At 39.4% G+C, this 144,179-nt stretch overlaps 7 protein-coding genes across 8 annotated transcripts in view; 6 read left to right on the top strand and 1 right to left on the bottom strand.

Moving 5' to 3' along the window:
• Nucleotides 1-10,765: 10,765 nt before the first annotated feature.
• LOC133641824 (forkhead box protein B1-like) lies at nucleotides 10,766-11,422 on the top strand. Its single transcript, XM_062035867.1, has one exon. The coding sequence runs from the start codon at nucleotides 10,766-10,768 to the stop codon at nucleotides 11,420-11,422; it is 657 nt and encodes a 218-aa protein (XP_061891851.1).
• A 13,999-nt stretch (nucleotides 11,423-25,421) lies between these two features.
• LOC133630779 (annexin A2-like) lies at nucleotides 25,422-41,387 on the bottom strand. Its single transcript, XM_062022510.1, has 13 exons — nucleotides 41,237-41,387; nucleotides 36,963-37,018; nucleotides 36,792-36,885; nucleotides 36,610-36,704; nucleotides 36,434-36,547; nucleotides 36,260-36,350; nucleotides 35,349-35,428; nucleotides 35,213-35,272; nucleotides 31,412-31,505; nucleotides 31,220-31,315; nucleotides 29,599-29,657; nucleotides 29,405-29,527; nucleotides 25,422-25,627 (listed from the first exon to the last, which is right to left on the bottom strand). Exons 2-13 carry the CDS (start codon nucleotides 37,011-37,013, stop codon nucleotides 25,568-25,570), a joined length of 1,017 nt encoding a protein of 338 aa, XP_061878494.1. The 5' UTR covers nucleotides 37,014-37,018; nucleotides 41,237-41,387; the 3' UTR covers nucleotides 25,422-25,567.
• LOC133630771 (cyclic nucleotide-gated cation channel beta-3-like) lies at nucleotides 40,933-66,961 on the top strand. Its single transcript, XM_062022498.1, has 34 exons — nucleotides 40,933-41,879; nucleotides 44,988-45,144; nucleotides 45,657-45,700; nucleotides 47,040-47,112; nucleotides 47,182-47,206; nucleotides 47,286-47,349; nucleotides 47,430-47,542; nucleotides 47,618-47,645; nucleotides 47,716-47,748; nucleotides 47,817-47,877; nucleotides 47,959-47,983; nucleotides 52,794-52,891; nucleotides 56,863-56,945; nucleotides 57,020-57,157; nucleotides 57,250-57,291; nucleotides 60,289-60,400; nucleotides 60,496-60,526; nucleotides 60,825-60,906; nucleotides 60,972-61,067; nucleotides 61,135-61,283; nucleotides 61,347-61,553; nucleotides 61,627-61,835; nucleotides 61,909-61,959; nucleotides 62,055-62,141; nucleotides 62,213-62,277; nucleotides 62,440-62,562; nucleotides 62,636-62,777; nucleotides 62,847-63,006; nucleotides 63,170-63,267; nucleotides 63,362-63,445; nucleotides 63,614-63,732; nucleotides 64,969-65,115; nucleotides 65,209-65,392; nucleotides 65,461-66,961. The coding sequence occupies exons 2-34, from the start codon at nucleotides 45,004-45,006 to the stop codon at nucleotides 65,644-65,646; spliced, it is 3,300 nt and encodes a 1,099-aa protein (XP_061878482.1). The 5' UTR covers nucleotides 40,933-41,879; nucleotides 44,988-45,003; the 3' UTR covers nucleotides 65,647-66,961.
• Nucleotides 66,962-75,297: 8,336 nt separating this feature from the next.
• LOC133630750 (kinesin-like protein KIFC3) lies at nucleotides 75,298-104,105 on the top strand. 2 transcript variants are annotated; one of them, XM_062022469.1, is made up of 22 exons: nucleotides 75,298-75,751; nucleotides 85,541-85,661; nucleotides 88,412-88,557; nucleotides 92,306-92,426; nucleotides 92,574-92,617; nucleotides 92,796-92,861; nucleotides 92,930-93,040; nucleotides 93,114-93,323; nucleotides 93,463-93,615; nucleotides 95,396-95,543; nucleotides 95,620-95,750; nucleotides 98,181-98,292; nucleotides 98,366-98,547; nucleotides 98,622-98,726; nucleotides 98,807-98,937; nucleotides 99,010-99,133; nucleotides 99,216-99,345; nucleotides 99,423-99,652; nucleotides 99,730-99,882; nucleotides 99,970-100,099; nucleotides 103,370-103,405; nucleotides 103,668-104,105. In XM_062022469.1, exons 1-21 carry the CDS (start codon nucleotides 75,563-75,565, stop codon nucleotides 103,399-103,401), a joined length of 2,769 nt encoding a protein of 922 aa, XP_061878453.1. In that variant the 5' UTR covers nucleotides 75,298-75,562; the 3' UTR covers nucleotides 103,402-103,405; nucleotides 103,668-104,105. The 2 variants fall into 2 exon arrangements, with proteins under 2 accessions (XP_061878453.1, XP_061878460.1); XM_062022476.1 differs by lacking the exon at nucleotides 103,370-103,405.
• Nucleotides 104,106-106,972: 2,867 nt separating this feature from the next.
• Nucleotides 106,973-115,305, top strand: LOC133630765 (interleukin-17C-like). The gene is made up of 3 exons (XM_062022486.1): nucleotides 106,973-108,699; nucleotides 114,552-114,727; nucleotides 114,804-115,305. The coding sequence occupies exons 1-3, from the start codon at nucleotides 108,667-108,669 to the stop codon at nucleotides 115,045-115,047; spliced, it is 453 nt and encodes a 150-aa protein (XP_061878470.1). The 5' UTR covers nucleotides 106,973-108,666; the 3' UTR covers nucleotides 115,048-115,305.
• A 3,322-nt stretch (nucleotides 115,306-118,627) lies between these two features.
• LOC133630744 (GPN-loop GTPase 1-like) lies at nucleotides 118,628-135,943 on the top strand. The gene is made up of 13 exons (XM_062022458.1): nucleotides 118,628-118,811; nucleotides 121,884-121,977; nucleotides 123,660-123,766; nucleotides 123,834-123,871; nucleotides 123,938-124,016; nucleotides 124,082-124,176; nucleotides 124,254-124,299; nucleotides 127,261-127,407; nucleotides 127,469-127,551; nucleotides 127,681-127,720; nucleotides 127,807-127,894; nucleotides 135,345-135,452; nucleotides 135,531-135,943. The coding sequence occupies exons 1-13, from the start codon at nucleotides 118,665-118,667 to the stop codon at nucleotides 135,632-135,634; spliced, it is 1,176 nt and encodes a 391-aa protein (XP_061878442.1). The 5' UTR covers nucleotides 118,628-118,664; the 3' UTR covers nucleotides 135,635-135,943.
• Nucleotides 135,944-141,065: 5,122 nt separating this feature from the next.
• LOC133662552 (stathmin-4-like) overlaps nucleotides 141,066-144,179 on the top strand; it is a 5,469-nt gene continuing 2,355 nt past the window's right edge. Inside the window, exons 1-3 of the mRNA XM_062066670.1 lie at nucleotides 141,066-141,126; nucleotides 141,508-141,586; nucleotides 142,870-142,965. Of these exons, the coding sequence (XP_061922654.1) occupies nucleotides 141,574-141,586; nucleotides 142,870-142,965 (109 nt within the window). The 5' untranslated portion in view covers nucleotides 141,066-141,126; nucleotides 141,508-141,573. The remainder of the gene's footprint in view (nucleotides 141,127-141,507; nucleotides 141,587-142,869; nucleotides 142,966-144,179) is intronic.

The following is a 144,179-nucleotide window of genomic DNA, read 5'->3' as shown; positions in this document are numbered from 1 at the left end:
AGGCGTGTCTTAATGAAATTAAACAATGGATGTCCGCTAACTTTTTGCAACTCAACGCTAAGAAAACGGAAATGCTGATTATCGGTCCTGCTAGACACCAACATCTATTTAATAATACCACCTTAACATTTGACAACCAAACAATTACACAAGGAGACTCGGTAAAGAATCTGGGTATTATCTTCGACCCAACTCTCTCGTTTGAGTCACACATTAAGAGTGTTACTAAAACGGCCTTCTTTCATCTCCGTAATATCGCTAAAATTCGTTCCATCTTGTCCACTAGCGACGCTGAGATCATTATTCATGCGTTCGTTACGTCTCGTCTCGATTACTGTAACGTATTATTTTCGGGTCTCCCTATGTCTAGCATTAAAAGATTACAGTTGGTACAAAATGCGGCTGCAAGGCTTTTGACAAAAACAAGAAAGTTTGATCATATTACGCCTATACTGGCTCACTTGCACTGGCTTCCTGTGCACTTAAGATGCGACTTTAAGGTGTTACTACTTACGTAAAAAATACTACACGGTTTAGCTACAGCCTATCTCGCCGATTGTATTGTACCATATGTCCCGACAAGAAATCTGCGTTCAAAGAACTCCGGCTTATTAGTGATTCCCAGAGCCAAAAAAAAGTCTGCGGGCTATAGAGCGTTTTCTATTCGGGCTCCAGTACTCTGGAATGCCCTCCCGGTAACAGTTAGAGATGCTACCTCAGTAGAAGCATTTAAGTCCCATCTTAAAACTCATTTGTATAATCTAGCCTTTAAATAGACCCCCCTTTTTTAGACCAGTTGATCTGCCGTTTCTTTTCTTCTCTCCTCTTCTCCCCTGTCCCTTGCGAGGGGGAGTTGCATAGGTCCGGTGGCCATGGATGAAGTGCTGGCTGTCCAGAGTCGGGACCCCGGGTGGACCACTAGCCTGTGCATCGGTTGGGGACATCTCTGCGCTGCTGACCCGTCTCCGCTCGGGATGGTTTCCTGTTGGCCCCGCTGTGGACTGGACTCCCGCTGATGTGTTGGATCCACTGTGGACTGGACTTTCACAATATTATGTCAGACCCACTCGACATCCATTGCTTTCGGTCTCCACTAGAGGGGGGGGTTACCCACATATGCGGTCCTCTCCAAGGTTTCTCATAGTCATTCACCGACGTCCCACTGGGGTGAGTTTTTCCTTGCCCGTATGTGGGCTCTGTACCGAGGATGTCGTTGTGGCTTGTACAGCCCTTTGAGACACTTGTGATTTAGGGCTATATAAATAAACATTGATTGATTGATTTGTTTGTTGTGGGTTTGTGCGTAAGTCAACGCCTTAAGTGATGACAGCCAAATACAAAGTCTCTTGTCAACTAATGCCAACTAACTGGTCATCATTAGTTGAACTAATTAGTCTTAAATGACGTCGACCTATTTAACTGACTAGTAATTAAAGTGTAGTAGCCTGGTTAACTAACCAGTATTTAGTGGCACACACTTAACACATTAACTAGTCTTCAATTAAGCTAACATAGTAAACTGACTTTTTTTTAGTTAACCTATTTAACTAACTAGTTATAAATGATGCTGGTCTATTTAACTAAATGGTCATCAGTTAGCAATCCTATTGAACCAACTAGTCCTCAAATACGAAGACCTAGTTAACTGACTAGCTCGGTTGGTAGAGTAGCCGTGCCAGCAACTTGAGGGTTCCAGGTTTGATCCCCGCTTCTGCCAACCTAGTCACTGCCGTTGTGTCCTTGGGCAAGACACTTTACCCACCTGCTCCCAGTGCCACACACACTGGTTTAAATGTAACTTAGATAATGGGTTTCACAATGCAAAAGCGCTTTGAGTCACTAGAGAAAAGCGCTATATAAATATAATTCACTTCACTACATCCTATTGAACCAACTAGTCCTCAAATACGTTGACCTAGTTAACTGAATAGTAATTCAGTTGTATTTAGTGACACAAACCTATTGACATAACCGATCTTCAATTAAGCTAATCTATTGAAATGACTAGTTTTAAATGATGGTGGTCTATTTAACTAAATGGTCATCAGTTAGCAATCCTATTGAACCAACTAGTCCTCAAATACGTTGTCCTAGTTAACTGAGTAGTAATTCAGTTGTATTTAGTGACACAAACCTATTGACATAACCGATCTTCAATTAAGCTAATCTATTGAAATGACTAGTTATAAATGATGCTGGTCTAGTTAATTAAATGGTAAACAGTTAGCAATCCTATTGAACCAACTAGTCCTCAAATACGTTGACCTAGTTAACTGAATAGTAATTCAGTTGTATTTAGTGAAACAAACCTATTGACATAACCGATCTTCAATTAAGCAAATTTATTGAAATGACTAGTTTTAAATGATGCTGGTCCATTTAACTAAATGGTCATCAGTTAGCAATCCTATTGAACCAACTAGACCTCAAATACGAAGACCTAGTTAACTGAATAGTAATTCAATTGTATGTAGTGACACAAACCTATTGACATAACCGATCTTTAATTAAGCTAATCTATTGAAATGACTAGTTTTAAATGATGCTGGTCTATTTAACTAAATGGTCATCAGTTAGCAATCCTATTGAACCAACTAGTCCTCAAATATGTTGACCTAGTTAACTGAATAGTGATTCAATTGTATGTAGTGACACAAACCTATTGACATAACCGATCTTCAATTAAGCAAATTTATTGAAATGACTAGTTTTAAATGATGCTGGTCCATTTAACTAAATGGTCATCAGTTAGCAATCCTATTGAACCAACTAGACCTCAAATACGAAGACCTAGTTAACTGAATAGTAATTCAATTGTATGTAGTGACACAAACCTATTGACATAACCGATCTTCAATTAAGCTAATCTATTGAAATGACTAGTTATAAATGATGCTGGTCTAGTTAATTAAATGGTCAACAGTTAGCAATCCTATTGAACCAACTAGTCCTCAAATACGTTGACCTAGTTAACTGAATAGTAATTCAGTTGTATTTAGTGACACAAACCTATTGACATAACCGATCTTCAATTAAGCTAATCTATTGAAATGACTAGTTTTAAATGATGCTGGTCCATATAACTAAATGGTCATCAGTTAGCAATCCTATTGAACCAACTAGTCCTCAAATACGTTGACCTAGTTAACTGAATAGTAATTCAGTTGTATTTAGTGAAACAAACCTATTGACATAACCGATCTTCAATTAAGCTAATCTATTGAAATGACTAGTTTTAAATGATGCTGGTCTATTTAACTAAATGGTCATCAGTTAGCAATCCTATTGAACCAACTAGTCCTCAAATACGTTGTCCTAGTTAACTGAATAGTAATTCAGTTGTATTTAGTGACACAAACCTATTGACATAACCGATCTTCAATTAAGCTAATCTATTGAAATGACTAGTTATAAATGATGCTGGTCTAGTTAATTAAATGGTCAACAGTTAGCAATCCGATTGAACCAACTAGTCCTCAAATACGTTGACCTAGTTAACTGAATAGTAATTCAGTTGTATTTAGTGAAACAAACCTATTGACATAACCGATCTTCAATTAAGCTAATCTATTGAAATGACTAGTTTTAAATGATGCTGGTCTATTTAACTAAATGGTCATCAGTTAGCAATCCTATTGAACCAACTAGTCCTCAAATACGTTGTCCTAGTTAACTGAATAGTAATTCAGTTGTATTTAGTGACACAAACCTATTGACATAACCGATCTTCAATTAAGCTAATCTATTGAAATGACTAGTTATAAATGATGATGGTCTAGTTAATTAAATGGTCAACAGTTAGCAATCCGATTGAACCAACTAGTCCTCAAATACGTTGACCTAGTTAACTGAATAGTAATTCAGTTGTATTTAGTGAAACAAACCTATTGACATAACCGATCTTCAATTAAGCTAATCTATTGAAATGACTAGTTTTAAATGATGCTGGTCTATTTAACTAAATGGTCATCAGTTAGCAATCCTATTGAACCAACTAGTCCTAAAATACGAAGACCTAGTTAACTGAATAGAAATTCAATTGTATGTAGTGACACAAACCTATTGACATAGCCGATTTTCAATTAAGCTAATCTATTGAAATGACTAGTTTTAAATGATGCTGGTCTATTTAACTAAATGGTCATCAGTTAGCAATCCCATTGAACCAACTAGACCTCAAATACATAGACCCACTTAACTGAATAGTAGTTAAATTGTATTTAGTGACACAAACCTATTTTCCATTGACCTACCTCGCCATCAGTTAGCTATCCTTTTTAAGAAGATTTCAATTGTGGTAGCCTCGTTAACAAAGTAGTCTGTAGTGACACAAACCTATTGAACCAACTAATCCTCAATAAAGCAAACATGTTGAACTGATCAATCGATCTTATTTAACTAAGTGGTGTTTAGTAACGCTAACCTATTAAACTAACTAGTCCTCAATTAAAATAATCAGTAAGTTAACGTCTCTATGTAACTTGTATTCCACCAAGCTAATCTATTTACCAAGTATTTTTCAATAAGGCTAACCTATTGAACCAACAATTCTTTAATTAGGTTATCCTATTGAATTGACAGTGCTAACATTTTTATCTTACTAGTTTTCAATTAAGCTAACTTATTTAGCAAACTAGTTTTCAATCAAGCTAAAATAGTTAACAAACTAATCCTCAATGAAGCAAACCTATTGAACTAACTAGTACTCTATAAAATACCCTTTTGAACGAACTAAGCTAACAACCTATTGAACTAACTGGTACTCAATAAAAAATACCATATTGAACTAACTAAGCTAAATGATCTCTAACTAGCTAACTAATTTCACCGGTCAACCAAGGGTTTGAACAAATTAGTCTTCAATGAAGCTAACTTATTCAACTCAGTTTGAATTAGGCTAAACTAGCTAAATTTCATGGAAGCTAACCAAGTCTTCAATGGAGCTAATGTTTTGAACGAATTAGTCTTCCATGAAGCTAACTTATTCAACTCATTTTGAATTAGGCTAAACTAGCTAGTTTTCATGCAAGCTAACCTAGTCTTCAATGGAACTAACCTATTGAACTAATTAGTCTTCCATGAAGTTTACCTATTTATCTAACTCCTTTTGAATAAGGCTAAACTAGCTAGTTTTCATGTAATCCAACCCAGGCTTCAATGGAGCTAACATTTTGAACTAATTAGTCTTCAATGAAGCTAACCTATTTAACTCATTTTGAATTAGGCTAAACTAGCTAGTTTTCATGTAAGCTAACCTCGTCTTCAATGGTGCTAACCTATTGAACTAATTAGTCTTGAATTAAGATAACCTATTTATCGAACTCATCTTGAATTAGGCTGAACTGACCAGTTTTCATGCAAGCTAACCTAGTCTTCAATGGAACTAACCTATTAAACTTATTACTCTTCCATGAAGTTTACCTATTTAGCTAACTCATTTTGAATTAGGCTAAACTAGCTAGTTTTCATGGAAGCTAACAAAGTCTTCAATGGAGCTAAGATTTTGAACGAATTAGTCTTCAATGAAGATAACCTATTAAACTCATTTTGAATTAGGCTAAACTAGCTAATTGTCATATAAGCTAACATGGTCTTCAATAGAGCTAATGTTTTGAACTAATTAGTCTTCAATGAAGCTAACCCAGTCTTCAATGGAACTAATCTATTAAACTAATTACTCTTCCATGAAGTTTACCTATTTAGCTAACTCATTTTGAATTAGGCTAAACTAGCTAGTTTTCATGGAAGCTAACAAAGTCTTCAATGGAGCTAAGGTTTTGAACGAATTAGTCTTCAATAAAGATAACCTATTAAACTCATTTTGAATTAGGCTAAACTAGCTAATTGTCATATAAGCTAACATGGTCTTCAATAGAGCTAATGTTTTGAACTAATTAGTCTTCAATGAAGCTAACCCAGTCTTCAATGGAACTAACCTATTAAACTAATTACTCTTCCTTGAAGTTTCCTATTTAGCTAACTCTTTTTTAATTAGGCTAAACTGGCTAGTTTTCATGGAAGCTAACCAAGTCTTCAATGGAGCTAACATTTTGAACTAATTAGTCTTCAATGAAGCTAACTTATTCAACTCATTTTGAATTAGGCTAAACTAGCTAGTTTTCATGCAAGCTAACCTAGTCTTCAATGGAACTAACCTATTGAACTAATTAGTCTTCCATGAAGTTTACCTATTTCTCTAACTCCTTTTGAATAAGGCTAAACTAGCTAGTTTTCATGTAATCTAACCCAGGCTTCAATGGAGCTAACATTTTGAACTAATTAGTCTTCAATGAAGCTAAGCTATTTAACTCATTTTGAATTAGGCTAAACTAGCTAGTTTTCATGTAAGCTAACCTCGTCTTCAATGGTGCTAACCTATTGAACTAATTAGTCTTTAATTAAGATAACCTATTTATCAAACTCATCATGAATTAGGCTGAACTGACCAGTTTTCATGCAACCTAACCTAGTCTTCAATGGAACTAACCTATTAAACTAATTAGTCTTCCATGAAGTTTACCTATTTATCTAACTCCTTTTGAATAAGGCTAAACTAGCTAGTTTTCATGTAATCCAACCCAGGCTTCAATGGAGCTAACATTTTGAACTAATTAGTCTTCAATGAAGCTAACCTATTTAACTCATTTTGAATTAGGCTAAACTAGCTAGTTTTCATGTAAGCTAACCTCGTCTTCAATGGTGCTAACCTATTGAACTAATTAGTCTTGAATTAAGATAACCTATTTATCGAACTCATCTTGAATTAGGCTGAACTGACCAGTTTTCATGCAAGCTAACCTAGTCTTCAATGGAACTAACCTATTAAACTTATTACTCTTCCATGAAGTTTACCTATTTAGCTAACTCATTTTGAATTAGGCTAAACTAGCTAGTTTTCATGGAAGCTAACAAAGTCTTCAATGGAGCTAAGATTTTGAACGAATTAGTCTTCAATGAAGATAACCTATTAAACTCATTTTGAATTAGGCTAAACTAGCTAATTGTCATATAAGCTAACATGGTCTTCAATAGAGCTAATGTTTTGAACTAATTAGTCTTCAATGAAGCTAACCCAGTCTTCAATGGAACTAATCTATTAAACTAATTACTCTTCCATGAAGTTTACCTATTTAGCTAACTCATTTTGAATTAGGCTAAACTAGCTAGTTTTCATGGAAGCTAACAAAGTCTTCAATGGAGCTAAGGTTTTGAACGAATTAGTCTTCAATAAAGATAACCTATTAAACTCATTTTGAATTAGGCTAAACTAGCTAATTGTCATATAAGCTAACATGGTCTTCAATAGAGCTAATGTTTTGAACTAATTAGTCTTCAATGAAGCTAACCCAGTCTTCAATGGAACTAACCTATTAAACTAATTACTCTTCCTTGAAGTTTCCTATTTAGCTAACTCTTTTTTAATTAGGCTAAACTGGCTAGTTTTCATGGAAGCTAACCAAGTCTTCAATGGAGCTAACATTTTGAACTAATTAGTCTTCAATGAAGCTAACTTATTCAACTCATTTTGAATTAGGCTAAACTAGCTAGTTTTCATGCAAGCTAACCTAGTCTTCAATGGAACTAACCTATTGAACTAATTAGTCTTCCATGAAGTTTACCTATTTCTCTAACTCCTTTTGAATAAGGCTAAACTAGCTAGTTTTCATGTAATCTAACCCAGGCTTCAATGGAGCTAACATTTTGAACTAATTAGTCTTCAATGAAGCTAAGCTATTTAACTCATTTTGAATTAGGCTAAACTAGCTAGTTTTCATGTAAGCTAACCTCGTCTTCAATGGTGCTAACCTATTGAACTAATTAGTCTTTAATTAAGATAACCTATTTATCAAACTCATCATGAATTAGGCTGAACTGACCAGTTTTCATGCAACCTAACCTAGTCTTCAATGGAACTAACCTATTAAACTAATTACTCTTCCATGAAGTTTATCTATTTAGCTAACTCCTTTTGAATTAGGCTAAACTAGCTAGTTTTCATGGGAGCTAGCAAAGACTTCAATGGAGCTAAGGTTTTCAACGAATTAGTCTTCAATGAAGATAACCTATTAAACTCATTTTGAATTAGGCTAAACTAGCTAATTGTCATATAAGTTAACCTAGTCTTCAATAGAGCTAATGTTTTGAACTAATTAGTCTTCAATGATGCTAACCCAGTCTTCAATGGAACTAACCTATTAAACTAATTACTCTTCCATGAAGTTTACCTATTTAGCTAACTCATTTTGAATTAGGCTAAACTAGCTAGTTTTCATGGAAGCTAACAAAGTCTTCAATGGAGCTAAGGTTTTGAACGAATTAGTCTTCAATGAAGATAACCTATTAAACTCATTTTTAATTAGGCAAACTAGCTAATTGTCACATAAGCTAACCTAGTTTTCAATAGAGCTAATGTTTTGAACTAATTAGTCTTCAATTAAGCTAACCCAGTCTTCAATGGAACTAACCTATTAAACTAATTACTCTTCCTTGAAGTTTACCTATTTAGCTAACTCATTTTGAATTAGGCTAAACTGGCTAGTTTTCATGGAAGCTAACCAAGTCTTCAATGGAGCTAACGTTTTGAACTAATTAGTCTTCAATGAAGCTAACTTATTCAACTCATTTTGAATTAGGCTAAACTAGAGCTAGTTTTCACGCAAGCTAACCTAGTCTTCATTGGAACTAACCTATTGAACTAATTAGTCTTCCATGAAGTTTACCTATTCATCTAACTCCTTTTGAATAAGGCTAAACTAGCTAGTTTTCATGTAATCTAACCCAGGCTTCAATGGAGCTAACATTTTGAACTAATTAGTCTTCAATGAAGCAAACCTATTTAACTCATTTTGAATTAGGCTAAACTAGCTAGTTTTCATATAAGCTAACCTCGTTTTCAATGGTGCTAACCTATTGAACTAATTAGTCTTGAATTAAGATAACCTATTTATCGCACTCATCTTGAATTAGGCTGAACTGACCAGTTTTCATGCAAGCTAACCTAGTCTTCAATGGAACTAACCTATTAAATAATTACTCTTCCATGAAGTTTACCTATTTAGCTAACTCATTTTGAATTAGGCTAAACTAGCTAGTTTTCATGGAAGCTAACAAAGTCTTCAATGGAGCTAAGGTTTTGAACGAATTAGTCTTCAATGAAGATAACCTATTAAACTCATTTTGAATTAGGCTGAACTAGATAATTGTCATATAAGCTAACCTAGTCTTCAATAGAGCTAATGTTTTGAAGTAATTAGTCTTCAATGAAGCTAACCCAGTCTTCAATGGAACTAACCTATTAAACTAATTACTCTTCCTTGAAGTTTACCTATTTATCTAACTCATTTTGAATTAGGCTAAACTGGCTAATTTTCATGGAAGCTAACCAAGTCTTCAATGGAGCTAACGTTTTGAACTAATTAGTCTTCAATGAAGCTAACTTATTCAACTAATTTTGAATTAGGCTAAACTAGAGCTAGTTTTCACGCAAGCTAACCTAGTCTTCAATGGAACTAACCTATTGAACTAATTAGTATTCCATGAAGTTTACCTATTTATCTAACTCCTTTTGAATTAGGCTAAACTAGCTAGTTTTCATGTAACCTAACATAGCTAGGCTTCAATGGAGCTAACGTTTTGAACTAATTAGTCTTCAATGAAGCTAACCTATTCAACTCATTTTGAATTAGGCTAAACTAGCTAGTTTTCATGTAACCTAACATAGCTAGGCTTCAATGGAGCTAACGTTTTGAACTAATTAGTCTTCAATGAAGCTAACCTATTCAACTAATTTTGAATTAGGCTAAACAAGCTAGTTTTCATATGAGCTAACCTCGTCTTCAATTGAGCTAAACTATTTAACTAATAAGTCTTCAATGAAGCTAACCCATTTGTCGAACTCATCTTGAATTAGGCCAAACTAACAACTTTTCTGTAAGCTAACCTATTTAGCTAACCAGTTTTCAAAGAAACTCGCGGCCCTGCTTTTAGGCCACGTGAGGAAGTAGCAGGTAGAAAGTTCCAGAAGCGTTTTGTTGATGTCGAAGATCGTTAATGCGATTGTTTGGACGGTCAAGTGGTCACATGATTACGTGGCCTCGTTAGCGCCATTAACGGTGAAAGTAATGATGCCACAATTAGCCGGTCAGTGATGTGCAAATGACATTGTTATTATTTAGGTCGTTATGCAGATGAGGGCCGTCAAACCTTCATCCGTCTTACTTTTAGAAAGTGTCCGCGGTCTCTCCGGTCTGGTGTTCGCAACTCAACCTTTTAACGACCACGGGCTGTAAGGAAACGTGCTGACGCAACAAAACAAACACGAGCAGGTGGAAGCAAACAAGAAACTCTTAACGGTGTCCATTTGTAACGAAGACATGCGAGAAAAGAAAAGGTCTAAGGTCTTCTTCAATGAAAATCAAGAAAGTTTTGGAGACGACGGAGTCCAAATCCTCTGCAAACACGTTCCCGGCTGCCGCGGGATTAAAGCACGCGTGTGTGGAATGAATAAGCTGCTTTTTGCCGACAGTCCCTGAATGCACCATTGAAGAAAGATACAAAATAATTGGACAGTGAGCAGACATGCAGAGATCAGTGATTGACAGGCGTAACTCCGCCTCCTCCTTCCCTATGAGTGGCCAAGTCAACCTACCCCCACCCCCCCTTGCAACTTGATGACATGCAGAGGCGCGCCACTCTTGGCACAGTCTACCCGCCAAGTGAGCCCAGGGTGTGCACCGTGGGAGGGGGGGACTGTGGAGGGGTTGCCATGCCCCGGCCGAGCAGGAGCGAGTACGGCGAGCACAAGCCCCCTTACTCGTACATCAGCCTGACCGCCATGGCCATCCAGAGCAGCCCGGACAAGATGCTCCCGCTGAGCGCCATCTACAAGTTCATCATGGACCACTTCCCCTTCTACCGCAGCAACACCCGGCGCTGGCAGAACTCCTTACGACACAACTTGTCCTTCAACGACTGCTTCGTCAAGATGCCCCGCAGGGCCGAGCACCCCGGCAAGGGCGGCCTGTGGGCGCTGCACCCCCTCTGCGGGGACATGTTCCACAACGGCAGCTTCCTGCGCCGCCGGAAGCGCTTCAAGGCGGCCGAGCCCATCGTGGCCGTGCGCGCGCAGCCGCCCTTCAAGCACCCCTTCGCCATCGAGAGCCTCATCCAGACGCCCGCAGTCGTGCGCCTCCCCGTGGCGCCCCAGCAGCAGCACCCCGACTGGCCACCCCGAACGCACGCCGCCTCTGTGGCGCCCAGAGACGTCCTCCTTCCCGCCGTCCCGGTGCCCGTCAAAGCGACGCATGTGCTACTGCCGGGCCTGCACACGCACGTTCCCGCTTTCCTGGGGGGTGGTCCCACACAGGCCTTTTTCAGCCATGGTGGCCCGCCTGTGTGCACGCTGCAGGTGGACGTGCACTAAATGACTTCTTCTTCACTGCACAGCAGGTTGACCTCCGACCTCCGTCAAACATGAACGTTGTAGGCGTGTGTGTGTGTGTGTGTGTGTGTGTGTACAGTTTCACGTTACAGAAATACTACTGCTGTAATATTTACATCAATAGTTATTGTATTGTATTATTTCTTCATCTGCATGTCAAATGACCAGTTAGAAATAGTGTCAAATAATAATAATAGTAATATTAGCAAAAACTATATTACTTATCAAATAATTAATTAATATTTTATACAGCTAATAATGTTTTTTATAATTATTCTAATTATAATAATATATAATAATTATAATACATTCTAACATAGAACTATAACAATTATAATAATGCAATGAATTATTCTAATTATAAATGACATGTATTATTTATATTAGAATAATTATATTATTAATTCATTCGACAATTAAAATTGTGATTTTTTTTTACTAATCAAAGTTACAATTAATTTGTTTATTTATTTGCTTGTTCTTTCTTTAAATTATTTATTTGTTTGAAGTTTTACTTTACAAAAATACTACTACTGTAATATTTACATCAATACTTATTGTATTGTATTATTTCTTCATCTGCATGTCAATGCAGTTAGAAATATTGTAAAATAATAATAATAGTAATATTACCAAAAGCTATATTAATTATGAGATAATTAATTAATATTTTATATTTTGTATAGTTGATAATGGTATTGCTTTCATAATTATTCTAATGATAATAATATATAATAATTATAATAAATAATAACATAGAACTATTATAGTTATAACAAAGAAATTAATTATTTGAATTATATATGTATTATTTATATTACAATAATTATATTATTAATTCATTCAACAATTAGAATTATGATTTTTTTTTGTAATCAAAGTTACAATTGATTTTTTATTTATTCTTTAATTTATTTACGAAAATACTACTGCTGTAATATTTACATCAATGTTTATTGTATTTTTTCTTCACCTGCTTGTCAAATGACAAGTTAAAAATATTGTAAAATAATAATAATAATAATAGTAGTATTATCAAACATTATATTAATAAGTTTATTATTTAATATTTTATATTATATATAACTAATTATATTGTTATTGCTATTATATTTAACACAATTACAATAATATACAATACATATAATAATAACATAACTTTTATAATTATAATAATATAATTATTAATTATTATTCTAATTAATGATAACACGTTTTATTTATATTAGGACAAATATATTAATGAAACATTTATGTATTAGAATTATGAATTTTCGCTATTAAAAGTTGTAATTCCATAGTTTTTGTATTTATTCGCTTGTTCCTCCTTTAAATTATTCATTTATTTGTTTGCTTATTCATAAGTTCATTCGTTTGTTCCATCATTCAATGATTCATACATTCACCCACTTACTGCTCGTTTAATGAGAATTAATCAGTTAATTTGTTCTCTAAGTATTGTTCATATTATCAATATGCCTAGATATGTTAAAACGTGTTGTGCTGGAAAATGTGTACTTCTTCTTACCTTATCATTATCATTATTATTATGGGGTTGATTTATTCCAAATAAAACCTGTGATTTTAAAACAAATGTGTTTGATGGCTGTGTAATGAGGTGAAATGATCATAAAACTATACGTATAGAGTATAAATAAACTGTGGTGCATAACTTTTGTGTCATACAAGTGCTTACATTGATCCAATATAACAATTTCAACCTAATAATGACAAATGAACATTTGATTGACAGGTGTAACTCCTGATAGAAAACAAAAAACGCACACCCCGCTTGTTGCCATGACGACAAGACAACAAAAAGAGTCGTCAGGGATGAAAGTATTCAAATATTTTTGTTGTTGTTGACTTTTACTATCATCATTTACGTCACGTTTGACCGAACAAAGAAGTTGATAATAACAATAATTATAATAGGAGATGCTGCTGGACTTAATGGTGAAATAAATCCTACTTGCAGGCGACCTTCACACTTCGCAACCTCACAACATCATAAAGCAGCTCGCCCACACACACACAAACACACACATACACACACACACACACACACACACACACACACACACACACACACACACACACACACACACACACACACACACACACACACACACGCCTCACTGACAATTTTAGAAGATAATCATCCAATTTTTTCACTGTTCTATTCCAAATACTTCAGTCAATTTCTTAGTTTTTTAAAGGAATGACAACCAAATCAAATCAGTCTACTTCTTAACAGCCTTTGTCCTAACAGTCCTAGCCCTAAAAGTCGTAGTCGTAACAGACTTTGTGCTATCAGTCATAGTCCGAACAGTCGTTGTTGTAGCAGTCTAAGTCCTAACTGTCCGAGCCCTACAGTCTTAGTCCTAACAATTCTTCTTCTAACAATTGTAGTTCTAACAGTCTTCGTCCTAACAATTTTTCTTCTAACAATTGTAGTTCTAACAGTCTTCGTCCTAACAGTCCTAGCCCTAAAAGTTGTAGTCGTAACTGACTTTGTCCTATCAGTCATAACAGTCGTTATCCTAATAGTCGTTGTTGTAGCAGTCTAAGTCCTAACAGTCCGAGCCCTACAGTCCTCGTCCTAACAATTCTTCTTCTAACAATTGTAGTTCTAACAGTCTTTGTCCTAACAGTCCTAGCCCTAAAAGTTGTAGTCGTAACAGACTTTGTCCCATCAGTCATAGTCCGAACAGTCGTTATCCTAATAGTCGTTGTTGTAGAAGTCTAAGTCCTAACAGTTCGAGCCCTACAGTCCTAGTCCTAACAATTCTTCTTCTAACAATTGTAGTTCTAACAGTCTTAGCCCTAAAAGTCGTAGTCGTAACAGACTTTGTCCTATCAGTCATAGTCCGAACGGTCGTTATCCTAATAATCGTTGTCGTAGCAGTCTAAGTCCTAACTTTCCGAGCCCTCCAGTCCTAGTCCTAACAATTCTTCTTCTAACAATTGCAGTTCTAACTGTCTTCGTCCTAACAGTCCTAGCCCTAAAAGTTGTAGTCGTAACAGACTTTGTCCTATCAGTCATAACAGTCGTTTTCCTAATAGTCGTTGTTGTAGCAGTCTAAGTCCTAACAGTCCGAGCCCTACAGTCCTCGTCCTAACAATTCTTCTTCTAACAATTGTAGTTGTAACAGTCTTTGTCCTAACAGTCCTAGCCCTAAAAGTCGTAGTCGTAACAGACTTTGTCCCATCAGTCATAGTCCGAACAGTCGTTATCCTAATAGTCGTTGTCATAGAAGTCTAAGTCCTAACAGTTCGAGCCTTACAGTCCTAGTCCTAACATCTCTTCTTCTAACAATTGTAGTTCTAACAGTCTTCGTCCTAACAGTCCTAGCACTAAAAGTTGTAGTCGTAACAGATTTTGTCCTATCAGTCATAGTCCAAACAGTCGTTATCCTAATAGTCATTGTTGTAGCAGTCTAAGTCCTAACAGTCCGAGCCCTACAGTCCTAGTCCTAACAATTCTTCTTCTAACAATTGTAGTTCTAACAGTCTTTGTCCTAACAGTTGTAGCCCTAAAAGTCGTAGTCATAAGAATCTTTCTCCTATCAGTAATAAGTCTGAAAAGTCGTTATCCTAATACTCGTTGTCGTAGCAGTCTAAATCCTAACAATCTTAGTCCTACCAGTGCTAGTCCTAACAGTTTTTCTCCCAACAATTGTAGTTTTAACAGTCTTTGTCCTGACAGTCCTAATCTTAACAGACTTTGTATGAACAGTTCTTGTCCCACGACTTTGTCTTAGCATGTTTTGTCTTACGTATTTGTCGTAACAGTTGTAGTTCCAACAGCCTTTGTCCTAAGAGTCCTAGTCCTGGCAGTCGTATTCTTAACTGTCCTTGTCTTAACAGCCTTTGTCCTAACACTTCTTACCCTAACTGTATTTATCCTAACAGTCATAGTCCTAAGTGGCCCTGTGCTAATGGGTCTTTGTCCATACAGTCTTTCTCTTAACAGTTCCTGTCCCAACACTCTTTGTGCTAACAGTCCTAGCCCTAAAAGTTGTAGTCATAACAGACTTTGTCCTATCAGTCATAGTCCGAACAGTCGTTATCCTAATAGTCTTTGTCATAGCAGTCTAAGTCCTAACAGTCCAAGCCCTACAGTCAAAGTCCTAACAATTTTTCTCCCAACAATTGTAGTTCTAACAATCTTTGTCCTAACAGTCCTAGCCCTAAAAGTCGTAGTCACAACAGACTTTGCCCTATCAGTCATAGTCCAAACAGTCGTTATCCTACTAGTCATTGTCGTAGCAGTCTAAGTCCTAACAGTCCGAGCCCTACAGTCCTAGTCCTAACATTTTTTCTCCCAACAATTGTAGTTATAATAATAATAATGGATTAGATTTTCTATTATTAGATACTCAATGCGCTCACAGAGAAGTGGGAACCCATCATTCATTCACACCTGGTGGTGGTAAGCTACATTTGTAGCCACAGCTGCCCTGGTGTAGACTGACGGAAGCGAGGCTGCCAGTTTGCGCCTACGGCCCCTCCGACCACCACCTATCATTCATTCATCATTCATTCACCAGTGTGAGCGGCACCGGGGGCAAGGGTGAAGTGTCCTGCCCAAGGACACAACGGCAGCAATTTGGATGTCAAGAGGCGGGGAGCGAACCTGCAACCCTCAGGTTTCTGGCATGGCCGCTCTACCCACTACGCCATATTTTAGAACAGTGATTCTAAAACTGTTGTTATGTGTACTACTAGTGGTACGCAGGCTCCATCTACTGGTACGCCAAAGAATCACTTGATTAAAGTAAAGTGTTTTTATTTTCCTATATTCAAACACGGTGTTACTGTTCTAACTGTGTGTCAAAACAGTGGCCAAAAATCATAAATATTCTTAAATAAAACCTCTGCCTTGTTTTTAAGGAATACTTAGGCCTACTACGCTACTGTACTGTACTAATACTCGGAGAGCCAATTAATTTTTTTCTGTATTTGGTGAAAAATGTTTGAGAAACTCTGTTTTCGAATATTTGCCACAAATAAAGTATAAATTGAGAAAATGCTAATTAATCACATCCAAACCTTATCTTGTAACTGTAACGGTGATTACTTCCTGGATAAAAAGAGCCACTTCTGAAAAAAAAAATGAAAAAAAAAGAATAATAACAAACTAGTTTTTTGAATGGCTCTTTGAAAAGAAACTACTCATAAAGATCCATAAAAGAGAACCATAAATCCTGAGGAAAATGTGCAAAAGGACAACACACATCCAGTCGTGAGGCAGATTTCAACGTAACAAACACTTACTGACAGTAACTCATTATGATGCTAACTACTTCTATCAATGCTAACTGATGCTAGCATATGCTATCAATGCTAACTGATGCTAGCTTCTTCTATCAATGCTAGACTGACCATATGTCCCCTTTTCCCCGGACGTGTCCTCTTTTGCGGGGCTGTACGCCGGGCAGAGTTTCTTAAATGCCTCAAATGTCCGGCATTTTGAGTTAGGGTTGCGTGTATTTTCAATGTACGTTCAGGGTTAAGAAGGGGTTGAAAACAAAACAAATTGTGAAGGTGTGCGCACGCAGCAGCATTCGTGAGGGAGGGGCAGAGACAGAGAGAGCGAGAGAGTTATGATAAACGCGCATGCTTCGCCAGGCTCTGCTTTTTATTCATAGATTTATCAGATTTAATTTTTTATTATCTATAGCAGCTGTGTCAAAAGTGTGCCCCGGAGGCCATTTGCGGCCCACAGCTAATGTTTTAAAGGCCCACGGCACATTCTAAAAATACTATTAAAATAAACAAAAACATAACAAAAGTGAAATAAAAAAGCTTAAAGGTGAAATGTAATTGAGAAAAAGTTGCAATATTGACTAATAAAACAAAGCAGTTTTTTTTCCTTTCAAACTGTCATTGCTCAAAACATAATATTGAATCAAAATCAATGTTATTATGAATTATTGACCTATCCAAGGTTCCGATTACTTCACATCAAATATTCCACTTTGAAAAATATTTTTGGTGGAAGATTTTGCATATTTTGCGTGTTTGCCATTAAAAACATAGTTTTTTTTAACAAAAAAGGGCGGAAAACAAACAAACAAAAAAACAACATAAAAAAAACTAAAACATTTTAAAATGAGGGATAGATCTGAAGTTGATGTAGACTCCAGAGATTTAAGCGTTAAATACAAAATGTATGTATGCCCTGGCACACCATTATCATCATTTCATGACTCAAGCAAAACACTTTTTACACTTTTATACTGAAATAAATACACCTACAACTTATTCAATAAAAACATAGAAAAAACTACCAGCATCGGTAAAGTTTAAATCCATGAAGGAAAGAAGAAAGTGAATGAATGTTTATAACTGAATACATTTACATATGTATATTAATGTGTCTTCTTTTTTTATTATTTCTTTTAATGAAATAAGTAACGTTTATGACAACCTTTTTCCAAAACACAATATAGAATGTAAGATATAACAGGATAGTGCATACGTTTATCATTTTTTTTCAAAACACTTACAAAAAAGTGGAACGCCAAAAATTTACTGTGGGACCCCATTTTTATGACTTGATGGGGTCCCTGGGACCCCATTTAGAAAATTTCTAGCGCCGAAACTGCTGTCAACAGAGGAGAAAAAATGCTTTATTTAAATAAATATATTATTTATAAAGCAAGTTCGAGTATCGTTGGCAAATTTTCACCTAGTCCCGGCCTTGGCACGCATATATGTGTCCTCTTTTTGGGATTTCACAATATGGTCAGCCTAATCAATGTGAACCGATGTTAGCTGCTTCTATCAATTCTGTCTCATGTTAGCTTGCGCTAACCGATGCTAGCTGCTTATATCAATGCTAACTGACATTAGCTGCTTCTATCATTGATAACTGAAGCTAACTGCTTATTATCAATGCTAATCTTGAAGAACATGTGTAACCGGTGGTCTTTTCCTCTGCGTTGTGTGGATTTTATGGAACACGACCGACACCATGGATTGCTGCTCAGCTGCACTTTACTGATAATACGCAGAATACAATTGTCGTCAATAACTTTTTGCCATCGTCGAGCCCCTCTCCCGTTATCGTAGACAAAAGGGAATTACGTACAACAGTGAAATAAACATACCTGATAATACACAGAATACAATTGTCGTCAATAACTTTTTGCCATCGTCGAGCCCCTACACCAGGGGTGGGCAATTAATTTTTACCGGGGGCCGCATGATCAACCCGAGCACTGCTGGAGGGCCACATCGACAATATTTCAATAAATTTTGCTCAATATTATTTTTGATATATACCGTATGATAAATAATAATAATTATAATAATAATAATAGTTAATAATAATAATAATACTTTCATTTAACCTCACTTAACTTTATACCAAAAGCACTGCTTTAGAAATCATTTGTACCCCTTTCAGAGATCACATTTAGTTCCCCTTAAACATCCTCATGTTGCACAATGAAATGTAAGCATAGGATGAAGTGTGCATTCCTGTAACTTTCTCTAGTAACAGCATTCCATGATTAATATAAATGAATTAACATTAATAATAAATGACGGTAAAATAAGCACACGTATGACTGAGGAGTCATAGTGTAACTTTGTGTGGTGTTTGAGTTGTCCGACTTTTTGTGTGGCCATAAACGCACCAGTGGCCTAGTGCTATGCGTGTTGGTGACAGATGACAAGTTGGTTTTGGCCTGGTTTGTACGGCAGAAAATGACTAGTTTTTCGAAATAGAAGTTTTTTACTCATGTTTTTGGTGTGGTTATGGCCGAATAGAAACAGTTTCGCTCAATAAAGTGATCGATATAATTCCTGTCCTCAAAGCATCACGATAGACGTTACAATAATTGAACGGTGTTGACTAGCACCGTTAGGGCCGCTTGTTGTCACTGTCACTCAGAGTTGCATTGCAAAATTACACAGAATAAATGTGTTTATTTTGTTTAGAATTTAGGTGGGTTTGATTTGGTGCGCGGCATATATTTGCTGTGCGCAGAGGACGCTTGAGCAGTGCGCAATTGCGCCGCAGAATGCCCAGGTCTGCCCTACACAAATATAATAATGAACAAGAAAGTGAACTTAAGTTCTTAACAAGACAATACATTTTCTGTCGTCGCATGGACGCCTACCTCTCCCGTTATCGTAGACAAAAGGGAAGTCGGAAGGCGTGTCCCACGCATATAAAAAGACAGGTGTCACAGTAATTATTGCAGTAGGAGGGACAACGAGACAATGGTTCCACATTGACAAAACATCGAAAAATATTCAGGTATTTACATGTACTTTACACATTTTGTGTAATTATAACAATTATAAAACATTATAAAATACATTATTTACAAGACATAATTGACCCTGTTACACATGTACAAAAGGACAAACTGACGGATGTGATAACCCCAAAATAAGAAGAAAACATTTTGACAAATGTTTTGATTGTTGTTGGGTTTTCCATTTGATCTTTCTGTCACTCACCTGTCAGTTAGCCCCGCCTCCTCTGTGTCAACCAATCAGCTTCTTGTACTCACTTCTTGACTTGTGCGTGATCCACAAGCTCAAGTGAATGTTTGTAGACATGAAGTGGTCTTTTGTCTCCGAGTGGACGTCCTTTGTTGTCTTTGGAACTTGATGAACAATTTAATTTCATTAAGCACACGCACACACACACACACACACACACACACACACACACACACACACACACACACACACACACACACACACACACACACACACACACACACACACACACACACACACACACACACACACACGCACACGCACACACACAGACACACACACACACACACACACACACACACACACTGGTCATAATGTCTGTGCACAGCAAAGCACATATTAGCATTAGCGATAGCATGGAAGCGTGGACCATTAGTCGTGAGTCCAATTATTGTGAGGAGGCGGCGGTCATAAAAAGGAAGTGGGCGGCGACCTCTGTTTGACTTTTCGTTGACTGATGAAGATGTTAGCATGACATCACTGCTAGCTAAGCAAATAAACTTTAATAGTCGCACCTCAAATACGCAAAGTCGGCATTCTGTTGTTTGTTTATTCATTTGGCTTTTTAAGTTTTGTCACGGCAAAGCTTTTTTAATCAACCTCGCCACCATATTTACCTGAGCCAAGTTGTCCTAACAGTCCTTGTCCTTGCAGACTTTGTCGAAACTGTCTTCTTCCTAATATTTCTTGGTTTAACAATCCTAATCCCAACAGTCTTTGTTTTAACAGTACTTGTCCTAATAGTCGTAGTCCCAAGTGTCCTTGGGCTAATGGTCTTTGTCCTAACAGTTTTATTTCAACACTCTGTGTCACAAGAGTCCTGGTCCTAGCAGTCATAGTCCGAACTGTCCTTGTCCTAACAGTCTTCTTCTTAACAGCATTCGTCCTAATGGTCCTAGCCCTAAAATTTGTAGTCGTATCAGTCGTTGCCCTAGTCTTTGTACTAATAGTCTTTATTGTTGCAGTCCTAGTCCTAGAAGTCCCAGTCCTAACAGTCTGTGTCCTACTAGTCGTAGTCCTAGCAGCCTTTGTCCTAACAGTCTTTGTCCTAATAGTCCTAGTCTTAACAGTCTTTGTTCTAACAGTCCTAACAGTCTTTCCCCAACAGTCCTAATAGTTACAGTCCTAAGTGTCCTTGTGCTAATGGGCCTTTGTCCGAACAGTCTTTAACAGCTCTTGTCCCAACTCTCCTTGGCCTAACAGTCCGAACCCTGACAGTCTTTTTCTGTACATGCTTTTTCCAAACAGTTCTTGCCCCAACTTTCTTCCTCTGAACAGTCTTTGTCCTAACGGTCGCAGCCCTAACAGTCGTAGTCTTAACAGTCTTTGTCCTGACAGTCCTAGCCCTAACAGTCCTATTCCTAACAGCCGTTGCACTAACAGTCTTTGTCCTAACAGTGACAGTCCTAACAGTCTTTGTTCTAACAGTCCTTTTCCTAATAGTCCTAACAGTCTTTCCCCAACAGTCCTAATAGTTACAGTCCTAAGTGTCCTTGTGCTAATGGGCCTTTGTCCGAACAGTCTTTAACAGCTCTTGTTCCAACTCTCCTTGCCCTAACAGTCCGAACCCTAACAGTCTTTTTCTGTACATGCTTTTTCCTAACGTTCTTCCTCTGAACAGTATTTGTCCTAACGGTCGCAGCCCTAACAGTCGTGGTCTTAACAGTCTTCGTCCTGACAGTCCTAGCCCTAACAGTCCTATTCCTAACAGCCGTTGCCCTAACATGCTTTGTCCTAACAGTGATAGTCTTAACAGTCTTTTTTGCTAACAGTTATTGCCATAACAGCCCTTGTCCTAATAGTCATAGTCCTATAAGTGTCCTTGTGCTAATGGGTCTTTGTCCGAACAGTCTTTCTCTTAACAGTTCTTGTCCCAACACTCTTTTGTCCTAACAGTCCTAGCCCTAACAGTCTTCTTCAGTACATTCATTTTCCAGTTACAGTTTTTGCACTAACGTTCTTCCTTTGAACAGTATTTGTCCTAACAGTCGTAGCCCTAACATTCTGAGTATCAACAGCCCTTTTCCTAACAGCCTTTGTCCTAATAGTCTTTGTCCTAACAGTTGCCGTCTTAACATTCTTTGTCCTAACAGTCGTAGTCTTAACATTCTTTGTCCTAACAGTCGTAGTCTTAACATTCATTGTCCTTACAGTCGTAGTCATAACAGTCTTTGTCCTAACTGTCGTAGTCCTAACATTCATTATCCTAACGGTTGTAGTCTTACCATTTTTTGTCCTAACAGTTTTAGTCTTAACATTCTTTGTCCCAACAGTCGTAGTCTTAATATTCTTTGTCCTGACAGTCGTAGTCTTAACATTCATTGTCCTTACAGTCGTAGTCATAACAGTCTTTGTCCTAACAGTCGTAGTCCTAACATTCATTATCCTAACAGTTGTAGTCTTACCATTCTTTGTCCTAACAGTTGTAGCCTCAACAGTCCTAGTGCTCATAATCTTATTCCTCACAGTCTTTGTCCTAACAGTCGTAGTCCTAACAGTCTTTATCCTAACAGTTGTAGTCTTAGCATTCTTGGTCCTAACAGTCGTAGTCTTAACATTCTTTGGTCTAAAAGTTGTAGTTTTAACAATCTTTGTCCTAACAGTCGTAGTCTTAACATTCTTTGTCCTAACAGTCTTTATTCTAACAGTTGTAGCCCCAACAGTCCTAGTGCTCATAATCTTATTCCTAAGTCTTTGTCCTAACAGTCGTAGTCTTAACAGTCTTTATCCTAACAGTTGTAGTCTTAACAGTCGTAGTCCTAACAGTCGTTATCCTAACAGTTTTGTCTTAACATTCTTGGTCCTAACAGTCGTTGTCTTAACAATCTTTGTACTAACAGTTGTAGTCTTAACATTCTTTGTCCTAACAGTCGTAGTCTTAACATTATTTTCCTAACAGTCGTAGTCCTAACAGCCTTTATTCTAACAGTTGTAGCCCTAACAGACCTAGGGCTCATAATCTTATTCTTAACAGTCTTTGTCCTAACAGTCTAAACCTTTAACATTCCAAGTACTAACAGCCCTTTTCCTAACAGCCTTTGTCCTAACAGTCTTTGTCCTAACAGTCGTAATCTTAACATTATTTGTCCTAACAGTCGTAGTCCTAACATTCATTATCCTAACAGTTGTAGTCTTACCATTCTTTGTCCTAACAGTTGTAGCCTCAACAGTCCTAGTGCTCATAATCTTATTCCTCAGTCTTTGTCCTAACAGTCGTAGTCCTAACAGTCTTTATCCTAACAGTTGTAGCCTTAACATTGTTGGTCCTAACAGTTGTAGTCTTAACATTCTTTGTTATAACAGTTGTAGTCTTAACATTCTTTGTCCTAACAGTCGTAGTCTTAACATTCTTTGTCCTAACAGTCTTTATTCTAACAGTTGTAGCCCCAACAGTCCTAGTGCTCATAATCTTATTCCTAAATCTTTGTCCTAACAGTCGTAGTCTTAACAGTCTTTATCCTAACAGTTGTAGTCTTAACAGTCGTAGTCTTAACAGTCTTTATCCTAACAGTTGTAGTCTTAACAGTCGTAGTCCTAACAGTCGTTATCCTAACAGTTTTGTCTTAACATTCTTGGTCCTAACAGTCGTTGTCTTAACATTCTTTGTACTAACAGTTGTAGTCTTAACATTCTTTGTCCTAACAGTCGTAGTCTTAACATTATTTTCCTAACAGTCGTAGTCCTAACAGCCTTTATTCTAACAGTTGTAGCCCTAACAGACCTAGGGCTCATAATCTTATTCTTAACAGTCTTTGTCCTAACAGTCTAAACCCTTAACATTCCAAGTACTAACAGCCCTTTTCCTAACAGCCTTTGTCCTAACAGTCTTTGTCCTAACAGTCGTAATCTTAACATTATTTGTCCTAACAGTCGTAGTCCTAACATTCATTATCCTAACAGTTGTAGTCTTACCATTCTTTGTCCTAACAGTTGTAGCCTCAACAGTCCTAGTGCTCATATTCTTATTCCTCACAGTCTTTGTCCTAACAGTCGTAGTCCTAACAGTCTTTATCCTAACAGTTGTAGCCTTAACATTCTTGGTCCTAACAGTTGTAGTCTTAACATTCTTTGTTATAACAGTTGTAGTCTTAACATTCTTTGTCCTAACAGTCGTAGTCTTAACATGCTTTGTCCTAACAGTCTTTATTCTAACAGTTGTAGCCCCAACAGTCCTAGTGCTCATAATCTTATTCCTAAATATTTGTCCTAACAGTCATAGTCTTAACAGTCTTTATTCTAACAGTTGTAGTCTTAACAGTCGTAGTCCTAACAGTCTTTATCCTAACAGTTGTAGTCTTAACATTCTTGGTCCTAACAGTCGTAGTCTTAACATTCTTTGTCCTAACAGTTGTAGTCTTAACATTCTTTGTCCTAACAGTCGTAGTCTTAACATTATTTTCCTAACAGTCGTAGTCCTAACAGCCTTTATTCTAACAGCTGTAGCCCTAACAGTCCTAGGGCTCATAATCTTAACAGTCTTTGTCCTGACAGTCTTAACCCTTAACATTCCAAGTACTAAAAGCCCTTTTCCTAACAGCCTTTGTCATAACAGTCGTAATCTTAACATTCTTTGTCCTAACAGTCGTAGTCCTAACAGTTGTAGCCCCAACAGTCCTAGTTCTCATAATCTTATTCTTAACAGTCTTTGGCCTGACAGTCTTTGTACTAACAGTCCTAGCTAACTCTAACAGTCATAGCCCCAACTAACAGTCTTAAACCTAACAGTCTTTGTACTAACAGTCCTAATCCTAACAGTCCGAACTAGCTCTAACAGTCATAGTCCTAACAGTGTTATACCTGACAGTCTTTGTCGTAACAGTCTTTGTCCTAACAGTACGAAAACCTAACAGTGTTAAATGTTAATATAAAGTTTTCTTGTTCTCAGAGTTTATTTGTGTGAAATGTTAATACAATAAACTAAAAAGTTTTCTAGTTCTTAGAGTTCATGTTGTTGTGTTTTGTTGTGTGAAATGTAAAATAAGTGGAGGCAAACATTCTAAACATTTGCTGGCTGGCGGCGTTCGTGTTGGCGGGATGAAAGTGCAACGTGTTGTTTCTGCGTTTCTCCGCTGTTTGCGGAGCAGAAGAAAGGTTTATGCTAATGGTACAACAAACAAGCAGGCTCCGTTACTCCGCCATCAGGGCTTCACGCCGCGGGCCGAGCAACTAGTCAGTGACTAAGTCGTGATTGTCAGACATTAAATGCAACGCCTTATTTGCATATTCTTTCTGCTGCACACTAACAAGCGGCGGTAACAAAACGGCGGAACAGAAAGCGTGTTTTGTTTGTCGAGAATTCCCGCCAGCATTCTGCTGCTTTCATCACATAGCAATTGTTGACGACGCGCCTCTTTGTCAACAACACCCACAAACACACAACAAAGCAATTGAAAACTTATATGAATGTCTCTGCTGCCCTCTGGTGGTCACATGCTGCTATACACTGACAAGAAGGAAGCATTCTTAGTTTTATTGAAAGAAGCTGCTCGATAAGCACAATATAGATAATGTGGGTAATGACGTCATAAAGACGTGATGAGGCACAGAGGCATTGTGGGTAATGACCTAATGGGCAGCTTGTGAGGTCTGGCGGGAAGACGTTCAGTCGTCTCCTCCGCACAGAGACAGCAGAGCCATCTGGTAGTCTCCCTTGGTGTGCTCCTGAAACCACACGGTCACCATGAGGATGAGAATGAGGAAAATGTGGAGGAGGATGATAATGGGGATGAGGATGATAAGAATGATGAAGATGAGTGTGAGGGGGATTAGGGTTAGAATGAGGATGACAAGGATTACATTAGGTAAGTATTTAAAGGATGATGATGGGATGAGGATGATGAGAATGATAAGATTGAGGATGAATATAATGATGACGAGGATGATAAGCAGGAGGATACAAATGACGATGCTGGGAAGAATAAGTATAAGGATGATTAGAATGACAAGTATGAGGATGATAATGAGGAAGATGAGGATGAATATAGGAATGACGAAGATAAGAATCAGGAATTTGATGGGGATGAGAATAATGTGAATGAGGAGGATGGGCTTAAGGGTGAGGAAGAATATAAGGATGATGAGGATGTATGGATAAGGATGATAATGGTAATGAGAATCATGAGAGTGAGGATAATATAAGGATGGTAAGTAAGAATGAGGATGATGGGATGATGAGAAGGATAAGAGTAAGGATGATGAGAATGACAAGTACTGTATGAGAATGATGATGAGTATAAGAATGACGAGGATAACAACGATGAGGATAAGAATCAGGATGATAATGAGGATGAGAATAATGGATGAGAATAAGAATGATAATGGCAATGAGGATGATGAGAATGATGAGTGTGAGGATAAATGATAATAAATAAAGGATGAATATAAGGATGACAAGGATGATAAGCAGGAGGATACAAATGACGATGCTGAGAAGGATAAGTATAAGGATGATTAGAATGACGAGTATGAGGATGAGAATGAGGAGGATGAGGATGAATATAGGAATGACGAGGAGGATAAGAATCAGGAATTTGATGGGGATGAGAATAATGTGAATAAGGAGCATGGGCATAAGGGTGAGGAAGAATATAAGGCTGATGAGGATATATGGATAAGGATGATAATGGTAATGAGAATGATGAGAGTGAGGATGAATATAAGGATGGTAAGTAAGAATGAGGATGATGGGATGATGAGAAGGATAAGAGTAAGGATGATGAGAATGACAAGTACTGTATGAGAATGATGATGAGTATAAGAATGACGAGGATAACAACGATGAGGATAAGAATCAGGATGATGATGAGGATGAGAATAATGGTTGAGAATAATGGATGAGAATAATGGATGAGAACAAGAATGATAATGGTAATGAGGATCATGAGAATGATGAGTGTCAGGATGAATAAGGATGACGAGGCTGATAAGCAGGAGGATACAAATGACGAGGATGATAAGCAGGAGGATACAAATGACGAGGATGATAAGCAGGAGGATACAAATGACGATGCTGAGAAGGATAAGTATAATGATGATTAGAATGACGAGTATGAGGATGAGAATGAGGAGGATGAGGATGAATATAGGAATGACGAGGAGGATAAGAATCAGGAATTTGATGGGGATGAGAATAATGTGAATAAGGAGGATGGGCATAAGGGTGAGGAAGAATATAAGGATGATGAGGATATATGGATAAGGATGATAATGGTAATGAGAATGATGAGAGTAAGAATGAATATAGGGATGATAAGTAAGAATGAGGATGATGAGAATGATAAGAGTAAGGATGATGAGAATGACAGGTACTGTATGAGAATGATGATGAATATAGGAATGCCGAGGATGACAAGGATGAGCTTAAGAATTAGGATGATAATGGGGTTGAGAATAATGGATGAGAATAATGGATGAGAACAAGAATTATAATGGTAATGAGGATCATGAGAATGATGAGTGTCAGGATGAATATAAGGATGACGAGGATGATAAGCAGGAGGATACAAATGACGATGCTGAGAAGGATAAGTATAAGGATGATTAGAATGACAAGTATGAGGATGAGAATGAGGAGGATGAGGATGAATATAGGAATGACGAGGAGGATAAGAATCAGGAATTTGATGGGGATGAGAATAATGTGAATAAGGAGGATGGGCATAAGGGTGAGGAAGAATATTAAGGATGATGAGGATATATGGATAATGATTATAATGGTAATGAGAAGGATGAGAGTGAGGGTGAATATAATGATGATAAGTAAGAATGAGGATGAAGAGTAAGGATAATGAGAATGACAAGTACTGTATGAGAATGATGATGAATATAGGAATGACAAGGATGAGGATAAGAATCAGGATGATAATGGGGATGAGAATAATGGATGACAACGAGAATTAATATGGTAATGAGGATGATGAGAATGATGAGTGTGAGGATGAATACAAGGATGAGAAGGATGAGAAGTAGGGGGATAAGAATGAGGATGATGATAATGATAAGAATGAGGATAAGGAGGATAAGAATTAATATAGGATTGACAAGGATTATAAGGACGAGGATTACAATCAGTATGAGAATAATGTGGTTAAAGAGGATGGCCATGAGACTGAAGAAGAATATAAGGATGATGAGGATATACGGATGGGAATAAGGATGATAATGGTGATGAGGATGATGAGAGTCAGGATGAATTTAAGGATGACAAGGAGGATAAGAATGAGGACGTGAGAAGGATGATGACAATGACAAGTAGGAGAATGAGGAGGATGAAGATGAATATAAGAACGACAAGGATGATAAGGACAAGGGTAAGAATCAGGATGATGATGGGGATGAGAATAATGTGACTAAGGAGGGTGGGCATAAGGGTGGGGAGGAATATAAGGATGATGATGGATATAAGGATGAGAATAAGAATGATAATGGTAATAAGGATAATAAGAATGATGAGAGTGAAGATGAACATAAGAATTACAAAAATGATGAGAAGGATAAGTGTAAGGATAATGAGAATGACAAGTATGAGGATGAGGAGGAAAAAGATGAATATAGGAATGACGAGGATTATAAGGACCAGGATAAGAATCAGTATGATACTGGGAATGAGATTATGTGTTGAGGAGGATGGGCATACGGGTGAAGAAGACTATAAAGATGATGAGGATATACGAAGGATGATAATAGTAATGAGGATGATGAGAATTATGTGAGTATGAAGAGGACGGGAAGGGTAAGCATGAGGATAAGTATAAGGATAATGAGGATGAAAAGGTTGAAGATGATACTAATGTAAAAGGGGAGATGGGAGAATGAATATGAGGAGGAGGATATAAAGATGAGAATGACAGTAGTAATAACAATGATGAGGATGAGTATAAAGATGATAAGGATAAAGAGGAGAATGAGGAGGATGGGATAAGGGTGAGAATGGTAATAAAGATGATGAGCAAGAGTATGAGGAAAATGGGGATGAGTATAAGGATAACAAGAATGAAAATGAGAACGCTGAGGGTGGGATGAGTATGAAGAAGATGTGAATTAGGGTAAAGCTGAGTGTAATGATAATGAGGATAAAAGTGGAGACAAGGATGAGGATGAGTATGACAATAAGGTTGATGAGTATAATGATGATAGGAATGAGGAGGATATATATGAGTATAAGGATGCCAAAGGTACAGATGATAATGATGAGGACGAGAAGGATTAGTATGAGGATAACAATTATGGGGATGGTAATGTGTGGGTGAGAAAGATGGAGATGGTGGTGAGAATGAGTATAAAGATGAAGAGGATGAAAACAAAGATGACATGGATGAGAATGAGAATGAAGAGAAGGAAAAGTACAAGGATGAGAATGAGGATATTGATAAGGAAGAGTCCAAGGATGAGAATGACATGGATGATGAGGATGGAGATGAGAGCGGCTATCATACGTACAACGATGGTTTGGTACAGAGAGCGTTTGTGTTGCTTCTTGAACTGATTTCTGATCTTCATCAGGTCCACTTGGCAGCGAGACACCATGATGCGAGTCAGCACTTTCTCCTTGGCACCTTTAGTCTGTGGTCAGACGAAGGTCACACAAAGGTCACTCACAGGTCAAGCCAAGCAGGTGTGATATAAAACGTTACCTTCATGGCATCGTTGAGTCTGTTGGCGAAGTACAGCTGCTTGTTCTCCACACACTCCACTGTCAACACATTTCACCTCTCTGGTTCAAAGCTTCGTAACACGATAACCGCTAACTGTGCTAACTTGTGTTTCGTGCTAACATGCTAAATGCCTAACAAGGTAAACAACAAGATGTTAACAAGCTAATTATTTACCTAACAGAAACAATGCTAACATGCTACATACATAACAAGGTAAACAACAGCATGCGAACAAGCTAATTATTTAACAAACAGAAACAATGCTGTCATGCTACATACAGAACAAGGTAAACAACAGCATGCTAACAAGCTAATTATTCAACAAACGGGAAAGATGCTATCATGCTACATACATAACAAGGTAAACAACAGCTTGCTAACAAGCTAATTATTTAACAAAGGGGAACAATGCTACTATGCTACATATCTAAAAAGGTAAACAACGGCATTCTAACAAATTAATTATCTAACAAACGGGGAACATGCTACTATGCTAACATGCTACATACCTAACAATGTAAACAACAGCATGCTAACAACCTAATTATTCAACAAAAGGAAACAATGCTATCATGCTACATACCTAACAAGGTAAACAACAGCGTGCTAACAAGCTAATTATTTAACAAACGGAAACAATGATATCTTGCTAACATGCTACATACATAACAAGGTAAACAACAGCATGCTAACAAGCTAATTATTCAATAAACGGAAACAATGCTATCATGCTAACATGCTACATACATATCAAGGTAAACAACAGCATACTAACAAGCTAATTATTCAGCAAACGGAAACAATGCTATCACGTTAACATGCTACATATATAACAAGGTAAACAACAACATGCTAACAAGTTAATTTTTTAACAAATGTGAAAAATGCTACTGTGCTAAAATGCTACATATCTAAAAAAGTAAACAACAGCATGCTAACAAGTTTATTATCTCACAAACGGGACACATGCTACTATGCTAACATGCTACATACCCTACAAGGTAAACAACAGCATGCTAAAGAGCGAATTATTCAACAAACGGAAACAATGCTATCATGCTACATACCTGACAAGGTAAACAACAGCATGCTAACAAGCTAATTATTCAAAAAACATAAACAATGCTATCATGCTATTATGCTACATACATAACAAGGTAAACAACAGCATGCTAAAGAGATAATTATTCAACAAACGGAAAGCAGTGCTATCATGCTAACATGCCACACACCTAACAAGGTAAACAACATCATGCTAATAATCAAACAAACGGAAACAATGCTATTATTCTAACATGTTAATTACCTAACAACATATACAACAGCATGCTAACAAGCTAATAATCAAACAAACGGAAACAATGCTATTATTCTAACATGTTAATTACCTAACAACGTATACAGCAGCATGCTAACAAGCTAATTATCTAACAAACAGAAACAATGCTATCATGTTAACATGCTAATTACCTAACAAACCTAAACAACGCTATGCTAAATGCTAATTATCTCGCAGATACAAACACTGTCATGCTAACATGCCATTTATGTAACAAACAGAAACAACGTTACGCCAAAAAATGATCTTTTACAAAAGTACCGAGTGTCAGGAAGGACTTCTCCAGGTCTCCCTTGACTTCCTTCATGATGCTCTCCTTCATGTCGTACGGACTGTAGCTCTTGTAGCGCTCAAACACTGACACACACACACACACACACACACACACACACACACACAAAGTACATTTCTTATCCATCAGTAGGATTTGTTTCTTGTGGGAGTTTGCCTCACCTCTCTGCAGGTGTGGGACGCTCCTCTGGGTCATGATGGAGATCCAGACGGACACGTCAGTTCCTTTGCGCTTCACGCCAGCTTCATAGAGACTCTGAAGGACACCAAGTGTGGATTTTATTGTCTGATTCGTTGATGAATGCAGTGTTTTTCAACCTTTTTTGAGCCAAGGCACTTTTTTTTTTCCATTGGAAAAAATCCAGAGGCACACCACCAGCAGAAAACATTGAAAAATGAAACTCAGTAGCCGATATTGACAATAAAAAGTCGTTCTTGCAATTGTTGGATTTGAATTCACACCATAACTAACCATGCATCACTATAGGTCTTGTCTCAAAGTAGGTGTACTGTCACCACCTGTCACATCACGCCGTGACTTATTTTGAAGTTTTTAGTGTTTTCCTGTGTGTAGTGTTTTAGTTCTTGTCTTGCGCTCCTATTTTGGTGGCTTTTCCTGTTTTGTTGGTATTTTCCTGTTGCAGTTTCATGTCTTCCTTGAACGCTATTCCCCCGCACCTGCTTTGCAATCAAGACTATGTCAGTTGTGTGGACGCTATCCTTCTTTGTGGGGACATTGTTGATTGTCACGTACGGATGTACTTTGTGGACGCCGTCTGCTCCACATGCTGTAAGTCTTTGCTGTCGTCCAGCATTCTGTTTTTGTTTACTTTGTAGCCAGTTCAGTTTTAGTTTAGTTTTGCATAGCCATCTTTCTCTCTGGCACTCATCGAGGGTGGACGCTCCCCTTTCCTCGCCCTTATCTCTCCTGCTTGCTTCTTTGTCTTGTCTTAACTTTCTTGTTGCCTCTTTTTGCACTGCTCTCCAAATCTAAACATTGGAACTATTTAACTGGCCTCAACGAAATTGACAAGATCTTTGGTTTGGGGGAACCTGCTGTCGTGACGAAGCGGTTGTTGCTGGACACACGACGGACTCTTGGGAGAAGAAGGAGTGCCGCGTGCCTGGCGACCCTTTTCTGTCGAGGACGTGAAGATATAATACTACACGGTCAAGCTCCTGCCTATCTTGCCGATTGTATTGTACCATATGTCCCGGCAAGAAATCTGCGTTCAAAGAACTCCGGCTTATTAGTGATTCCCAGAGCCCAAAAAAAGTCTGCGGGCTATAGAGCGTTTTCTATTCGGGCTCCATTACTATGGAATGCCCTCCCGGTAAAAGTTAGAGATGCTACCTCAGTAGAAGCATTTAAGTCCCATCTTAAAACTCATTTGTATACTCTAGCCTTTAAATAGACTCCCTTTTTAGACCAGTTGATCTGCCGTTTCTTTTCTTTTCTTTTCTCCTCTGCTCCCCTGTCCCTTACGGAGGGGGAGTTGCACAGGTCCGGTGGCCACGGATGAAGTGCTGGTTGTCCAGAGTCGGGACCCGGGGTGGACCGCTAGCCTGTGCATCGGTTGGGGACATCTCTACGCTGCTGACCCGTCTCCGCTCGGGATGGTTTCCTGCTGGCCCCACTATGGACTGGACTTTCGCTGATGTGTTGGATCCGCTGTGGACTGGACTTTCACAATATTATGTCAGACCCATTCGACATCCATTGCTTTCGGTCTCCCCTAGAGAGGGGGTGGGTTACCCACATATGCGGTCCTCTCCAAGGTTTCTCATAGTCATTCACATTGACGTCCCACTGGGGTGAGTTTTTCCTTGCCCGTATGTGGGCTCTGTACCGAGGATGTCGTTGTGGCTTGTGCAGCCCTTTGAGACACTTGTGATTTAGGGCTATATAAATAAACATTGATTGATTGATTGATATCTACCTATTCGAAATTATGACAACAGGACATCTGCTGATTGGAGTAAGCGTTGCTCTGGTTTGTCGACAAATTGGAAGTTGCTGGCAGTCTTCAAAGTAGTCCAAAGCTGCCACAAATGATTGGAGGATGCGGGAATAACTGTGGACACTCTCGTGATTTTGGATCACATCGGACTGTCTGCCCCGCAGTTTTTGAGGACCAGTCATAGACAATTTAGAGTGAAAAGCAAATTTTAGTTTCACTCGCATACAAAACATTCTAACTTGCGTTGATTCCCTGGCGTCGAGACTCTCCCGAAGGACAGTGCAGCAAAGACACAACAAACTCCCTGCTTGTCTCTCATGGACACACACCTGTTGTTGTTGACTTTGGATTAGCGACTGCACAAACATCAAGGCCGCGGAACAGAGACACACTACGGGTGTACACACAAACATGCATCCACAAAAATATACGCCACACATACACACCCCACACCCCCAACCCAACGCCCTCGACGCAAATCCCATTGGGGTTATGAATGGATGGTCAGCGCCTGAGAGCTGCGGCCTACCATCATGACCTCGCACTACCTTCCCTCTGTTGCAAATATCTCGAGATGTACGTTGTAATATGTATATGTGCTTTGCTATGGACGTTTTTTCCCACTCCAGACTGGGCCACCTTAGGAGCCCAGTCTAGATTGTATTTTTTTACTCATCCTTCCCCAGCGTTGTACCTTTTTCCCATCTTTTACGGGGCGCCTTGTGGTGACCCATCAGCGTTCCTGTTCTGTAACCCTGTACACTGTTTGTTTGTCTAATCTTTAACGGGTTTGTGCTGAAAACAAAGTTTCGTTGTACATGTACAATGACAATAAAGACCTACCTACCTATCCATCTATCTATCTATCTATCTATCTATCTATCTATTTATCTATCTATCTATCTATCTATCCCTAAGCGTCAATGACTTCTATGCCTTCACTCGCCTTCTGTTTATTTTTTGTTTAAGCGTTAGATACCTTATTACCTGCACGCTGCCTCCCGCATATTGTGATCACGACACACCATGTATACCGACATCTACAAAGCGATTAGCTACCTGCTGCCACCTACTGATATGGAAGAGTATTACACGGTTACTCTGCCGAGCTCTAGATAGTACAGACACTCAACAACGGCGCATTATTTGCGGATAATAATTACTGGTTTGCAAAAAAATATTTTTAACCCACTTATGTGAAATTACATTGTTAGAATAATTGTTTCTAAATTATCACAAAAACTTTGTGTTACATTGAGGGTCTGGTGAGAAGACAAAAGCTGTCTTTGACATCTACCAAGAGTAAGGCTCATAAAACTCCACTGTGTAGGGGGGGGAGCAAGATGAAGGTGTTCCTGTTTTCTTTCATGTATGGTAATCAACAGAAAGATATTGTTCTAACCCAAGGACTTCAAAGCGGAGAGAAGACAGGATCTGCCCAATTTCCTGACGACCTCTTTTTGAACCTCCTTTTTGAACTGGTTTACAAACGTCTTTTTGAACTATTTTATGGACCTCTTTTGGAACTATTTTACGAACTATTTTTGAACTGACCTTTTCTGTGAATTGTTTAGGACCTTTTCTGTGAACTTTTTGCGACCTTTGTCCTTTGGAAACAGCGGTGGCCATGTGGTCGGGGATGGTCCAAAATCAAAGAAGGAGGCGTGCAATCTTTTGGCAGAGCGTGCTGAGATACTGTCCAGGGGTACAGTGTACAGACGACTCTCCTCAATATTGAGTCCAAATTGAATTCTCCATCCATCCATCCATTTTCTACCGCTTAGTCCCTTCGGGGTAGCGGGGGGCGCTGGAGCCTATCTCAGCTACAATCGGGTGGAATTCTGTCTCTGTTTAATTCTTTGCCTCTTGTCTTGTTTAATAGATGTCATCAGTGTTTGAACCTGACATACATTATCTCCCACGGCACACCAGATTGTATCTACTATTGTGCCGTGGCACAGAGGTTGAAAAACACTGGATGAATGGACGTTAACAAACCCACTCTGGCATCGTCGTCAATCTGCTGATATTCCACCACGTTGGAGGGTTCGTCTCGTTTGTTCTGAGGGGAAAAGGTTCATTCAGATATTTCAGGACATCCGTTGTATGTTTAAGAGGTGACAAGTATTGTTAGGAACCTGAACCAGAGCCAAGAGCAGCTTGGCGAAGTCTCCCGAAGTGTCTCCTGCCACGTCTTTTTCTAGATCTTTCTTAAACACTGTGGACACAGCAACACACGTCCAGTCGTGAGGCAGATTTCAACGTAACGAACACTAACTCATTATGATGCTAACTGCTTCTATCAACGCTAACTGATGCTAGCTGCTTCTATCAATGCTAACTGATTCTAGCTTCTTCTATCAATTCTAACTGATATTAGCTGCTTCTATCAGTGCTAACCGATGCTAGTTGCTTCTATCAATGCTGACTGATTTGAACTGTTTATTATCAATGCTAACTTAAGATGGCTGATTCTGTTGATGCTAGCTGCTTTTATCAATGCTAACTGATGTTAGCTGCTTCTATCAATGTCAACTGATGCTAGCTGCTTCTATCAACATTATCTGATGTTAGCTTCTGTTAATGCTACCTGACACAAGTTGCTTCTATTGATTCTAACTGACGCTAGCTGCTTCTATCAATGCTGGTTGATGCTAGCCGCTCCTATTAATGTTAACTGATGATAGCTAATTATATCAAGGCTAACTGATGCTAGCTGTTTCTAGTAATGCTAACTGATACTAGCTTCTTCTACCAATGTTAATTGATGTTAGCTGTTTCTGTTAATGCTAACTGACACTAGTTGCTTTTATCAATCCTGATTTTAGTTGCTTTAATCAGTGCTTGCTGGTGCTATCTTATGCTAATTGATGCTTCCTGGTCCTGATGCGAATTGATACCAATTGATGATAGCTGCTGCAAATGAGTAATAATCTATGCTAACTGCTTCTATCAATGCTAGCTGCTGCAAATGAGTAATAATCTATGCTAACTGCTTCTATCAATGCTATCTGACAAACGTCTGTGACGGGAATACACAGGGACACACTTTCTCTGTAAACTGTTTTGATCTGGGCGATTTCCTCGTAGTTTCTGGAGCAGACGATCTCGTTGAGAGTCTCCTCGTCGGTTCCGAGACCCTGCGGGGTAAAAAACAAGTCTCAAAGTCTGCCGTTTTCCCGTCTCTGCCGGACGGTTGGCGATTCGTGACGCCCAGTGCGACCTTCATGGCGCCGTTGAGCATGGAGGCGTCGTACTGGGTGGGGCTCTTCATCAGGCCCAGCATCAGCGCCTCCAGAGAACCCGACAGCGCCCCCTTCAGGGCCACAGCGAGGTCCTACAACGCAAACCATGACGATGTTGATGATGTCACACGGTTACGTTGGAGACATGTAGAACCTTTTTGGCCAGTCGCTCATAATCGAAAGCAATCTCCCGCCGCTGCTCGTAGGTTCTCCTGGTCAGGATATCGATGACGGTTTGCTCGTCCACTCCTGCAGACAAGATGGCGTCGTCATCGCCGTGGACATACCGACAGTGAAATCATTTTTGCGACGTTTCATGGCGTATCCTCATCCCACCTTTGACTCTGAGAGCCGCCTCCAAGCGTGCGGCGTCTCTGGCCGGGTCAAAGTCTCTGGCCGGGACCACGGTGGGGTAGAGGGGCTCCCTCTCCTGCAGAGACGCGACAGAATGTTGTAGTCTGGGTTTTTTTTAGAGATACGTACATCCTGCGCGACATCATCACTCACCCCGCTGTGCGACAGCGTCAGCTGACTCAGGAACTCAGACACCAGTGCCATGTGACCTGTAGGGAGGAAGTGATCATGTGACCAACCGAGCATCTTTCATTACTGTAGCTCAGTGGCATTGGGGGCCGCACACTGAAAAATCTAAGCATGCATATTTTAAAATTTTCAAAACCATTACAATATATCCATTTTTTTAAAATCTTTAAGGCTGCCGTCAAGTTTGGTCCTGGGGACCCGGGAGGGTCTTAGTCATAAAAATGCTAAATATAAGTCATATATTATGTTTTTAATTCATTGTTTATTATTTACCATGTAAATCTCGAGATCAACTTCAGGGCTATATGTCGATATAAAAAATAAAAAATAAAAGGTTTTATGCCTTTTTTTTTTGTGACAAAAAAAACTAAATATGCAATATTTTATCTAAAAAAAAAAAAGCCAAAGTTGAATATTTGATGTGAAGTAATTAGAGCCTAAATAGGTGAATAATTCATAACAACATTGATTTCGATTCATTATTATTTTTAGAGCAATGACAGTTTAAAAAAATAGAATAGGTCATACATTTTTTTAAAGTATTTTTAACCTTCGGATTCACCTGTCAATATAATGTTAATACTTTTTCAAAATGTTTTATGTCCTTTTTGTCAAAGAAAATCCCGTTTTTCATGGCAAAAACACAATTTTTGCAATATTTGGAGTGAAGTAATTGGAGCCAAAACAAGTTAATATAAATATAAATAATTAATAACAACATAACAACATAAAGTGGAATATTTGATGTGAAGTAATTAGAGCCTTAAATACATCAATAATTCATAACATTGATTTTGATTCATTATTATTTTTACAGCAATCACAGTTTAAAAGTTTAAATTTTTTAAATGATTTTTAACACCTAATCATCTATATTACCATCAGAGTCATCTGTCCATATAAAGTTAATACTTTTTTTTTTTAATTATGCCCTTTTTGACAAAGAAAATCCTGTTTTTCATGGCAAAAACAAATTTTGCAATGTTTTTTACTCCCAAAAATTTTTAGGTGGAATATTTGATGTGAAGTAATTGGAGCCAAAACAAGTCAATAATTCATAACAACATGAAGTTGATTATTTGATGTGAAGTAATTAGAGCCTTAAACACGTCAATAATTCATAACATTGATTTTGATTAATTATTATTTTTACAGCAATGACAGTTTAAAATAAATCTCCTAAGTAGGTCATACATTTTTTAAATGATTTTTAACACCTAATCATCTATATTACCTTCAGAGTCATCTGTCAATATAAAGTTAATACTTTTTTAAAATGTTTTAGGCCCTTTTTGAAAAAGAAAATCCTGTTTTTCATGGCAAAAACACAATTTTTGCAATATTTTTTACTCCCAACATTTTTTTAGTTGGAATATTTGATGTGAAGTAATTTGAGGCAAAAAAGTCAATAATTCATAACAACATTGATTTGAATTAATTATTATTTTTTGAGCAATGACAGATTTCCCGTTAAAATTATTGGGGATCCAAAAGAGCCCTACTCATAAAAGTGTTTAAAATAAGTCATACATTTTTTTTTTTTAAACTGTCAAGACTTGAGTCTCTAAATCAACTCCAGATTTAACTGTCGATTATTAGTTGTTGTTAGTTTTTTATGTTTTTTTGTTTGTTTTATGCCCTTTTTGTCAAAGAAAATCCTGTTTTTCATGGCAAAAACCCAAATTTTGCAATATTTCACCCCCCCAAATTTTTTTAAGTGGAATATTTGATGTGTAGTAATTGGAGCCAAAAAAAAGTCAATAATTCATAACAACATTGATTTTTGAATAATGACAGATTTCCCGCTAAAATTATTGGGGATCCAAACACTACTCCTAAAAGTGTTAAAAATAAGTTTTTTAACTTTCAAGACTTAAGTCTCGAAATTAACTTCAGGTCTACCTGTCGCTATAAAGTATTAAAAAAAACTAAAAGTATGTTTTATGCCCTTTTTTTGTGGCAAAAACACAAAATATGCAATATTTTTTCTCAAAAAAATGTCTAAGTGAAATATTTGATGTGAAGTAATTAGAGCCTTTAATAGGTCAATAATTCATAACAACATTGATTTTGATTCATTATTATTTTTAGAGCAATAACAGTTTAAAAAAATCTCCCTAGAATACTATTTAATAATTGTTTTAATTATTGTTTTATTATTTACTATGTAAATCTCTAGATCAACTTCAGGTATATATGTGTATGTATATATAAAGTAAAAAAACAAAAAACGAAAATTGTTTTTTATGCCCTTTTTTTGTGTCAAAAACAAAATATGCAATATTTTCTCTCCAAAAAAAAGTTGAAGTGGAATATTTCAAGTGAAGTAAAGAGCTTAGAGCTTTAAATGGGTCAATAATTCATAACATTGATTTTGATTCATTATTTTTTTGAGCAATGACCGTTTTAAAAAATCTCCTTAGAATAAGGAGATTTATATAATAGGTCACACATTTTTAAAATTATTTTTAACACCTAATCATCTAAATTACCTTCAGATCCATCTGTCAAAATAAAGTTAATACTTAATAAAATGTTTTATGCCCTTTTTGACAAAGAAAATCCTGTTATGACAAGGCATGGCAAAAAGACCAATTTTGCAATATTTACCCCCAAAAAATGGTTTTATAAGTGTAATATTTGGAGCCAAATAAAGTCAATAATTGATAATAAAATTGATGTTAATTCATTATTATTTTTTGATGTGTCAAAAAACACAAAATATGCAATATTTTCTCTCCAAAAAAAAGTTGAAGTGGAATATTTGAAGTGAAGTAAAGAGCTTAGAGCTTTAAATGGGTCAATAATTCATAACATTGATTTTGATTCATTATTTTTTTGAGCAATGACCGTTTTAAAAAATCTCCCTAGAATAAGGAGATTTATATAATAGGTCACACATTTTTAAAATTATTTTTAACACCTAATCATCTAAATTACCTTCAGATCCATCTGTCAAAATAAAGTTAATACTTAATAAAATGTTTTATGCCCTTTTTGACAAAGAAAATCCTGTTATGACAAGGCAAGGCAAAAAGACCAATTTTGCAATATTTACCCCCCAAAAATTTTTTATAAGTGTAATATTCGGAGCCAAATAAAGTCAATAATTGATAATAAAATGTATTTTAATTCATTATTATTTTTTGAGCAATGACAGATTTCCCGCTAAAATTATTGGGGATCCAAAAGAGCCCTACTCAACTTTCAAGACTTACTGTAAGTCTCTAAATCAACTTCAGGTCTATCTGTCGATTATTAGTTGTTGTTGGGTTTTTTTCAAATGTTTTTTTGTTTGTTTTATGCCCTTTTTGTCAAAGAAAACTTCGTTTTTTAAATGGCAAACACAAGAAATATGCAATATTTTCTCCAAACTACATTTTAAAGTGGAATATTTGATTTAATTGGAGCCTTGACTACCTCAATAAATCATAACATTGATTTTCATTCATTATTATTTTTTAAGCAACGACAGTTTAAAAGAAAAAAGCGCCTGTATGGCAACTTTGTGTTATTGGAATCAACATTGTAACTTTTTATATACATTTCGCCTGTTTGTTCTTTTATTCCACTTTTTTTATATATTTTTATTAGTTTTGTTTTAAATAGTATTTTTACAATGTGCACTTTGATCAGCACATGCTAGTGAAGCGCTTAATGGATCACGAATTAGTGATCCATGCATCGCGTCGATATCACCAGTAGCCGCATAATTGACAGGGATAGGCTCCGCCCCATCATCAGAAAAGGTCAGTTCTATGTACGACTATACCAAGCGAGCAACATATGCACTCGCTTTGAGCACTTCAGCATAGTCCTCCTATGGGCGTGTTTGGTTTATGGATCTGGACATGCCAATGGTGGGTGGGACAGCAGATAAGGCCGACGGCCTTCAGAATAAAAGCACCGCAGCGAGACATGATGGACAGGCCTTTGAACTTTGAGCAGCCAAGAAAAGATGAACAGGTGCCTGGTATGTTGGTGACAACGAGAGGAAAAAAAGACAACTATTCATGCCAAAATCTTAACTATTAGCATCTAACTCCCAGCTTTTAGCATTCAATGCCTAGTTGTTAGCATCTAACGCCTAGCTGTTAGCATCTCTTTGTTATAGTTAGACCAACAATCCTTAGCACAAAATAGCGTTTAAAGAAAAGTGTCCCTCAACTGAAGACTTACAGCTAACGCTAACAAAACACGTCCTGCAGTTTTGGGTTCAAAGTTTGTGGAGTTCTTACCTTCACGCACACACAATCTCCAAGGAGAGCTGAGGTGTGTGTGTGTGTGTGTGCTCTTTAAATACTAGAACACACACACCTACATGAGTCAGCGCTCAGTACTTTGACACTTGGACGCTCATTGGCAAACCCCAGCCCCCCCCGCTAGCCCCCCTATTGTCACTACAGACAGCCAATCAGCTGCTGCGCTGCTACGGGTTACCACGGCAACACAATCTTTGTGTTTTACGCTCATCAAAATACTTTTTCTCTAATCTGGTGACCCTTGACCTGCAGCGCCCACCTTAGGCGGTGATGTCACTCCCGGCAAATTATTAACTCTCCACTAGGGGGCGGCGTGACGACTGAGCTTACTTCCTGTCTCACTTTCTGTGGAAGATGCTGTCCTCACTAATCCTCTGTGATCCTCATCTAAGTCCTCCACCTGCCCAAAGTCCAGGTAGTCCTTCAGGGGCCAGATAAACTTGGTACCAGGTAGACTTCTAAAGTCAAGGTGGACTTCTAAAGTCCAGGTAGACTTCTAAAGTCCAGGTTGACTTTCAAAGTCCAGGTAGACTTCTAAAGTCCAGACCGTGTTGTAAGATCCAGGTTGCTGAGGAGATCTTTAGGAAGGATGCCGTTTTAGGAGGACTGAGTAACTCAGGTAAGACAAGACTCACTTTCACTTTTACATTCTCGTCCAAAACTGGATGATGTTTTTGAGACATGTGCGCTTTGAAAGAATACCATGTCAATAAAAACATTACTCGATTAGACAAGTTCTTAATTTTAGCATTCAATTAAATGACTGATACAGTGGTCTTTATAGTCAACTACTACATTAATATACGGATACAATGGTCTTTATAGTCAACCACTACATTAATATATTGATACAATGGTCTTTATAGTCAACTACTACATTAATATACGGATACAATGGTCTTTATAGTCAACCACTACATTAATATACTGATACAATGGTCTTTATAGTCAACTACTACATTAATATATTGATACAATGGTCTTTATAGTCAACTACTACATTAATATACTGATACAATGGTCTTTATAGTCAACTACTACATTAATATACTGATTTAATGGTCTTTATAGTCAACTACTACATTAATATACTGATACAATGGTCTTTATAGTCAACTCCTACATTAATATACTGATACAATGGTCTTTATAGTCAACTACTACATTAATATACTGATACAATGGTCTTTATAGTCAACTACTACATTAATATACTGATACAATGGTCTTTATAGTCAACTACTACATTAATATACTGATTTAATGGTCTTTATAGTCAACTACTACATTAATATACTGATACAATGGTCTTTATAGTCAACTCCTACATTAATATACTGATACAATGGTCTTTATAGTCAACTACTACATTAATATACTGATACAATGGTCTTTATAGTCAACTACTACATTAATATATTGATACAATGGTCTTCACAGTCAACTACTACATTAATATACAGTGACAGTGGTCTTTATAGTCGACTACTACAATAATATACTGATACAATGGTCTTTATAGTCAACTACTACATTAATATACTGATACAATGGTCTTTATAGTCAACTACTACATTAATATACTGATACAATGGTCTTTATAGTCAACTACTACATTAATATACTGATTTAATGGTCTTTATAGTCAACTACTACATTAATATACTGATACAATGGTCTTTATAGTCAACTACTACATTAATATACTGATTTAATGGTCTTTATAGTCAACTACTACATTAATATACTGATACAATGGTCTTTATAGTCAACTACTACATTAATATACTGATTTAATGGTCTTTACAGTCAACTACTACATTAATATACTGATACAATGGTCGTTATAGTCAACTACTACATTAATATACTGATACAATGGTCTTTATAGTCAACTACTACTGATACAATGGTCTTTATAGTCAACTACTACATTAATGTACTGATACAATGGTCTTTATAGTCAACTACTATATAAAAAATATTGGTACAATGGTCTTTATAGTCAACTACTACATTAATATACTGATACTGCTACATTAATATACTGATACAATGGTCTTTATAGTCAACTACTACATTAATATACTGATTTAATGGTCTTTATAGTCAACTACTACATTAATGTACTGATACAATGGTCTTTATAGTCAACTACTTTATTAAAATATTGGTACAATGGTCTTTATAGTCAACTACTACAATAATATACTGATACAATGGTCTTTATAGTCAACTACTACATTAATACACTGATACAATGGTCTTTATAGTCAACTACTACATTAATATACAGTGTCAGTGGTCTTTATAGTCGACTACTACATTAATATACTGATATAATGGTCTTTATAGTCAACTACTACAATAATATACTGATACAAGGGTCTTTATAGTCAACTACTACATTAATTTACTAATACAGTGGTATTTATAGTCAACTACTACAATAATATACTGATACAATGGTCTTTACAGTCAACTACTACATTAATATATTGTGACAGTGGTCTTTTTAGTCGACTACTTCATTATTATACGGATACAATGGTCTTTATAGTCAACTACTACATTAATTTACTGCTACACTGGTCTTTATAGTCAACTACTACATTAATTCACGGTGACAGTGGTCTTTATAGTCAACTATCCATCCATCCATCCATTTTCTACCGCTTATTCCCTTCGGGGTCGCGGGGGGGCGCTGGAGCCTATCTCAGCTACACTCGGGCAGAAGGCGGGGTACACCCTGGACAAGTCGCCACCTCATCGCAGGGCCAACACAGATAGACAGACAACATTCACACTCACATTCACACACTAGGGCCAATTTAGTGTTGCCAATCAACCTATCCCCAGGTGCATGTCTTTGGAGGTGGGAGGAAGCCGGAGTACCCGGAGAGAACTACTACATTAATATACTGATACAATGGTCTTTATAGTCAAATACTACAATAATATACTGATACAATGGGCTTTATAGTCAACTACTACATTAATATACTGATACAGTGGTATTTACAGTCAAACAGGAATAAGCGGTAGAAAAATGGATGGATGGATGGATACTACATTAATATACTGATACAGTGGTATTTACAGTCAACTACTACATTAATATACCGATACAATGGGCTTTATAGTCAACTACTACATTAATTTACTAATACAGTTGTATTTATAGTCAACTACCACATGAATATACTGATACAATGGTCTTCCTAGTCACTTACAACATTGACATGCTAGTATTGTGGTCATTATCATCAACGACTACATTAATAAAGTGGTTATGATAACGGAGCTGACTGACAGCTGCTAGCACGCTAAAGCTCAGAGAAAAGTGTAGAGGAGATTAAAGCGAAGATGAAGAAGATTACGATGAAGAGTACAATCACTAATTGGATGTGGCGTGGTCTAAATACCATTCAGCGTGTACAAGTACATGCCAAACACATAACGTGCATTTGATGGGCAACATGTCGAAAGATGTCGTGGAAGACATATAAGCTCCGCCTCCCTGTTTTGATTGATTGATTGAAACTTTTATTAGTAGATTGCACAGTACAGTACATATTCCGTACAATTGACCACTAAATGCTAACACCTGAATAAGTATTTCAACTTGTTTAAGTCGGGGTCCGCGTTAATCAATTCGTGGTAATTCATGTAGAGGGCCACCTGCTGGACGTCACCCACAATAAAGCTTGTTTTTATTGACTTTCAGAATAAAAGCTTTCACCATGATCAACTGGTTTCTGAAAATGGCTCCTCAACCCCCTCAGCCGCCCCAGGAGCAGGAATGGCCCCCTGCCCCGCCCCCTGTCGCGGCTCCGCCCCCTGTCACGGCTCCGCCCCCTGTTGCTGGCCCATCCCACGTAACGGTCAGCCACACCTGTGTGAGAGTATGGGTGCGCGTGTGTGTGTGTGTATGTGTGTGTGTGTGTTTCTGTGTGTGTGTGTGTGCACTTGTCTCACCATCCTTGTGTGGACGTACATTTGACAAACCACCCTTTCTGTGAGGACCTTTTGACTTGTGAGGACATTTGCCTGGTCCTCACAACTACAGAAGTCAAATATTTGTTTTACTTTGTGTTTTTTGCATTCTGAAGTGAGATTGCAACTCTCTACTCCCATCTAGTGCTAGATATATTTATTTCATCATTCTAGCTATAGTGGAAAGGGGGGCCCTCACAACCTACTAACCAAACGTGGGTCCACACCAAGTAGGCAAGACATGTAGGTGTGTGTGTGTGTGTGTGTGTGTGTGTGTGTGTGTGTGTGTGTGTGTGTGTGTGTGTGTGTGTGTGTGTGTGTGTGTGTGTGTGTGTGTGTGTGTGTGTGTGTGTCTGAGCGACTCTCCCTGTGCACAATTTATAAACGTTTGTTTTGTCAGGAGAAGAAGGTGAGCTTTCAGGAAGTGGAGTCATCAGGCAGCAGGTGAGCTGATGAAGTCATTTAAAGCATTAGTCCCTAACCACCGGTACCGGTCCGCGGACCGATTGGTACCGGGCCACACAAGAAATTTAAAAAAAAAAAAAAAAAATCTTTTTTTTTTAAATTATATCAACATAACAAACACAATACATACATTATATATCAATTTAGATCAATACAGTCTGCAGGGATACAGTCCGTAAGCACACATGATTGTACCGTATTTCCTTGAATAGCCGCAGGGGCGTTAATAAATTTAAAACCTCCTGTCACTCCTGCGTTTACCGGAAACCGGCGGGATGGCCGTGCATGCGGTAATTAAAACCTCTTTACCAAAAGGAATCCATAAAATTTAGGCGTGCGCTTTGAGTGTGATGTAAGCATACCATCATGAAAAGCACATTTAATAAAAAAAAACGTTATTATGGTCTTACCTGTACTTATAAATGGAGTCCATTTGCAGCTCCTTCTGACCAAAAGCATCGATAACTTGTTTATAGAAGTCTTCCTTATTTTCTTTCTTCAGTTTTAAAAGTCTCTGTTTCGATGGAGATATTCCTTTAATTATTACCTCCTGTTTCGATTGAAAGTCCAGTTTAGAAAACTGTTTTATTTTAGATACCGGTATGTAATCCTCCATGTTAAAAGTTCAGGCAGAGGAAAAAAAAAAAATCTCTTGCTGCGTGTGTTCACTTCTTCTGCAGTACCGGAAGTCGCAAGAAGGATCACTAGCGCGGCAGTGCCCTCTACCACCAGGAGGCGGGAGTCATTTAATGACTTATACAGTATTTCACACACGCAGCTACGGTATATTAATAAAACATAGCTGCTTACTGTTCTCTTTAGCATACTGTACCGGTATTCAATAGCTTGGACCTTAAATCCTACTGAAAAGCTCTTTATCTTTTTTCCTTTGTGCGATTGTAAACTACTGAAAGCAGCTTCCTCCATTTTGAAAATGAGGACAGATGCGTCACTCGTGACGTAACGAATTTGACCCGATGGAAGTTCTAGCCATATGCTAAATATTTTGCGAAACGAGTTTGACCCGGCGAAAATTATAGACATGCGATAATAAAATTAATATTTTGCGAAACGAATTTGATCCAGCTTCAATAATAAACCGGCGATAAGGCCAAGCATGCGTTAATTATTTTGAGAAACGAGTTTGACCCGGCAGTAATTCTAGACGTGCGAATACTATATTCCCTGCGCCAATTCAAGGAAATACGGTATTTCTTTATGAAAAAAAAAAAAAAAAAAAGGGTTGGGGACCACTGATTCAAAGAACACAAACGGACAAATAGTGAGCTGGAAAATAGTGATCTGTTCCCTCCCCCAGGAGTGGCGTGATGTGGTGGATCAGTCAAAGCATGGACAAGGTCGTTCCTCAGCCCGAGCTGAAGGACAGAGAGGTGATTTTCCCATCATGCACTTCTCCTTACGTTCAGGTCACGTGACATGGTCATGTTTTTTTTTCGCAGGTGTGTCAACGTGCGGCACCAGCAGGTGAGTCCGGCGGCCTTTCGGTGAGATCTCCGAATGACGAGTCACTGATTCCGATGTTTCCCGCCTTTTTCTCGTGCAGCCGAGCCGAAGGAGGCGGAGGCGGAGCAGCAGGGCAAGAGTGACAACAAGCCCCTCCCACCGGGGTGCGTGCGGCCGCCAGTCAAAATGATCGGCGACGAGCAAACGAGCTAAGCTAAGCTAACCTAGCGACAACGTGTGACAGGGTGATGTCGTGGATCAAAGACAGCGTGGAGAGAGTCGTCCCTCAACCGGAAGTGCACGCCCTCTCCAAGATGGCCGCCGTGGAAAAGCCGGAAGCCGCTCCGTCTGACAAACGTAAAACACGACTTGATTAAAAAGTTACCTGTCATGTTCCAATACGCATGTCTTTTGTCGGCCCCGCCCCCTCAGCCACAGCCCCGCCCCCTGACACCCAGCAGTAAGTTTGCAAAATGACTTTACACGTTTCAAAATCGACGCAAAATTCACGTTGCGATGTCACACGACAGGACACCCCCGCAGGAGGCAGAGACGCCGTCAAAGTACGTATGTGTCGCCTATTGATGATGTCATCATTGACACTAAGCGTCCCCGCTATTCCTCTCGACAGCATGATGGGATGGATTGTGGGCGGCCTGGGTCGCATCTTGCCACAGCCCACTCACAAGCAGGTAGCGGCAAAATGTGTATCATTGAGCGTTTTTTCCTATTTGATGACAACGCCACGCTTCCTGTCCTCTCTGTGCACGCAGGACGCAGACGATGGCGTCCACCAGAGTAAGTCAAACATCAACATGGAGAGATAACTGGTGAACATATTGTATGGTTAGTAGGGGTGTGGGAAAAAATCGATTCGAATTCTAAACACGATTCCCACGTTGTGCGATTCAGAATCGATTCTCATTTTTAAAAAATCGATTTTTTAAATTTTTTATTTCTTTTTATTTTTTTCCTTTTTTTTTTTTTCTTTTTTTTTTAAATTAATCAATCCAACAAAACAATACACAGCAATACCATAACAATGCAATCCAATTCCAAAACCAAACCCGACCAAGCAACACTCAGAACTGCAATAAACTGAGAAATTGAGAGGAGACACAAACACGACACAGAACAAACCAAAAGTAGTGAAACAAAAATGAATATTACCAACAACAGTATCAATATTAGTTACAATTTCAACATAGCAGTGATTAAAAATCCCTCATAGACATTATCATTAGACATTTATAAAAAATTTTAAAAAAGAACAATAGTGTCACAGTGGCTTACACTTGCATCGCATCTCATAAGCTTGACAACACACTGTGTCCAATATTTTCACAAAGATAAAATAAGTCATATTTTTGGTTCATTTAATAGTTAAAACAAATTGACATTATTGCAATCAGTTGATAAAACATTGTCCTTTACAATTATAAAAGCTTTTTACAAAAATCTACTACTCTGCTTGCATGTCAACAGACTGGGGTAGATCCTGCTGAAATCCTATGTATTGAATGAATAGAGAATTCTTTTTGAATTGGGAAAATATCGTTTTTGAATTGAGAATCGCGTTGAATGGAAAAAAATCGATTTTGAATCGAATCGTGACCCCAAGAATCGATATTAAATCGAATCGTGGGACACCCAAAGATTCGCAGCCCTAATGGTTAGCGACTTAACTGGCGAAACATGTTAGGACAGCACTTCTCTAACTTATTAGAACAGTGTTTTTCAACCACTGTGCCGCGGCACACTAGTGTGCCGTGAGATACAGTCTGGTGTGCTGTGGGAGATTAACTAATTTCACCGATTTGGGTTAAAAATATTTTTTGCAAACCAGTAGTTATAATCTGTATGGAGGTCGGCAGATTTACCACGTTATACTCTTCCATATCAATAGGTGGCAGCAGGTAGCTAATTGCTTTGTGGATGTCTGAAACAGCGAGAGAAAGCGTGCAGGGAAAAATTTATTTTAATGTAGTCTGCCACCTCATTTAATGTGGTGTGCCACATCATTTAATGTAATCTGCCACTTCATTTAATGTAATCTGCCACATCATTTAATGTAATCTGCCACATCATTTAATGTTGTCTGCCACATCATTCGATGTGGCTCGTCACTTCATTTAATGTGGTCTGCCACTCATTTAAGGTGGTCTGCTACATAATTTAAAGGGTTCTGCCACCTCATTTGATATTGTCTGCCACATCATTAATTGTTGTCTGCCACATAATTTATTGTGGTCTTCCACATCATTTAATCTTTTCTGATACATCATTTATTGTGGTGTGCCACCTCATTTAATGTGATCTACTACATCCTTTAATATGGCCTGTCACTTCATTTAACGTGGTCTGCCACTTCATTTAATGTGGTCTGCTACATCATTTAAAGGGGTCTGCCAACTCATTCAATATTGTCTGCCAAATCATTTATTGTGGTCTTCCACATCATTTAATCTTGTCTGGTACATCATTTAAAGGGGTCTGCCACATCATTTAATGTGATCTACCACATCATTTAATGTAATCTGTTACATAATTTAATGTTGTCTGCCACATCATTTACCGTGGTCTGCCACATTATTTATTGTGGTCTGCCACATCATTTAATGGGGCCGTCTCTTCATCAGTGGTCTGTTACATCATTTAATGTGGTCTGCCACTTCATTTATAGTGATCTGCCACATTATTTATTGTGGTCTGCCACATCATTTAATGTGGCCGTCACTTCATTTAATGTTGTCTGCCACATAATTTATCATGGTCTGCCACATCATTTAACGTGGTCTGCCACATCAAAAAATGTTGTCTGCCACTTCCTTTATTGTGGTCTGCCACATCATTTAATGTGGCCGTCACTTCATTTAATGTTGTCTGCCACATCATTTAATGGGGTCTGCCGCATCATTCAATGTGGTTTGCAACATCATTTCATGTAGTCCGCCACATCAGTTAATGTGGCCCTCTAAAGGGCAGCCGTAATTGCGATGTGGCCCTTGATAAAAAATGAGTTAGACATCCCAGCACTAGATGGCGCTCGCATACACCACAGTTAGAGAATCACTCAGTTAGCAGCTAACAAGCAAGGTTGTATAACTGCCGTGGTTCAGTTCCCGCTTTCAGTTCTCGAACCTAGGTCACCGGCATGAGAGACGAGCGTGCTAGCTACCGTGCTAAAAGCCCAAGCTATCAACCCGATATTTACAGTTACTATAGCTAGTAAACATGTGAGACTATTTAGCAGCTAACAAGCAAGGTCGGCAACTAGCTTGTGAACATTATATTAGAGCCTGATCTCGCCCGGTGCTCAATCATGGGTCGTCCGAATTAGAGTGTGAGAGCGCTAGACATCGAGCTAAAAGCCCGAGCTGTCAACTCAATGTCCAGTGCGAACTCTTAAGGCGTCAGAGAGTGAGGTTTACCAATGTACACTTTCACAGCCCCACAGCCGCGTGGTTAGCAGGTAAACATTTGATTAATTGAAAAAGGCTAATCACATATGAACTATATTTTTGTCATGATTGACAGATGTTGCTGTCATTGACGAGACAGACTCTAACCGGGCTGCTCTTCTCCTTCTGTTTCAGGGGGAAAGTCCGGCAGAACCCCTTAAATAAAAGGAGAAGGAGGCCCAGGACAGTGACTAACATGACAACAACATCCCAACATATTCAATGAACAGTTAGAAATAAAACAAAGTAACTGGACATGAGTTGTGTTTTGTCTCTTTTAAAAACTACTTCATGAAACCAGTATTTTGTTTGAATTATGACCTAGATTTATTCACAACTGTGATAGATAGATAGATAGATAGATAGATAGATAGATAGATAGATAGATAGATAGATAGATAGATAGATAGATAGATAGATAGATGGATAGATAGATAGATAGATAGATAGATAGATAGATAGATAGATAGATAGATAGATAGATAGATAGATAGATAGATAGATAGATAGATAGATAGATAGATAGATAGATAGATAGATAGATAGATAGATAGATAGATAGATAGATAGATAGATAGATAGATAGATAGATAGATAGTACTTTATTGATTCCTTCAGGAGAGTTCCCTCAGAAAAAATCAAATGATGTGATGACACCACACAAGCAAAATAATGAACTAGTTTACAGTTTGGGATATTGGGTCTCAAGTTACCCATTACCTTTTTTTCACCTTATTTGTGTGAAACAAGTTCTATACTTTTTGACTCAAACTTGAATTTAATTAGAATAATGATATTATGATGTATTAATGCATAAAAAAATATTTTATTTTTAAGTCCATTTTTTGTCCAAAATGTTATTATTTAATTTGTTTACTATATATAATTCATGGGGGGGGGGGGGGGGGGGGGGGGGGGGGGGGGAATTGTGCACAATAACTAATTCAACATTTAAAACATAAATTAGCAAAACTTGCCAAAACTCCTATTTGGATTAGAACCCAGCATGAGATTTATTTTATAAATGTATTTGTTTTTAATGAAAAGATGGAAAGATTACATTGTCATATAAAAATATTCATCAATACAGTATATACAAATAAACTCTTGCACGTGTATATATACAGTACAGGCCAAAAGTTGGGACACACCTTCTCATTTCAATGCATTTTCTTTATTTTCAAGACTATTTACCTTGTAGATTTTCACTGAAGGCATCAAAACTATGACACCTGTGAAGTGAAAACCATTTCAGGTGACTACCTCTTGAAGCTCATCAAGAAAATGCCAAGCGTGTGCGAAGCAGTAATCAGAGCAAAAGGTGGCTATTTTGAAGAAAATACAATATAAAACATGTTTTCAGTTCATTCACCTTTTTTTGTTAAGTACATAACTCCACATGTGTTGTGATGCCTTCAGTGACAATCTACAATGAAAATAGTCATGGAAATAAAGAAAACGCATTGAATGAGAAGGTGTGTCCAAACTTTTGGCCTGTACTGTACATGCACATGCACACATATTTACATACATAAAAATAAAAAAAACTGGGAACACACGCTTAAGAGATGTTAGTAAATCACAACACATGCTATATTTTACACCAAAAAACTGTCAATGTTTGCCATCCCTCAAATATTAAATGCAATTTTCCTATTCTTGGATATATGAAAACCTTCTAAATTCCTTCTAAAAAATGTGATGTCAAAACACCTTTTTAGCATAATCGCTTCAAAATTGGATTAAAGCGAGACAGTGACTATATTGGGGAAATCTGCTGTTATATTCTTATCAGTCTCGAAGCTAAAAGGGGCTGGAATTTAATATGAACCGCCCTTGTCGTTCTTTACATTTTACACTTAATGCAAAATGGGCCCCTCACGGAGCGCAGACCCACGTGATGTGCGTGTAGGGTGGGGCGGCCCTGAGCATGGTGGGTACGTTCGCCAAAGGTCAAACAAAAGACACATTATTAAATTGGAACACAACTTGTATACATGCTACAAAAAACACAAGTTATTCCTTGCTGAAATCATTTGTGGAACATCCGCTGTAAGAAGCGTGGCGTACATTGGAACGACTTCCTGCTCCTGTCGATTGTTGACTAACACAACCCACATAGGATTCCCCCATTTTGTGACTTACAGCCGTTCAAGAGAATAACGAGCTGGTGCTACTGGACCTGGAAGAGCAGGCGGACAAAGCAACCGACAGTGAGAACCAGAAGCATTTAGCCGTGAAAGAGGTACGCCACTTGGGAACTGTAGAGATTTGTTGGACACACACATTTTTAGTCCGACAATTAGACTTGGACTAGACTAATGTAGTATCTGTTAACAGATGATAGCACATGTCTTTGAAGCGTTGTGTGTAAGTCAGCAAACATTCAGTTTAATGGCCCATAGTTGCTTAACAGTGACACTTTACTTAGTAGACTTCATGGTTACACCCAGACCATATAGTGCCTAGGTGTCAAACTCAAGTTCTGGCCCACAACATAATTTTATGTGGCCCGCGAAAGCCTGGAAAAAATGGGTTTTATTTTTTACTAAATGCATTCGTTCTATCAATTTTGACAGAAGAAAATGCATATATTTAACTTTAATATTATCTGATCATGCCAATTATATTATTATATACTGTACTGCAAAACTATTTATGTGAGATAAATATCTGCTTGTCACCTTTATTTATGATTTTAAAGCAAGTTATACATAAAAAAAATCTAATAATCAAATGCATATGCATTTTGATTAATCACAGGTTATTACCCGAATGCATAATGTAAATCAATTTTTAAAACGCGGCCCTCTGAAAGCAGCCATTACTGTGATGTGGCCCTCAATGAAAATGAGTTTGACACCCCTGATATAGCGTGACGCCTCTCTGAAATGTGGGAAGACAGGCCCTAAGGAGCCCGGAGCCATATGGTGGAATTCAGGATCTCAGGGTATTAGGAGAAAATCGACATCTAGACTTTACCTCAGGCCAGCACTAGGGTTGGGTATCGAGTATCGAGTATCGATTGGAACCGGGACTAACTTTCCGATTCTCCCAGAATCGTTCAAAAGTTTAAATTTCGATTCCTATTTTCGATACCAGTCCGCCGACCGGAAAAAAATATGTCCGCCGAACCGGAAGTAGAAGCCGCTGAACACCAACGAAGAAGCGCCCACCGCCGGAAGTGTTAGCATAGCCGAGCGAGTCAGTCAAGCTCAAGCATGGATAGCGGGCGTCGGCGGTTGAAAGTCTGGCTTTACTTTACAAAAAAAAATGAAATAACCGCGAAATAACAGAGCTCCATGTCCATCAAGAAACGAGTGGAGAGAGAGCTGCAGATGTACCAGGACGTTCCACCGATACTTATGTCTGACGACCCTGCTGCATGGTGGTGGTCCGGTGGAACCAACAAAAGACTTATCCTTTGCTGTCATATCTCGCTTTCTCCTATTTATGCGTTCAAGCTTCTTCCACACCCAGCGAACGTGTATTTTCCACAGCAGGAGACACTATCTGTCCAGAACGCTCACGCATCCTGCCTGAGAAGGCGGGTATGGTCATTTTCCTAAACAAAAACTGTCTCTGATTTTATACTGTACCTGCTGCTAATCTGGACTGGGTTTTGCAAGTTGTTTCTTATTGTTTATTTGCTTTTCTGCACCACGTTAGCCCATCAGTGGGAGCACGGTAACATTTTTAAGTACCTGCAGCATCATACACTTATGTGTAAAGGTGTTTTCATGAGGTTTCCTGCAGCATCATACACTTGTGTGTGTAAATGTGTTTTCATGAGGTTTCCTGCAGCATCATACACTTATGTGTAAAGGTGTTTTCATGAGGTTTCCTGCAGCATCATACACTTATGTGTAAATGTGTTTTCATGAGGTTTCCTGCAGCATCATACACTTATGTGTAAATGTGTTTTCATGAGGTTTCCTGCAGCATCATACACTTGTGTGTAAATGTGTTTTCATGAGGTTTTCAAAAATAAAGCTCTCTTGAGGAAAGTTTACCCCTGGGAAAATGTATTCATAATTTATAATATTTATATTCAAGTTCATAGATTTGATATTTATATTGTAGTTGAAAACAGCCCTGTGAGGAATTTATAGTAAAGTTCATAAAAAGTTAATAGAATTAAAATTGATGGAGAATGTCAGACTATTTCATTCAGAAAGACTGTAGGTTAGCTAGCTCATTTAAAATATCCAAAACTTTTTTTTTAACCCTGCCTCTTAAAAGAATCGGAATCGAGAATCGTCAGGAATCGGAATCGAAACAAAGAATCGGAATCGGAATCATTCGAATTCAAACGATACCCAACCCTAGCCAGCACCAATGAAAGATTTAGGTTTCTTATGTCGGGACCCTGTGACCCTAACGTCATATTGGGAATGACACATATGGAAGTCGGTACTAGCCTACTGACTAGAGATGCCGATAAATGCTTTAAAATGTAATATCGGAAATTATTGGTATCGGTTTCAACCTCCCGATTTTCCCGGGAGACTCCCGAGTTTCAGTGCCCCTCCCGAAAATCTCCCGGGGCAACCATTCTCCCGATTTCCACCCAGACAACATAATTGGGGGCGTGCCTTAAAGGCACTGCTTTTAGCGTCTTCTACAACCTGTCATCACGTCCGCTTTTCCTCCTTACAAACAGCGTGCCAGCCCAGTCACATAATATATGCGACTTTTGCACAAATAAAATTGAATGCAATGCATACTTGATCAACAGCCATACAGGTCACACTGAGGGTAGCCGTATAAACAACTTTAACACTGTTACAAATATGCGCCACACTGTGAACCCACACCAAACAAGAATGACAAACACATTTCGGGAGAACATCCGAACAGTAACACAACATAAACACAACAGAACAGATACCCAGAACCCCTTGCAGCACTAACCCCTCCTGGGACACTACAATATACGGAGGGGGAGAGCAGGGGGGAATGTTTTGTTTTTTGTTGTCATAAAGAAATACAATCATGTGTGCTTACGGACTGTATCCCTGCAGACTGTATTGATCTATATTGATATATCATGTATATATTGTGTTTTTTATGTTGTTTTAATTATTAAAAAAAATTTAAATTTTCTTTTATTTATTTTTTATTTCTTGTGCAGCCCGGTACCGGTCCGTGGACCGATTGGTACCGGGCTGCACAAGAAATTTAAAAAATTAAAATTAAAATTAAAAATAAAAATTATTTTTCTATTTTGTGGTTGGGTACCACTGCTCTAGTATACTCTGGACTGAAGCTGTGTGCCTTCATTGTTTTTGTAACTGTTGTTTTGAGGCATGTTTAAAAAAAAATACAAAAAAATGCACTTTGTGAAAGTCAAAGTATAGTATTTCCCATAGTTGTAGTGGGTATTAGGATTATCTCAGGGAGAGCATGTCCCAAATTCCAAGCTGCTGTTTTGAGGCATGTTAAAAAAAAAAGCACTTTGTGACTTCAATAATAAATATGGCAGTGCCATGTTGGCACTTTTTTCCATAACTGGAGTTGAAGTTGTTCTCTTATTTTGGAAAACCTTGTTTTCGATTGATTGATTGAAACAGTACAGTACATATTCCGTACAATTGACCACTAAATGGTAACACCCGAATAAGTTTTTCAACTTGTTTAAGTCGGGGTCCACGTTAATCAATTCATGGTAAAGTTACATTGTTTAATGCATCCAGCGGGGCATCACAACAAAATTAGGCATAATGTGTTAATTCCACGACTGTATATATCGGTATCGGTTGATATCGGAATCGGTAATTAAGAGTTGGACAATATCGGAATATCGGATATCGGCAAAAAAGCCATTATCGGACATCTCAACTACTGACCCATGTTAAAACAAAGGATTTGGCGCAACTAAGAGTGAGGATTGCTGGGGCTATAAGGATGGGTGTTTTGGTACACAAAAGAGAGATCTGGCTAGATCCTCTCCAGGTCCTGCAGGACCTGTAAGGATGCTTGCTCGTTCAATAAGTGAGTCCTTGTTCAAGGACCATCACCGTCTTCCTTGATCCTTCACACACCCACGCCTCTCCACTCCTTCTACAGAGGAAAAGGTGGCAAAGCCCGAGACACAACAATAACAAATAGACTTTGACCAGAAAAAAAGAAGACTTAGACTAAAAGCGGTAGACTTGCATTCAAACGAGCAGCCGTGATGGCAGACATGATCATGTGATTTGTGTGGTCTCGCAGGTCGAAGACGAGCGTTGGATTCCGCTGATGGAGACTATCAAGCAAGAAACCGGCCAAGCGGTCCTGGCACGGATGGAGGAAAGGTCTGTCCTTCTCTGTGTCTTCTGCTCTTTGTAGCTTTGCTCGAATTTGACCTATTGACGCGGTTTGCCACCAGGCTGCAGCAGCAGCGCCTGGAAGCGGCCCGTAATGCGGAGGAAATGGCAAGGAAGGCGGCGCAGGAGGCGATCCGACTGCTACAGGTGGAGCATTCAGCCAAGATCGTCATCGAGTCGCTGCCCGAGTCCAACGAGCAGTGAGTCGCCATGTGTCCTCCTATTAACAGGCACAGAACTTGCACAGAAGCATATTGGGGTGATCACCGCTAATGTTTTCTCTTGCTGACAGACTTCCAAACATCTTGGAGGAGGAAAATGAAGACGAACCAGAGTGAGTAGACAAGGTCATGTGACCTGGATCCGATAAGCTCAAAGAGTGTCTGAAGCAATGACACATAATATAATAACTAGGGGTGTGCATCTCTACCTTAAATGGCAATCCCATATGCATCTAGATGCATGGATTACGATACAATTTTTGATTGATTGATTGAGAATTTTATTAGTAGGTTGCACAGTGAAGTACATATTCCGTACAATTGACCACTAAATGGTAACACCCGAATAAGTTTTTCAACTTGTTTAAGTCGGGGTCCACTTAAATTGATTCATGATACAGATATATACTATCATATATACTATCATCATAATACAGTCATCACACAAGATAATCACATTGAATTATTTACATTATTTACAATCAGGGGTGTGGAGGGGGTGGGGGGGGGGGTAGGATATGGACAGCAAGTAGTGGACATATAGAGAGAGAGAGAGAAAGAGAGCGAGAGAGAGAGAGAGAGAGAGAGAGAGAGATCAGAAGGCATAAGAAAAAGTATCTGCATTTGATTGTTTACATTTGATTATTAGCAATCCGGGGAGGGTGTTAGTTTAGGGTTGTACTGCCTGGAGGTGAACTTTTATTGCGGTTTTGAAGGAGGATAGAGATGCCCTTTCTTTTATACCTGTTGGGAGCGCATTCCACATGGATGTGGCATAGAAAGAGAATGAGTTAAGACCTTTGTTAGTTCGCAATCTGGGTTTAACGTGGTTAGTGGAGTTCCCCCTGGTGTTATGTTATGTTATGTTATTTTCATTTATTATGCGCCCCCCAACCAACTGTTACATCAGCCGCAGCCCGAGTGGAGAAACAAAAAAAAAACAGAAACAGAGACTGAGACACACAAAGTGTTGTGGTTATGGCGGTCATTTACATTAAGGAAGTAGTTTGACATGTACTTCGATATCAGGGAGGTGTAGTGGATTTTATAGACTAGGCTCAGTGCAAGTTGTTTAACTCTGTCCTCCACCTTGAGCCAGCCCACTTTAGAGAAGTGGGTAGGAGTGAGGTGGGATCTGGGGTGGAGGTCTAGAAGTAACCTGACTAGCTTGTTCTGAGATGTTTGGAGTTTAGATTTGAGGGTTTTGGAGGTGCTAGGGTACCAGGAGGTGCATGCGTAATCGAAAAAGGGTTGAACGAGAGTTCCCGCCAGAATCCTCAAGGTGCTTTTGTTGACCAGAGAGGAGATTCTGTAGAGAAATCTCGTTCGTTGGTTAACCTTTCTGATTATCTTGGTTGCCATTTTATCACAGGAAAGGTTAGCCTCTAGAATGGAACCTAGGTAGGTGACCTCATCTTTCCTGGTGATGACAATGTCACCCACTTTTATGGTGAAGTCATTGACTTTCTTAAGGTTGATGTGGGACCCAAACAGGATGGATTCTGTTTTACCCAAGTGTATGGATAGCTTGTTGTCAGCGAGCCGGGTGCAAGTTCTACACAGCTCAGCACTGAGGATTTTCTCCACCTGTGACTTGTCCTTGCCGGATACCAGCAAGGCCGAGTCATCCGCAAACAAAAACAATTCACAGTCGCATGCCGATGACATGTCGTTTATGTATATTAGGAACAGTAAAGGTCCCAATATACTGCCTTGGGGGACTCCACAGCTCACCGAGAGGGGGGGGGGGGGGACACGGTGCCGTTCACCTCTACCACCTGCTCCCTCCCCTCCAAGTAAGATTGCATCCAGCTCCATGAGGTTTTGTTAAATCCGATTGCTCTGAGCTTATCCAACAGTATAGCGTGGTTAACGGTGTCAAAGGCCTTCTGAAGGTCCAGCATGACCATGCCGCAGTATTTGCCCGCGTCCACCTCATGTTTGATGTGGTCGGTCAGATAGAGAAGACATGTGTCAGTGGAGTGGTTAGTTCTGAAGCCGGATTGGAATTTGGACATGAGTTTATTAGTGGCAAGGTAACTATCGACCTGTTCATAAACTATTTTCTCCATTACTTTCGAAATGGAGCTGAGAATAGAAACAGGTCGGTAGTTGCCAGGTTCCAATTTGCTTCCTTTTTTAAAGAGGGGAGTTACTCTTGCTATCTTAAAATCTTTTGGTACTTGGCCTTGTGTAATTGATAGGTTTATTATGTGCGTGACAAACAAACTAATACAACATTACGATTCGATGCCGATGGAAGCTTTGTATGGTGAAAAAATATATAACACCACAGTAATTACTAGTGAAAGATACAATTAAGTGACACCATGTAAACAAAACAGCAGCTTCAGTGCAGTAGCTCAAATACTTTGTGCCATTCTGCTGGTTACTGTACAGCTAGGTCTTCATCTTTACCACAATGAACAGTGTAGTAGATGCTGTGATTCCTCGGTAAAGTTGTGGCTAAGTTGGGGCTGTAAGTCTTTCAAATCGGCATCCTTGCCTTGCCAGATGGCAGTTCTGTTAGCATTAGCATCCATAGCGCCCACATTGCCCACTTGAGTGACTTCATGCTGTCACAACAGGTGGGTGCTCAGATTACTCGTGCTGCCTCTACTTTATCGCTGCTTTCCTAACATTACAAATGGCCATACTTTTATCCAACTAACCATTCTTTAAAAAATGAAATAAAATCTGAACTTTTACCACACTTTAGATTTAAGATTCGGTCGGGGGTGCATTGTTTGCAAACTCTTTCGGTCTGTCGAAAACAAGAACGTTACTCTCGTATTACGTCATCACAGAAGTCTCGCAAGATTAGAGCGGCCATATTTTGTAGCAGAGTTCCAATCAACCGATTCATGATTTTACTACCGGACATCGACCGATCCATACTAGATATATTTACATCAATCCAGAGGCTCGCCAAACGATGTATTCATATCTCTGAAGGTAAAATCGTTTTTTGTTTTGTACCAAATCATTTTTACCCCCCTAATAACACCATGTTTTGTGTGTGTGTGTGTGTGTGTTGTTTTCATAGTAATATTACTTGTACTATTAATACTAATAATGTTGATAATATTATTCATGGACGTATTTGGTAGGTGTCTGCCTAAAGGTGATGCTCTAAGCTCAGCCGTCCCACAGGATTCCCCATTGCTGACCAACAGGAAAGAGACTTACGTTGGCAGACTTGAGCACACACCGTCCGATCAGGTAAGGACTATCCCAATTGGCGCCTGTCCTCATGAGGGAATCAAATACCACACATTTTGCTGGTCTTAACCCACTGAGGGGATCTTTCTTTTCAGGTTCCAACTGGAATAGAAGTTGAAAATAAAGGTGACAACAATCAACAATTACCATTCACATGGTTTATGCTTTGAGGCAACGTAGCTTGCTGACGCACTGTAACCATGGCAACAGTCTGCTTGCTTCCTGCTTCTGCTACTGTTAAACTGTAGGAAGCTGCTTCCAGTTCACGCCCCCGACCCTCACACACACACACTCACCCGACTAAGGTATAGCAGCATCGAGTTTCTAGTCAACTGACCTAATAGACGTCCAGTTCCCTTCCATTATGCACCACTACATGCTTCCATAGTCTGTCGCATTTTCTGATGCCTCCGTGGTCCATCAGGTCTTCTCCTGGAAGCGGGAAAAGGTTTAACCCTCCCTGAGATAATCATGCCACCGAGCGACGTCCCTCTATCAAGGCTCAGGTAACAATTCTGAGTTACAGTAGAAAATAATTCAGACAGCTCTAGACAGACCTGTCTTTGTTTAGCGGGATAGTCGATCTCTCTGCGGAGGAGGACGAAGTCAAGTTGGCGAGGGGCGGACTCAAGTCCTGGTCCAGTCAAGGTGACCTACTGACTGCGGAGTGAGTGAAATGATCACTTGGGAGAAGCGTCTCTCCTTGTTTTCATTTCTTGTTTGCCCGCTCGCAGTGCCCGTCCGCCATCGGCGGCCAGCATCGGCAGCGTGGTGATCCAGGACCGCCTTAGCGAGCTTGTGCGGCTCTTCAGAGGTCGGACAGAACGCCAAAAAGACCGACTGATTGACCCGGATGACTCGGAGCAGGAAAGCCCTACTGCCTGTAGGTCTGGATTCGTACAGGAATGACAACACCATCCCGCTGACCTTGTAATCTGACCTCCAGCTCCCAGCAAAGCTCCTCCGCCTCCACCCCCACCTGAAGAAGACAAGACGCCCACTCTCGCCACCGGAGCAAAGGAGGAAGAAGAGGCACTGTTCCAGTTTGAACTTCTGGGATATCCTATTGAATATCCCAAACTTCCCACCATGCCAAAATGGCTTCGAGACATGGCAGCGTTCCGCTTCCCTTCAAGCATTGACCCGTTCACCGGTGAGCTCCGACGCCATTTATTCACCGATCTTTGTAGAGTCATCCTGTGAAAGCTTCCTGTCTCCATCTGTAGATCTGATCTATGTGGTGTGGCTGTTCTTCGTGGTGGCGGCATGGAACTGGAATGTATGGTTAATTCCCGTCCGCTGGGCCTTTCCCTACCAGACCGCAGAAAACATCCACCTGTGGCTTCTGATGGACTACACTTGTGACCTCATCTACATCGCAGACATCCTGGTCTTCCAGCCCCGGCTACAGTTTGTCCGCGGGGGCGACATTGTGGTCAGTGACTTCAAATGACAACTTGTCTTTCTCCCGCCTCTTCCGAAGCCTCACCTGGAATGTTCTGTTTTAGTGCGATAAAAAAGACATGAGAGAAAACTACATGACCACCGAGAGGTTCAAGGTACATTCTTGAAGCACCCTCTTTTAGGACCACTTTAGAGACCAGTGTAGAAGAGTTCTGGAACCAATCTAGATCCAGTCTTCTGTGTTGTCCAGATGGATATCATCAGTCTGTTTCCAATGGAGATCTTCTACTACTTTACGGGAGTCAACTCTCTGCTAAGATTCCCTCGTCTGCTCAAGGTTTTTTTCAACTTTTCACATCAAACTCAAGAATCAGGTTGGGTAGCTGACATGAGAAGTGTCCTTCTCAGTACCAGGTGTTCTTCGAGTTCAACGACAGAATGGAGGCGGTGATGAAGAAGGCCTACATCTACAGGTGAGCGACAATGTCGCCAGGACTGCGCCCCTGCTGGCCAGAGGGCGTTAATGTGACCAATAAAGTTCACAACAAACAGGATGTAGCATGACAGGAAATTAGCTGAACTTGCAATCATGCTAGGCGTTAGCATTAGCTGGACTAAAAGTCTTGGCTCGTCAGGGTGATCCGGACTTCCACCTACCTGCTGTACTCGCTGCACATCAACGCGTGCCTCTTCTACTGGGGCTCAGACTACGAAGGATTGGGTTCCACCAAGTGGGTCTACGACGGAAAAGGCAATGCGTGAGAAAATAATCGCCATTCGTGCGGCTAGCTTAGGCTATTAGCATGTAGCTTCACCTCGATGTGTGTCCAGTTACATTCGCTGTTACTACTTCGCCGTCAAAACCTTGATCACCATCGGTGGGCTGCCAGACCCGACCACCGTCTTCGAGATCTGCTTCCAGCTCATCAACTACTTTGTCGGCGTTTTCGCATTCTCCATCATGATTGGACAGGTTGGTGACACAGGAACGCCTCATTGTCTACGATGTCTGGACAGACTTGACTCTGCGGAGGGGTTTCAGATGAGAGACGTGGTCGGAGCGGCCACGGCCGGGGAGAACTACTACCGAGCCTGCATGGACAGCACCGTCAAGTACATGAACTCCTACAACATCCCCCAGGACGTCCAGAACCGTATCAAGACCTGGTACGACTACACTTGGAAGAGCCAAGGCATGCTGGGTAAGAAAAAGCCAAACAGGAAATACAAATAGTGCATGTGCCACATAGTGTGTGTGTGTGTGTGTGTGTGTGTGTGTGTGTGTGTGTGTGTGTGTGTGTGTGTGTGTGTGTGTGTGTGTGTGTGTGTGTGTGTGTGTGTGTGTGTGTGTGTGTGTGTGTGTAGATGAGCAGGAGCTGTTGGTGCAGCTTCCCACTAAAATGAGACTGGACATGGCTGTGGATGTCAACTACACAATTGTCAGCAAAGTAGCACTGTTCCAGGTAAGACACACACACACACACACACACACACACACACACACACACACACACACACACAGGAAGTGGCTGTGTTTCTTAAACATGTGTCTCCTAGGGTTGTGATCGTCAGATGGTGTTTGACATGCTGACAAGACTCAAATCTGTCGTCTACTTGCCAGGAGACTTTGTGTGCAAGAAGGTGAGCTGAACATGCACATTTGGATATACTGTATTCTTATTATACATGATAATTCTTAAAACTACGTTTACTCTGGTTTTTTTACACTGAGTCAAGCTGGGCTTTCACTTTCATTGCCATTTGATTCGATATGCCACCACTGCAACTTGACGAGTGTGTGCTCTGCAGGGCGAGATCGGCAGGGAGATGTACATCATCAAACAGGGGGAAGTCCAAGTGGTGGGCGGTCCAGATCTCCAGACGGTTTTTGTGACAATCAGAGCTGGTTCTGTCTTTGGAGAGATCAGGTTCATTAAAAGCACCGACACCCAACTACTCTCTATGACAACAACAACAGGAAATACAGGTGTACATCAACAGGATGTATAGAAAATGATGTACAGATACATGCCAACAGGAAGTACAGTAGGATGACAACAGGAAATGCAGGAGCACGTCCACAGAAAATACAAAAGGATGACAATAGGGTGACAAGTAGTACATTAGGACGTAAACAGGAAATACAGTGGAAGTGCATGCCAACAGGAAGTAATTTAGAATGCCAACAGGAAATAATGTAGATTGGCAACAGGAAGTAATGTTGGATTCTAACAGGAAGTAATGTAGAATGCCAACAAGAAATAATTTAGAATGCCAACAGGAAGTAATTTAGAATGCCAACAGGAAGTAATTTAGAATGGCAACAGGAAGTAATGTAGAATGCCAATGGGAAGTAATTTAGAATGGTAACAGGAAGTAATGTAGAATGCCAACACAAAGTAATTTAGAATGGCAACAGGAAGTAATTTAGAATGCCAACAGGAAGTAATTTAGAATGCCAACAGAAAGTAATTTAGAATGGCAACAAGAAGTAATGTAGAATGAAGACAGGAAGTACAGTCAGATGACAACACGAAGTACAGTCACATGTCAACAGGAAGTACAGTAGAATGACAACAGGAAGTATATTCAGAAGCCAACAGGAAGTATATTAGGGTGACAGGTGCACGTCACAGGAAACACAGTCAGATGTTAACATGAAGTAAGCTAGGATAACAGGAAGTACAGTCCGATGTCAACAGGAAGTACAGTAGAATGACAACAGGAAGTAATTTAGAATGGTAACAGGAAGTAATGTAGAATGCCAACGGAAAGTAATTTAGAATGCCAACAGGAAGTAATGTAGAATGGCAACAGGAAGTACATTCAGAAGCCAACAGGAAGTATACTAGGGTGACAGGTGCATGTCACAGGAAACACAGTCAGATGTTAACATGAAGTAAGCTAGGATAACAACAGGAAGTACAGTCCGATGTCAACATGAAGTACAGTCGGATGCTAACAGGAAGTCCATGTGTACGTCAACAGGAAGAGGTGACATGAGGTCAATCATTCCAAAATGGTTTACACTTGTTTCACAGGCAGTTTTGTTGTTTTAAAAGAGAAGTGAACAAAAAAGGTTTCCAGTCTTCTTTGGGTCACATTGATGGATTGTAGTCAAAAAGTGCTGACTAATTTGTTTGTGTGGAACCTTGATTGGTCAGTTTGTTGGCGGGGGGCGGAGGAAACAGACGCACTGCCAACGTGAAGGCGCACGGATTCGCTAACCTGTTCATCTTGGACAAAAAGGACCTGGCGGAGATCCTGGTCCACTATCCAGAATCCCAGAAACTCCTTCGCAAGAAGGCCAAGTAAGCAGCTGTTTGGTGTGACGATATTGGCCGCCATTAGCCACCACATTGACCATGGCCGGATGGCGTTTGCTCCCGACTTCTGACCTGCAGGACCATGCTCACCAAGGACAAGAAGCCTGATGAAAAGGAGGGTGGAAAAGAGGCGGCTGAGGTCATCCCGGCCCGGCCCGACACGCCCAAAATGTTCAAAGCAGCGTTGAAGGTGACGGAGCAGGCGAGAATGGAGGGAACCTTCGCCAAGCTGAAGAAAACTTACAAGGCGTCTGAGGGCGAGGTAAGACCTGACGGCCACGTTCCCTCACATCTTCTCTGATCATCAACTCGCTTGTTTGTCGCGTGCAGGCCTTGCCCGCCTCCTCTCCATTGCATCAGCGCTTAGCGGGAGCTCATGCTGACACCTCGCTGACCGTCACAATGACATCACAAAAGCCAGGCGAGGAGCTTCTCTCAGTGGAGGCGGCGCCCGCAGAGGACCAGGAAGTGGATGGAGAGAAGAAGGTGGAGGAGGGTGGGGTGGACAGGAAGTAAAAGCATTCCCGGAATTCCTTTGTGCTTCTAGAAGACAGAAGTGGTTCTGACTGCATATTTATTTTTAAGGGGAAAAATATGACTTTAAATGTGTTAAAAGTGAAAAAAATATATATGTATATTGCTAGTACACCTATGACAGCTATGTTAGCAGAATTATAATAAACATATGAACTATTTTAGTGGAACATGCTAACAAACACACAACTTATCTACGTTGGCAGATTGCTAATAAAAATATGTTTGCTATTTTAATGAACATGTTAATAAACATACAATGTTAGTTTGCAGAATACTCATACAGCTCTGGATGTTTTTAAGAAAAAATAAGCAAGTTTGACTCAGAGACAGCTAAAAGTTACGTTAGCCGCTAATGCTAATGCTTTTCAAAAAACAAATGATTGTGTTTTAACACCTTAGTGGTAGAAATATATCAATTACTCTCTTGAAATATGGTTACTAATGAATAAATGAAAAAAGCGCATGTGTCATTTCCATATTTTTGGATGTAACCAATAGGCTTTCGTGCTGTATGGAGGTTAATTTGTGTCTTTATCACAAAAGCTTTTTTTGGACTCTGAATTTATGACAATAATTTACATCAAATTTAATGACAATTTCATTGAATACAAATGTGTGTGTTTAAAAATTCAGTTTGTTAAAATACAGTGTTATACAATTAAGTGTTAAGAATTCCGTTTGTAAAAAAATGTTGTGTAAAAAAAATAGTGTATTGAAATTCCGTGTGAAAACTTCAGTTTAAAAAAAATCTGTATTTAAATATTTAGTGTAAAAAAATTCAGTGCAGAAAAATGTGTTGCTTCAAAACTCAGGACTCACTTATATTTATACTGAAGCAATCCAGCCTGTCTCTGAACCAGCCAATGAGGTGTTAAGTTTGAAGTCACGTGACCTGGGTCTTGCAAAGCAGGAAAAAGTGATGGTGGTAATCTACCATGCCATAAAAGTTCTTGAGTTTGGAAGCAACACATTTTTCTGCCCTGAATTTTTATACACTAAATTGTTTTATAATGAATTGTTTTACACGGATTGTTTTACAACGTGCTCACAATTTTTAATTCAATTTAATTGTCAGCTTCATTTGATGTATAAAAATTAAGTTCACAAAATTCAAACGCAAAAAAATTAATTAAATAAACTCAGTGTCAAAAAATTACTTTTGTAATAAACAAATTATTTTCCATATGCTGCAGCATCCCTCTGTACCATAAATTAAAATAAAATATTTTTATTTTGTAAAAATAATTGCTAAAAACAGGCATTACCTATAAATTTAAAAATAAGACTTAGTCCAGGTGACAAAATGTACTGTTATTAATCATTACAGGGGTAAAAAACAACAACAACAACAGTAAATATTGTAAAAAAAAAAAAATTAAAGAATTGCAATGTAATGAGAAAAAGCTGAAATGCTGATATAACTAATAAAAACACACTGTGTCACTTATAACACAAAACTGGTCATAACATATGTCTTTAAATATATATCTGTTTTTATCTTCAATTTCACACTTTGACTTTTCAGTATGCGACCTTCGGTGGAAAAAGTTTGGACACCTCTGAGTTATTAGTATTAAATCCTCATCTTTTTTCTCAATACTTCACAAATGTTTCTCTTTTTTTTACATTTTTACTGTTGCTTTTTTTCATCCAAAAATATGCTGCGGGCCAACAAAACCCAAGCTGCTGGCCGCATTTTGGACACTTTGTTTTAACATGTTTTTTTGCATGGTAAGATATTTGTTTATTTTAAAAGACATGCAAGTATGCAGTACATGCATTTTTTCTGTCAAAATTGAAAGATACAATATGTTCAGTAAGAAAGATGAAGTACAGGCCAAAACGATGTGGCAGGCTTGATTAGTTTGACACCAGTGTTATTGGAATAAGATCATTTACAGCAGTGGTCCCCAACCTTTTTTACACCACGGACCGGTTTAATGTACACTGTAAACCCGAATAAGTAAGCAGAACTAAAAAAAAAAAGTGAGGCAATCAGTTGCCACATATTTCATAAACTCAAATATTTGAGTATATCAGATTGTAAATATTTGGAGTTTATGTTAAATGTACTATTAAATTATAATTTAATTAAATTTACCAATTAAGCCAACTCAAAAATGTTCCTCGTCGTGTCTGCTGCCTGAAGAGAAAGTGCACGCAAATGCTACAAAATAAAAGCACTTCCTCTCTGTGTGTGTATGCGTGCGCACGCGTGCATGTAATCATTTATATATACATACACACACATAGTATAATAAAAAACAATATAAAAATCTATAATGCGATTAATTCAATTCAATTTAATGATTTGTTCTTTCAAAATAAGACAAAATTATGTTTAATCCACTGAGTTTTAAGTAACTGTGAGTTAATTATTTTAAGTAGCAGTTACATAATCTGCAAACAAGTTAATATTAATTAAAAATAACAAGTTTAATAAACTTAAAAAGAAGGAAAATGTTACTCACACTCAACATTTTTAAGCAAGTACAACTTTTAACAACTTTTTAAGTTTACACTACTTATTCTAATTCATTATTTTGAGCATTCGGGTTTACAGTGATATAGGCATTATTTTCAGGGACCTGCTTTCCACTTGTTCCATATAAATACAGCAAAAATAAGTGCATGAAAACGCTAAATTGTTTCTTTGCAATGAGATCCCCTGCAGGCTACAATCAACCTGCTGGGGACGGCAGATGGAAATCATCCTTTGGCTACAATCTGTCACATCTCTATTTTATATGTGCATTGATGTGCATTGTATCATGTCACAAAGTTATAACAAGTGGCAACTTCCTATGAGGAGTTTTATTGTACATATAAAAACAAGCTTATTGATATGTCTAGTGCAGACCTGGGCAAATTAAGGCCCGGGGGCCACATGCGGCCCGTTAAAGCTTTTTAATCTGGCCCGCCGGACATTCCCAAATAATTTTTTTAGATCTTTAAGATGGAAAGTGTATGATGTGCAGTGATGTTTTCTAATGACAGTAAGTCTTGAACTATACAAAGTATTTCAATGGTTTGAATCTGCGCTTATGGCTGATATACCAGTTACTATGGTCATCTAATTAGTTACTATGGTCATCTAATTAGTTGCTATGGTCATCTACGTCACAGCAGCTCAGATGAGGCACCAAGCAGTGTGGGCGGGAAGCGTTTCCACAGACGCGGAAGGAGATTTTCACAACAAAGTTCTAAAGCTTAGTGATATATCAGATATATCAGATTGTAGGTGGGTTTATTTTGTACCCTTCACGTTCATATTTCACTGTTTGTTGCATTTTTGTTGCGTTTCACTTGATTGTAAAATATGTCGATCGAAAGGGGGTGTGACATTATTATTTTGTCAATATTCAGTGTTTTATCGTTCATAGAAAAATGTAAAATTCCATTATGTTTTTTAAGGTGGTCTGTCATAACGTTTTTAGCATTCAATCAGACATTATTGTGAGGTTTTGTATTAGTGTTCCTAAAAATAGATATACCGGCCCCCAGACACATTTTTTTCTCTAAATGTGGCCCCCCGAGTCAAAATAATTGCCCAGACCTGGTCTAGTGGGACAGGCGCAAGTTAAGTCGGACAAAATGCAGTCGTTTACAAATTATTTCATGTTTCTGTGCGGCCCGGTAGCAAATGTGTCACGGACTGGTACCTGATGATACAATTGTTGATGACTGAAGTGTTGATACCAACCAAACCTAAACCCCCCTTCCCCCCCCCTGATATCCCACACCCCGGACTGTAAATAATGTAAATAATTCAATGTATATACTCTGATGATTATCTTGTGTGATGACTGTATTATGAAAATATTATATATCTGTATCATGAATCAATTTAAGTGGACCCCGACTTAAACAAGTTGAAAAACTTATTCAGGTGTTACCATTTAGTGGTCAGTTGTACGGAATATGTACTTCACTGTGCAATCTACTAATAAAAGTTTCAATCAATCCCCGGACCGGTGGTTGGGGACCACTGATTTACGGGACTTTGGTTATTGACCCCACCAGTATGAAGACGTCATAGTTTTCCTTCAGACATGTGTGTGTTTGTATTTTTTTGATTGATTGAGACTTTTATTAGTAGATTGCACAGTACAGTACATATTCCGTACAATTGACCACAAAATGGTAACACCTGAATAATTTTTTCAAGCCACTACTACCGACCACGCAGTCTGATAGTTTATATATCAATGATGAAATCTTAACATTGCAACACAAGCCAATACGGCTGGGTTAACTTATAAAGTGCAATTTTAAATTTCCCGCTAAGCTTCCGGTTGAAAACGTCTATGTATGATGACGTATGCGCGTGACGTCAATAGTTAAACGGAAGTATTCGGACACCATTGAATCCAATACAAAAAAGCTCTGTTTTCATCGTAAAATTCCACAGTATTCTGGACATCTGTGTTGGTGAATCTTTTGCAATTTGTTTAATGAACAATGAAGACTGCAAAGAAGAAAGTTGTAGGTGGGATCGGTGTATTAGCGGCTGGCTGTAGCAACACAACCAGGAGGACTTTGACTTGGATAGCAGACGCGCTATCCGACGCTAACCGCCGACCGCACGGATGATCGGGTGAAGTCCTTCGTCCTTCCGTCGATCGCTGGAACGCAGGTGAGCACGGGTGTTGATGAGCAGATGAGGGCTGGCTGGCGTAGGTGGAGCGCTAATGTTTTTAGCATAGCTCTGTGAGGTCCCGTTGCTAAGTTAGCTTCAATGGCGTTGTTAGCAACAGCATTGTTAAGCTTCGCCAAGCTGGAAAGCATTAACCGTGTATTTACAGGTCCATGGTTTAATAGTATTGTTGATTTTCTGTCTATCCTTCCAGTCAGGGGTTTATTTATTTTGTTTCTATCTGCATTTAAGCACGATGCTATCACGTTAGCTCCGTAGCTAAAGAGCTTCGCCGATGTATTGTCGTGGAGATAAAAGTCACTGTGAATGTCCATTTTGCGTTCTCGACTCTCATTTTCAAGAGGATATAGTATCCGAGGTGGTTTAAAATACAAATCCGTGACCCACAATAGAAAAAGGAGAAAGGGTGGAATCCAATGAGCCCTTTTACCTAAGTTACGGTCAGAGCGAAAAAAGATACGTCCTGCACTGCACTCTAGTCCCTCACTCTAACGTTCCTCATTCACGAATCTTTCATCCTCGCTCAAATTAATGGGGTAATCGTCGCTTTCTCGGTCCGAATCTCTCTCGCTGCATTGTAAACAATGGGGAAATGTGAGGAGCCCTTCAACCTGTGACGTCACGCTACTTCCGGTACAGGCAAGGTTTTTTTTTAATCAGCGACCAAAAGTTGCAAACTTTATCGTCGATGTTCTCTACTAAATCCTTACAGCAAAAATATGGCAATATCGCGAAATGATCAAGTATGACATATAGAATGGATCTGCTACCTCCGTTTAAATAAAAAAAAATCATTTCAGTAGGCCTTTAAATGGTAACACCCGAATAAGTTTTTCAACTTGTTTAAGTCGGGTCCACGTAAATCAATTCATGGTTGTCTTGGAGTACTATTAAAATGTGTTTCCTTTTTTCTTTTTTTTTCTTTTTTTTACAAATAAAAAGGGCTATGAGTCCGTGTTCCACATTCACACATATTTGCAGCCTTGCATGCCACACGCTCGGATTGTATTTTTTCCCACATGTCAGCAGTGCCTGAAGGCAGCAGCGGCTAGCCACCGGAAAAGCAGCAATGGCGCCAACTTTTCGCCACTAACTATCGTCACAAGGCGTCGACGTCAACCTTTCCACAGTGACGAGGAGGGAGCAAAAGCAGTGGAAGCGGCGGAGAGCTGACAAGTCGCCGCGTTTGACCGAAGGTACGACAAGAAAAGTTCTAGTCCTCGTCCGCCGACGTCGTCGTGTAACGCGCCGTAGTTGGTCATTGTAAATGTTTCCGCCTTTTTAGTCTTTTTCTTTTTCGTTGTCATTCCAAAAGTCGTTTGTCATTCTGGAAGTTTCCACCATCCCCTCGGTCTTTTGTGTTTTGTACCGTGGTACCCTCTTTTATTCTGTCATTCTAGAAGTTTCGCGTCACAAAAGGGTAGGAAAAAAAAAAGGACTGCCCCACGTCACCTGGCAGCACGTGCTCGTGTCGCCATGGCGACGAGGGAGGGGCGGGGTGGAGGTGATTGTTTGCGTGATTGACAGCTGTCGCTTGTGCCAACATATTATTTATTATCACGTGATTAAAAAGAAGCGTGTCTCGTGGTGTGGTAACCATGGTGACCGTTGTCTGCTTTCAATTCGATGAAAACATTCCTGGCTAATTTAATATGAAAAATGAATTGCTATGTTGTCAACTGGCCATGACAATTGTGCAATTGCCGCTGCATGCCACAGGGAGGCGCCCTGACACATCCTGCTTGGGATCTTGATGGTCACGTGACATCAGTTCACGTCAAACTTAGTGTTTCTATTCACATTAGTTTTAAATTCAGGGTGATTTTAACTATCAACCTTTTGTGAGACTGAGATCATTTACCGACTTTTTCATGTGGAAACATCTGGAACACATGTGGTTTGTGTGTGTGTGTGTGTGTGTGAGAGAGAGAGTATATTTGTGTGTCTCTTAGGGTGTGTCACTCCTTCATATAAATAGACGTTGGGTGTGTTTGTGTTTGTGTTTGAGTCCAGAGTGAGCGTCTTGCAAGCATGGCTTTGTTATAAAATGTGTTACATCATAGTTCAGTGTCTTTTTGTCTAAAATCTTTTTTTTTTTTTTTGTGTGAGAATTGACACATAAACTGCAGAGTTACAGTTGTCCAGCAGTTGGTGTCAAACTCAAGGCCCGGGGGCCAGATCTGGCCCGCCACATCATTTTTTTTGGGCGTAATATGCGTCAAAGTACCTTATTTTTTCTTACTAAATGCATTCATTTTCATTTTGACAGAAAAAAATATATGCACTGAATGAAATGCATACCTTTTTTAAACTTTAATAGTATCCAATATTGGAACAATTATAATAATAATAATAGATTTTATTTGTAAAAAGCACTTTACATTGAGTAAACAACCTCAAAGTGCTACAGTGTATTAAAAAAATAAAAAGATAATAAAAAATAATAAAAACTACAACAGCTTAATAGATAGAACTAGTGTGTTTATATATAAAACAATGCTTTTTTTTAAAAAGAAGGGTTTTTAAGCCTTTTTTAAAAGCATCTACAGTCTGTGGTGCCCTCTGGTGGTCAGGGAGAGTGTTCCACAGACTGGGAGTGGCGGAGCTATTATATTATCATACTTTCCATTTTTTTGGTTAAAATAAGAATATATATATATATATATTACGGCTGCAACTAACGATTAATTTGATAATCGATAAATCTGTCGATTATTACTTCGATTAATCGGATAAAAGAGACAAACTACATTTCTATCCTATCCAGTATTTTATTGGGAAAAAAACAGCATACTGGTACCATACTTATTTTGGCTATTGTTTCTCAGCTGTTTGTAAATGTTGCAGTTTATAAATAAAGGTTTAATAAAAATAAAAACTCTGCGCATAGCATAGATCCAACGAATCGATGACTAAATTAATCGGCAACTATTTTAATAATCGATTTTATCGATTAGTTGTTGCAGCCCTAATATATATATATATATATATATATATATATATATATATATATATATATATATACCTGTTCAGTGGCCTTGCGGTTAGAGTGTCGTAGGTCGTGAGTTCAAACCCCGGCCGAGTCATACCAAAGACTATAAAAATGGGACTCATTGCCTCCCTGCTCGGCGGTCAGCATCAAGGGTTGGAATTGGGGGTTAAACCACCAAAGGATTCCCGAGCGTGGCTCACACTGCTACTCACTGCTCCCCACACCTCCCAGGAGGTGAACATGGGGATGGGTCAAATGCAGAGGATAAAGTTCACCACACGGAGTGTGTGTGTGACGATCGTTGAGACTTTAACTTTAACATAATTTTTTTAGCTTGAGAACGGCTGGTAATAATATGCGTCAAAGTCCATTTTCTACCGTTTGTCCCTTAAGTACCTTATTTTTTTCTTACTAAATGTATTCATTCTTTTCATTTTGACAGAAAAAAATACATGCACTGCATGAAATGCATACATTTTTAAAACTTTAATAGTATCTAATATTGGAGCAACTATCCTAGTATCATAATTTCCTTAAAAAATATATAAATAGCTTTTTGACTTATGATTTCAAAGCAAGTTATCCATCCAATTGTACACTGCAAAAATGACGATAGATTTTACGGTAACATTTATAATGTTTTTTTTTTTTTTTTAAAGAATATTACTGAAAAAAAAATAACTAACAGTTTTTTACTGCTAAATTCTGCCAATTGAGTTTACCGTAAATATTACGTTTTTTTTTTTTTACACTATTACTGTAAATGGGAAAAATGGTACAGGTTTTCTAAAACTGGCAGCTCAGTTGCCAAAATAAAAAAAAAACAGTGGTACTGTTACAGTAATAATAATTACAGTAATAGGTAGCAAAAACCACCATATATTTTACAGTAAAATTGTGGCCGCTGAGCCTCTTGTTTTTACCGTAAAAAGTACTTTTCTTTTAGTTCTGGTACTGTATTTCCATTTATCATAATACGTTGTAAAAATACTGTATATTTTACAGTAAAATTCTAATACCTTAGTTGCCAGGTTCTTACTATAAAATCTACAGGTTTTTTCTAACTGTGTACATAAAAAATGTAAATAATAATTAAATGCACAGGCAAATTCCTACATAATTTGCTGATACAAGCAGCCCTCTGAGGGCAGCCATAACTGCTATGTGAATGAAAACAAGTTTGTATAGTGTGTAGCCAACTGGACCGTGTCCTGCATAGTCACATGACCAGGTTCCACAATCTAAATGAGCTTGTTGACAGTTTTTGGTCTCGTGAAAAAATGTCAAGTTGGGGCCAGGGAACATTTGAGACCACCAAAGGAGGTGGTCCACGGTCACCATGGTAATGGCACACTTTCATTGCTGTCAGGGATAATGTTGATTTGCTAATGAAGGAAGACTATGTTCATTTCACACTTGGAGAAAAACTTCAGTGAACCCTAACAACAAAGCTTCAATTGATTGGTTTACACTGAGTGGCTTCACTGAGGCCCCGCCCTCTCATTAGAGTACTGAAAGTGATCAGCGGACTGGAAAGGCTTCTGTTGATGCGAAGCATGGGTCAGAAGATTGAATTGTCTCTGTCGGTCACGCCGCATACCACCATCCTCCAGGTCGTCACATAGCGGGCGTGTGTCTGGTTGTTGGGTTCTTGCTGTGGGTAAAGTTGTAATGTTAAAGTTAACTTGAAGCATACATTAAGGTGGTCATAAAACTGAAACCATCTGTCAGTAGGATGCAGTGCATGTACAAGCTCAATAATTAATTCAAATGTTTGTTATTTAATAATACAGCTCTCATACCTACTGGAGTGCCCACATTAGCATTGTGTTATCTGTCATCACTGTGTTACATCATCATCGTCCTGAGCAACAGATGGTCATGGGGAAGGGACAGGGGGTGGTCCGAGTGCGAGCGTGAGTAAGGTGAAGCATTAATCTGCTGGTGCACCGACCACCTCGTCCAATCAGCAGCCTGGGAGTCTTACCATCCTAACCAAAAACACAAGTGAGGACGTCTTTCTTTCAAGCGGACCACAAACGTGTTTCTTTTTTTCCTCGTATTTTCATCTTCTCAAAAAACATTTCATTAAGAAGACACTTTGCTTATAGTCTTATACATCCACGGGAGAGCACAGCACCCAAAGTTTGGCCACCATGCAGCCGGAAGGAGACTAGGAGCACTGGTCTTGTCCTGCGGTGATCCAGTGATGCTGATCTAAATTAAGACTAAGGGGGGGCGGGGTCATGTATGTACTGTGCCCCTTGGCGGTCCTGGCGCTCTACAGCTTTTTTAAGAGCTACACCCAAAAGGACGTGAGCCCAAACTTTGGTGAGGTCCCCGACCGTGGACTCTTAGTGGGGGATGGGATTCCTCAGAAGAAGTGCACAAGGATGAAGGGCAGACTAGGTGGCGCCCGCCGGAAGCGAGTCCAGGTGAGCCGTGTTCCATCGTATGGTATCGTTACCCTGACTACTCTGACACGCCAGGCTACTGTCGCGATGTTCACTTGGAGGTGTGATGTCATCAGTAATGTCAATATTTCTGATCAGTGGTCACGTGGTCGGCCTGCCGACTCGTTACGTGAGCAGGCTTGGTCAGATTAAAAATGTTATGTAATCCCACTTTCATACATGATGTCACGGAAAGTGGAGCACTTTGTCGGTCAACTGCTTTTTGACCCACCGCATGTGCGGAAACAAAAAGCGACACTCCGTAATACACACTTCTGTTGTGGTGTACAACCGTGCAGCGTCATAGTAATATTTCCTTTTATTGTCAAATGCTCTGTGAGGCTCACAGGGGGTGTGGTTTGATTGTGCGGCGTGCAACACAAAATTTCCTCCTGTGGGATTGTAATCACTATAGAAAATCTATAATCACTTGTCTACCGTAGCATAAACAATTAGGAAGATGCCCGGTGGGATACAACGTGGCTGTCTGACAACTGCATTCCAACTTTCACAGTGGTCATTGGGGTGATGTTGGGGGAGGAGCCATTCCACCTGCTTCATTGGATGCTGAAATATTTATCTGTATGGGTGGGGGCTGGATAAGAGGCGGAGCTAAAGGTGTAACGCTGTAGCTGCTGTTGCTGGGGAAACGAAGCATATGTGTGTGCGTGTGTGTTAAGGGGGTCGGTGGGTGGCGTTGACACACATCTTGCTGCTGTGTGTCACTATGAGGCTATATTGAGGAGGACGAGGATGAGGATGGAGGGATGATGGCTCCACCGAGGTAAGAATAATGGAACAAAGATGGAGGCAGCACACACACACAGACACACACACAAGGTCAGATGTGTCTGCTCAGGATTGGGCGTGTTAGCTTTGATCAAATCATGCATACATGATGATGACCATGCTTTTTTTTATATACCTTTGCCTTTGTCCTTGCACATGCAAGTGAGTTTATTAAATAGTGGACTCATCATACATACTGTGTATATATGTACCTAAAAAAAAATAATCTAATTTGTGCCTTGAAATGCTTCTGGATATTGAGAGAAAAAATTAACCACATCTTGCTCGTAGAGAAAATTGTGTGTTACCATTTTGTTCCTTTACAACTGTTGCTAACGCTGTCAGCACGTTGATAGAACGAGGCAGCTGGATAATGCTGTTAGCATGTCGATAAAATAGGCTAGACTGCTATCGCTGTTACCGTGTTGCTTGCATGGGCCAGCTAATGACAGAGTCATGGTTGTGCTCAGGCTTAAAGGTTTTTGTGTAACAAGGGAAAATGTGTCAGGAGGACATCAGCATGGCCTTTATATATAAAAAAATAAAAGACATGACTCTTAAAAGTCAAGCGTTTGAACCCGTCTTTCAGAGCGACGCAGTACTAAAATAAATGACCATATTGGCGAGTTATCACAGAACCATAACAGGTTTTGTAGCAAATAGTCAACAGAGTTGGTGAGAAATAAGGTGTTAAATATTTTGAGACTAATTTAAAGCAAGGTGAAGCTGACCGAAGACGTCATTCAGTACTGTCATAATTCACAAATGGTGTGTCCAGAAGTACAAAGCGTTCCTTGCCAAGGTAAGGACAGCTGAAAGACAAGTATGGACTGATAAGATCAAAGTGACTCTTGCTGGACCGGGTGGGTGAGTCTGTGAAGAAAACTGTAGATTAGTACCAGCCACGGAGTTCTACTTCCAGCAAGGTGACTGAAAATAGGACACTGCTCTAGGCTGCTATTATGAAATGTGGGCCTTTCCGTCTTGAAGATGGACTTAAAATCAACTCCCTTACTGGCAGTGTGGCAGTACTTCATTTGGTGATGGTACAAATTAAATTTCAGAGAGTGACTGAACAAGATGACCGCAGAAGAAGACATTCTCTCCAATACGATACCGATATAGGAGCTTGAGGATCGGCCAATACCAAAATTATATCAATACGGTATCCGCACGAATAGGGCTGGGTGGTACACCAGTATTACAGTTTATCGGTATATTTTAGAAAGTTTTATTTGAGACAATACCACAAATATCTTTCGATATGCCTTTGTTACAAATTTGGTGCACATCTGGAGTCGCTGCGGCGCATTGCAGACACCGACCCCCCCCCCACCACATTCACCTTCGGGTACAGCCAACGTGCCCGCACCGTAGCTCCGGCGGCTGGCAGGGGGCGGGCGGCGGCTCCGCTTTATTAACCAGAGGTAACACAAGCCGGTAAAAATATTCAACAGAATAGCCGTCAGAGCCGACAAACTCCTGCTGCTAACTGCTAAAGCTAACAAATTCATACATGCACGCAAACACTGCTTCTAAACTTGCATATGACATATAAGTAACGCATTCATTACTTTTCATAGTAATTACACTTATTAAAGAGTAATTCTATTAGTAATTAAATTACTCTTTTGGTTAAGTTACGTAACGTTCCTTTTTTAAAGTATTTTTTTAGAACACTGGTAGTTACAGTAATGTGATGTTGAGTTTAAACCACACACTTTGCACTTTTTGTTTAAAATACAGATATGTATCGTACAGTAAGAAGGGGAATCTTGTGGCCCCATTCGTCGTGGTTTACCTGACACATGAAACGTGACAAAGTGGGGGCGTGCACTATCCATGTTATCCCCCAGACAACAGTAGAGTGTTTAATATCTTAAAATGTGTTTTGTGTCTATTCCAACTTTGACCACAGTGTCCGTTGCTATGAAGACTGGCACTTTCCATCGTTTTCAGTAGACTGCATTGCAAAATAATTAACACCCCACCTTCCTGTCACGTGAGATCTACTAGTGAATGGAGCCATTTGAATCCCTTCCCTACTGTGTATCGCCATTCGGCCTAAAAATACTGGCATATCAGTTTTGGTCCATATCGCCCAGCCCTAAGCACTTGTATTTTTTAGGGCTACAACAACTAATCGATTAAAATCGATTATAAAAATAGTTGGCGATTAATTTAGTCATCGATTCGTTGGATCTATGCTATGTGCATGCGCAGAGACAATTAAAAAAAAAAAAAAAGTTTTAATTTTTTTAAATTTATTATTATAAACCTTTATTTGTAAACTGCAACATGTACAAACAGATGAGAAACAATAATCAAAATAAGTATGGTGCCAATATGCTGGGGTTTTTTTCAATAAAATACTGGAAAGGATAGAAATGTAGTTTGTCTCTTTTATCCGATGATTAATCGAAGTAATAATCGACAGATTAATCGATTATCAAATTAATCGTTAGTTGCAGCCCTAGTATATTTTTTAATAGTGTAATATTAGAAAAGACTGGATCAAGTGAAATTACTTTGAGAACAACAGTAGGTGTGAAAAATACTTACAGCACCTCTTTATGTACAATTGGAATCGACTTCTGCTGTCTTTAAAATTTAGGTGGAGGAGTAATTGTTTTTTTTTTGGCGACGCCGAGTGGCCACAATTATTCAATAAGTTGAGATCATGATGCAGTAAATTAAATGATGCGGACACGTCTGTTAGATACAATATGCTTCTGCCTTGGAGACTTTGTAAGTAATATGCAACTATAATTATATGATAATTGTTTATATCGCGAAATGTGTCGTTTAAGACTGCAATATTGTTCAATTAAGGACACTTATTACATATGTCTAGCCCAGGGGTCGGCAACCCGCGGCTCCGGAGCCGCATGCGGCTCTTTGACCACTCTGATGCGGCTCAGCTGCATACTTGCCAACCCACACGGTTTCCCCAGTATACTTTACGACCCCCCCCCCCGATTTTCCCAGGAGACTGCCTCTCCTAGAATCTCCCAGGGCAAATATAATCCTATTTTCACTCTAATTACTTAATCAAGGGCGTGCCCTAATGGCACCGCATTAATTGTCCTCTATAGCATGTACAAACAGCATGCCAGCCCGGCCACATGTTATATGTAGCTTTTACTTGCACACGTAGGAGACAGCAAGGCATACTTGCTCAACAGCCACACAGCTTACACTGACGGTGGCCTTATAAAACAACTTTAACACTATTACGTTACAAATATGCGCCACACTGTGAACCCACACCAAAAAAGAATGACAAACACATTTCTGGAGAACATCCGCACCGTAACACAACACAACAAATACCCAGAATCCCATGCAGCCCTAACTCTTCCGGTCTACATTATACACCCCCGCTACCACCAAACCCCCCCCCACACATCAACCCCCCCCTCTCCGTGCGTCGGTTGAGCGGAAGAGTTAGGGCTGCATGGGATTCTGGGTATTTGTTGTGTTGTGTTTATGTTGTGTTACAGTGCAGATGTTCTCCAGAAATGTGTTTGTCATTCTTTTTTGGTGTGGGTTCAAAGTGTGGCGCATATTTGTAACGTAACAGTGTTAAAGTTGTTTTTGTACGACTACCGTCAGTGTAAGCTGTGTAGCTGTTGAACTAGTATGCCTTGCTGTCACTTACGTGAGCAACTGAGCAAGCAAAAGCTGCATTCAACATGTGGCCAAGCAGGTACACTATTTGAGCAGGCAGTAGAGGGCGCTAAAAGCAGTGCCACACATCCTGGCACGTCCTGAAATTTGGGAGTCGTCCTGAAATTTGGGAGTCTCCCGGAAAATTGAGAGGGTTGGTAAGAAAGACGCTATCAAGCGCCATTCAATTAAAAGTCGCGGGCCGCACTAACATTAAATTTCCATATTAAGATGCGTGCCGGTGCGTGTGTCAGAGACCCCTGGTTAACATAGCGCAAAGCAATTTAAGCTTTGTATGCGGTGTTTTTCTTTTTAAATTATCAAAAAAAATTTGTGGCTCCCATTGTTTTCTTTAATTTGTGAAACTTTCCAAAGTGGCTCTTTGAGTGGTAAAGGTTGCCGACCCCTGGTCTAGCCGGTGTGCTTAGCTGTTGTGTATCTGCTAGCTCCTAAAGTAACTTCAGATCAATTTAAGTCGTTTTGCCGGTCATAAAGGCTAAAAGTTATGCATGCATGTCTGCTGTCACCCTATATTCTGGGCAGAATTGAGACACAGCGCCCCATGTGATGATATCAGTCAATCAAATTTGCATTTCTGCTGAGAGTAGTTTTGCTTCCAATTGAATTTGTCACTACATTTAGCAACTATTCAGACCCTGTTAAGGATATGCAGTAAGATGCAACACACAAGATCTGATTTTATAGCTAACAGGTTATATTCTCGGCCACTTTTCCCTTCGTATTTTATGTGTTCATTTGTTGCAGCCTTGTTGACAGTAGAAAGAGTAAAAATAAGGGGAAGAAAACAACATATGAATTAACATACCGTGTATCTGCACGGATAAAAGGGGTAAAGAAATTAGAGAGGTTAGCTACTTTTGTAGTAGACTTAAGCTGGTTAATTTTCAATAAAATAGTTGTCAACAAAGAACATCAGCCCTTTAAAATGAGAAATGTAGGCAGTAAAATCTATTACATGTTCATTTAAATGGGTTGTACTGGTATAGCGCTTTTCTACCTTCAAGGTACTCAAAGCGCTTTGGCACTATTTCCACATTCACCCATTCACACACACTGATGGCAGGAGCTGCCATGCAAGGCCCTAACCACGACCCATCAGGAGCAAGGGTGAAGTGTCTTGCTCAAAGACACAACGGACGTGACGAGGTTGGTAGAAGTTGTGGATTGAACCAGGAACCCTCAGGTTGCTGGCACGGCCACTCTCCCAACTGCGCCACGCCGTTACATGTTCATTTGAACAACTGCCATTTATTATTTCCACTGTTGGCTTAAATGATTGTGATTTAACATGGCTAAATCAGTTAGCAGTTACAACTGTAGAAAATACCTCTTAGTGGGTGGAATGTATTAGTGTATAGTGTGATCATTTCTCTCCGTAGCGGTGAAAGATGTCCTGGAAAATTTTAGGCAACAAGTAGGAAACCTGAGTGCTAACCCTGAATTTCGAACACTAATACATGGAAAAATCTGCAATTTTCAGAGAGACCATTATTTTTTTAGGACTTTTTCTGGCAGTGCTTTAAGCATGCATGACATTACTGCACTGCATGGCGAGCCATTTTAAAGATGAAGCAATACCAATTATACAACATCCTCATCTGACCTACAGTACACGATATTCACAACGTGTGTGCTGTTTTTATACGGGACACACAGTCCACCTCTCTGAACAGTGTTGGGAGGCTTTGGGCCGAATCCATCCCAGCAATGACACTATACCGGTCCACTAGTTCAGTTCAAAACTTGGAAGACAAACATTTTTGCAGCAACTTCCTAAAAACACTAGAGCACCACTGTTGTGTACCGCTGCAAACACATTAGCAGATCCTTGCATTGACATTTTAACCTTGCTAGCAAACATAGAACACTGGGATCCAAACTTGTGATTTACATGATTAAAGGCACCCTTTTAAATCTTCTTATTTTTGAAAAAAATTTTGTAGTTTGATTTATGTGTCTAAGTAACTAAGGTGTTGCTGTAGCTTGTTTACGTCAGATGCAGTCAGTAGTCATTTGTTCAACTTTCTTCAGTGTATGAGGAGCATGATTCTAGACTTGCTCCAAATGGAAAGGGTCTTCAAATTACTTCTGTTATGAGTACAAACTTGAAGTGACTTGTCCAGTCTAGCGTGTTGTAGGACTGCAAATAACGACCATTTTGATAGTCGACTAATCATGCACTATCTTAACGGTTAGTCGACCAATCGGATTATAAAGTGGCTCAAATTTAGTCATCCGGTTTTCAAGTAATTTTCAGTATTTTTAGGTGTGTTGCCACCCAGCAACAAAGATGACTACTTTATACAGAAATACTTATAAACCTTGCTGCTCATTGGGTTGTGACAAAATAATAGTTGTTATCATGAATTGATTTAAGTGGACCTCGACTTAAACAAGTTGAAAAACGTATTCGGGTGTTACCATTTAGTGGTCAATGGTACAGAATATGTACTAAACTGTGCAATCTACTAATAAAAGTTTCAATCAAATCAAACTTGTCCATTTAAAAGCAAGGAAGTGAAGTGCAGTCAAAATAGCAGCAATAAAAACAACAACACACTTTCTAGCTGTAATTTGTGATGATGATGTGTTTAGAAAGATGTACACAGGTATATAGACACAGCTAAGCTGGCGGACTTTGACTAAAATGATGATTAAATCTATTTTTTACTCAGCTACGTCTGGCTGTTGTTAGCTCAGCTAACTCCTGTCCGGTCTAACATGCCTCTGCTTTAAATGCTCCCGAATCACAGACTTTCTGCTATTAAAAGCGAGGTATTTGCAAACTGAGCAAGTTATTTTTGTTTTTGACTTGTTTAGACTGAAATTTACCATACTTTACATGTTTTTGCTCACAGTGTTGTTACAGTGGCTGCAACTATTTAGCTTTTTCTGGTCTGGTTCTCTACTGGCCACCAAGCATGCATGTTCGTTTTTGTCTAGAAAAAAATTAGTGATGACATAACCGTATATAACCGACATAACTATTATCGACAAATGAATTTGAAATATTGTCGATTTTAGTCAACAATGTGGACTAATTGTTGCACCCTTAGCGTGTACCCTCCCTGTAGCCTTAGGTGAGCTGGGGTAAGCGTCAGCTCGCCCACGACCATAATGAGTACAAACTAGGGATGTCCGATAATATGTCGATATTATCGGCCGATAAATGCTTTAAAATGTAATATCGGAAATTATCGGTATCTGTTTCAAAATTATCGGTATCGGTTTCAAAAAGTAAAATGTATGACTTTTTAAAACGCCGCTGTGTACACGGACGTAGGGAGAAGTACAGAGCGCCAATAAACCTTAGAGGCACTGCCTTTGCGTGCCGGCCCAGTCACATAATATCTGCGGCTTTTCACACACAAGTGAATGCAAAGCATACTTGGTCAACAGCCATACAGGTCACACTGAGGGTAGCCGTATAAACTACTTTAACACTGTTACAAATATGCGCCACACTGTGAACCCACACCAAACAAGAATGACAAACACATTTCGGGAGAACATCCGCACCGTAACACAACATTAACACAACAGAACAAATACCCCAGAACCCCTTGCAGCACTAACTCTTCCGGGACGCTACAATATACACCCCCGCTACTCCCAACCCCGCCCACCTCAACCTTCAATAATAAATATGGCAGTGCCATGGTGGCATTTTTTTCCATAACTTGAGTTGATTTATATTGGAAAACCTTGTTACATTGTTTAATGCATCCAGCGGGGCATCACAACAAAGTTAGGCATAATAATGTGTTAATTCCACGACTGTATATATCGGTATCTGTTGATATCGGAATCGGTAATTAAGAGTTGGACAATATCGGATATCGGCAAAAAAGCCATTATCGGACATCTCCAGTACAAACGCTGAAGAAGATGTATGGATTCAATAAGAACACAAAAGTTGTTAAATTACAACACAAATCCTCCAGAATTCAACTTCCTTGCACTGTGTATATCAGTGTTTCCCATAAACTGCCAAGATACCTGTGGGGGCGTGGCTATGGGCGTGGTCACCATGGCATCATCAAGTAATTTGCATAATTTACTACAATATGATTTTCTCTAAAAAGGCTCAAAAAATGTATACTTACTAATTAATAACAGTTTTTTTTAAAGGGCCATCCATCCATCCCTTTTACAATATAATTACAACACTTTATGTACATATTTATATACAGATTTGAACAATAAGTTATTCACTGAAATATATTTATTAATTGTGGTTCTTACAAAAAATATATCTTATAAAATATAAAAGCTAAAATGTCTCAAAGCTCTGCCCCTTTAATTAGTGCATACTACATAATTTAACTTTAGCCTACTACTACAACCATATTATTTACCAGCAACATAAAGTGAAACAGAGGCAGAGGTGTCCTGCCACAGTCAGTAACAAAAAAAACAGAAAACAGTAGTGGTCAAATACAAATAAAACAACAAGAGAAGTATCCTACACTTCTCTTTTGTAAAGTAAATCTGAACAGCCTATATGGGCATCTACATCAACTATATGATTTGCCTGAGAAGCTAGACAGGACAAAAAAAAATATATATATATGTATATATTTTTATTTTATTTTTTTAATTTTTATTTTTTTAATTTTATTTTATTTGTGGCGGACGTAATTCTTTCGTGGCGGGCCGCCACAAATAAATGAATGTGTGGGAAACACTTTATATGCAGAGCAGCGTTGTCCACCCTAGTTTAATGCTACACTGTCGGGTCATGTGACACACGTGACACGCCGGGCCATCTGCCGGCCGCCAAGATGATAAGATTACTTTCATTTAGTCCTTCCTGACCGTGTGCATGTCGGCATGCTAGGCTGGGTCGGAATGCTCATCAACAAGAGCTGGTCGGACCACGAGCGCCGGGTGCGCTCATCAAACCGCACACGAGCACAGGTGAGCGACGAGGATGATGGATTTACAGGCAGTTGGGAATAGTGGCGCATAGATAATGGTGGAATGGGGTGGAGAGCTGTGAGTGATGGATATATTTGTTGTAAGAGGCTCTAAGCCGTTCTTTGACTTGTCTCCCGCAGTCAGCAGAAAAACTTTCACTTGTCACATTTAAGGCCCACCAATCGCTAAAATGTCTGTCTGATAACATATTCCTTCTGGGTCCTGCAGGTGGCACTAATGCACATTAGACACCGCTTCTGCTGTATCTGGTTGTCATTAGAAAGTTGCTGGTTGTAGACTTTTTTTTTTTTTTTTTTAAATCGCAGTATGGAATGACTACTACTAACCAACGAGTCTGTGTTTTCTATGCAGCCGGTCCGGAAGTCATTCCAGCTGCTCAGTCCCACGGTCATGTTTGGACCAAGAAAGACGTGGGACCTCGGCCACACCCCCTGTCTGCAGGAGCTCTGGAAGAACGACTTCTCTTTTGACGGTGAGTGTGTGTGTGCATGCGTGTATCTGTCATGAATGGTCTGAGGCAGCAGTGAGACAAACAAGTGGGCACACGGTCAACATTTATGCTAAACAATAGTAAATATGTCCATGTTTCCGCTGTGCATAGCGTCGCATTTCAAATAATCTTTTTATGCTCTTGAAGTTGCTTTTCAGCCTGAGGATGTCATAAAAGATCCTCTCCCAAAGAGGAGTTTTGAGGCAGAATAATTATTCCTTAACAGCGCAAATGAAATGCATTAAGGCAATAACATTTGTGGCACTCCAGCACATTGTGTGTGTGTGTGTGTGTTTGCTCAGTCGACCATACTGAAGCTGTGTTGACATGTGAGCCAGTCGGTGTAGTTAGCGATGAGCACAGAAAGCTCATTTAAATGACATACAATGGAAGCTCGATATATGAACTTAATTGTTTCTTGAACAGGGTTTGTATATAGATTAGGGCTGGGCGATATATCGATATACGCGATATATTGCGGGTTTGTCTCTGTGCGATATAGAAAATGACTATATCGTGATATTCGAGTATACGTTCTCACGCAGTTGCTTTTAGCTGCTGGCATTACACGACAGGCTCTTCCCACTCCTTCTTGTGTCTCCTTCTCACAGACAGCAAGCGCACCTTCTACATACGTCACATACTGTCACGTCATACGTCACATATGTATACGCCCTCGCGGAGCAGAGAGGTAGCGACATGGCTAAAGTTAGCTGTGGTGCGAGTGGTAATACGAGAGAAAGAAGTTGCGAATCTGGTAACAAATGAAGGAAGAATTAATTCCCAAGAAAAACAGCATGGGGTCCATCGTCTGGCGGTGGTTTGGCTTGAAGTGAGAATATGTCGAACAGACAACCGTAATTTGTCAACTGTGGGGCAAAAGCGTTTCTACAAAAAGTAGCATTACTGCTAATATGTTGCATAATTTGAAAAGTCACCTACTAGAGAATGAAGAGTGCTTACTCATGTCAACATCTCCGTTCGGTGCCACACGCCCACACCATCAAAATGCTGAGGCAAACATTTTCACATCAACACCGTTTGAAAAATAGAGTCGACAACAAAAGGAGATCATGTCCGCAGGAACATACAACATAGCGAAGGACGAACACTATTTGATTTCCTATTATGCAGCTCATTTTTATTTGACACTTATTGAAATATCTTGTGTGACATCATGTTTTTAAACTATTGTAGTGGCGTTCTGTACAAAAAGTGCACTTTAATTTAGTGTTTTGATAAGTCATCTTAGTGACACCATGCACAAAAGTGCACTAATAGCTTGTTTTAAAATGTCTGACAATCTTGCACTTTCTGTTTTGGAAATGACATGAATGTTTGTGCCACTGCTTAATAACTTTAATAAATACATTTTTGGTAAATTTACTTAGTTGTGATTTCCTTCTCTGCCTGAAAGTTTAAAATGAGCATATATTAATGCAGTATGAACAAGAATGTTTTAAAGTAGACACATAGAATCATCATACTGGTGTGACTATATGTATCAAGTGTTAATTCAAGGCTAAGGCAAAATATCGAGATATATATTGTGTATCGCGATATGGCCTAAAAATATCGAGATATTAAAAAAAGGCCATATCGCCCAGCCCTAATATAGATAATATATAAATAGAAATGTTTGTATCGTGAAGCAAATGTATCCATAAGAAATAATGTAAACAATGTAAATATAAATAAGCCTCGACAAACATCCCTATTTTAGGTAAGGTTTGGACACTTTGAAGGCAATATGAAGTGCTATGATGAATCAACTATATCGTTATTAACAAGCTAGTACAACAACGACAAGGTGTACTTTGCTATATGCGCTACTCTGCCAATATGCGCACACATACAGAAGTTCTTTTGGTGTCCTCAAATGATCAGAAATCACGAAAATCCCTAACTTTACCAACCATATTGCTACAATTATAAACATTTTAAAGAGTAAAATCCACTTGCAGTACATTGACATAGACAAAGGAGCAGCTCACTAGTTGAGAGAAAGGAGCATACAGAGGGGAAGACGGAAGGCGCCGTGTGTGTGTGTGCTCTTGGAAAAGGTGCTGCTGAATGATAGTCTTCTCCACTGCTGTGAAATAGGTCCGCGTTGGCATCTTTTTCCAGAAAAGTCAGTTCTCATCGCAATTAAAAATGTGCTGGGGTATGAAGTCGTTTTTTCAATTTGAGCAAGCACAAAATGACTGCCAGCAGGACACATGAATGAATGAAGCATTCATACACAGAGACATGGTTCGCACAGAAAAGCATATTTGCCATGATCTAAATGTTCAAAAATTGAAAAGTTCACAAATAGAGGGGTTCATAAATGGAAGTTGCGTGGTGGACACCTCTTCCTGTTTGTTTCCCTGTAAACTGTATATTCTGCTTCTGGGTCTACTTTGTTTTAGAGCACCAAAAAACAAAGCAGTGCTTTTGAAGAGTAATTGAAAGTTTCATAACTGTCTTGAGATGATTTGACATCTACAAGTGTGCACGTCATAAGCCGTGACCTGCTTTCAGCTGAAAACAATTCCCCTTCTTGCTGCTTTAGGAAGCTGATTAGAGTGAGCCAATTAGTTTAGAGATTAAGGCCACACTTTTTTGTCCGCACACCAACATTGTGTTTGTGCTGTTGTGGAACAAAACCATGCATCACACAGTTAAAGGTGTAGATGCGTGTCAGTGTGTGGTCAAGAAGTGACTGAAAGCCAATCCACCTGTGCCTGCAGCGAGTTCGCTTGACTTCCTGATGAGTGATGGTGAGGAGGACGCCTCCTTTATGTCTCTGCCGAGCCCCGCCTTCTCTTGCCGCTCCCTTCTGACCGCAGAGCTGAACGAATCAAGCGCACCCAGGCAGCAGCAGCTGCTCATCCAGGTGAGACGCTGCAATACTCCCCCACTCACAGTGACGTCACAAACCTTTAAGACTCCAGCGTGCTTACTGGATCCACGTTCTCAGCCTGTACATATTTACTATCGCATTTGATTATTCAGGGGTTTCATTGATCCTGAAAGTGCTGGAATGTTTACACACACCACTGGCAGTCCTGGTCCGTCATAGTCTTAGACTGTCTGTCCTCGTTCGGCATGATCCTGGACTTCCACGATCCTGGACTAAGGAGTTGACCCAGTGAGAGTACAGTGTCACTATTTGTGGCCTCTTTATTTTCTGTTTTTTCTTTTTCTCGCACTGCCACACTGTTCCATCTCCAGAGGATCACATGGTCCTGCTGGTGGACATCCACCAACGTAACAAGCTTCTTCTTCTTGTTTTTCTTCTGCAATTTAGTTTTTAAAGGGGAACTGTGCTTGTTTTGGAATTTTGCCTATCATTCACGGTACAAAATGGATGGATGGATGGATGTTTATTATTGTCTATTTATTGTTAGTTCCTTTTGTTAAGTCGTAATATCCGGCAAGTACGAGGTCGCTAACAATGCAGCTAATGGGAAGCCCTCATAAAAACCTCTAAGAAACATCCATACACTGCCAACAATACTCAATTTACATGTCATAACCTGCATATTCACCAAGTATCTGTGATATTGTTATTATAAACGCTTAATGCAGAGGAACTACTTTTAGCGGCGCCGTGATCACAGAGAGGTAACTAGCTTATGCGTTACATTAATATACTGAGCCGGTGAGCTGCTGCATCGCCTCTGAGATGGCAATGCAGCAGAAGGTTGTGGCCATAAACCGAGAGGTTAGTCAACTTTGAGATTAAATTTATACCCAGAAATCGCGAGAGACACAAAGACGCTTGTTTCTTTTTTTGTTTGTTTTTAAACATGTGTGAGGATTATGAGTAATCCTCCATTTAAACAGGTAGATATAAACATACCATTAGTCGGCTTCCCAATGAGAGCAGACATTGTACAGTAGGTTATTATTTTATGTTCGTAGTTTGTATTTCTTGTTAAGCACTGAGCAATACTTACTGGATCTGTTTAGCACACAGCTTCTAAAACTTGTAGCTCAAAAATATACAAATCATCATTTGTCCCAAAGTAGTAGTCGTTGGTTCTCATTAAGTCTACCATGATTAGTTGTTGCTGTTGTTGAAGAAAATAGCGAACGTTGAGATACATCTGTAAAATGTATATGCCGCAATATTCTTAAAAAGGGCAAAATACGTAAATATTGCGTGTTATTATTAGGAGTGTAATGATTAGTTTCAACTTCGATTCGATATTTGTGGTTGCCGATACGATTCAGGGACAATAGTATTTCAGGGATTCAGGGACGGCGTGGCAAAGTTGGTAGAGTGGCCGTGTCAGCAATCGGAGGGTTGCTGGTTACTGGGGTTCAATCCCCACCTTCTACCATCCTAGTCACGTCCGTTGTGTCCTTGGGCAAGACACTTCACCCTTGCTCCTGATGGCTGCTGGTTAGCGCCTTGCATGGCAGCTCCCGCCATCAGTGTGTGAATGGGTGAATGTGGAAATACTGTCAAAGCGCTTTGAGTACCTTGAAGGTAGAAAAGCGCTATACAAGTATAACCCATTTATCATTTATATATATATTTTTTTTTTAAACAATACGATTCAGTGAGTTAAAATCGATTCAGTATTTTTTTTAGCAAAAAAAAATCAAGCAGTGTGTGTGAAATACATACTGGACACTTCCTTTATTTCTGTTGTTGCTTGTGAAGGAATTATGTATAAATAAATTAATGAATACATACAAGCAAGTAAACAACAATTATTGGCCAATGCAGTCACATCTTATTGAATATAGTGCAACCAATCATTTAGGTTAAATTAACAAGAGGAAACATTCTCTGCTCACATTTTAAAAATTCAATACATTTTCAATTAAAGTACAGCAACCAACATTTTAACAGTAGATTTACCTGCTAAATAAAGTTCCCCGACCTGGCAATACAGTATCTGTTCTCCGCCCTGGCGTCGCCGATGACAGACAGCATCCCAGGTGTGCGGAAGCATGTAAGCTCCCTCATTCTTGTTCTTGGTGTTGGCGCCCCGTTCCCTAATTTCCATATCCTCCTCCATCAATCTCTTCTATTTCTTTCTGGTGAAATGACTTCTCCTTGTGTCTATGGAGTCGCTGCGTCGCCAGGGGCGCTCTGTGACCAGTATTTGAGGTCAAGGCATAATCATTTTGTAAATGTGCTATGAGTGCATTATCTTTGTGCGAGGTGCTTTTTTAAAACCTTTTTGTTACCACAAGTCAGACCGTATGTTGCGCACCGCGCTATTATTGTGAAGGGGTCTGTTGTTCGTCAAGCTGAGAGGCTGTTAAAAAAAAAAAAAAAGAGAGCGAGAGTTCCTCTTAAGTTGCGACCACTGTTTGTTCGTTATGTGGATGATGTCATTACAACAACACAAGCAGATGAGATGTTTTGTGGGTGTATAGATTGTTTTTGCTAACTTAGTTTCGTAGTTTAGTCGTTGTTTCAAGTGACCGTCTCGACATTTACATTATCAGGGCAGGGCGGTTGAGTGTGTCGGGGATGAATGAGCGCTACCGGAAACGTTATTTTCCCAAACAAACGTTTTTCTCCTCACAATGACAACATTATATTCACATTTATGTCAATTTCCCTGATATTATTTTGCGTTTATCAGCGGATTCCGTTTTTTTTGGCCAATTATGTGCCTCTGTAAGTGGAATTAATCCCTTACTTTTTTTGTTGAGCTTAGTGATTATTGATTAGGCATACTAGCACTGTGTCAAATAAAAAATAGCAACTATGGCGACATCACAAACTTCTCGTAGACATGCTCTTTTCTCACTCTTTTGCTTCTCATCTTTTTCACCATGACAAGTTCTACAATTTGCATGCACATTTCGCGGACCTTTTAATCGTTGTTTTTTTTCTATTGTATTTTCACAATCGTGAGAAGCCATAATCATAATCAAAATTGAAATTAAAATTTGGTTAGTTGTCCGGCCCTAACCCTTAGTAATTATGAATGTGCCTGTTACAACATGACATTTATACTTACAGCATGTATATAAAACATTCGGGGAGGCTTTTGATGTTTTTTTAGAGCACTATATATATAGTAGGTGGAATAGGGTGAATCCCTTTACCTCGATTGAGAACTGATTTTTGCTGGTGTTTAAGAGTTAGAATGCATAAACAAAAAAAAAACATATGTGTTCTTGTCTCACATAAGGACTGTGAATGATGGGCTAAATAAAAAATAAAGTGCAGTTCCCCTTCGCTTTTGCTTGTTGTCGACACTGCAGACTTGAAACCTTTACTGATTTTGGTTCATTAAACCGCTATGCTATCATTGAGGTCAGTAGTTGGCAACAACCAGCAGAGAGTGCTATTTTGTCAGGCCCAATCACTTTTTAAACACATTCGAAAGCAAATGTTTTGTTTGTGCATTTTGTAAATACAGTATGAGTACTGTAAATAACCCTGCTGTCATGTGTTGACACATTTTTCTACATCAATCATGGCTCAATTAAAGTTTGATTTTATTTATACTACTACTATTTATATATTACTTTCTGTTGCCTAAAAGTGGTGGGAAAAAAGTTGAGTACGGTAGTTTATATTGTGCTTTTGCCAACGTGCTAACAGCAACTACATAAGTCTTCCGCTCATCCATGATGGTTTTCACGTCCTGTTTGTGTGTGTCCAGTCTCTTCAGGACAAAGTGTGTGATCGTCGGGCCCGCCTCGACTCTGAAGCGCTGCACCACGCGGCGCTCGGACGGCCGAGCGGTCTGGCGGCGGCGCAGGAGGCAGGCGTGGCGCTAAGCGGTGAGTTCAGCTCGCAACTGGAAAAACATGCGCTCGTGTTCTAGAACTTTGTTAAACTAATCCCAAAAGAAACACAACAGCAGTGTTGTAACGCGTGTGTGTGTGTGTGTGTGTGTGTGTGTGTGTGTGTGTGTGTGTGTGTGTCAGGTGGCGTGGACAAAGAGCAGCTGATCCCTCGGCTGCACTCCCAGGTACGTCAGCCACCCAGATCATTGGACTACCATCAGCTGACTGAAATGACATTCTCCATACTGGGAAGTTGATGTAGAACACCACAGCAATGCACTTGATGAGAAGCGCACACACCAACAGGATCTGCAGTAGATGAAGTGTGTGACATGCTGAGTTGTTTTTTTGTTGTGTTTGCAGGTTGAAGATCTGGAGAAGAAACTTCTTGACCAAACACAGGAGGTGGCGAGACTTCGCTCAGAACTGGTGTGTTGGGAGCAGAGACTACGTGACCTCATTCCAGTGCTCTGAATGAACCTTGTTTCCACCTGCAGGGGGCGACAGACCTGGAGAAACAGCTGGAGATCCTGGAAGCGGAAAACAGGCATCTGAAGCGCGAGCTGACCTCTTGCAGAAGCGCCGAAGTAGCATGCAGCTGCAACCAGGTACCTTTCACACGGCTGAGGCAAAAGGTGGAGCTGTACAGGACAACTGACTGATCGTTGGCGTGTGCCGCAGGATGTAGAGGCGCTGCGGAGGGAAGTGTCTCGCCAGGAGATCCAGGCCCGTCAGAGAGAGCGCCACCTTGCTGAGCTGGAGAGACAGTTGATGGAAAAAAGTGCCATGGTGGACACGTTACAGCAGCAATTGGAATGGTCTAAAACGACACAAGGGGAGGCATCAGGCCAGAAAGCTGGAGACCAGTTGCAGATTGAGGAGGCAGTGCAGGTAGAACGCTTGGTGTCATACACTAAACACTAGAGGGTGCTATTGTTCAAATGGCAAAAAGCATGTATGCCACAGCACTCTGAACTTACATAATGTCTGACTTGTGTCTGACTCGTGTGGTCCTTGGTGCGACACCCAGGCAGAGGAAGTGGAGACTGACGAGTCCTCGACGGCGATGCAGCTGAGGAACGTGTTGCTGCAGGAGCAGATGTGTGTGCAGCACCACCTGCTGCGAGAACTTGAGGCGCAGCTGCACGAGTCGCAAAGGACCAGCGCTCAACTGAGGACGCAGGTAACGTATTCTGGTGTGTGTATGCTAGCCCATTATGTCTAGAGTGTCTTACATTGTCTTAGAGTATCTGAATACACTGCCTCAGTCACTGGATCACTTTTAAAACTTGGTCGTAGTGAATATGTATGAATTTATAGAAAAATTATCACATTATTTCTGAGGCAGGGAATAGAAGAGCGCATCCGTCTCCGGGCAAGAATCTAAACACTGTCATTTCTGCAGCTCGTCTCCAAACTCGGCCTTCTGGCGGCACACAAATACAAGTTTGAGCGCAGGTCCAAGGTTGGCTTCGCCCCTACCCCTGTGACATCACTGAGGCTTAGAAAAGAGTCGTTCCACTGCTGCCAAAACAAATCAAATGAGTCTTTTTACACTGTTGAAAAAAGTGGGCAGCCTTGAAACGGTCTACCGCCCCAGTGCATGGACTACCTATGACATCATCAGTGGTCAAATGCCAACGTTAAAGGGGAACTGCACTTTTATGGGGGAATTTTCTTTATCATTCACAATTCCTGTGTGGGACAAGAACACATGTTTTTCTTTTTTCAATGCATTCTAAATTGTAAATAAACGCTAGCAAAAATCAGCTAGCAATTATCAATCAATTAATCAATGTTTATTTATATAGCCCTAAATCACAAGTGTCTCATAGGGCTGCACAAGCCACAATGACATCCTCGGTTCAGATCCCACATAAGGGCAAGGAAAAACTCAACCCAGTGGGATGTCAATGTGAATGACTATGAGAAACCTGGGCGAGGACCACAGATGTGGGTGACCCCCCCACCCCCCTCTATAAAGCGCTCCAAAAAAATATCTAAAAGCCTCCAACATTTTATATACACGCTGTAAGTATGTATGTAATGTAGTAACAAGCACATTCACAATAACATGTACGATTTACCTATTTGGTCATTTTAAGCTCATAGCGGCGTATTAATTTCACAGACGCATCTATAAATATAATAAAACAACCACTTACTGTACAATGTCTGCTCTCAGTAGGATGCCGACTGATGGGATGTTCATATTTTCCTGTTTAGATGAATATTCATTCCTAATCCTCACGCAGGTAAAGAAAAGGGCCGCAAATGACCGTCTTTTTGTGTCTTTCTCGCCATCTTCGGGTCTAAGTAGATTGTCAAAGTTGACCAACTTCTTGGTTAATGGCCACAGCCTTCTACTATCCAGGTGAGAGCCATGATTTATAATCTCGAGTTAACTTTTATCAACTCATAGGCTCACCAGCTCAATATGTCAATATAGCAGCATAAGCTAGTTAGCTCTTTGTGATCACGGCGCCACTAAAAATAGTTTCTGCGTTAGCGCTTATAATAACAATATCGCTAATACTTTGTTAATATTCAGGTCACGAGATGTAAATGGAGTATGTTTGGCGCTTTTTTGATAAGGGCTTTATGGGTGGAATAGTGTACTCCTATTAGCTGCACTGTTAGCCACCTCATACTTGCCGTATTTTACGACTTTAGAAAAAAAGAAAAACATGTGTTTTTGTGTTACAAACATATGTGAATTCCCCAAAAAGTGCAGTTCACATTTAAAGTTGTTGTTTTTTTGCTGGTGATTTTAGCGTAGCTTAGTTAGCAAAAGTGTTTGATGTTAGCTAACAGTCTCATTTCATGCTGGCATCATGCGCCATGACTGATGAAACGAGTTTAAAACTAAACCAAACATTGACCTGCAGTCTGTTTAAGCCCCGTCTACACAAGTGTGTCGTCAATTGTAGCAGAAGGTGAGCAATGTCATGTGATGTGCACAGATTGCGGTCTACGATGGCGAAATGGAGCGTGCTCAGAAGCAGCTGGATGCGGAGCTTGTGCACTTGAAGGAGGAGAAGGATCGAGTGATCGAGGAGGCCTTCGTTAGGGCCGAGAGCGAGATGAAGGCCGTCCACGACAACCTGGCAGGTCAAAAATCACACGTGTCCACTCCAGCTCAGAGAGCGCAGCATCATGTGATTTTATTTGGTTTGTTGTCCCTCAGGAGTGCGCATGAAGCTGGTGGGTCTTCATCCGGCACTGAGGACGCTGACGTGCGACTACAACACGCTGAAGAAGCAAGTCCACCACTTCCCTGTCATGCTGGACAAGGCCATCGCTGACGCAAAGCACGAGGTAGGATCGCCTACGGGTGACTTAGAGTTCGGCTGATATATATTTTTCAGGGCTGATACTGATAATTAGTAGTCAAGGGGGCCGCAAACTGATATTTGGAGCCAATATTTAATGGCAGTAAAAGTTATTTAAACATGAATAATATGTCAGTAATCAGCTGGACACGGTTTTAAAACATTTTTTTAACATTATTTTTTAGGAAACGGACAATGTTTTGTGGCGCTAATGTTGTGGTTAATTTAGCACCAAAAAACATCAAGTAACGTGTGTAATGCTGCGGGTCAGAGGAGCATCAATATTTGCATTTCAAAATATGAGAACTCTCTTAATAAAATGGGTTAAAAAATATATGGGATTTCTCTACATCACAATAACCATCTACGCAACTTTATACAATGTCATAACAGTTCAACATTGTAGTGTTTCCTTGTGAAGAACCCAGAAAAACAATTGCAAACATTTAACTAAAAACAATCCTTGAGACATTTTTCAAGCTGGCTGACATTTCTTCCTGGATGTTACAGAAAGTATGAGAATGTTTGAGATGCTGCCTGCTTTTCTTTACTTGTATAATAAGTCTCCTATTTGTCAAGATATTTACACAAAATTTTGATTTATTTTGGAAGGGAGATCTTTTCTGTCGTCTTCATGTCCATAGGAGGCATAGCCACGTGAGCGCTGTGGTCGAGCAGACCGGAGAAGAATTCTCACGAGAACTCGAATAAATGCCCTATCAGATATCCAAACACATGTGTATTTGGAGAGAATTATTGACAAAGCAATTATTTTTATTCTTAAATTAATTAATTAAATACGTACATTGGGCTCCAATAAAAAGATAACTTTTCTCAAGCACGGCAAATAAAAGCAGTGGTGACTACTATTCACTTGATTATATTTTTAAATACTTAATACTTGTAGCATACGTGTGCATATTGTATCTGCTAATGTAGTTCTGTTGTAGTTGTGAAAAAAGAAGGCCAGTACTGATTTAAAAAAAAAAAAAAAAAAGGCCCATATGTCAAAATGCCAAATATAAATATTATATAAAATATACCGTATTTTTCGGACTATAAGTCGCTCCGGAGTATACGTCGCACCGGCCGAAAATGCACAATAAAGAAGGAAAAAAACATATACTGTACACGTCGCACTGGAGTATAAGTCGCATTTTTGGGGGAAATTTATTTGATAAAACCCAACACCAAGAATAGACATTTGAAAGGCAATTTAAAATAAATAAAGAATAGTGAACAACGGGCTGAATAAGTGTACGCCATATGACGCACAAATAACCAACTGAGAACGTGCCTGGTATTTTAACGCAACACATCATAGCAAGAGTCATTCAAATAACTATAACATACAGAACATGCTATACGTTTACCAAACAATCTGTCACTCCCAATCGCTAAATCCTATGAAATCATTCTCCCCTGTGTCGCCTCTGGTATGTCCTTTCTTTCTGCTGCTCGATTGCCGTTCTCTGCTGCATATTTCACTACGTCCAGCTTGTAATCTGCAGTATATGATTTCCTTTTCGGTGCCATTTTTGTTCAGTCTTTCTCAGTTTTTATAAGTTACCGCCAATGTTGATGTGATCCATTTTAATAGCTACGGCAGTAGCATATAGCAGTTAGCATCCCATGACCCACAATGCACTTCTGCCATGACCCTCCGAATTCTTATTGGTTGACGTGTGTGTGACGATTGCTGCCATTTGCTTCGTCTCTTACGCGAATGAGATAAATAATATTACCGTATTTTTCTGACTATAAGTCGCAGTTTTTTTCATAGTTTGGCCGGGGGTGCGACTTATACTCAGGAGCGACTTATGTGTGAAATGATTAACACATTAGCGTAAAATATCAAATAATATTATTTAGCTCATTCACGTAAGAGACTAGACGTATAAGATTTCATGGGATTTAGCGATTAGGAGTGACAGATTGTTTGGTAAACGTATAGCATGTTCTATATGTTATAGTTATTTGAATGACTCTTACCATAATATGTTACGTTAACATACCAGGCACGTTCTCAGTTGGTTATTTATGCGTCATATAACGTACACTTATTCAGCCTGTTGTTCACTATTCTTTATTTATTTTAAATTGCCTTTCAAATGTCTATTCTTGGTGTTGGGTTTTATCGAATAAATTTCCCCAAAAAATGTGACTTATATATGTTTTTTTCCTTCTTTATTATGCATTTTCGGCCGGTGCGACTTATACTCCGGAGCGATTTATACTCCGAAAAATACGGTATTTGATATTTTACGGTAATGTGTTAATAATTTCACACATAAATCGCTCCGGAGTATATGTCGCACCCACGGCCAAACTATGAAAAAAAACTGCGATTTAAATCCTGAAAAATACGGTAATCAGTCAATCTTTACCTCTTGGTGACCACTGGGTGCTGTGTCAGATCTGTCAGGTCATCAGCGAGGTGAGCAACACCAACCAGAACCTTCTCGACAAATACAAGCGGGAGATGAACCTGAGGAAGAAGTGCCACAACGAGCTGGTCAGACTCAAAGGTCTGGATGACTTCACCTTTGACTCGTCTCATTTAGGTCTCGTATGACTCCCCTGTCCTTCGCCTCCTCGCAGGTAACATCCGAGTTTTGTGCCGCGTTCGACCCATCAGTCAGCAGGAAACGGACTCGGCCGACGTCAGAACCATGTTGACCTTTGACCCAGACGATGACGCCATCCTCTACCTCACCAACAAGGGCAAAGTTATGACCTTTGACCTGGACAAAGTCTTCCGGCCTCGAGCCACGCAGGAAGAGGTGTGGCCAAGGTCCCATGGCGGACAGAGTACATTTCACGCAGACCCCTTGTCACAGCTGATGTTTGTTTGCAGGTGTTTCAGGAAGTTCAGTCTCTGGTCACCTCCTGTATCGACGGATATAACGTTTGTATCTTTGCATACGGACAGACGGGATCGGGAAAGACGTACACCATGGAGGTGAGGCCCGTCACATGATTGTGAGCCACATAATCTTCATTGCCCCTTTTTGACTCCGCCCCCTCCGTCTCTGCCATCAGGGCGTTCCTGAAGACCCCGGCCTCAACCCGCGAGCGCTCCGTCTCCTTTTTTCCGAAGTGATGGACAAAAGTCCGGATTGGGAATACAAGATCAGTGTTAGCATGGTGGAGATTTATAACGAAACTCTTAGGTGAGCAAAAGGCGTGTAGGATTGATGTTTGGGTTGTGGGCGGAGTCACATTCGGCTATTGTTGTTTTTCAGGGATCTTCTGGGTCACAACATCTCCGACAAACTGGACATCAAGATGAATCCTGATGGCAGCGGACAGCTTTATGTTCCTGGACTGACACAAGTCCAGGTCCAAAGTCCTGAGGACATCAACAAGGTAATATGACTTCTTTTCCTGACCCTTTCAGTGTAAAAGCCTTTTTCTCTTCCTACAATTGATTATTTTATTTGTGCGTCAGGTTCTGGAGTTGGGTCAAGTTAGCCGAGCGACGGCGTGCACCAACCTAAACGATCACAGTTCTCGTTCTCACGCGCTGCTTATCGTCTATGTGTCGGGGCTCAACGCCACCACAGGAAGTTGCACGCAAGGTCACTTGACGCTTCAGGCGCTGGCTTTTGGACTTTGACCTATTGACCGTTGACATAGGGTGTGCGTTGATTTGCAGGGAAGTTGAACCTGGTTGACCTGGCTGGCTCGGAGCGCATCAGGAAGTCCGGTGCTGAGGGCGGGCGCTTGCGAGAGGCCCAGTGCATCAACAAGTCTTTGGCGGCGCTCGGCGACGTCATCAACGCGCTGCGCTCCAAACACGCTCACGTCCCGTTCAGGAACTCTCGGCTGACCTACCTCCTTCAGGACAGTCTGGGAGGAGACAGCAAGACTCTGATGATGGTGCAGGTCAGCCGCCAACACTCACGCATGACCGCATCACGCCTCCCACCTCGCCTCTTCAACTTCTGTCGCGATGCCTTCAGGTGTCTCCTCTTCTCGGAAACCTCAGCGAGTCACTTTGCTCGCTCAAGTTCGCTCAGCGTGTTCGCAACGTGGAGCTGAACTCCACAAGCGCCGTCTCCAGGAGGCTTGACAACTCGTCTACTTCGTCCTCGCCGACCCACGACAGCGTGGAGGTAAGAACAAATCCTATTTGGACGCTGGTCCTTTTTGTGTTGTTTTGGACAAGAAACGTCATAATTTGAACTCTGAACTCTGAGCAGCTGGACTCGCCACCCGACACCCCGATGCCTCTCCCTATCTCTCGCGCCAGCAGCGCTGGCTCCTCCCTTTCTTCGGCCTCAAGAACTTCCGGCAGCTCGCGTCGCAGATCCCAGTCGCAGCTTTCCGCTGGTACACACACACACACACACACACACAGCTTTCCACTGTATCAGGAATCCCAGGAATTCAGCTATTCTTCTCACCCAGTGATTCTCAAAACTTTAGTGGTACACAGGCTCCATCTAGTGGTACCACTGTAGAATCACTTAAATACAGGGATGTTCTGATACCATGTCAATTCGGCACCTTTTGGAGGTATAGGTATCGGAGAGTACTTGTAACTAAATCTCCCATACCACATACTAATATGTATTTTGTAAGAAACCTCGGGTGTACAACCTAAATATAGCGCACTCAAGCCAATAAGTCTGTTAGCATGCTAATGTTGCTGCACAGTAATGGCTTCGCCTTTTTTCCGTAAATGGAAGACCACAGCACCAATGGAGGACTACGCTACCAAAGCAAACAGCGACGCTACGTAGCCTAACTACATTTCAGAGTAGCGTAGCAGTAGCTTTGGCTCTTTTTAAAGCAGTATCGATTCCAGTACACTGCAAAAAGTCTGTGTTCAAAAACAAGGAAAAAAAATACAAAAATTAGGGGTATTTTATTTGAACTAGGCAAAATTATCTGCCAATAGAACAAGAAAATTCGGCTTGTCAAGACTTTCCAAAACAAGTAAAATTAGCTAACCTCAATAAACCCAAAAATACCTTAAAATAAGTATATTCTCACTAATAACAAGTGCACTTTTCTTGGTAGAAAAAAAAGACAATTTTGCTCAATATGTTGAAAAATATTCTTAAATTAAGTAAATGCTAGTGCCATTATCTTGACATAATGATATGTGCTCGGCATCATGATTTTTTTTTTCATGCTTGAAATAAGAAATGATTACTTTAAAAAGTAGTTTTATACATGTGAGTGTTGATGACACAGCTTTGCATCAGTTGATATTCTAGTTTCAAGCACATTTTACTCAATATAGGTCATAAAATCTCAGCAACAAGCTGTAATATCTTACTGAGATAATTTAGGACTAAAACCCTTAAAACAAGTAAAAGACTAACATAAAATCTGCTTAGTGAGAAGAATTATCTTATCAGATAGAAAATAAGCAAATATCACCCTTATTTGAGATATTTAATCTTACTTAGATTTCAGTTTTTGCAGTGTAGTTTAGAGTAATGTAGTAGCTATAAGTTACAAAGAGAGAAAATGGACTGCAAATCCATCCATCCATTACTGCTTGTCCCTCCCTGGGATCCAGCAGGGTAAGAAAAATCCACCAAAAAAACGGAGAACTCCATGATGATTGGTTGGTTGGATTTAGGTAAGGTGACTCACCTTTGGCTAAAGTTAGGGCCAATCAGAGGCAGGACAGTGCGGGTCATGACGCTTTACGACCAGGAAGCAAAATATAAACACATTACCTGGAGCGGTGGCGGAAACCACATGAGGCGAAGGTCTCGTTTAAATAATAATATTTCTTCCAGGGTGTGTCGTATTCCGACAAGTGATTTTTTTTTCCCCGAAAGTAAAAACCAGCGGTGTTCAACCCAGCTAAGATGGCTGTTGTACAGCAAGCAGCGCACACTCTTTACACAAGGGGCCTATATCTTCCTGCAAAAAGCAGACATGAGAAAAAAATCCCAATTATGCAATTGAATAGAACCCTATAGTTTATCCAAAAAAAAAAATAGTTTTGTCGGGTGATGAAGAAGTAATCGTCGGTGGAGTTACCAGACATATCGAACTATTGTGGGCTCCAGACATCATTCTACACGACAAAACAGATGGAAACTTGGAAAAGCATGGGGGTCCACAACTTCTTTGTGTGTGACTGTGTCAAGGAAATTGGTATCAATAATTAATATGCATCGTTTTTGTTCAAATAAGGTTGCATTTCATTATTTAGCTTTGCGTCTACTGCCATATTTGTTGCGGTTGCACGCGTCATTTACGAGTATGCGTTTTCCCTGTCTTTATCAAAATATAACTATAGATGTCAACATTGTGTATGTGCTGAAAGTTTATTTTGTGATTGTTGCCTTTGGTTAAAGCTTAGCTCTTTTAGGTTTTTCTCACATTTGATTTATTTTATTTAGACTTGCTTTACGGCACACTCGTAGCAAACGTGTTTAAGAAATAGAAATAATATCGAGATAATACTTAAATGGGAAACACTGAACGTTAAAAGTATATCAAACCAACCTTTAACTAAGTGATCACTGCAAACTCGTGATTTCTTTGACTCTGCTCCATAGTACTTTTTGTTGTTGTCTTTCATAAAATCTTGCACTCTTCCGCCATTGTTGATTACCTCTCGAGGAACTCTGGAGAAACGTTATCTTTTTCGTGTTTTAAACGGTTCGTACAGCCAAAAAAAACACAATTACAGAGCGTTTTTCTTCAAGAAAGGCGGAATGACGTTGAGTACTCATTGAAAACAGACGCTGGCTTGGCCACCACGCATATTTAACGGGCGGGATGTGAGCCGGACGTGACATTGTTTTGAATCCAAGCAATAGGCCATTTATCGATACTTTTATTTACAACAACAAACACGGCATCCTAAACGCCAAGTTAAATCATGAAATGCAACCTTACCGGAGAGTCTTGATACCAGTTTCCTTGACCCAGCCACACACAAAGAAGTTGTAGACCTCCATGCTTTTCCAAGTATTATCGTGTGGAACGTCTGGAGCACAATCGTTCAATATGCCTGGGATCGTACCGGTTGTATCATCCTTGATATCACTCGACAAATATTTTTTCAATAAAAAATAGGGATCTATTCCGTTGCATAGTTTGCTCATATCTGCTTTTTGCAAGAAGATTTAAGCCTCTTTTGTACTCAGACAGTTCTCGCGTTGCTTGCTGTACAACAGCCATCTTGGCTTGGTTGACCACCACTGGTTTTCACTCCTGTGTCGGAATACAAGCGATTGAATGATCAACCGCTTTGAGGTGAAGAATGTGGGATTTTGCCGCTTGCCTGGTTGTAAATACATGGCGAACTCATCTCCACAAAATGACAAGGCGTGGACTCTGTCTGCTTCACGATAAGATATTGAGAGCAGTGATGTCACGTCTGTATCTTTACCAGTGTAAAGGGGACATAGTATGCAAAACCAACTTTTCTTACCTATTGGTACCTGTTTTAGTGTATTTGCGATCTGCATAAGTCCCAAAAATTTGAAATTTATAAAGCACATCTCTATCCTTGACCCTCAGTTGATCTTTTTCAATTCTTTTTTTTCCTTGTAGTACTCACAAACACACACACTATGTTCCCTCCTCTGTCCTCATTCTGTTGCCTCATTGGTTCATTTGCAGACTCATTTAGACCCATTGTTGGGGGCCAGTAGGCAGGTAGGTGGGATCAAGGGGAAGGGTGGGGGGTGTTGGTCGATGCTGACTGGTGGAAGTGCTCTGCATGGCAAAGGCACCCTCCCCCTCCCTCCACCTATCCCCTGAATGCGCTGACTGGGCCCACTGGGCACCCCCCGCCTCCCCACCATGTGTGCTCGGGCACGCGCTGTCAGCATGGTGGTGCTGTGGACGTCTTGCTGCTTCATTATTGTCGGGCACATTGTGTGTTGGTGTCCCGTGACGTGTCGCATGTTTTCTACAGGACGACTGAAGATGACGGCGTGAGGCGTGGACGTCGTCACAGAAGGCGTGGCGTGTTGGTTTCCATGGTGATCAGCTGACAACAGTGTTTTGGAGGGTTTTTTTGCACTTTAGCTGATTGGTTTTTTTTCTCAACCATATTTTAATGTCAATATTATAATGAACATTTTTCATCCAATGCGGATGCTGACAGTTTTCAAACGGACCAAATTTGGTCTCCCTAAACACACATGCACACGTGTGTGTCGTGTTAACCGTATTTTAATGTCAATATTATAATGAACATTTTTCATCCAAAGAGGATGCTGACAACCTTTAAACGGACCAAATTTGGTCTTCCTTAACACATGTGCACACGTGTGTCGTGTGGCAGTCGATCAACTCTGATTAGTTTGCTTTTTGTATTTAATTTTTAATAAACGTGGAAACACCAAACTTCCTTTATGACTGATGAATTCTGGGGAAAAGCCCGTACGTTAACTGCTAGCTTAGCATAAAAAGGAGGTGACACTGTGCTGAGTTGACATGATCACCCCAGTTTGTAACGTAAGGACCCTTGAGTGGTCATGGAATCCCTTTGCAGCCTGTTGGAGGGTCCAGGCTTTGTTTGCTGTCTGTTGATTGGTCGAAGGAGAATGACCCCTTAAATGTTAGACGTTAGTGTGACTTATCTGGATGAAATGTAGTGTGTTTTTATCTTCCTGGCTGAATTAATTGTGGCGTTACTGTGATAGCATTGTGATACAATCCTGATCAGAACTAATAACTCTGTAGCCAAAGTTGGCTTTAGGGGCCTATGATGATTCTTTGGGGGCCCATGGTTGTCTCCGTGATGACATTGTGACGGGAAGTGAGGCACTTGACCTGGTTTATAGTGTGGCGTTGTGATTTTGCAGCATCAGCACTTTTGGCGTGTTTTTTTTCCACCCACGCTGACTACTTGATGCTTATCACTAAGCAACTTCCTCAGATGTCGCTGCTTTCATCTCAGTCAGATAAACATCCGTAACCTTGATAACAAGAAATCACCTAACCCACATCTTTCATTCGGTTATTTCACTGATATTTTAAAGAATATTTTACCTTTTACTGTTTGAGCTTCTCCTCCTCAGTCATTTTTATTTCTGCACATTCAATTAATTGAAGTAAAATAACGTAGGCTTTATTGTGTTTTTTTTGTTTGTTTTTGTTTTTTTTGATGCTGCAAATTTGGTTATCAATGTGATATCAAGTAGATATAGGACCGATACAGATAATATATACTTGAAATTGTCTCAGATCGTTGATTTGGTTTTCATGACTATAATCAGAATACAACACAGGATACAGATTATGAGCAACCTGAAAGTTTTTATCAATAAACGTATTTATAAAAATATAACCACAATAATATAACTATCCATCCATCCATTTTCTACAGTTTGTCCCTTTCGGGTTCGCAGGGGGTGCTGAAGCCTATCTCACTATATAATTTGTATTACATATAGTTGTTTGAATAAAATTAAGTACAAAATAAGTTTAAAAAAAGAAAAAGAGCAAAAGCTATAAAGGTAATGTTTACAATTAGACCACAGGTGTCCAAAGTGTGGTGCGGGGGCCATTTGTGGCCCACAGAATATTGTCGGGGGGAAAAAATAAATAAATAAAAATGAATGACAATAGAATTAAAAAAAAAAGTTATGAGAAAAATCTAAAATTGTCGTACATGTAATAACTCATAATTCGCTTTGTCATTTATAACAGAGCTGACACAAAGTTTTGTTTTAAAAATAATTGATTGGATTTATATAGCACTTTTTTAGACACTCAAAGCGCTTTACAGCGAACACATCATTCAATCACTCCACATTCACACATTCATGGTGCATTTGTAGCCGCAGCTGCACTGGAGTAGACTGATGGAAGCCTGGCTGCCAATTTGTGCCTCCGGCCCCTACAAAACATTCATACACCAGTGTAAAGGGGACCTATTATGCAAAACCAAATTTTCTTACCTATTGGTGCCTGTTTTGGTGTATTTGGGATCTGCATAAATCCCGAAAATGTTTAATTTATAAAACAGTCTTGACTTATTTCTTACTTCCCCCAAACGAACAGTTTGGAATTTGCCTAATTTGTGACGTTTTTCTCAAGTGTGACGTCAGCGGATTATCCATATATGGTAGAAATTTACCCGGAGAGATTTTGCGCGAGTCCGCCGTTGTAGTCAATAAGCTCATTCTTTTTTCTATCCTCGTGTTGAGGGGCAGACTGGCTCGTAGATGCACATGCATCCTCCGCTGTTGCCATTTGTAATACAAAGTAGCGTCTAGTTCTAACTTATGTCTGTCAGTAGACTTGATATGGAAGCGCTTAATAATTACAACAAAGGAAGCAGGGAGAAAATGCTGTCCAAGTGGAGGCACGTAAATAAGACCGCCCACAAAACGGCACATCCCGTAGAGACTGTCAGAAAGCGGCTTGAAAATGGTCTGTAAAACAAAATCTATGCCCATTTTTGACCAAAGAACCACCATTACATGTTATGTAGTATAGTTAAAAATCATATGACCCCTTTTAAAATAGTGTTTTAGCATGTTTATATAAGGCTTATAACATGGTGCGCCTAATATACGGAATAATGTGTTGGCCCTGCAATGAGGTGGCGACTTGTCCAGAGTGTACCTTGCCTTCTGCCCGAATGCAACTGAGATAGGTTCCAGCACCCCCTGAGACACCGAAAGGGACAAGCGGTAGAAAATGGATGGATGGATGGAATTTTGGTTGTGCTTACCGACTTTGAAGCTATTTTATTTGGTATGTGGTGAAATTATAAGTATGACCAGTAGATGGCAGTCACGCATGAGAAATATGTGTAGACTGCAATATGACTCAAGTAAAGAACACCAAAATTTGTAATGTTCCATTGAAAATAGAGATGTCCGATAATGGCTTTTTTGCCGATATCCGATATTCCGATATTGTCCAACTCTTAATTACCGAAACCGATATATACAGTTGTGGAATTAACACATTATTATGCCTAATTTTGTTGTGATGCCCCGCTGGATGCATTAAACAATGTAACAAGGTTTTCCAAAATAAATCAACTCAAGTTATGGAAAAAAATGTCAACATGGCACTGCCATATTTATTATTTAAATCACAAAGTGCATAATTTTTTTTTAACATGCCTCAAAACAGCAGCTTGGAATTTGGGACATGCTCTCCCTGAGAGACCATGAGGAGGTTGAGGTGGGCGGGGTTGGGGGGTCAGGGTTTTGTGGGTAGCGGGGGGTGTATATTGTAGCGTCCCGGAAGAGTTAGTGCTGCAGGGGGTTCTGGGTATTTGTTCTGTTGTGTTACGGTGCGGATGTTCTCCCGAAATGTGTTTGTCATTCTTGTTTGGTGTGGGTTCACAGTGTGGCGCATATTTGTAACAGTGTTAAAGTTCAGTGTGACCTGTATGGCTGTTGATCAAGTATGCCTTGCATTCACTTGTGAGTGTGTCTTAAGCTGTAGATATTATGTGACTGGGCAGACACGCAAAGGCAGTGCCTTCAAGGCACGCCCCCAATATTGTTGAGTGGAAATCGGGAGAATGGTTGCCCCAGGAGAAATTCGGGAGTCTCCCGGGAAAATCGGAAGGGTTGGCAAGTATGACTGGGAGACGCAACTGCTCTGTACTTCTCCCTATGTCCGTGTACCACTCCGTAGAGCTGCGTTTTTAAAAAGTCATACATTTTCCGTCAGTCTACCCCAGGGCAGCTGTGGCTACGAAAGTAGCTTACCACCACCAGGTGTAAATGAATGATGGGTTTTTAACATGTAAAGCGACTTTGGGTACTTAGAAAAGCGCTATATAAATCCCAGGTATTATTATTATTATTATTATTTTACTTTTTGAAACCGATACAGATAATTTCCGATATTACATTTTAAAGCATTTATCGGCCCGATAATATCGGCAGCCCGATATTATCGGACATCCCTACTTTTTAGTGTCCTTGGTGGAGAAAGTTTGGACCCCCAGTGAGCGAGACCATTCAGTTCCTGTCAAGCTGGCCATACGGTCGGACCCACGCGGTTGCTGTCGTTGACTTCAAGTCCTGCTGACTTTAGCAAATTCTCTGAAAAGATCAAACTGGAGCGTGTGAAAAGGAAAAATGGTGGGTGAACAGAAACACTGCGAGAGTGTCCTGCCAATCTACATTCCTCTGCCCTTCAAACGTTTCTTGGAAACTGACAAGTCCCACCCTGCTTCTAGGTACTTTTTCACGGGTGATGTCAGCGGAAAGTTGCCATGGTTTCATGGTGTCAGCAAACAATGGACATTGGTATGACTACTACCGAGTCATCCTATCAAATGTAAAAGTGTTACTGAAATATTTATTTTGAGAGCGCTGAATGAATTAATGAAGGTTTTTGTACCAACGCAGAGAGTGTTGACATCTTCCAAGAGAACAGGCTTAGGCTAGTCCTGGTCCTCTTGGAGTCCACCACTAGCTCTGCTCTTGAGTCTTGCTGCCCCAGTCCACAACGTACTCTGTACTCCGTTTTCATAGAGAACTGGTGAAAGTGGAACAATGCAGACTAGTACGGGAAGTCTGAGGACGCACCACGCTGACTTTACGTTTCCTTTCTACAACAGAATGACGTGATGGTCTGTTAGGAGTCAGGACCAGAGGAAACCTTAAGACTTGATTAAATGTAGCTCTTACATATTCATGCTTAGTGGAGAAGTGCCTAGGCCTGATGGAACCCCAACAGGAAATGACACCCCGTTTGATCAAGAACTAGAAACAATGACCTAGAATCTGTCACGTCTGCGAAAGTGGGTCGAGCATCGTGCTTCGTCACACCTAAATGTAATGTGGTTTAGAGAGCAGGATCAAAGGTGACAACGGCAGCAGCGATCACAATAAAGGTCCCCAGGGATGACTTTGCTTTGTCATTCACACAACTGAACCTGAGAACCGGAGAACCTCGAAATCGACGATTCGAAGAAGCCACGAAAAAGAATGTTTTGGTCGTCGAACGCCGCCATCATGATGGTAAGACGCCGACTGAGTGTGAAAGATGATGTGGAGTTGTGAGTGGGGTTAACACATTTATGTTTTTCTTCGGAACATTTCAGCAAAATGTTACAATTTCAAAGTTTGACCATAAATTTGAGTTAAAATGAGAACATATTGGATGGAATGTCACATAATGCATCCAAACTTCAAGTGCAATATACTATTTTACCTTTCGGGTGCGCTTTGAACGCATGTCAGGGGTGTCTTTCATACATTTTATGGATCAAAGGTGCTAAAACCGATCCAATGTAGGTCCACGTATGCTAAGCTAATTGAACAAAACATCCACGTCTTTGCTTTGGGTTTTAGGTAACAGTACTTTGGACTAGGGCTGGACCATTCTTGCAAAAATAATAATCATTGTTTTATTTGTATTTATTTTTTTATCAATCAGTCTAACAAAATAATACCATAATATTCCAATTCCAAAACCAACAACATTTAGAAAAGCAATCGAGAGGACACACAAACATGACACAAAATAATCCAAAAGTAGTCAAACAAAAATGAATGATGTCAATATTAGTAAGAATTCCAACATAGCAGTGATTGGAAATCCCTCATTTACATTATCTTCAAAGCCATTTATAAAAAAAAAAAATCAAATAAAAACATTTAAAAAATGAACAATAGTGTCACAGTGGCTTACACTTGCATCGCATTGTCCAATATTTTCCACAAAGATAAAATAAGTCATATTTTAAGTTCATTTAATAGTTAAAATAAATTTTTAAAAATCTAAACTAAATAATCCTTATTTTTGATTGATATTGAAATCATAATAACACAATTATTCATTAATTTGAAAACACAGGTTTTTTTGTACCACAAACTCAACTTTAAATATAATTAGAAGAACAACTGATGTAAATTACTAATCGATAACAATTTAAATAATAGAAATATATAATTCAACAATAAAAAAAATAAATGTTATGCTTATTTTGCCACCATATTGTATGCTTTTTTGTGTCGATAAAACTTTTTTTTATAAATTGCAAAAATCCTCATTTGTTGGTGCAAATCGTCTTTGGACAATGCTGACCAACATTTAAGTCAAAGCATATTTTTGTAAATATACCAACAAATGCCTTTTAAGTACATTATTGTTTTGTAAGGTACTTTATTGCGGTGCTGACCCGCAGTCAGCACCGCGCTGTTATTGTGAAGGAGGGAAGTGTGCTGTTGTTCTGAGCTTAATTAGACAACTTGAGGCTGTTCAACTTTAACTTTAAAAAATGTTTAAAGTACCAATGATCGTCACACACCCACACTAGGTGTGGTGAAATGTGTCCTCTGCATTTGACCCATCCCCTTGTTCACCCCCTGGGAGGTGAGGGGAGCAGTGGGCAGCAGCGGTGGCAGCGCCAGGGAATCATTTTTGGTGAAAAAAAAGGAGCCTTTCAAGTTTCGACTGCTGTTTGTACACGAATCATACACCAATGATGTCGTTCACAACAACACAAGCAGATGAGATGTGTTGTGGGTATGTAGCTTCTTCTTGCTAGCTTCAGCTTCGGTGTTTCAAGTGGCATCTCGACATTTAGTTCAGTTTTGATGTGGACTTTATTTTCCACTCAAACGCTCACTCATGTTTCACAGAAGTTAAGGAATGTGCATGCATGTTGCACAGTGCACGAAACGTTTATTAAAATATTTTTATGATCGTGAAAAGTCGAAATCGGATTAATTGTCTCGCCCTACTTGGGAGAAGAATAGAATAGAATGCACAGCAAAAAGTCAGTGTTCAAAAACAAGAAAAAAATAAAATAAAATTAGGGGTATTTTACTTGAACTAAGCAAAATTATTTGCCAATAGAACAAGACTATTCGGCTTGTCAAGACTTTCCAAAACAAGTAAAATTAGCTAACCTCAATGAACCCAAAAATGCCTTAAAATAAGTATATTCTCACTAATAACAAGTGCACTTTTCTTGGTAGAAAAAAAAAAGACCTTAAATTAAGTACATGCTAGTGCCATTATCTTGACAATGATATGCGCACGGCATCATGATTTTTTTTTTTCATGCTTGAAGTAAGAAATTATTATTTTGAAAAAGCAGTTTTATACTTGTGAGTGTTGATGACACAGCTTTGCAACAGTTGATATTCCAGTTTCAAGCATGTTTTACTCAATATAGGTCATAAAATCTCAGCTACAAGCTTTAATATCTTACTGAGATCATTTAGGACCAAAACCCTTAAAACAAGTAAAACACTCTAACATAAAATCTGCTTAGTGAGAAGAATTATCTTATCGGACAGAAGATAAGCAAATATCACCCTTATTTGAGATATTTAATCTTGCTTAGATTTCAGTTTTTGGAGTGTGGACTTTATTGTCATTATATTTGCATACAACGAGATTAAGGACTCCAATTTAAGGTGTGGTAGTGGGAACAAATATGGGGTAAAAATAAATTACACAAGAGGTAATAAAGAAAAAACTAAGAATTGAAATAAACAAACTATTATCCAATAAAAATAATAAGCAATCCTGTACGATATACAAATCCTGTTTCCATATGAGTTGGGAAATTGTGTTAGATGTAAATATAAACGGAATACAATGATTTGCGAATCATTTTCAACCCATATTCAGTTGAATATGCTACAAAGACAACATATTTGATGTTCAAACTGATAAACTTTTTTTTTTTTTGCAAATAATCATTAACTTTAGAATTTGATGCCAGCAACACGTGACAAAGAAGTTGGGAAAGGTGGCAATAAATACTGATAAAGTTGAGGAATGCTCATCAAACACTTATTTGGAACATCCCACAGGTGAACAGGCAAATTGGGAACAGGTGGGTGCCATGATTGGGTATAAAAGTAGATTCCATGAAATGCTCAGTCATTCACAAACAAGGATGGGGCGAGGGTCACCACTTTGTCAACAAATGCGTGAGCAAATTGTTGAACAGTTTAAGAAAAACCTTTCTCAACCAGCTATTGCAAGGAATTTAGGGATTTCACCATCTACGGTCCGTAATATCATCAAAGGGTTCAGAGAATCTGGAGAAATCACTGCACGTAAGCAGCTAAGCCTGTGACCTTCCATCCCTCAGTCTGTACTGCATCAACAAGCGACATCAGTGTGTAAAGGATATCACCACATGGGCTCAGGAACACTTCAGAAACCCACTGTCAGTAACTACAGTTGGTCGCTACATCTGTAAATGCAAGTTAAAACTCTCCTATGCAAGGTGAAAACCGTTTATCAACAACACCCAGGGTAACTTACACATCTGTGAAGGCGCCATTAATGCTGAAAGGTACATACTGGTTTTGGAGCAACATATGTTGCCATCCAAGCAACGTTACCATGGACGCCCCTGCTTATTTCAGCAAGACAATGCCAAGCCACGTGTTACAACAGCGTGGCTTCATAGTAAAAGAGTGCGGGTACTAGACTGGCCTACCTGTAGTCCAGACCTGTTTCCCATTGAAAATGTGTGGCGCATTATGAAGCCTAAAATACCACAACGGAGACCCCCGGACTGTTGAACAACTTAAGCTGTACATCAAGCAAGAATGGGAAATAATTCCACCTGAGAAGCTTCAAAAATGTGTCTCCTCGGTTCCCAAACGTTTACTGAGTATTGTTAAAAGGAAAGGCCATGTAACACAGTGGTGAACATGCACTTTCCCAACTATTTTGGCACGTGTTGCAGCCATGAAATTCTAAGTTAATTATTATTTGAAAAAAAAAAATAAAAGTTTTGAGTTTAACATCAAATATCTTGTCTTTGTAGTGCATTCAATTGAATATGGGTTGAAAAGGATTTGCAAATCAGTGTATTCCGTTTATATTTACATCTAACACAATTTCCCAACTCATATGGAAACGGGGTTCGTACAGAACACTATACAAATACAAAATACTGTACAATATACAGAACAAGACAAGAGTACCGGAGTAATAAATAACGATCAGTGTCGGATGTATTGCACTCGAAGGGTAATATTGCACAATAGGGTATTAGGGTAGGATATTGATTGAGACTTTTATTAGTAGGTTGCACAGTGAAGTACATATTCCGTACAATTGACCACTAAATGGTAACACCCGAATAAGTTTTTCAACTTGTTTAAGTCGGGGTCCACTTAAATTGATTCATGATACAGATATATACTATCATATATACTATCATCATAATACAGTCATCACACAAGATAATCACATTGAATTATTTACATTATTTACAATCAGGGGTGTGGAGGGGGGGGGGGGGGATATGGACATCAAGTAGTGGACATAGAGAGAGAGAGAGAGAAAGATCAGAAGGCATAAGAAAAAGAAAAAGTATCTGCATTTGATTGTTTACTTTTGATTATTAGCAATCCGGGTAGGGTGTTAGTTTAGGGTTGAAGCTGCCTGGAGGTGAACTTTTATTGCGGTTTTGAAGGAGGATAGAGATGCCCTTTCTTTTATACCTGTTGGGAGCGCATTCCACATTGATGTGGCATAGAAAGAGAATGAGTTAAGACCTTTGTTAGTTCGGAATCTGGGTTTAACGTGGTTAGTGGAGCTCCCCCTGGTGTTGTGGTTATGGCGGTCATTTACGTTAAGGAAGTAGTTTGACATGTACTTCGGTATCAGGGAGGTGTAGCGGATTTTATAGACTAGGCTCAGTGCAAGTTGTTTAACTCTGTCCACCTTGAGCCAGCCCACTTTAGAGAAGTGGGTAGGAGTGAGGTGGGATCTTGGGTGGAGGTCTAGAAGTAACCTGACTAGCTTGTTCTGAGATGTTTGGAGTTTAGATTTGAGGGTTTTGGAGGTGCTAGTGTACCAGGAGGTGCATGCGTAATCGAAAAAGGGTTGAACGAGAGTTCCCGCCAGAATCCTCAAGGTGCTTTTGTTGACCAGAGAGGAAATTCTGTAGAGAAATCTCATTCGTTGGTTAACCTTTTTGATTACCTTGGTTGCCATTTTATCACAGGAAAGGTTAGCCTCTAGAATGGAACCTAGGTAGGTGACCTCATCTTTCCTGGTGATGACACTGTCTCCTACTTTTATGGTGAAGTCATTGACTTTCTTAAGTTTGATGTGGGACCCAAACAGGATGGATTCTGTTTTACCCAAGTGTATGGATAGCTTGTTGTCAGCGAGCCAGGTGCAAGTTCTACACAGCTCAGCACTGAGGATTTTCTCCACCTGTGACTTGTCCTTGCCGGATACCAGCAAGGCAGAGTCATCCGCAAACAAAAACAATTCACAGTCGCATGCCGATGACATGTCATTTATGTATATTAGGAACAGTAAAGGTCCCAATATACTGCCTTGGGGGACTCCACAGCTCACCGAGAGGGGGGGGCACGGTGCCGTTCACCTATACCACCTGCTCCCTCCCCTCCAAGTAAGATTGCATCCAGCTCCATGAGGTTTTGTTAAATCCGATTGCTCTGAGCTTATCCAACAGTATAGCGTGGTTAACGGTGTCAAAGGCCTTCTGAAGGTCCAGCATGACCATGCCGCAGTATTTGCCCGCGTCCACCTCATGTTTGATGTGGTCGGTCAGATAGAGAAGGCATGTGTCAGTGGAGTGGTTAGTTCTGAAGCCGGATTGGAATTTGTACATGAGTTTATTAGTGGCAAGGTAACTATCGACCTGTATTGTATAGGGGTGAATTATTATTAAAGTTAGAGTTCAAGATGGTGACAGTTCTGGGAAAGAAGCTGTCTCTGAGCCTGTTTGTTCTGGCTCTGATGCACCTGTAGCGCCTGCCCGATGGTTGCAGGTGGAAGCCAGTGGGACACCCCTGACGTGTGGATCCTTGTCTCTTAATGTGGACTCGTCCCAATTGTCATGTGATGTCTCCAGGTGATGATGATGATGGTGGACGCGGGCAGTCTGTCCACACGCTCAGCAGTGAAACACAGACGACACTCGGGTCCGAGGATAGAAACGGTCCCCCTGCAGCTGAACCCGAGCCTCTTGGCTCCTCCCAGAACGTTCCGGCCGCTGCAAAACGACTCCATATCGCCGTGGACTTACAAGTAGGGCACACTCGCCGCCACCCTGTCGCCGCGGTAACCGAACAAGCAGTTGATTGTCTCCTCTCTCGCCGGTCAGCTACTCCCAGGAGGCCGCGGTGTTCCCGCCCGTGTCGGAGGCTCGCTGCCTGTTGCGAGGCTGCCTGGACTCCAACGGCGTGGAGGATCTGAATCTGAAGTCGGCCCCCATCCTGCATCAGGTGCTGCTGCTACATCGCCTCAAGTCGGAGGGGGCGGAGCCAGGTTACCACTACCGCTTGGAGCCCCGCGTCATCGCCGTGGGTTGTACGTGCGTCCGCGACTCTGTCCGACAGCAGGAATAGTGACTACATCATGTCTCTCCTTCATTAAAATGATCGCAGTCTTTCATTAATAGGACATATTTTATATAAAACAGGTATTATACCCTGTACTTATTTATTACATAAAATATTTTTGTCAACTTTTAATTTATTACTGTACAGGAAGTGAGCTGCTATGACGCAGTATATAAGCTCTGCTTCTTCCTACTCCTTTTCGAACCGGGATTGTTGTAACTGTAATCATGCGATGTGACGCTGTATGCAATATCCCAAATAAACTCAACCATTTTGAAACGGGTTGCTCATCGTTTGATTGCCACTCGCACCTTTTTTTTTTGTAAAGGCCGTCCTTCTGTCACTTTGTTGTTAAGGTCCTCCGTGTTTTCTTTGAGCTTTGGAAGTCTCTCTGCCTCAAGTTAAGTTAAAGTACCAGTGATTGTCACACACACACTAGGTGTGAAATTTGTCCTCAGCATTTCACCCATCCCCTTGTTCACCCCCTGGGAGGCAAGGGGAGCAGCGGTGCCGCGCCCGGGAATCATCTTTGGTGATTTAACCCCCATACCATACCAACTTAATTTATAAAGCCCTTTAAAAACAACCACAGTTGAATAAGAAAGGGCTGTACACCACAAAGAAATACAGGCAAAGGACAGACTAAAAAAATAACCTTTTAAAACGGGTAAAATACACATTGAAAAAGCAAATGCCGTATTTTTCGGACTATAAGTCGCTCCGGAGAATAAGTCGCACCGGCCGAAAATGCATAATAAAGAAGGAAAAAAAACATATATAAGTCGCACTGGAGTATAAGTCGCATTTTTGGGGGAAATGTATTTGATAAAATCCAACACCAAGGATAGACATTTGAAAGGCAATTTGAAATAAATAAAGAATAGTGAACAATAGGCTGAATAAGTGTACGTTATAAGAGGCATAAATAACCAACTGAGAACGTGCCTGGTATGGTAACGTAACATATTATGGTAAGTCATTCAAATAACTATAACATATAGAACATGCTATACGTTTCAGTGTTTCCCATAAACTGCCAAGATACCTGTGGCGGTGGGGGCGTGGCTATGGGCGTGGTCACATGACATCATCGAGTAATTTGCATAATTTACTACAATGATTTGATTTTCTCTAAAAAGGCTCAAAAAATGTACTTACTAATTAATAACAGTTTTGTTTTAAAAGTCCATCCATCCATCCATCCATTTTACAATATAATTACAACACTTTATGTACATATTTATATACAGATTTGAACAATAAGTTATTCACTGAAATATATTTATTAATTGTGGTTCTTACAAAAAATATATCTTATCAAATATAAAAGCTAAAATGTCTCAAAACTCTGCCCCTTTAATTAGTGCATACTAAAGAATTTAACTTTAGCCTACTACTACAACCATATTATTTACCAGCAACATAAAGTGAAACAGAGGCAGAGGTGTCCTGCCCCAGTCAGTACCAAATAAACAGAAAACAGTAGTAGTGGTAGATAGACACAGAGCTTCATCAAACATCTGATCCACTGAATGAAGAGCTCCAAAAATTTTGAACTTTAGACTGCCATCAGTTTTTCTCCCTACACTTAACCATGTGTTTCCTACTGCCTGCAGACTTTGCACCCTTTGTATATACACATGTTGTGTTTCTAATATAAATACATTTAATAAAGTCAAATACAAATAAGGCAACAAGAGAAGTATCCTACACTTCTCTTTTGTAAAGTAAATATGAACAGCCGATATGGGCATCTATCAACTATATGATTTGCCTGAGAAGCTGGAGAGGACAAAAAAAATAAAAAATAAAATAAAAAATTTAAATTATTTTTTATTTGTGGCGGACGTAATTCTTTCGTGGCGGGCCGCCACAAATAAATGAATGTGTGGGAAACCCTGCGTTTACCAAACAATCTGTCACTCCTAATCGCTAAATCCCATGAAATCTTATACGTCTAGTCTCTTATGTGAATGAGCTAAATAATATTTGATATTTTACAGTAATGTGTTAATAATTTCACACATAAGTCGCACCCCCGGCCAAACTATGAAAAAAACTGCGACTTATAGTCCGAAAAATACGGTAAGCAGATATTAACAGTAATTGAACAAGTAGATTAATAATTCATTTTCTACCACTTGTCCTTAATAATGTTGACAGAAATAATAGAATGATAAATGACACAATATGTTACTGCATATGTCAGCAGCTAAATTAGGAGCCTTTGTTTGTTTACTTACTACTAAAAGACAAGTTGTCTTGTATGTTCACTATTTTATTTAAGGACAAACTTGCAATAAGAAACATATGTTTAATGTACCCTCAGATTTTTGTTATAACAAAGCCAATAATGCATTTTTTTGTGGTCCCCTTTATTTAGAAAAGTATCGAAATACATTTTGGTATCGGGACACTAGTTTGAACTAATGGAGCCAGTACACGTTGATTTCACATACATTATCAGAAAGAATCATATCTCATTGGCCTCACAAACTCCGAGGGAATAAAGTTTATTTTCAAGCCGAGACTCCATTAACCTCTTCCATCAAATTATTTTGCTGTCTCATGCTGCTTTCCTTAGTCTGTCACATATTAATTGTCCCCCCAACAATGTGACCAAACCGGAACAAAAAATATGTTCCTCTCCAATTTACATGGGTTTTGTAACAAAAAATAAAGTCAACATGTACTTGCATGAAATTACCAAAGAAAATACATTTTTAATCACATTATATGTAAATATTAACTTACATGTATACATTTGATTGATTGATTGAAACTTTTATTAGTAGATTGCACATTGAAGTACAATTGACCACTAAATGGTAACACCCGAATAAGTTTTTCAACTTGTTTAATTCGGGGTCCACTTAAATTGATTCATGATACAGACACTAGAGATGTCCGATAATATTGGCCGGCCGATATTATCAGCCGATAAATGTGTTAAAATGTAATATCGGAAATTATTGGTATCGTTTTTTTTATTATCGGTATCGGTTTTTTTTGTTTGTTTGTTGTTGTTTTTTTATTAAATCAACATAAAAAACACAAGATACACTTATAGTGCACCAACCCAAAAAACCTTCCTCACCCATTCACACTCATTCACACAAAAGGGTTGTTTCTTTCTGTTATTAATATTGTGGTTCCTACATTATAGATCAATATATATCAATACAGTCTGCAAGGGATACAGTCCGTAAGCACACATGGTTGTGCGTGCTGCTGGTCCATTAATAGTACTAACCTTTAACAGTTAATTTTACTAATTTTCATTAATTACTAGTTTCAATGTAACTGTTTTTATATTGTTTTACTTTCTTTTTTATTCAAGAAAATGTTTTTAATTTATTTAAGTAGTAAAGTAAAGTATAAGGAAAAGTGTCTACATTTGATTATTTACATTTGATTATTTTTTATTTATTTATTCTAACCAACTATGGAATTATATAACATATATACAATGTGCTTCTGTCAGCAGCTACACAAATTATAACATTATATACAAGCGTTTCATCCGCACGCCTTCTCGAAAGGTGGCGCTAAAACAAAAATCCGTCATGAAGCCGAAGAAGAAGAAGGAGACGAAGAAGAAGTAGAAGAAGAAGAAGACAAAGATGGCGGAAGCTACAGCGAGTGTTGATAACATGATGGCAGGCGATCAGGCGGACGCGAGTGCGGGAGAGCAGGCTGCCGGTGGGAAGAAAGCAGTTTGTTTGATCGTTCTTGGCATGGCTGGATCCGGAAAGACCACCTTTGTTCAGGTCATCATTTAATCATATTTTCATTGATTACCGTTGAGAACAACATGCCAACGTGATGTTATCACATTCCGGGCTATTTTTTATATATAAAACTATTATCAAAACAGACCGCTTCTTAACAAGTTACCATAAAGACATTCACATGTAGTCTCACAAACTTTAATATCCGCCAATGAGGACGTCTGTGTAACCGCAATGACGTCACCAGTCTCTTTCATGGCTTGACGCTTTCTAGAAAAGTCGTTGCACTTTAGGCAAGGCAAGTTTATTTATAGAGCACAATTCGTACACCAGGCAATTCAAACTGTCCATCCATTTCTACCGCTTGTCCCTTTCGGGGTTGCGGGGGGGGGGGGGGGGGGCTGCTGTAGCCTATCTCAGCTGCATTCGGGCGGAAGGCGGGGGTACACCCTGGACAAGTCGCCATCTCATCAAACTGCTTTACAGAAAATAAAAGAAAGCAAAATATTCCATATTTCAAATTAAATCTAGAAAATACAATAATCGTAGAACAATCATCCATCCATCCAGCCATTTCCTACCGCTTGTCCCTTAAAAATCAGTTAATTCAAATTAAAATCAATCAAATCAGGCTGAATGTGAACATTGCCAACATTGAGGCCTGTGTCACATCTTTAGGAAGACTTTTATTAGTAGATTGCACAGTACAGTACATATTCCGTACAATTGACCACTAAATGGTAACACCCCAATAAGTTTTTCAACTTGTTTAATGTAGAGAATAATTTTGCCACACCTAGTGTGTGTGTGACAATCCCTTGCAGCCCTAGTGTGTCACACTAGGGCTGCAACTAACTATTATTTTGATAATCGATTAATCTGTCGATTATTACTTCGATTAATAATCGGATAAAAGAAGCAAACTACATTTCTATCCTTTCCAGTATTTTATTGAAAAAAAACAGCATACTAGCACATACTTATTTTGATTATTGTTTTTCAGCTGTTTGTACATGTTGCAGTTTATAAATAAAGGTTTATAAAAAATTTAAAAAAAATTGCCTCTGCGCATAGCATAGATCCAACGAATCGATGACTAAATTAATCGCCAACTATTTTTTTAATCGATTAGTTGTTGCAGCCCTATGTCGCACAATCAGCCCTCTGTTTTCCCGGTCTCTGTATCAGCTGATATTTGACACAGGCCCCCATATCCCGTTTTAGCTGCCCGGGATATGCCTGTACATTATTCTCTAATTTTGGATCTACAGAATCAGCATGTCCTCATCCATTTGTGTCAACCAGATGAAATTAAGTCTAAAAACCTTTGACAAGTTGACTTCATGTCTGTTGCCGCCCATCAGGACCTTTGCAAAGTGTAAAATACGATCCGCCTTGAAGACGGAGTATTTTATTTTGAAAGTAAACCGGATATTTTATTTTGTGTTTGTGCATGACTTCCTGTCCAACACTAGCAGATTTTGACACCGTGACTTGAATAAAAACGGAACAAGTTGGTGTGCCGGTCCGTGGGTGTTCCGCATTTAGTGGAAATTCGGGGTCAGTGTTTATAGCTTCACCTTTATCGTTAGTTTTTAAGCCAAAATACGTCCATTCCCCCTCTTTTTTCTCCCCACTGTTTCTGCTTGTAAGTGCTCTCTGTGTGTGCTGACTAGCGACATGCGCCTCGGCTCGTGTTACCAGCAATGTCACCACGGCGCGCAATCATGTCAATGAAAAAAAATATTTTATCGGTATTTTTCTAAGGCAGTATAGTACCTTTTTTTAATTCATTAGTACGGGGGTCAGCAACCCGCGGCTTTAGAGCCGCATGCGGCACTTAAGTGCCGACCGAGTGGCTCCCTGGACCTCTTTCAGAGATGTGTGAAAATGGAAAAAGATGAACAAAAAATATATATTTTTTGTTTTAATATATTTTCTGTAGGAGAACAAACATGACCCAAACATTCCTAAATGTTAAAAATCCCACTGTTTATGTTATACATGCTTCACTGATGGGAGTATTTTGCAAGCATCGTTTTGTTCTACTAATTTCAGCGATCCTTGAACCAGTTGTAGTTTGTTTACATGCACAACTTTCTCCGACGCGGCCACAGAAAGACGTGTTTTATGCCACTCCTTTGTGTCATTTTGTCCACCAAACGTTTTATGCTGTGCGTGAATGCACAAAGGTGAGATTTTATTGATTTGCTGGAGTGCTTATCAGGCATATTTGGTCAATCCATGACTGCATTAATTATTTAACTGATGCTAATATGCTATTTAGGCTAGCTGTATGTACATATTGCATCATTATGCCTCGTTTGTAGGTATATTTGAGCTCATTTAATTTCCTTTACTTATGTCCTCTGCATATTTAATTGATATTTGCATGTCTCATGACACATTAATATTATATACAATATTGGTTGCATTTCTCAGAGTTGTTTGTGTGCCATGTTATTCCAGACCACAGCAAACGTTACCCAGCTTGCAAAGATTGTAACAGATATATTAGAGGAAGACAGCCTGCCGTTTCCTTAAACTTGGACACACACATCTATACCTTTGGCCATTCTGAGCCAGTCATTTCCAGAAGTTATCCTATACTGTGAGAAGCCTCCATTTTACTAATGATTTCCAATGTTGCAAAAATGTGTAGAATAAAAATTAAAATACAACATTTCTGTCAACGAAGATTTGCGTCAGCCTTTGATAGTAGGCTATTATAGCTAATATAGACACTTACATTTCTCATAGTCATTCACATTGACGTCCCACTGCGGTGAGTTTTTCCTTGCCCGTATGTGGGCTCTGTACCGAGGATGTCGCTGTGGCTTGTGCAGCCCTTTGAGACACTTGTGATTTAGGGCTATATAAATAAACATTGATTGATTGATGTGTTGCCTTCATTATAACACTTATATAAGACTTTAAATTTTTGCTGTTCCAGACCGATTTTTTTTGTATTTTTGGTCCAATGTGGCTCTTCCAACATTTTGGGTTGCCGACCCCTGCATTAGTACCATAAAAGCCTTAATCTAATGTCCGCTGAATGTATTAGTGGACGTGCCCTCTAAGTGTCTCTAACCATTATGTCGATTTTAACAGAGGTTGACGGCGCATCTGTATTCTCTCAAATGTCCGCCATACCTCATCAACCTGGATCCTGCCGTCCACGAGGTCCCCTTCCCTCCAAACATCGGTAAGGAGCGTACTACTTGTACAAAACCCAAAACCAGTGAAGTTGGCACGTCGTGTAAATCGTAATTAAAAACAGAATACAATAATTTGCAAATCCTTGTCAACCTATTTTCAATTGAGTAGACTGCAAAGACAAGATACTTAACGTTCAAACTGGATAACTTTGGTATTTTTTGCAAATATTGGCTCATTCAGAATTTTTTGCCCGCAACTTATTTTAAAAAAGCTGGCACAAGTGGCAAAAAATAGACTGAGAAAGTTGAGGATCACTTATTTAGAACATCCCACAGGTGAACAGGCTAATTGGGAACAGGTGGGTGCCATGATTGGGTTTAAACCTCTAAAGGCTTAGTGGCCACATGTGTGGACAGCACCTTTTAGCTCTTATTTCTAAAATTGTGTACACTACTGAATTGGGGTCTTATTAGCCGCTTATGTGGACACTTATACTGCCATCTGGTGGTGTCAGAAGAGTATAACATACAATGGAATTTGGGGAAAAAAAGTGTAAAAATAAGAATTAGCAGGTCACTAAACATGAAGTACATGTTTGTTACTTATGGACTAAGTGCATCATATCAAAAGATGATTCTTAGTTTTTATTCTAATTAGGGTCCAATAAGCCGAAATAGCAAAGAGAAATAAAAAAAGTATGTAAACAAACAGCTTGGGCCTTAAGAGGATAAAAGCATCTGCAAGTGCAAGTTAAAACTCTATGCAAAGCCAAAGCCATTTATCAACAACACCCAGAAACGCCGCCGGCTTCGCTGGGCCCGAGCTCATGTAAGATGGACTGATGCAAAGTGGAAAAGTGTTCTGTGGTCTGACGAGTCCACATTTCAAATTGTTTTTGGGAAACTGCGGATGTTGTGTCCTCCGGACCAAAGAAGAAAATAACCATCCAGATTGTTATAGGCGCAAAGTTCAAAAGCCAGCATCTGTGATGGTATGGGGGTGTATTAGTGCCCAAGACATGGGTAACTTACACATCTGTGAAGGCACCATTAATGCGGAAGGGTACATACAGGTTTTGGAGCAACATATGTTGCCATCCAAGCAACGCCTTCTTCGTGGACGCCCCTGCTTATTTCAGCAACACCTGTTACAACAGTGGGGGGCCAACAACAGAGTGCGGGTACTAAACTGGCCTGCCTGTAGTCCAGACCTGTCTCCCATTGACAATGTGTGGCGAATTATAAAGTCTAAAAGAGGACAACTTAGACCCCGGACTGTTGAACAACTTAAGCTGTACATCGAGCAAGAATGGGAAAGAATTCCACCTGAAAACCTTCAAAAATTGTTCTTCTCAGTTCCCAAACGTTTACTGAGTGTTGTTAAAAGGAAAGGCCATGTAACACAGTGGTGAACATGCCCCTGTGCCAACTTTTTTACAATTTGTTGCTGCCATTAAATTCTAAGTTAATGATTTTTTTTTTTTTTTAAATAAAAAAAAAGTTTCTCAGTTCGAACATTAAATATCTTGTCTTTGCAGTCTATTCGATTTAATATGAGTTGAAAAGGATTTGCAAATCATTGTATTCCGTTTTTATTTACCATTTACAAAACGTGCCAACTTCACTGGTTTTGGGTTTTGTACTTGAAGTCTGCCTCTAGCGTACAAAAAGCCACTTTGAGTCCACGTTTCCAGACACGACCTCTGACCTGAATGTTGTTGTTCTGCAGACATCCGAGACACGGTGAACTACAAAGAGGTGATGAAGCAGTACGGCCTGGGACCCAACGGCGGCATTGTGACCTCTCTCAACCTGTTTGCTACCCGCTTTGATCAGGTCTTTCCTGTTCTTACTTACCCCTGCAATGTTTTGCACCAGAAGTAATACAGCGGTCGTCCTCTAGGTGATGCACTTCATAGAGAAGAAGCAGCACGATCACAGGTGAGTGAACGGATCGTACGTCTGAATATCATCGCAAATGTTCATCGTTTTCTCTCCCCTGTGCAGGCACGTGCTTATCGACACCCCGGGTCAGATCGAAGTCTTCACCTGGTCCGCGTCCGGAACCATCATCACGGAAGCTCTGGTGCGTCGCCAGCCCGGCCGAGGTTTATTGTGCTGCTTCATCCGATAACGTGCAAAATGTCTCAGGCCTCGTCCTTCCCCTGCGTGGTGGTCTACGTCATGGACACGTCACGGAGCGTCAATCCCGTCACCTTCATGTCCAACATGTTGTACGCCTGCAGGTACGAAAGCATGAGTCGGCATTTGTCGCCGCAGAAAACACGCCCTTGTAACGGTTTCTTGTTTGGTGGTCTTTTAGTATTCTCTACAAGACCAAGCTCCCTTTCATTGTCGCCATGAACAAAGTGAGTAACTTATTTTTATTTGTTTTACTACGCTTAAAGTGTAACGTTACATTTAGCCATGTCCTGGTCCGATATCAGCTAAGAAAACAAGCATCGGATGATATTGGCGAGCATCTAAAATCTCAGTAATAATAAAGTTGGACAGTTAACATCTAAATGTCCTCCCAATAAACACACAAGATTGATATTTTCTAGAGATGTCCGATAATGGCTTTTTTCCGATATTGTCCAACTCTTAATTACCGATATCAACCGATACGGATATATACAGTCGTGGAATTAACACATTATTATGCCTAATTTTGTTTTGATGCCCCGCTGGATGCATTAAACAATGTAACAAGGTTTTCCAAAATAAATCAACTCAAGTTATGGAAAAAAATGCCAACATGGCACTGCCATATTTATTATTGAAGTCACAAAGTGCATCATTTTTTAACATGCCTCAAAACAGCAGCTTGGAATTTGGGACATGCTCTCCCTGAGAGAGCATGAGGAGGTTGAGGTGGGCGGGGTCGGGGTGGGGGGGGCTTTGTCAATAACATCAACAAAGCGCACCTTTGTACATTCACACACAGTATGAAACTTTTGGTGGACAAAATGAGACAAAGGAGTGGAAGATTTGACATGTAAACAAACTGTTGCGTCACAGTCCACACTGTGGTGAGTTCAAGAGCCGCCGAAATTAGTAGGACAAAACGATGTTCACCAAATAATATCAGTGAAACATACACACAAACATATTAAACCGTGGGCTTTCTAACAATTGGGAAGGTCTGGGTCATGTTTGTCCTCAAACCAAAAACATACTAAAACAAAGAAATTATTTTTCCCCATCTATTTCAATTTTCAATCCTTTTTTAAAAATGCTCCAGGGAGCCACTAGAGTGGCACTAGAGAGCCGCGGGTTGCTGACCACTGTCTTAGACACACGAATTAAAGGTGTTTCTGAAATCCTCTGATGCTTTTTTTAACCACAACATTAGCGCCACATGAAACTTTATGTCCCACTATGACAGGGGTGTCCAAAGTGCGGCCCGGGGGCCATTTGCGGCCCGCAGCCACACATTCTGGAAATGCTATTGCAAAAATAAACATTAACTAGAAAAAGTTGCAATGTTGACACAAAGCTGCCATGCAGGCTGTTTTTTTCTTTTGTCTATCTTTATTTTTCTTTTTTTGCCATTGCTTAAAAAAAATAAAAAATCTATGTTGTAATGAATTATTGACCTATTCAAGGCTCCAATTATTTCAAATATTTCACTTTAAAATGTTTTATGTGGAAAATATTGCATATATTGTGTGGTTGCCATACAAAAACATCCACATTTTCTTTGACAAAAGAGCATAAAACAAACAAAATAATAGTTCAAACCTAAAATTGACAGATATATCTGAAGTTGATCTCGTAACTTAAGTGTTGAAAGTAAAAAAAAAAAACTAATACAAATGTATCACTTTGAGTTGGGCACCTTTTGTATCCTAAATATATTTAATGGGATTTTATTTATCTTTTCACTGTGATTACTCAAAAATAGCAATGAATTAATATAAATGGTGTCTTGCATTATTGATGTTTTTAAGGCTCTAATTACTTCACATCAAACATTGCTTTCTGAATGTTTTGGGCAGTGGGGGAAATACTGCATTTCAGTTTTATTATAAAAAACAAAGTTGTCTTGACAGAAAAGGCATAAAACCTTTTTGGTTTTTTAAATTTGATATCAATCTGAAGTTGATGTACTGTAGAGATTTACTGTAAGCGTTAAAAATAAAAAAAATAATTTGACTTGTTTTTAACATTTTAATGACTTAGACCCTTTATGGTCCCCGGGAGCCCTAAAGGTAAAAAAAAAAAAAAATCCATATATTTTGTTATGATTTGAAAAAGAAAACTATCAAAATGGGCCCCGCAGGCTTTAATTTTTCCATGTGCGGCCCTCAGTGGAAAAAGTTTGGACACCCCTGCATTATGTTTACTGATCTATACTATTCATTAGGGCTGTGAATTTTTGGGTGTCCCACGATTCGATTCAATATCGATTCTTGGGGTCACGATTCGATTCAAAATCGATTTTTTTTTTCAATTCAAAAGGATTCTCTACTCATTCAATACATAGGATTTCAGCAGGATCTACCCCAGTCTGCTGACATGCAAGCAGAGTAGTAGATTTTTGTAAAAAGCTTTTATAATTGTAAAGGACAATGTTTTATCAACTGATTGCAATAATGTACATTTGTTTTGACTATTAAATGAACCAAAAATATGACTTATTTTATCTTTGTGAAAATATTGGACACAGTGTGTTGTCAAGCTTATGAGATGCGATGCAAGTGTAAGCCACTGTGACACTATTGTTCTTTTTTTTATATATATAAATGTCTAATGATAATGTCAATGACAGATTTTTAATCACTGCTATGTTGAAATTGTAACTAATATTGATACTGTTGTTGATAATATTCATTTTTGTTTCACTACTTTTGGTTTCTTCTGTGTCGTGTTTGTGTCTCCTCTCAATTGCTCTGTTTATTGCAGTTCTGAGTGTTGCTGGGTCAGGTTTGGAATTGGATTGCATTGTTATGGTATTGCTGTGTATTGTTTTGTTTGATTTATTAATTTAAAAAATAATAATAATTTAAAAAAAATAAAAATCGATTTTTTAAAAATGAGAATCGATTCTGAATCGCACAACGTGAGAATCGCGATTCAAATTTGAATCGATTTTTTCCCACACCCCTACTATTCATGTTTAAATAACCTTTACTGCAAATACATTTTGGCTCCAAATATCAGTTATCAGCCTGCTTGACTACCAATAATCGGTATCGTCCCATAAAAAACTGTATCGGTCGATCTCTATACTGTTTATCTAAATACGATATCGGGTATGCCGGTTCAGTTGGTGTGTTGCTTTCAAGGCCCCGTGGTGAAAAAGGCTTGTTGTGCGCTTTGTGCAGACGGACATCATCGACCACAGCTTCGCCGTGGAGTGGATGCAGGACTTTGAGGCTTTCCAGGACGCTCTAAACCAGGAAACCTCCTACGTGAGCAACCTGACACGCTCCATGAGTCTGGTCCTGGATGAGTTCTACTCCAACCTGAGGGTGAGAGCGCCATTTGGAACGCTTGAAGGAGAACCTCCGATGACCCGGCCTGCTTCCACAGGTAGTGGGCGTGTCCTCGGTGACAGGAAATGGATTGGACGACTTCCTCGTCAAGGTGCAGGAAGCAGCTGAAGAGTACGACAGGTGTGTTAACAATTTTTATGAAGTCACATTTCTGTTTTTTTGTTTTTTTTGACCAGCGGGTGGCAGTAGTGTCCATGTTGGCTTATCAGAGAAGTAATATTTTGTATTAAACGTCTCTTGGTTCCTCAGAGATTATCGACCAGAGTATGAAAGACTGCGCCAACAGCTGGTGAGCATCTTGGCCGTGTTAGCTCTCCAACGCCCACGCTAACTTCTTGACGACTTGAGCGTTTTGACCTTTGCCCTGTCCACCAGCTGGACGCTCAAAGTAAAAAGCAGGAAGAGCAGCTGGAGAGACTCCGGAAGGATCTCGGCGCCGTCGACATGGCGACGTCTGTTTCAGGTCAGCTATGACCGAACATTTATTTTGGTTTCCTGTCATCGCCAAAGTCTCAACACCCTTTCTCAGACTACCGTATTTTCCGCACTATAAGGCGCACCTAAAAACCTCCAATTTTGTCAAAAGCTGACAGTGCGCCTTATAATCCGGTGCGCCTTATACATGGACCAATATTGAGCCTCCAACAGGTAAAAGTTTCAATCAATCCATCAATCGCAACTACGGTAAGCAGTGTTTCCCATAAACTGCCAAGATACCTGTGGCTGTGGGGGCGTGGCTATGGGCGTGGTCACCATGACATCATCGAGTAATTTGCATAATTTACTACAATGATATGATTTTCTCTAAAAAGGCTCAAAAAATGTATACTTACTAATTAATAACAGTTTTGTTTTAAACGTCCAGCCATCCATCCATTTTACAATATAATTACAACACTTTATGTACATATTTATATACAGATTTGAACAATAAGTTATTCACTGAAATATATTTATTAATTGTGGTTCTTACAAAAAATATATCTTATAAAATATAAAAGGTAAAATGTCTCAAAGCTCTGCCCCTTTAATTAGTGCATACTAAATAATTTAACTTTAGCCTACTACTACAACCATATTATTTACCAGCAACATAAAGTGAAACAGAGGCAGAGGTGTCCTGCCACAGTCAGTAACAAATAAACAGAAAACAGTAGTGGTGGTAGATAGACACAGAGCTTCATCAAACATCTGATCCACTGAACAAAGAGCTCCAAAAATCTTGAACTTTAGACTGCCATCAGTTTTACTCCCTACACTTAACCATGTGTTTCCTACTGCCTGCAGACTTTGCACCCTTTGTTATATACACATGTTGTGTTTCTAATATAAATACATTTAATAAAGTCAAATACAAATAAGGCAACAAGATAAGTATCCTACACTTCTCTTTTGTAAAGTAAATCTGAACAGCTGATATGGGCATCTACATCAACTATATGATTTGCCTGAGAAGCTGGACAGGACAAAAAAAAAAAAAAAATTGATGTTTTTTTTTTTTTAATTTTTAATTTTTATTTTTATTTGTGGCGGACGTAATTCTTTCGTGGCGGGCCGCCACAAATAAATGAATGTGTGGGAAACACTGGTAAGCAACCGCCAACTTCATTTTCCCCCGTAGAAGAAGAAGAAGCGCGTGTTGCATGCTGGGATATATGCCGTTTCATTTCCATTTGTTTGTTTATGTAAAGACCCCAAAATGGCTCCTATTAAGAGACACGCTCACGGCGCAGAGTACAAACTTAAGACTTAAGATCAGTCACGCAGTAGAACACGGGAATAGAGCAGCAGCGACACTGACTCCATTAATGACGACTTCGACTTCGCCAAACTGTTTAATTCGGACGCTGAAGAAGAAGAATTTGAGGGATTCGTGGATGAGGAATAACTTCATAAAGTGAGCTTTACATGTTTGTGTTGTGTGACATTAACGTTTGAGCAACGTTGATATATTGTTATTGCTCTGCACTATTTCGAGTGTTACTATATTGCATACTTGCCAACCCTCCCGAGTTTTCCGGGAGACTCCCGAAATTCAGCGCCTCTCCCGAAAACCCGACAAATATTCTCCCGAAAATCTCCCGATTTTCAGCCGGAACTGGAGGCCACGCCCCCTCCAGCTCCATGCGGACCTGAGTGAGGACAGCCTTTTTTCACGTCCGCTTTCCCACGATATAAACAGCGTGCCTGCCCAATCACGTTATTCCATACGAGGCGTCCGGCATACCGCCGATGAGCATGGCGCAGATGGAGAAGATCTTCTCGGCGTCCGTGTCGGCGCACACGTTGCCAAAGCCGACGCTGGTCAGGCTGCTGAGGGTGAAGTAGAGGGCGGCGATGTACGAGCCGCGCACCGACGGGCCGCCGACCGTGTTGTTGACGTAGGGCCGCACAAAAAATAAATAAAAAATATTTGTTATTAAATCAACATAAAAAACACGATATATACATTATAGATCAATACAGTCTGCAGGGATACAGTAATGGCGTAACATGTCTCCTTCGAGCTACACTGCAAAAAGTCAGTGTTCAAAAACAAGAAAAAAATAAATAAAATGAGGGGTATTTTACTTGAACTAAGCAAAATTATCTGCCAATAGAACAAGAACATTTGGCTTGTCAAGATTTTCCAAAACAAGTCAAATTAAAGCTGCAAGCAGCGTTGGTCGGGTCCGCATTTTGGCAGGTGCTAGTCCCAGGTGTCCCAATACTTTTGTCCAGTGGTAGTCCTGAGTGAGACCTACATAGAGGTTTTTGTTTCGTGTCTCTACGATATTCGTACTGGGAGTTAGATACTTTTGTGTAGTGTACCTACCTTCTCTGCATTCTGTGCTCACGCTGGTGCTTTCTGCTGTAAAAGCAGCCATCTTAAAACAACAGCAGCGGAGCAACTTTAGTGCTGCGGGTCTTTGAAGGCACGTAAACTCAAAACGGTAGCACTAAACGAAACGCCGTCGTCAACTTTTAATCAGAAGGGTTCAATCTCTCTCCTGTAGCAGTTTGAAGCCGAAACGACAAACGCGCTCGGAGGTGATAATGTTTGATGTTTGGTGACCGGTTTTAACAAAAATTTTGTTTTTAAGGAGGGATAGCAAACTTCCTGTTGATTTTTGCTGAAGGATGTCAACCTAAGAAATGTAGGTCTAGGTGAGACCTACCAGAGGTATTTGTTTCATGTCTCTAAGACGTTCCTACCGGAAGTTACAAGCAGTTTTGTCTGAGTTTTCCTCTAAAGAGCAGTTTTTTCTCTGTTTTATTCAAAAATTGTGCTAGAGCACAATTTTGAGTTTTGGGGTTCGGTTTTTTTTTTTTAGATCGCAATTTCCACCAGTCCCGATGTGTGTAAGAAGTTTGGTGAGTTTTGAAGTATTTTAAGAGGGTGAAATTACAGCTCAAAGAGGCAAAAATGAGTGTTTTTAGTACATTTTTGTCTTAAATGGGAAATTGCCAACTTCCTGTTGGTTTTTGCCCGAGGATGTGTCATTATGAATTGTAGGTCTAAGTGAGACCTACATACAGGTTTTTGTTTCATGTCTCTACGACCTTCCTAGTGGGAGTTACAGGCAGTTTGTTTTTGTTTTTTCCTCGGGGGCGCTAGAGCGCAATTTTGATTTTTGGGGTTTGGTTTTTTTATTAGATGGCAATTTTCGCAGGTCCTGATGTGTGTGTCAAATTTGGTGAGTTTTGAAGCATGTTAAGTGGGTCAAATTAGAGTTTTTTTGTGGCGGCGGAATAATAATAAATAAAGAATAATAAAACCTTACAAATTCAATATGGTCCTGTGCGGACCCTAATTAGCTAACCTCAATGAACCCCAAAATACCTTAAAATAAGTATATTCTCACTAATAACAAGTGCACTTTTCTTGGTAGAAAAAACAAATGAGACCTTTTTTCTCAATATGTTGAACATTTTTCTTAAATGAAGTAAATGCTAGTGCCATTATCTTGACATAATGATATGCGCTCGGCATTACATTTCTTGAAACCAGCAAAATTATACTAAAAACTAGTTTATTGTTCTTAATGGAAAGGCAACCGCTTGTTACTCTGGGGGTCTCCTAGCCGCTCAGGCAAATCATATTGTCTAAAAACGCATTTTTCCATGGATAACATGACATCATCGCGCCAAGTGCGCTCTCTTTCATTAGTGCGCAAAGGAATATATATATATACATGTGACCTGTGCTGGCAAAATGAGTCAAAATGAGGAAATTTTAAAAACTGAGTTATTGTTATTTACACATTCTCCATCTAAAGACCTTCAAAATGATATATGGTTTGTTGGAATCGGACAGAAAATGACCGAGTTACATCCGATTGAAGTCGACCGAGTTTGAGGGTCCGTTTTGAGAAAAAACAGCTTAAAGTTTACTGTTCCAGAACAGAATGTTCCAAAACAAAACTCCATAGCAACCATACCTTAAAAGTCCTTGTAGCAACACCAAAATTGATACAATTAAAGTCAAATCCCATGTCTAAAGGAAAAATATATATTCAACTCTATTGAAAACGGTTATGTACAAAAATTTCAACACTGTTATGTCACAGTTTTTTTGTTCACTGGTCAGTTTGTCAGCTGGTCAGCTGTCCGTAATATTCCTGACCAGCAGCACTAAGAAGATTCGCCGACTGCAGTGAATTTAGCGCACTTGCAACTGCCGGTGTACCCTCTCCACCTTCTACCGTAATTTCCGGACTATAAGCCGCACCTGACTATAAGCCGCACCAGCTAAATTTAGGGGGAAATACAGATTGCTCCATATATAAGCCGCACCTGACTATAAGCCGCAGGGTTTTGATGTGTAATTACCGTAGTATATAGGGCGGGGGTTCCTGCTACCACGGAGGGGATTGTCGGGACAGAGATGACTGTTTGGGAACGCAAAGCGTCCCATTTATTAACAATAAATCTTTCAATCATTCAATCAAACTTTCACATCTTTGACATGGCGAACAGCATTCGTGCAGAGTACAAATAATACAACGGTGCAAAGTAATACAAAGTGCTCGCCTGTACGTTATCAAAATAACCAGCCTACCGGTATATGAAAAGTCAGTCTTTAATCATTGTGTCATCGTCTTCCTCCTGCGTACTAAAACCACCGAAATCCTCTTCATCGGTGTCGGAGAAGAACAGGCCGTATATAAGCCGCACCGTTGTATAAGCCGCAGGGACCAGAACGAGGGGAAAAAGTAGCGGCTTATAGTCCGGAAATTACGGTAAATCCATTACGGAATGTAAAACAGTCTAACTTATCCACAAAAATTATAATTAAATGTTCGAAAATCACCTTTTTTCACCAAATATTCCGCTCGAATTACTGTGTTGTTTTTCATCCGGGCGCTGCCATGATACCACAATGCACCGCGCGGGGTGATTCAACCAATGAGGGTACGCCTCACAGCGACCGCTTAGCAACAAGCCGGATTTGTTTACGTCAGGTTTAAAAACTCGAATTGTATTGGTTCAGAATGGCGTCATCGGGAATTCCATGCTCGTTTTTAGAAAGTAGGTAAACTTGGCGTCACAATGATACCAAATATGGCTAGGGAGATTCCCCCTTATTGCCGCGAGTGAGCGTTGAAAAACACTTGATTTTCTCAAGGAATTTTAACACAAAGGACTAATTTCTGAAGACATACCTCGTACAAAACCTTCAAATAAAGGTGATTTAAGATGTTTTCTTGCTATTTCGATGATTGGGATCGCTAGATTGTGGCTTTATGGACTCGTTTTTGTGAAAATCTCAATTTCAACCAAGATACATTTTTTCCACTTATTTGCCTGTAGCTCAAAATTAGCCTGTGCGTATTCCGACTCATTTTGCCAGCACGGGTCACATATTTGTGCGTGATCTATTTCTGTTCAAAATAGTTTGCAATGTCACATGTTAAATGTTTAAATATTAACTGTCAGTTTGCTGTACTGTGCCAACTGTACTACTATATGAGTACGTGTTTTCTATTGTTTCACTGAAAATAAAACAGCAAAGTCCATTTGGCTGTCATCTGATTTAAAGGCCTACTGAAAGCCACTACTAGCGACCACACAGTCTGATAGTTTATATATCAATGATGAAATCTTAACATTGCAACACATGCCAATGTTAACTTATAAAGTGCAATTTTAAAATTCCCGCCACACTTCCGGTTGAAAAACTCCTTTGGATATGATTTATGCGCGTGACGTCACAAAAGCAACGGAAGTGGTTGGACCAAATCGGACCCGATAGAAAAACCTCTTGTTTTTTTCGACAAAATTCCACAGTATTCTGGACATCTGTGTTGGTGAATCTTTTGCAATTTGTTTAATGAACAATGGAGACAGCAAAGAAGAACGTTGTAGGTGGGATCGATCGGTGTCTTAGCGGCTAAGTACAATACTGTAATATCTGTGATATTTGCATTAGTGTACTGTGTCTTTAAGGGTTTGGGGAACACGCATGCGCGAGTGAGTTGGCGGAGAACTTGAGTGTGTGTGAGCGTGAGTTGTGGCTAACAGCAGCTCGTGTATGTGTGTGCGTTACTTTTTGAACTACAACCAGTTACCTACCGCTTGTTAATAAAGCGATTGAGCAGCGCATCCTCGTCTTGTGTGACTCCTTCTCCACTGCGGGGCATTACAATACTTACAGCAACACAACAAGGACTACTTACCCTGACGCCTAGCCGATGCTTGCCGCCAAACCCACGGATGAAGTCCTTCGTCGCGCCATTGATCGCTGGAACGCAGGTGAGCGCGGCTGTTGATGGGAAGATGAGGGCTGGCTGGCGTAGGTGGAGCGCTAATGTTTGATCATAGTTCCGTGAGGTCCGGTTGCTAAGTTGCTAAATTAGCCTTAGCGTAGTTAGCAACAGCATTTTTAAGCCTTACCAGGCTGATCATTTTTAACCGTGTAGTTACATGTACATGGTTTAATAGTATTGTTGGTCTTCTGTCTATCCTTCCAGTCTGGGGTTTATTTATTTTGTTTCTATCTTCATTTGAGAACGATGCTATCACGTTAGCTCAGTAGCTAAGTGTGTCACCGATGTATTGTCTTGGAGATAAAAGTCACTTTAAATGTCCATTTCGCGTGCTGGACTCTCATTTTCAAGAGGTTATAGTATCCGAGGTGGTTTAAAATACAAATCCGTGATCCACAATAGAAAAAGGAGAGAGTGTGGAATCCAATGAGCCAGCTTGTACCGAAGTTACGGTCAGAGCGAAAAAAGATACGTCCAGCACTGCCTCTCTAGTCCTTCACTGTAACGTTCCTCATCTACGAATCTTTCATCCTCGCTCAAATTAATGGGGTAATCGTCACTTTCTCGGTCCGAATCTCTCTCGCTCCATTGTAAACAATGGGGAATTGTGAGGAATACTAGCTCCTGTGACGTCACGCTACTTCCGGTACAGGCAAGGCTTTTTTTTTATCAGCGAGCAAAAGTTGCGAACTTTATCGTCGATTTTCTCTACTAAATCCTTTCAGCAAAAATATGGCAATATCGCGAAATGATCAAGTATGACACATAGAATGGATCTGCTATTCCCATTTAAATAAAAAAAAATCATTTCAGTAGGCCTTTAATTACTGTATGAGACACAATTGTGTCAAAGTCATGATTTTTACTTTGAAAAAGTAGTTTTATACTTGTGAGTGTTGATGACACAGCTTTGCAACACTTGATATTCTAGTTTCTTGTTTTACTCAATATAGGTCATCAAATCTCAGCAACAAGCTGTAATATCTTACTGAGATCATTTAGGAGCAAAACCCTTAAAAGAAGTAAAACACTCAACATAAAATCTGCTTAATGAGAAGAATTTTCTTATCAGACAGAAAATAAGCAAATATCACCCTTATTTGAGATATTTCATCTTACTAAGATTTCAGTTTTTGCAGTGTAGTCACGTGTTGTGTTCCGCAGAAAACGTCGACGTGGCCACACCCAGCGACCTCATCATGACCCGCGGCGCCCGCGACTCCGAGGACGAAGACGACGTGGACAGCGACACGGACGACATCGACCACAGCAGTGAGGCTCGCTGACGTCTGCCGGGTGTCCGTCCGAAGCTCGAAATAACTATTTTTTTTATTTATTTTTTGTCCGCAGAAGCGGAGGAGAGCAAAGAGAAGGACGCCTTTGGAAGCTTCCTGCAGGAGAGGAGGGAGGTGATTCAGGTCCGGAATCGAAAGTGCGGATTGCCGGAAAGTTAAGAACCAAAACAGACTTATTTCTTCACCTCTTCACGGACAAGCTGGGGGACTTTTGTGAAGTCAAGTGCAGCCTGCAATTAAAAACAAATCTATTCATGTCTGTCTATCTGTGTTGGCCCTGCGATGAGGTGGCGACTTGTCCAGGGTGTACCCCGCCTTCTGCCCGAATGCAGCTGGGATAGGCTTCAGCCACCCCGAGAGGGACAAGTTGTAGAAAATGGATGGATGTTTTTTAATATGTTTTATGGGAGTGTAGTCATCTTTTTGTTTCCTTTACTTAGTCAAAATAAAAGTTATGCTTGGTTTGCATTTTTGATATATTTCATTATCTTTTATTTATTACACAGCTGTATAAAGAATAACGTTTTAGTTGTCCGCCTCTATTTGCTTTAATAATCGTGCCTTGCAACAATTTAATCACACATGAATTTACTAATACATGATGTCATCGATGACACATTTCATTTAAGTCATAGTCGTGGTCAAAAGTTTACATACACTTGTAAAGAACAGTCTTGAGTTTCCAATCATTTCTACAACTCTTATTTTGTTGTGATGTAGTGATTGGAGCACATACTTGTTGCTCACAAAAAACATTCTTGAAGTTTGCTTCTTTTATGAATTTACTGAAAATGTGAGCAAATGTGCTGGGTCAAAAGTATACATACAGCAATGTTAATATTTGCTTACATGTCCCTTGGCAAGTTTCACTGCAATAAGGCGCTTTTGGTAGCCATCCACAAGCTTCTGCTTGAATTTTTGACCACTCTTGACAAAATTGGTGCAGTTCAGCTAAATGTGTTGGTTTTCTGACATGGACTTGTTTCTTCAGCATTGTCCACACGTTTAAGTCAGGACTTTGGGAAGGCCATTCTAAAACCTTAACTCTAGCCTGATTTTAGCCATTCCTTTACCACTTTTGACGTGTGTTTGGGGTCATTGTCCTGTTGGAACACCCAACCTCAGGGCTGATGATTTTAGGTTGTCCTGAAGAATTTGGAGGTAATCCTTCTTTTTCATTGTCCCATTTACTCTCTGTAAAGCACCAGTTCCATTGGCAGAAAATCAGGCCCAGAGCATAATACTACCACCACCATGCTTGACAGTAGGGTTGGTGTTCCTGGGATTAAAGGCCTCACCTTTTCTCCTCCAAACATATTGCTGGGTATTGTGGCCAAAAAGCTACATTTTTGTTTCATCGGACCACAGAACTTTCCTCCAGAAGGTTTTATCTTTGTCTATGTGGTGTCAGATTAAACAAAAATGTGTGGTGTGGCGCAGTTGGGAGAGTGGCTGTGCCAGCAACCTGAGGGTTCCTGGTTCAATCCCCATTTACCATTCAAAGATTCCCACCCATATTTGATTACTATATATTTTGGTCACAAACCTGACTAGAGCCTTGTTCATAATGCTTTATGTGTTGTATGAATAATCTTCGTGATTTCATATCAGTTGCCAAGGTTAAACTCTTATGTAGGTTAGATATGTTTATTGGATGCGATTAAAATCAAGAGTAAAACTGCTAATTCAGTGTTAATCGTCATATATAATATACACAGTAAACATAGACTACTCTTAAATTGAGCACAAACATGTTTCTAAACATGAGCGCTCTTATGGACGATTGTGTGTTCTTTGTCGACCTCTGGTGGCCAAACTGCGCCATTGCAGTGTTTGCTCCTTTGCGGACGTCAGGTGAGGCGTGAAAGACGTTAGCAACTTGTGTCCGGGGTTACACTAAAACACTTCACGTCGTGATTCATAATCGAATCGCGATTCTTTTCAATCCCGATTCTAAATCGATTCAAAATGATCAAAAATCGGTTTAAAAAGGAAAACTTTTTTTTTTTTTTTAAGTTTTTTGTTTAGAATCATTTAAAAAATATATATGCAACACGCAACAAGAAGGATCTTTTCTAACCTGAACCTGTCTTTCAAAAGGTTTTCATTATAATTATTGTACCAAATAATACATCCATACATAGTAAAATAATCATCAGGTGCCCAAAGATTCACACTGTCAGGTTCAAACACTGATGACCTCTATTAAACAGACAAAGAAGCAGGGAATTAAACAGAGACAAAATTCAATTTGGCTCAATGAGGAGAAACGCGTAGATCTGTACCCTTGCACAGTGTCCCGCCACGCTCTGACGAAAGATTGTACGCCTCCTCTTTTAATTGGACTTTCCCTGATTACATGGCAACAGCTGTTTCTAAAGGTAAGGGGGTCGTAAACAGCCGTTGCCTTTGGTTACAAAACAGTTTAAAAAAAAAGGTGCCTGGAGGGGCGGTCAGGTCCTGCTTCCTCTCCGCTTTGTAGATCTCAGGTCAAGACAAAATCTTCCTGTGGATTACAATACATCAAAGAAACCGACACCTTACTGTCACTTCCCATCCTACACAGTGGAGTTTTAATAGCCTTTTGATTGGTAGGATCAAAGACAGCTTTTGTCTGCTCGCCTGGAACTCATTGAAACACAAAGTTTTGTGATAACTTAGATACAATTATTCTGACACACACCCCTATTGATTACTATTTATTTTTGTCACAAACCTGACCAAAGCCTTGTTCAGCATGTTGTTCATAATCGTTTATGTGTTATATGAATAATCTCCGTGACTTCCTATCAGTTGGCAAGGTTAAACTCTTGCGTAGGTTAGATATGTTTATTGGATGCGATTAAAATCAAGAGTAAAATCGCTAATTCACTGTTAATCGTCATATATAATATACAAAATATTTATACACGATAAACAATAAACATAGACTACTCTTAAATTGAGCATTTTAAAGCACCAACATGAGCACGCTTATGGACGATTGTGTGTTCTCTGTCGACCTCTAGTGGCCAAACGGTTTCATTACAGTGTTTACAATTTGACGGTCGTCACGTAGCAATGATGTCTGGGGTTTTACACGACTAAAACGCTTGAATAAAGTAGACAATGTAACAAATGTGTATGAAAAGACAAAGTAAGACTTTAATGCGGTCGCAGAATGACAAAACTCACATTTTGTCGATTCGTTATAAAAACAAATACGTCCTTAAAGAGAAAATGACGTCACAGACTGAACCAGTAAACGATAATAATGGATTGGATTAAAAAAATAAAATATTGTTGAGATTTGTTAAGAGTGTATATTGTTCAATAAATAAATTTTAAAAATGACAACATAAAAAAAAAAATTAAAAAAAACTTGTTCCGGGTCAAAATGAGGTCAGACAAGCCTAAATATTTAACAGCTACTTGAAATTATTGAGATTTGTTAAGAGTGCCTTGGTTTTTATGTGTATTGAGAATATATATGTTTTTATGCACATTGTTCAATAAATAAATAAAAAAAATTACAAAAGCTAAAAAAATTTTTTTTTTAAATAATAATAATGGATTGGATTTATATAGCGCTTTTATAGACACTCAAAGCGCCTTAGTCTTCCACATATATTTATTGAAGAAAAAGCAAGGCCAGCAACACTCGTGTCCTTCATATAATTTTAATATAAACTGCACAGGATCTACCAAACAGAGACCGGTTTCAACAAGGTCTTCATCAGTCTGCAATTTTTTTTAACAGGAAGTGATGCACTTAAATCAGGGGTGTCAAACGTACGGATGCGGCCCGCGGACAGTTTTTACCCGGCCCGCGGAATGAGTTTGAAAATGAGCCGAAAATGTTGAATGAAAATAAACTGCTGTTCTAAATGTGTCCACCAGATGTCGCAATAGCAATTATTTGTATCGTTGTAGATGACGCTACATATGTACAAAATAAACCACATGATGAGCAAACTACATAAATAACATCCTGCAATTTGATTTGGATATTATTTTTTTATCTTAATAAATTGAAAATTAACACCAACGAGTTGACTGATGAACATTGTCGCATAATTTATTCAGAAAGTATAAATAACGACAAATTGATTGATTGAGACTTTTATTAGTAGATTGCACAGTACAGTACATATTCCGTACAATTGACCACTAAATGGGAACACCCGAATAAGTTGTTCAACTTGTTTAAGTCGTTAATCAATTCATGGTAGAAAGATAGAATACTATTAACCGCAACATGTAAGTGTAAAAAAAACAACAACAACAACATCAATCTGAAGTTGTCTTTATTTTTAAGTTATCGAGCCGTGTGGGGGGCGGGGGGGGCGTGGCCTGCAGACCTGCAGCGAAGCGGGGTGTGCCAGGACCACCTTCGAGATTTTTTATTGAAAAATAAAACATTGTTCACAAAGATGAACGAGGCTGTCATGTCCATCCTTGGTGGTCTGAAGAACCCGGAGGAGCGAGACCTCCACACGTGATTTTACCAGTCCGGCCCACTTGGGAGTAGATTGTTCTCCATGTGGCCTCTAAAATGAGTTTGACACCCCCGGTTTAAATAGCCACAGCTGTGGTCAAATCAATTGATGTAATAAATCAAGAACAACTTTCAAAATAAAAGTGCACAAATAATAGACAAAATGGAAAATTGTACAAAATAAATCAAAGACTCAGTATAGTATCATAGGAAAGTAAAGTAATAAATAAATAAAACATTTTAAAAATGTGTTATTATAATGGTTGTCCACACACTTTTATTTTTGTATTATTTTATTTTCCTATGATGCTGTACTGAGTCTTTGACTTATTTTGTACAATTTTCCATTTTGTCTATTATTTGTGCACTTTTATTTTGGAAGTTGTTCTTGATTTATTATATCAATTGATTGACCACAGCCGTGACTATTTAAGTGCATCACTTCCTGTTAAAAAATGTATACATTTATATTAAAATCATAAGAAGGACACGAGCGTTGCCGGCCTTGCTTTTTCTTTAAGTACACTTTTTGCCGTGCACCTCTTTATTTTTGTTTTATGACCTTTTTTGGAGAGTGCGTGTTTTTTTCCTGTATTTTGTACCACATATATTTATTAATACATTGGTATACTTTTAAACATTTTATTTGAATATTGTTTGTGCTTCCTACTGGACTCTTTTGTGTGAAAAGATGTCACAGATTGACTCTGGAACAGACCATTCCTATTTCCTTGTGTGAGAGGGAAAAAAAGAAAAAGCTGTGTAGTCACACCTGATTGGCTGATCATGACATCATCATCTGGGGCGAGGAGTTCCCTCACCCTGCTCTCTGAAACACAAACACACACACACACCGTTTTTTATAGAGGACAATGAAGTGCATCATGGGTAAATAGATGAAATAACAAATGATATAAAAAATGTAAACAAATAATATTTTATTTAATGATGATAATCAACGACAAAAAAAAGGATGCGTGTCCTCCTTCCCACACGAGAAAACACCCACAGCACGCCTCCTCTTCTTTGGTGTGTCGTGACCAATGGGAGCCCACGCCTCTCCTCAGCCAATGGGAAGGCTCCAAAGTGATGTCATGCAGCAGCTGCTGTGCGGTGGTGCTGATGCTGCGGAGGATGCTGCACATTTTCAGCGTGAAGCCCCGACATCAAACTGGTGAGTGAGAATCTTTTCCTCCGTTTTAAACATTTATATAGTTTCTCCTGGCCTCCTTTTTCTTGTTATTGTCTCGAATTGGAGCGACCGTGCTCGGGTGATGAAGACGATGATTGAAAATGACATCATTGCTCAGACGCACCATGAATAATACGGATGATGTCATGGTAATCGGACAAAAGAGAGGAGCACATTTTCACCGGAGAAGACGTCATCTTTCTTGCGTAAATGTTTACTTCTTTGCCGGAGAGGAAACACAAATTGACGCAAATGATTATTTTTGAACTGATCCAGTTGATGATATTGAAACTAATTAGCTGGAAAGTTCCATGCATGTTTTGTGTGTGACAAATTAGTTGAAATGTTTTTACCTCTGTTTAGACTCACAGGACCAACATTACTCCCTGAGTGCAGTCTAGCTGACTTCACAAAGTCTTCCTAGCAGCCATGACGTCATCAGGTACATTTCCTCTCACCCACTCAGACTTGTTGTTGGCACTGAATTAATATTCTTAACATTATTATCATCTTTGTTGTTGCAACAACCCTTCATATTAGACATGATTTCATTCTAAACACAAATAATATTGATATATATAAATATGAAGAATATATAATTGATATATTTATTTATAATATTTATAATTGATATATAATATACATATAGATTGTCAATATCAAGTTAATATCACTATTCAAGTGAGTAATGGTGTTGAAGATTCAGGTTTATACTAATATTACATATTTCATTATGTTTGTTTCATTATCTGCTTTAACATTTTTATATTAATAGGAACAATTTTATTAATACTAAAATATCGATATCATTCAAATTATTATATCATAATATGATTCTTATTTCCATTACTTGTAATTAATTTCACTGTAAAAAGCCATATAATTTCTGTTTAAAAATGTGGTATTATTACTATCATCACCATTGTTGTTAACATGAAATATTAATATTAAAGAGTAAGTTAATTCTAAACAAATTGTATTGATCCATAACACATTTTTGTTAACACATTAAATATGACTATCATATATATTAATACTAATAGCAATAATAATGTTGGTACCAATACTAATATTACTATTTATGTTGGTATTAGTATTAGTATCCGCATTGATGTATTAATATTAATAGTAACAATAATTATGATATTAAAAATAAAATATACATTTTATTAGATTTGTGTCCTATTACAGTCAATTTAGGATGATCTTACTATTAACATTATGTTAGTTTTAATATCATTATCTTTATAATTTGATCATTATTATTATCGTCGTTGGCACTAAACAATAATAATAAGCATATTTTTAATTCAAAACACAAATCATATTGATACATACATATGAATATATTGATAATACATGACTATAATTTACATATATTAATTATAATATTAATAGAAATGTTTATATCAATATTAATGTGTTAGTATTCATGTTGGCTATCAATATCTGCATTGATTTTTTTCATATTAATTGTATGCGTAACATTGATATTGGCATTGATTAAAAAAATACTATAATATTAGATAATATTAAAATATTAGGGGAATTGTTCTTCTTGAATAATATTATAATTGTCTTAGATTAATATTGCTATTAACATGAATATTACTTGTATTATTATTCTTATACATACTATAATTTGATTATCAGTTATTGTTATTATTAAGACTACGATTAATATTATTATTGGCGTACTTATTGTTTGCGTTTGTCTCTTTTCAGCCTACAGAGAGAAGTTGCGAGAGCTCCCTCTGGTGTCGTTTTTGTGCTCCTGCATCCTCCAGAAGCCACCTGGCGCCTTGTCCGCTCAGAAGGAAGGTCAGCTGACACGTCCTCACAGTCACGTGATCACATTTGGCTTTAAGGCAGCTAACTTCACTAACTAACTTCACCGACTCTTAATAATGGTATCTGGGTTCGAATCCCAGTTAAGTCAATTGATACTGCAGCTCACTGTTTTGTTTTACCGCTTTCATCGATTACTTAGGTAATTAAATTTCTCTCAACAAGACCCAGGACAGCTCTGTCGTTAACAACGTTGGCTCCCAGTAAGGGGTACCGGGTTTGAATTCCAGTCGGTTCAGAAGATAGCCTACAATCCTGGAAGTGACAGTGTTTAATTTCACCTCAATCAAAGTGTGCTGAGACGGGTTGTAGATCACATTTGTGTATGGGCCGGAACCATGTCTCAAATAAGGGGTACTGCGTTCGAATGCCAGTCGGGTCGATAGGTAACTTACAAAACCATGGCTGTAGATGTCAGGATTATATACGTTGGGGCGGAGTTAATGTTAAGATTCTTATTATCAATTCTTATTATCGTACCCAGGAGAGCTCACTGGTTAGCAACCTCAATTATGCTGATTATTATTATCTTTACCATTTACTTACCTTTTCAACTATAATCAACCAACTACTACATAACTTTCTTCTGTGTGGGTGATGTAAAAAACCCACACGATATATGTCGTCTTGATGCCGTAAAGCCGAAGCTTTATAAATGACTGATCAACCAGACTGGAAATTTGAACTATATGTTGACCATTGAGCCATCCTAGGTTCCGTCGAGACCGGATTCCAGCCCATACACAAGAGACCGTTGTCTCAGTAAACTACGATGGATGTGAAACAACACACTGACTCTAAGTTACTGATCAACCCAACTGGGATTCAAACCCCTTCTTTGGGAGCCAACCATTGAACTATCCTGGGTGCTGCTGAAACATGGTTCATGTAATCTAGGACCCCTGTCTCAGTAAACTACGTTGGAGGTGAGAGAAAACACAAACTGTTCCAGGTTGTAAATTATCTTTTGAAACGCCTGGGATTTGAACCCAGTACGCACACAGATTTCACCCCATACCCAAATGGGATGGGGTACCCCTGTCAGAGTAAACTACGATGGAGTTCAAATAAAATACTGACCTTGCCTATCGTCCCAACTGGGATTAGGACAGAGTAACCCTCATCGGCGTTTAGCTATCCTGGGTCCATACACAAATCTGATCGAGGACCCCTGTCTCAATAGAGGT

The sequence above is a fragment of the Entelurus aequoreus genome, linkage group LG02, assembly GCF_033978785.1.
Source record: "Entelurus aequoreus isolate RoL-2023_Sb linkage group LG02, RoL_Eaeq_v1.1, whole genome shotgun sequence".
In the NCBI taxonomy this organism is placed as follows: domain Eukaryota; kingdom Metazoa; phylum Chordata; class Actinopteri; order Syngnathiformes; family Syngnathidae; genus Entelurus; species Entelurus aequoreus.
This window is presented reverse-complemented; position numbering and strand designations above follow the sequence as displayed.

Coding starts and splice junctions, on each gene's coding strand:
- LOC133630750 (XM_062022469.1), top strand. CDS start 75,563: ATGTATGTACTGTGCCCCTTGGCGGTCCTGGCGCTCTACAGCTTTTTT. Junction 85,662..88,411: donor GAACGACTTCTCTTTTGACG/GTGAGTGTGTGT, acceptor CTGTGCCTGCAG/CGAGTTCGCTTGACTTCCTG. Junction 93,616..95,395: donor GCGCTCAACTGAGGACGCAG/GTAACGTATTCT, acceptor TGATGTGCACAG/ATTGCGGTCTACGATGGCGA.
- LOC133630765 (XM_062022486.1), top strand. CDS start 108,667: ATGTTTTGGTCGTCGAACGCCGCCATCATGATG. Junction 108,700..114,551: donor CGAACGCCGCCATCATGATG/GTAAGACGCCGA, acceptor TGATGTCTCCAG/GTGATGATGATGATGGTGGA. Junction 114,728..114,803: donor ATATCGCCGTGGACTTACAA/GTAGGGCACACT, acceptor CTCGCCGGTCAG/CTACTCCCAGGAGGCCGCGG.
- LOC133630779 (XM_062022510.1), bottom strand. CDS start 37,013: ATGGCACTGGTGTCTGAGTTCCTGAGTCAGCTGACGCTGTCGCACAGC. Junction 36,548..36,609: donor ATGAGCGACTGGCCAAAAAG/GTTCTACATGTC, acceptor TTTGCGTTGTAG/GACCTCGCTGTGGCCCTGAA. Junction 36,351..36,433: donor TGCTCAACGGCGCCATGAAG/GTCGCACTGGGC, acceptor TTTACCCCGCAG/GGTCTCGGAACCGACGAGGA.
- LOC133630744 (XM_062022458.1), top strand. CDS start 118,665: ATGGCGGAAGCTACAGCGAGTGTTGATAACATGATGGCAGGCGATCAG. Junction 124,300..127,260: donor TCATTGTCGCCATGAACAAA/GTGAGTAACTTA, acceptor CGCTTTGTGCAG/ACGGACATCATCGACCACAG. Junction 127,408..127,468: donor AGTTCTACTCCAACCTGAGG/GTGAGAGCGCCA, acceptor CTGCTTCCACAG/GTAGTGGGCGTGTCCTCGGT.
- LOC133630771 (XM_062022498.1), top strand. CDS start 45,004: ATGATCAACTGGTTTCTGAAAATGGCTCCTCAACCCCCTCAGCCGCCC. Junction 62,278..62,439: donor AAGAAGGCCTACATCTACAG/GTGAGCGACAAT, acceptor TTGGCTCGTCAG/GGTGATCCGGACTTCCACCT. Junction 63,268..63,361: donor GCAAAGTAGCACTGTTCCAG/GTAAGACACACA, acceptor TGTGTCTCCTAG/GGTTGTGATCGTCAGATGGT.
- LOC133641824 (XM_062035867.1), top strand. CDS start 10,766: ATGCCCCGGCCGAGCAGGAGCGAGTACGGCGAGCACAAGCCCCCTTAC.